Source organism: Neolamprologus brichardi, chromosome 15 (assembly GCF_056152115.1).
Source record: "Neolamprologus brichardi isolate AB-2024 chromosome 15, ASM5615211v1, whole genome shotgun sequence".
NCBI classification, from domain to species: Eukaryota; Metazoa; Chordata; class Actinopteri; order Cichliformes; family Cichlidae; genus Neolamprologus; species Neolamprologus brichardi.
In genome coordinates this window covers 13,114,997-13,259,175 of record NC_142118.1, presented here as the reverse complement: position 1 = coordinate 13,259,175, position 144,179 = coordinate 13,114,997, and the positions used below count along the sequence as shown (strand labels likewise).

At 39.1% G+C, this 144,179-nt stretch overlaps 6 protein-coding genes across 9 annotated transcripts in view; 2 read left to right on the top strand and 4 right to left on the bottom strand.

The window, feature by feature from the left end:
- The window catches only part of LOC102795558 (sine oculis-binding protein homolog), a 12,860-nt gene extending 10,343 nt beyond the window's left edge, over positions 1-2,517 (bottom strand). For both annotated transcript variants that reach the window (XM_006792524.3, XM_006792525.3), the window contains exon 1: positions 2,186-2,517. In XM_006792524.3, the coding sequence (XP_006792587.2) occupies positions 2,186-2,278 (93 nt within the window). In that variant the 5' untranslated portion in view covers positions 2,279-2,517. The remainder of the gene's footprint in view (positions 1-2,185) is intronic.
- A 21,659-nt stretch (positions 2,518-24,176) lies between these two features.
- LOC102794903 (NAD(P)H oxidoreductase RTN4IP1, mitochondrial-like) lies at positions 24,177-33,210 on the top strand. 2 transcript variants are annotated; one of them, XM_006792523.3, is made up of 10 exons: positions 24,205-24,223; positions 24,537-24,773; positions 24,856-25,007; positions 27,173-27,241; positions 27,708-27,832; positions 28,300-28,348; positions 28,471-28,607; positions 29,134-29,317; positions 31,096-31,191; positions 32,266-33,210. In XM_006792523.3, the coding sequence occupies exons 2-10, from the start codon at positions 24,593-24,595 to the stop codon at positions 32,458-32,460; spliced, it is 1,188 nt and encodes a 395-aa protein (XP_006792586.1). In that variant the 5' UTR covers positions 24,205-24,223; positions 24,537-24,592; the 3' UTR covers positions 32,461-33,210. The 2 variants fall into 2 exon arrangements, with proteins under 2 accessions (XP_006792585.1, XP_006792586.1); XM_006792522.3 differs by having other exon boundaries at positions 24,177-24,773.
- LOC102780027 (uncharacterized) lies at positions 32,998-61,675 on the bottom strand. Of its 2 annotated transcripts, none has more exons than XM_035908444.2 (22): positions 61,491-61,675; positions 56,563-57,920; positions 52,509-56,019; positions 52,054-52,233; positions 50,474-50,512; positions 49,808-49,926; positions 48,564-48,720; positions 48,178-48,317; positions 46,689-46,815; positions 45,298-45,333; positions 44,655-44,806; positions 44,344-44,464; positions 42,780-42,925; positions 41,392-41,518; positions 38,657-38,686; positions 38,417-38,529; positions 37,738-37,870; positions 36,650-36,789; positions 35,453-35,576; positions 35,082-35,240; positions 34,621-34,783; positions 32,998-33,919 (listed from the first exon to the last, which is right to left on the bottom strand). In XM_035908444.2, exons 1-22 carry the CDS (start codon positions 61,491-61,493, stop codon positions 33,831-33,833), a joined length of 7,167 nt encoding a protein of 2,388 aa, XP_035764337.2. In that variant the 5' UTR covers positions 61,494-61,675; the 3' UTR covers positions 32,998-33,830. The 2 variants fall into 2 exon arrangements, with proteins under 2 accessions (XP_035764337.2, XP_035764338.2); XM_035908445.2 differs by having other exon boundaries at positions 52,641-56,019.
- A 5,631-nt stretch (positions 61,676-67,306) lies between these two features.
- Positions 67,307-72,298, bottom strand: LOC102794620 (melanocortin-2 receptor accessory protein 2A-like). Its single transcript, XM_035908510.1, has 4 exons — positions 72,254-72,298; positions 71,863-71,986; positions 71,271-71,370; positions 67,307-68,475 (listed from the first exon to the last, which is right to left on the bottom strand). The coding sequence occupies exons 2-4, from the start codon at positions 71,978-71,980 to the stop codon at positions 67,986-67,988; spliced, it is 708 nt and encodes a 235-aa protein (XP_035764403.1). The 5' UTR covers positions 71,981-71,986; positions 72,254-72,298; the 3' UTR covers positions 67,307-67,985.
- Positions 72,299-88,170: 15,872 nt separating this feature from the next.
- Positions 88,171-88,704, top strand: ripply2 (ripply transcriptional repressor 2). Its single transcript, XM_006792520.3, has 3 exons — positions 88,171-88,290; positions 88,381-88,451; positions 88,542-88,704. Exons 1-3 carry the CDS (start codon positions 88,171-88,173, stop codon positions 88,702-88,704), a joined length of 354 nt encoding a protein of 117 aa, XP_006792583.1.
- Positions 88,705-111,237: 22,533 nt separating this feature from the next.
- LOC102794049 (SIM bHLH transcription factor 1a) lies at positions 111,238-122,055 on the bottom strand. The gene is made up of 12 exons (XM_006792519.3): positions 121,834-122,055; positions 120,707-121,192; positions 118,940-119,022; positions 118,731-118,820; positions 118,395-118,503; positions 118,013-118,098; positions 117,416-117,615; positions 117,062-117,168; positions 116,705-116,852; positions 114,165-114,321; positions 113,682-114,069; positions 111,238-113,308 (listed from the first exon to the last, which is right to left on the bottom strand). Exons 2-12 carry the CDS (start codon positions 120,879-120,881, stop codon positions 112,566-112,568), a joined length of 2,286 nt encoding a protein of 761 aa, XP_006792582.1. The 5' UTR covers positions 120,882-121,192; positions 121,834-122,055; the 3' UTR covers positions 111,238-112,565.
- Between the last annotated feature and the right edge of the window lie 22,124 nt (positions 122,056-144,179).

The following is a 144,179-nucleotide window of genomic DNA, read 5'->3' as shown; positions in this document are numbered from 1 at the left end:
AGAAACCTGATCCAGAATGGGCAGAAATCAGAGCGGGACACCCTACACCACAGCCAGGTCCCACGGTTCTCGGAAATGCCCCACTCTGCTCTCCTCTTCTCTTTCCAATGTCCACCACTCTCTCCCTCTCTCTTTCTCCAGCTTTCCCTGTCCCTCCCTTTGCCTCTTTTTCTCTCCTCTGCCCCCCCCCCACCTTCCATCTTCACCATCCTCCCCTCCATCCCAGCACCTTCCAGCCCTGACACCCGACACAGCACGGCCTCTCAGGTTTCACCCTTTTCCAGCACAGCCAGTCTGCTGTGGTGGTGGTGTTGTAGTGCTGTAGTACTGACTGCACATTCTTTCCCCTGCTTTCCTCACTCCGACCTCTGTTCTGCACTAGGGCCTCAAAGAAATGGATCTCTCCCTCGCTTGCTCACTTTCTGCTGTGTGTGTGTCTGGGAGAGTGTGTGGGTGAGTGCAAGCAGAGGTATCATATCCAGCTAAATATGCCTAACGATGATTAAAGTCAAGTATCCGGTTTCTGGTGCCGTGCTCGGGGTCTGACGTGGAGGGAGTAGGTCCGAATGTGGTGTTGAAACAGATGTATTGCAGAGACAACACTGGGACGGACCTCAGCTGAGCTAGAACTCAGCTTGCCAGCCTTCCTGCCTGTATTTCTTCCACAGCCCCCCTCCCAAACCCCCTTGCTTTTTCATCATTTGACCAGTTTTTAAGGTGCACATCTTATGGGATTTTACCCGATAATTTGAATCTTATATGCTTCCCATCATGCCTAATTTTGATATCTTGATGTTCTCCAGAAGTTCGACACTGATGGACACTCTCCTACTGTATCTACACAAACAACCCAGTGCCACTTCTTTCTTTTTTTTTTCTTCTTGTGAACGAAAAGACGGGCAATATTTTTTCTTCACCCACCCCTCCACTTCCCACAATGTTGTTTTTGTTTCTTTTTGGCAGTTTAGACAAACATCTGCTTTGCGAGAGTGACAAGCCATATCCCAAACCACAAAGAGAGTTGCAGCCAAAGGCAACAAACTGGGGCCGACCCTGAGATTCAGCCCAGGCAGGCTTACATCAAGCGGGGATAGCGTTTCACATGTTTTGATTAAAATTAGTTAAGATGTAACTCTACACCTCCCCTGGATATCAAACGCTACAATCCAAACCACTTACACAAAAAGAGCACATTTCCTCTCTCACGAAGGCCAGAATATCCCCCCCACCCCCCTAAGAAAATGACTTTTTAAACTTTTATTTCTCAGCTTCAGCTTGAAGAAGCCTCGAGTATTCCTTACCCCACCACAGTCAACAGTCTCAAATATCCAGTGTCTAAACCCAAACAAAGCAGACAACCCATGGATTAGTTTCCATGCAGTAACAGGCTCATAATAGTGGGAGGGAATCGTGCCTGTTACTGTGATTTAACTTATTACTGGCTGTGCAGTGGCTCTCCTTCTACTCAAAGAACAGTGGGGAGATTCTTAAATGACATGTCATCAGTGAGCACTTCAAGCGGGAGCGTTCGTTTAATGTGATGTTTGCATTCTTTAACAGTCTGTGACAGTGATTTTAGAGCTTTCCCAAGGAGCAGGGCTATTTAAAGAATATAAATGCCCTGTCTCTTTTTCATGGGGGCAAGCCTCTGTGGTACAGCAAGTGAGTGCACCGCAGGAGCGGGGAAGAATTGACGCACATCTGGATCTCCACTGGACAAGACTGCGCGTCCGGCCGCAGCTGGCCTGACATGGCGTCACAAGAAGGCAGAGGTCAGACTACTCTTCAGCACTAACATTTATATAATCAAAAAAATCCCGTGTCTGTCTTTGGGTCTGTTTCAACTTGGATTTATAAACACGTTTATTGATATTTTCCAGTTGTCTTCCTAAAGATAAAAACTTTCGAGGTTTTTCTTGTTTTGCAATACAGCTTCACGCAGTAGGATATAATTGCTTACATAAAAGACAGAAAGCGAGCATTCATTAAAAGCAAATATAGTTTTTGATATTATTCCCCGCACTGATTTGTGCGCTGCTGTGTGCTGGAAGACGTGTGCGCAAAGAAGTTATCGCCCCGTCTCATCTGATTACAATAATAATAATAATAATAATAATAACAACAATAATAATAATAATAATAATAATAATAATAATTTTTCAGTGGCACACAAACCCACTCTCACCTTCATCTCCTGGTTGATTTCCCTCTTTACGGGGTGCGCGGGTTTCCTGCTGCGTTTATTTTCCGGTGGTCTCCCTTTCTCCATCTCTGGCATAGTCCCGGTCTGGCTGGATCCGTTGCGGATCAGTGTTGAGTGTCGGCTGGAGTAGTTTCAATGGAGTATCTCAGAATGAAAGCTGTCACTCCTGGTGACAGCGGCTGTCATTCCCGGACGTCCGAGTCCCTCATTTGAGGCTTCACACCACTGAAGTCCACTGAACATGCGTGCACTGTGCGCTGGAGTGTCCGCCGCTGAACAATCTCAACTCCCTCTTTCCCACTTCTGTCAAGTTTCTACGGAAAACCAACATACGTCTTCCGCTTTGGATTTTCAAAGTATAACCACTGTCAACTGTTTCTTGAACGCATATTAAAAACAAAAACACAATTATGCCAATGATTTGCATCACCGCGCAAAATTTGGTTTCCAAATTTTAAACACTCTTGCGAGAAGTATTTTAACTTGACTGAAACATGTACCAGCAAAAAGTTTATCATCAAAATTTAATTGCATTTGCTGGTTTTTGCAATATTTGAATGTTGCAGTGTTGGTATAATATAAAAAAATAATTACATCATAGACTCTGTAATGAAAGATGGGAAGCACGGTGCTCTCTCAAAGCTCATTAACTCTGTTCAAAACCTACTAAGGTTTATTATGTCATTTGTTTTGTAAAGTTTAATTTGCCAAAATTATATGTTATCAGTTACTTAATGTTTCCCCTTCAGCTTTTATTATGAAAGGTGCATCGCCTGGTTACCGGTCTCATTCGTGCGCTCTCTGTGAGGGGAGGGCTTTGATTTGATGTAACCCAACACCTGGCACCCACCCCTCCCAAATCTCAACAGATACATTTCATAAGGAATGCAAAGACTGTGTTTTATCTGAGGGGGCACAGAACAAACACTGTCTCTAGACTCTTGTCTTAAAATAAAGAGATGAAAAGAGCGCTGCGAGTTAAAAAAGATACCAGAATGTTTGGAGTTTTCTCAAATGGCATCCGTCTGATCCGCGCCCGTCTGTGTACGAGCGTGTGCGCGCAACACCTAAAACGTCCACATTTGGCCTCTGAGCAATCTTGGCTTGAGGAAAAGTGCCAAATGCCCGAGGACAGGATTTACACAAAAAAGAGTCGTTTGTTCGTGTATGTCTGCGCACAGATGAATGTAAACATTTCCCACATGTTTATCGCTAATGCGAATGCCAAAGAACTTATTTCCGTATCAAGTTTCTCTGCTGATAATGAAAGCATTGAGGTTATCTGATTGCATTACGCACATAAACAAATTCAATTCGTTAGCTGTAACAACTTTTACTTTATAACTTTACTACAATTCTCCTCATTTTGTCCATTAACAGTGCAGTATGGCCTACATTAGGAAAGTGGGTTTCCATTGCTCTTCTGCATCATTGAAAGCCTCTGTCTCGCAGACCTCACAGTGTCGCCGAGCTCTGTGTAGAGAGACAGACAGGTACAGACACAGCCGTGACAAGAGGGATAATTCACAATTTTTCCCCCCTCCTTGTCTCGAGTTTACCTCTGGTCTGCTCTGGTTTGAGGAATCCAGGGACCACGCTCGTGTAAACAGAAATCCGACCCACTGCGCACGGTTTGGGTTTCGCCCCCGATGATGATACTCGATCCGTCCCGGCTTTGGGAACAGGGCTTATCTGATGCCTCACCCCCCCCCCGCCGCCGCCCCGCTCTCCATAACAGCGCACATCTGGTGCCTCTGCAGGGAGCGTTGTCCCTTTAGGTTCCTCTGGTGGGGGTGAAAGCTGGAATAAGAGCGCCTCACTATTCCCTAAAGAATCCACTTACACAAATGACAGAGGACTAGAGAAAGTCTTTAGGTCTAAAGTTACAATCCTCAACATCTGGAGCGAATCATAAAAAGTTGTCCACTTTGTGTACCATTACTTGCATTACCGTGCACGGTCACATGATTAAAGCGAACGTATACCCTGCAATTTAGAAAACGACAATTTTGGTGTCTGTGTTCAGCGTTAATGGAGGGACATAAAAGTTTGATCCCCCTTGTGGTTTAGTGGTGTGTCCTCGCCGACAGAGGGCGACGTCTACCCATTAGTCTTGAATAATTGTGCAAGTGAATATAGCCCGGTGTTTTCCCTGCATCAAATTACATGCAAATATAGTCATCATGATAGGGGCATCTGTGTTACAAGCCTGACTTGTACCATGGAAAATGACTAAATTTGTCATTATATTCACATTTGACTAAGCAGTTAGGGTAATTATATAGATATTCCAGCATTACTTTTACTCTGCATGGAGAAGCAAAACAACAGCCATAGCAACAAAAACTGACTATATATATATATATATATATATATATATATATATATATATATATATATACTGTGAAACAACAGGAGGATAAGTCTATAACTATAACTTAATAACTTCTATAGTCTATAACTTAATACAAAATGAATACAAAAATGCAATAAATAGATAGATGATTTTTTTTTATCTATTAGAACAAAATTTCGAGAAGTCCAGATATTTAATAGTTTTTCTGAAAGCTCTGACACGGCCTCTATGAGGGAAAGCTTTTACCCTGAACACTAGGCGTCGCTGTTGCCACACTTATTCTATCAAACGTGCAGCGACTGCTCAACAGGTTGGACACTATTCATTTATCAGTTTGAATTTTTTTCGCTTTTTTTTCCGGGAACAGTAAAATTCTGAACAAAGCACCACATTCTTCAGCTCAAAACAGACATCTCAATAATCAAAAATCAGGGAAAGCCCAAATCAGCAGCCCGACCCCATCAGCAGCCCGTCACCATGGCAACATGCAGGAAAAGTGTGGAGGTTTATTCAAGTGTTCAGAGAGTTTGTTCCCTGTGGTGGTAAAAGCGAAGTATGTTCAACAAGCCGCTGAGCAAGGTTTTTACACAGGCACACAAAGTAGGCAAACTCGGGATCGGGACGGAGCATGCGCGCCAATCCCACCTCTCCAAAAATACTGTATTTATAATAAGCTTAAAACGAGCCATTATTGCTCGTTTTAAGCTGGCCAAATTACCTTAGGTTATGATATTACATTTTAAAACACTCTCCCTAGCGTTGTCCCTAGCACACCGCTAGGGACCTTAACGTCACAGACCTGCAGCTGGTATAAAAAGCTCTGTCTGATCCAGCCTCCACATTAGAGAGAGGCAGCGTCTGAGAGCATCGTAAACCATCTGGCCAGGTTACAAAGAAAAAAAAAGTGCAAAATGACGAATGTTCAGCTAGGAGTGGTTTTGCTCGCCATATGTTTATCAACACAGGTAAAATGATCTTTATGTTACATTTAAACAGCATTTTAGCTGTGGGATTGATTTTAGTCAGCAGGGAGTGGTGGGAATGGGTATTTTAAGGGCTTGGGGGATTGTGTTTTTATTCACCGATGGGGGTGAAAAATAGTTGTGTAGTTTGTTTAACTTTAGTCGTGTTTTAAGACATTATATAAAGCGGCTGATAGTCTGGATTACAGCCGGCTAGACATGGAGATCTCTTGGGAAATTAACAGGAGTCAGTCACCTTCCAAATTTGTGGCGTATCTTTAGTTCATTAAACTATAGTCCTTTTTTCATTTGTATGTTTTCCCCCTTTTCACTTTTTACTTCTTGATGAGTGTGTGTTTGGGTGGATTAATGATTCAGGTGCTGCTTGCTGTCTACATTATGCAAAGGTGGAGGAAGAATCTAAAGTTTCTTTTAGATGCAGTCTGCCATAGGAAACATGACACTCAAGCACAGAACCTTGGTCTCTCTTTTCTTCTTGGTCACTAACCAATCCTGCTATGTTGTAAAGAAGAGTAAAGCCTTGCAAGAGAAAACTTTTTGTAAACACAGACTTACATTTTAATTAATTGATTTTGCCATAAAGTTTTTTTTCTTTTGAATCTAACTTCCTTATTTCAATGTTCGTCAAAAAGCCTGAGGGAAGTTTACATTTGTTGGAAAAATAAATTCCTCACTCTGCATCCTCTTTTTTCTACTTCTCCTTCCTCCAACAGATGGTCTCCTGGACTGCAATGGCAGCCAGCAACAACAGCACAGCTATGACAGCAGGGGGGAACTCCACCTACAACGCTACCACTACTACGGCCACAGACACCTTTGGCGGTCCAACCAACTCCACCTCCCCTACTGGAGCGGGCGTCTCACTGCACACATGCACCTTCACTTTCTTGATCCCCTTCATCATGGCAGCCTTTCTCCTCCAAAGCTACTGTTGAAGCCCGGAGCCCACAGCCCCCATCTTCTCTGCCTCAACACTCCTCCTCACCTCCCACCCCATTATCCCATGCAGTCCAGCCTCTCTCAGAGACCACAAGACTAACATGGATGGGCTCTGCAACCTTTCTACGTCCTCCTTAAGTAATGCTAAAAAGTATGTAAGTCAAGACATTTCTTTTAACAAAGGGGGGTTTAGCCTATAGCAGGAGATCATCACCAATCCAACTTCCTTCAGCCCCTTGCATGGATTCAAAAGGAACAGTGGTGCATCCAGCTTCCCTTTTTGGCTTGCATTTCCTTAGTCATGCCATCACATTTTGGAGATGCTCAGGGCTGCGGGTTTTCATGTCACGTGTCTCGATTGAAATGCGGACCACTTGAGTGTACAGAGGTTCTTTTTGTGGCTTCTAATCGACCTGGCAATCAATATCACAATGTGTTTTGTTTGTTAAAGTTTGGCAGTAGGAGGTTTGAGAAAAAAGTATGAGCCAGATGACCTCTTTAGTTGGTTTTACAAACAAAACAAAACAAAACAAAAAAAAATGGCTCTTCAGTCTTTTTATTAGAAATGTCATTGAGATGTATGTAGCAAAAAAGTTGCCACACGATGTGTCAGTTTTGCCTTGTGATTTTTAAAGAGCTGTGGTCTTTTACAATGAGGGTTTGATTGACACCTTTGCTCCCTTCATCCAACGGTTAGGTGCAGGAAATGAGTGTATGTGAAACCATATTGGAAGGGTTGATGTTACAATTCCCCCTTATAGTTTATATTTTGTATAAATGGAAATGTTGTACTGTTTATTAGTTTGCGTAAAGATCATTGAAGAAACAAAAATGTACAATAAATTATGAAAAACTACAACTGTAATCGCTTCTTTGATTCTCATTTTGTTTTAACACGGCTAACTTTCCTGAGGAAACATTTAACCAACTCTATCTAATCCTTTGGTTTTCCCGCCTCCAAATGTGCAGGCCATTTATCATCCTTGTGCAGTGTATAGAATTAAAGGGTGTGGTGCTATTTTATTCATCGTTACTAAGCTGCCAGACAGTCGAGACAGGCAGTTGCTGAGCTGCAGGCCAGAGAGATGGACTCAGCACTCCCTTGGCCCCTAAAGATCTACTCTGGATTTGTGCCAGAGCAGTACTTACTGACTGGATACAAAACAATATCAGCCCCTATGGTGCTCTAGTGACGAACAACATTTAGACAGATGGATGATGAGTCTTCAATTTTGAGTTTATAAGAGGGAGGGAGGCCGTGCAACAGCTGATAACATGCACAAATGGGTTATTTCAGTCTGAAGTTTGAATACCATTATTTTTATCCTTCAATATCTGAAAGAAAAAATATGATGTCAAAGACCTCTCCAGGGAACACAATGTCAAATTTGATTATGTACTTAAACAGGTTTGGCCTTTGGCTGTTACTTAACACGGTCTAGTCTTGTCTGTGGCTTAATTCACCAACAGCTGCAGAGTATAGAATAATAACTGTGGAGGCACAATATCAATTGAAGTTCATATGATTCTAACTGAAATATTTTCTGAATATCTAATGTTTTCAATACAAGAAATGTTTATTTTCTAAATATGCTCTCTTGGGGAATAAAGGAACAACAGATTTAATTAAACTTAATTAAACCTAAAGTCAGCTCTTCTATTATCCCATTTGAAATTGTGCGTTTAGGGGCGTCATTATTTGTACACGAAGCTTCAGATTTATACCTTATTATTCCATTTATCCATTTCCTTTTTGCAGTTTTTGTAGCTTTCTGTTATTCACTGCTAGTCTGGCAAACAAAAAAAAAAAGCTTCCAACAAAGGCAAAAAAAAAAATCAACACATCACATACGAGCATGCCCCTACGATGACAGAGAGTAGCGTGTGGCTCGGAAATGCCTAGGCACCAGTAAAGCCAGCCGCATGACTCATTAACCCAGTCTATTGTTTCTCAATCCTCTCTGCACTATTAACCTCTCCTCACGCTCGGTCTCCCCTCTCTTTTAACATCCCTGTTCCGGATCTATCTGTTTAATATCCCCCTACAGACTAGTCTGCAAATGCAAGTTCTCAAAAACGAATGAGGCTTTTTCTTCCCATAATGCAGCTGAAGTCATGATTTTACAGTGACGCTAAGACTTTCAATGATACATTTCCAACAGTTATACTTTTTTAGCACCTTTAGTACTTGAAAACGTTTTGCAGACTGCTGACTTCATATATAGTACTGTCCAAAACTCAGCCTCTGCCACATTTCTTTATATTTTGCCAGGAAGAGAGGAATTTAGTGCAGTAATTTATTGAAAAATGTGCAAACATACATGAAAATATAGCACATGGTGCAAAAATAAAGTCTGTAGGATTTTAATGAGATTGAAAATTAGTACTTTGGACCACCTGGGATCTTTAACAATGTGTTTGGGATCAATGTCATGATACTTTTCAGGTGGTATTGCATGGTGGATCATAATCTGATGGTTCTTTTCTGCATTTGTAATTCTATCAATTTTAACAAGATCTCAAAAGCCACTTGCTAAAATGCAAACCACAAACCACAAACCATGACAGAGCCTTATTTTACATGTTTTATAGATGACTGAGTCATTCCAGTGTTAATAGATTGGCTGAGTCATTACAGCCTCATATATATTTGTATGCATATTTGCCTCAGGAAATTAACCAATTCCCTAAGCTAAAACCAAACATCTAGAAAAAGATATGCCAGCCTTATCCCACAAAAGGCTTTTTATTGTTTTTTCATTTTCAACCTATCAGCGGTGAGTAAGCCACTCATATAAATCCCTTCCCATTGGTGAAAAAGCAAATTTGTTTTGCTTTATTGTTTCTAGTCCTTTCTTATTATTCTGAATAAACCAGGATTGCTGCTTCTGATAACATCAAGATCATCACTTTGATGTTATTCGAAAAGACTCTTTAGACGCAAGCTATTACCAACATTAACATCATGTAAGCTTTTACCATAAAAATACTATTAAATTTTGTCAATACAGCAGTGATTAGTAAAATAAAAAGTTGAGAAATGGAGCAAATCTTCAAAACAAACAAGGCACAGGGAAAGACTATTACGGATCAGACCATATGCTTCAGTAGCATCCATTCCCTCCCAGTTTTACTCTGTATTTTCTAAGTGTTTGACTCACTGTTTATTCCTTTAGCATACAGTCACCTGTGTCACAGTGTAAGGCGTAACACCCAGCAGACATTTAATCATTGATTAGGCTGATGAATTATTCAGACATCCACCATTGTTGCAGGGACAATGTCCCACACTCTGCCCCACTCCTTACCCACACACATGCTCTTCTCTTTCATGTATTTCTTTGTTGTGTAAAAGCAACTGTTGATATCACATGGAACATTTTTCACTATGCACTATGCTGCCACACCGGATCCAAGAGTTTATGAATGAATAGTCAGGACTGCTTCTGAACACAGATAAAGGTGTGCATTTTTGTGTTTTCACGAGGTAATGACTGATATTAGATCCTCTTTCTTTTATTATGGTCTCAGCCTGGCTGCCTTGTGTCAGGTTTCAAACAGATCTCATAACAAAGGGAGCAAAAGAGCATATTTCAGTATTTATGCCAGATAAAACTTCAGTTATTAAACATTCATATGACTTTAGTATTTTATTTTTTATTCAGGAATGGTTTTGAACCCCTGATGTTTTTAATCTGAGGCTAATATGTAGATAGGTGTTACACCTAACACCTGGTTGGCTAACTGGCCTTTAGTTGGCTTAACCATGAACAAGAAAACCATCAGGTAGCAGATTCAGTAAGCTTCAAAACAAGCTTTTAGGCATGATAAAAAGTGAGAATAGTGTTGAAGTGAAAGCCTGGTTTGTCCTGTACAGGACGTAGGCAACACACATAAAAAAAACTGCATAATAGTACATTATGGTATATAAATGAAACAGTTAATAAACACTTACCAGTATATTAGCCATTTAATTTTGACCTTCCAGGTTAAAAATACTATTAGCAGTTTTTTGTTGTTTTTTTTTTTTTTTTTTGGGGGGGGGGGGGGGGATAATAATGTTAATAATACATTATAGATAAAAATATGATAAATAAAACACTTTCACTATAGTTTCATACACTTTCATACTCCCAATAATACATGTTGACATACATAGTACTAACACTTTTTTATGCATATAATCTGCTACCTGCAAGACACTCGGTTCCACTCTCTGGAACGGATAAATCACTGGTGAATGATTTACCACTGAAAAGTCATTTAATTATTTAACCATTATTTAACCAATTACAGCACATGACACTATTAGGAAATAGGTACACAAGCAAATGTGCCAAAAACATGTATATTAAACAAATGTTCTTTGGCAGTGTGTATGTATTTCTTGTTTTGTTTTTTTAATTCAGCTAATATGTTTATCACAGTTTCATTGAGATAATATTTATTGCCTTTGTGCACTGTCTTTGTCTGTCTCTCTTAATTAGCACATTCTTTCCCACAAGGCATCTTACAGCATGATTTCCAAATCTCATTGAAATTAAAACCTGGTTGAAAATGAAGCAATAATAATAATAATAATAATAATAATAATAATAATAATAATAATAATAATAATAATAATAATAATAATAATAATAATAATAATAACAATAACAACAATAATAATAATAATAATAATAATAATAATAATAATAATGCTAGTCTTATTTCATGTGTGTATATGGTTTAGGAATGTTAAATAACTTAAATCTGTTGAAGAATGGTTCCATCTTAAATCCTACACCCAGTACAAAGAAATAAAAGATGTGGAAGACACTCCACATCCCACATCCACTTATACAAATCAGATTAAAACCCAAAGCCAGAGAACCAAATTTATCAAGAACAAAGAGTCCAACCAAACACACAACAAGCACCTCTGAGGTTTCAGATGCTTATTTCTGGGAAAAGACGATTTACACAAATTTACATTTTTTGCAAATGTAAATTTCTGATTTGTAAATTTTCCATTTCTTAAGCTATGAAGTCAAGGTTTGTTATCATTGTTAATATTACCTCTCATTCTCACTCTCACATTAACAGTGTATTTAAAATAGGATGATTATGAGTGCTAGTGATATCAGTGATGATGAATGAAAGCAAAGCTTGTGTATTTTAGGAAAACTTCTATTTGCTAGGCATATTAGAAATAATCTTATTTCAATGCTTGTGATCCAAATACTTTCTGGATTTTATGGCTGTAACAGTAATATGTTACGCAGTGATTATTTTATTGTTTACATTATTGTCATCCTTTCTCAATTGTACGCTGTTTATGCAAATCATCTGTTCCTGTCAGCATTTGACGGTCATGAATGTTGATGCCTTGATTTTTTCCCCCAACCATTGTATTGTAAGTTTTACCCCTGTGGTTTGGATCATTATCCTCTTATATGGTCCAATTTGGGCAAAACATTTTCTGTTGGACAGACGACCTGACATTTGACTTTAGAATACTTTGGTATCCGGAGGATTCATGGTCAGCTGAGTGACTGCGTGACAAGGCTGTATGTAGCCTTGGCTGTGGCTCCATAACACTCACCATATGATGCATTTTGTTTTCGCCAAATGTGGCCATATGCATTTTGGACAAACATCTCCACTTCGTCTCACTTGTCCAGAGGACTTTTTCCAGAAGTTTTTGGTTTGTTCAGGTGTAATCTTACAAACCTCAGCTGTGCTGCCATTTTCTTTTTTTTAGAGAGAAGAGGCTTTCTCCATAACTGTTGTAAACAAGTCATGCTTGTTTAGTCTTTTTCTAATTTTACTGTCCTGAACATTTAATATGCTAATTGAGGCCCGTAGACTCTGCAATGTAGTTCTTGGGTGCTTTACAGTTTCTATTAGCATTAAACAATCTGGTTAATTTGCTCTTAAATGTTTTCCACCAGTGAATATTTTTACTCAATACAGAATGATGGACTTCATATTCTGAGGAAAGAACCTCATAACCACACCTATTTATACAAATCAGATTAAATCCCAATGCCAGAGAACCAAATTTATCATGAACAAAGAGTCCAATCAATTAATCACACAACAAGGACCTCTGAGGTTTTGTGTGCTTATTACTGGGACGAGATGATTTACACAAATAAACATTTTTGCAAACCTACTCTTTCTGATTTGTATATTTTCCATTTCTTACCTATTTGCAATGAACTTTAAGGTCAAGGTCTGTTATCACTGTGTCACAGTTTGCACTGGCAGACCGTGTGGAGGGAGGAAGAGGACCCAAACACAGACACTTAGAACAAAAGTATAATTTAACAAAAGGTGAGACGTTTATTCCTGGCTGGGAAAAAGGTACAAGACACACGGCAGATGCACAATGAGGCAAAACTAACTAGAACTAAACTGGGAAAAAATAAATGAAACAAATCCTTTAACATGGAAAAACCTTGAAACACGGAGGCATGATGATCAGGGGGAAGTGGAAACACATGGGAAAACAGCTTATTAGAATGAACACAGTGATGCCACAGGGGAAGTGAAACTAAATCGCAACACGTTAATTTTACATGTCATTCTTACTCTCAAATTAACAGTATTTAAAATAGGATGATTATCAGTTCTAGTGATATCAGTGATAATGGAAGTAAAACAACACACTGATATGTGCATTTAAAAAAAACGTATATTTGCTAGATATACAACTTCACGCCCACCTGTTACATCAAAGTTAAATGCTTGCAATCTAAATGCTCTCTAGATTTTATATTATGCAGCGATCAGATTATTTTCATCCTTTCTCAATTGTACCCTGTTTATGCAAATTTATCTGTTCCTGTCACAATTTGACATTCATGACCAGAACAAGCTGTTGTCATTCTTATCTCTGGGTACATCTTTCTTGTGTGACTAGACCAACAAACACTATTTACACCCATGATACCACAGACATTTATACACCCTAATTTCCTGTCCTTGACAATTGAAGAAAATGACAAAAACTGCTTTCTAATTTTTCCTGGTTATCATTTGTCAATTGAATCAATCATATTCATATCATTAGACTGGGCTACAAATGGCTATTAATTTGACAAAACGTGCCCTGTGACATTTTCCTGCTGCACTGTGATCTATTTGTTTGAGCATTCAAATGTATTCCAATTTCAAGTAAGACTAAGAATACAATGACACATACAGTCAGGGCCAAAAGAAAGTACACCCTCAGTCAGTTCTAAGGTTTTGCATTTCAGGATGTACCAAAAAAAAATATCCAGTTCTTACCAGGTCTAAAAATTTGGTAAAGAGCAACAATACTATGCAAAACTTTGCACATGTTTTCATTACTTGTTCAAATAGTGAAAACATACACCTCTTTCTTTTCTCCAAATGTGGTGATGTGGATTATGGCCAAACATCTCCACAAACTCCAGAGGTTTTGTGGTCTTGGGTGCTTTACAGTTTCTATGAGCAGTATACAAACTGAATTTGGGGTGAATTTGCTCTTGAATGTTTTCCACTTATGAATAATTTTACTCACTACTTCAAATTTGGTGGAAATAATCTTGTAACCCATCTCAGATTGACTGAATCTTTCAGATCAGTGCTGACATCTTTCCTGCTTGGCATTGAGCTAACTTTTATCTATCTATCTATCTATCTATCTATCTATCTATCTATCTATCTATCTATCTATCTATCTATCTATATATATATATATATATATATATATATATATATATATATATATATATATATGTTTCACTTATGCATCTGGATCTTGGATAGTCTCATGTTGTTCCTAGTAGGGAGAGCACAAATATCATTTTCCTTATTCAGCACCTCAATTAAAAATAACATCTAAAATGTACAAAACATTGTTGATCTATCTAAATATAATCAATTGTAAACTAATTTCCAAGAGCCACAGGAACAATTTAGTAACATTATGTCCCTATTAGGTTGAAATAGAGGAAGGTAAAAGGAAAAAGCAGACAAAAAGCTGTGCATCAGCTGAAAGGTCCTTCCTGCCAGATGGTCAGCTGTACTCATTTTTCTTTTACAAGGAAGCTTTTTCTTCTTAGACACAATGAAGCGTTGCCTTGCTGTACTGAAACACAGCAGAAGTGAATCAGTTAACATAGATGGGAGTCAGATCTTTTCAAGCTGCTTGGTTTCTCTTATTTTCAGTAATCACATGTAGCTCATCAATTAGGTAGATAAAGTGATCCCCCGTTCCTGTCTCCAGTTTCAGTGATTCATGTCCAGTGGCTTTGGTTGCTATAGAAACCAAACAATGGAAAGATTTCTGACACCAGTCCAGTACAGTAAATGTGCTCGTGTTAATTTGTAGTTGATTTCTCCTTGCTTTATCAATGGTGGTCACACCGAGTGATTAGACAGACATGGCTTTTATTTACTAAGCCTGAATACAAAAAATCCTATTCATGTGTGAGCCATGAATGACCTGTTTAACATAACATAGGAGTGAGAGCCCACATAACTAACCTGATTCCATGAGCAAATCAGGTTATCCCAGATTTACACCACCACTGTCCCGGCTGTCAGGGACAGTGGTGCTGTCCCTGCTGGCTACCAAACTCAGAGTGCCCTCCGAGAGCGCCTCTGATCTAACTAACTGCATATCTAGGACAAACCACCCTCTCCTCCCCGTGTAACCTCTTGGAAGGACACCTGATGCCACATGATGGCACCTGTTTGCTGAGAATAGCTTCCACCCACTGCGTGTGTCGAAGAAAGATACACGAGAAGCCCCAGCCAGAAAGCTGTGATGTACATGAACTAATCATGTATACAATGACTGCTAAATACACTGATGGCTCACAGAGAGAATGAGAGAGAGAGACTGTGTCTCAGTACCATCTGCTCTTTGAGGCAGCGTCTTTTTTATTCAGACTGCACTCACTTGTCTGAGACATCTGACAAACTGAAAGCAGAGCACAAATATAATGCACCATGATAATTTTGGTTTTCATGGCAAGCGTACCCTAAAGGAATCTGTTTCATAGAAACTGAAAATCAAAGCATGTTTCAATTATTTGGCTATTTGTTTTCATTTGCGCATAGTTCACAAACCACATATGTTATGTCTCTACTCCTTTTTTTTTCAGCCAGTGAGAATTATGATGTTGGTGATTTGGAGTAGACTTTGACAAACAGGATATTTTGAAGGAGTGGTAATAGCTTTTGTGTAATTAAATTTAATGAAAATTTCCAGAATTTTTGACGCCACCAAAATAATCAGTTATTATTTTTGCCAAAATAGCTCACAGGATTCCATGACAAATATCATGCTATTTGTGATAATCCTTAGATCCAGTCACAAATTTAGATTAGTGTGCTTCACACAGACAGAAATAGTTCCAAATACTGTCCATCTTTTTTTTATTGATCTCTGTTTAGCTTCATTGTTGTGTGTCTACACTGTGTCATATTTGGAGTGAGTCACATCCTTGGCACAGGAAGCAAAGGAAATCAATTCCACAGCCACAATTTGTGAGGCCAACTGGAAATTTTGACAGTAGATCTGCTGACCATGCTGCCGTTGGCGAAAGTGATGGCGTTAATTTTCCAGGATCTTATTTCTTAGATAAATAAGGTCTTGTTTTTTTTTTCTTTTGATTTCCTATATTTAGCAGCAAAATAGTACAATAGGGGGTGGAGGGGGTAAGGCTTTTAATAATGCTTTTTCATTGTGTTGTTTTGCCTTGTTCATTTCATATGACATCACAGGCTTGCACATTAAATATCACGTTGGTTAGTTAACCATAGTCTAGAAAGAAAAAAAATACAAAAAAAAAAAATAAGTGGAGAGAACCAAATGTCACAAAATCTACCCACAGCACTCGAAAGCTTAATTAACTGTGACTTGCAGGACTAAGAAAGTCATCTGCCAAGAACCAATCCTGCAAAACCCACAATTTGTTGTTTCTAAAATGAGTAAAATATTTTTCCTGATAGATGTATTCTTTTTTTTCAAAACTTAAATAAACAATAGAAATGCCCTCACAAATATATCTCATCCACAGCATGTAAACATTAAACATTTGTGATTTTAGTGGCAAAAGAGCATTTTGTTCAAGTGCTCGTGTGGACTTCTTTTAACAAAGGAAGGAAGCTGAACATCTTTGACAGGAACGCATGGTGAGGGAACATGTGGGGTTTAAAATGTTTTATAATTCCAAAAATCTGCACGATAACACACTAATTTCTTGTGTGTTGTATTATACACCCAACTGCTATGTAAAACTGTGCCTCTTAAGTGGACCGAGGAACCTTTTTTCTTGATGATATCTCATTAGCAGACTGTCAGCTTGATTCACAGCCCCTCCACACCTCCTCCCAGCTCTCTCTTCTTCCTACACTCCACCAGCAGGCACTGACATTTGTATAATGAATGTGGTTCATTTTCAGATGGCTTCCCAATTAGGTGCGAGACACTGTGGGCTGAGCCGAAAGTTTCGTTTTATTTGTGTAAGTGCAGTGTTCCATACTAATAGAACTGTCCAGATTACGCTTAATCCCTACAAGAAAACATAAAAACATAAACAATTTGTAAACTGAGGTCATTTCCTAACAGCTCACACTACCTGCAAGCAAAATAACAAACAACTAATGGGGCTGAAATTAACTTAGGAAACAAAAAAAATAATGTCCATCTATTCTAAAGATTAATTTGTAGAGAACTGGGATTATAGAAGCACTTCAATATACTGAATGGCCATCTCAAAGGTCTACAGATGTGACATAATGAAAACTAAAACAATGACTTTTGTTGAAATGAAACACAAGTAGAAAAGTGAGAAAGAAAGCTGTTTAGTAATATAAGATAGACAAGTGTTAGAAGCCTGAAGCAACAAGTGCTGATGTTTGGGTCTGGAGCTGTAACATAACGACAGTTTAGCGAGACCTGCCGGATTGATGCTTGGATTGAAAATTACCATCATGTGAAGAATAGTTATTCATACTAACATCAAAATAGCCAGCTATAATACACTGAACTGATTGGTCACCAGTGATGTATGGATCTAACAAGTCTGTTTCAGAATTCAGGGTTGCAAAACGCAAACTTAGATAATATAATATAATAATCTCAGAGCCGTTTTAAAACCTGGAACATTGTATTAAGTGTGACATGTACAGTGGAGAACAACAATTCAATACAGTGATGACAAAAATGATTTTTGTGTAACATATGGTGTGAAAAAAACATGCAAAATGAGCGTTAATCAAAGATAACTAAATTATGTAATTATATTAAAAGTGTGCTTTTTACTTATAGCCAGGTGTGACATGTATATTTCAGTCTTTTGTCTAAATAACAAGTTTTTGAAAATCTTACTTTTTTAGCAAGTACATATTATTGAAATTAAATTGTTACATTTTATATATAGAGTTTTGACTGTTATTAATACTGGAGAAGATGTGTTTATTAGCATATATTAATACACAATAGACATATTTGTAATGCATAGACATTATAGACATTCTATCTACAAAACCATACCAAAATATAACATTGTGTATTTTTTTTCATTGACTTACATATTTACTGCAAATTAGAACAAAAAATAAAGAATAAACTAGCAAACAAAAAAAAAACATAGGATCTCTTTCGAAAAAGTCTTTTTAGAAACATCTTACTCCTACTTTTAATTTCTCAGAGAGCGATGACAAGATATAAATAAATATAAATATAAAAATGAAGCCACTTTTATGTTAGCTTTGCTTAGCACCATTAACTGGTAACTGTGATGTTAGTTTTTTCAAGATAACTTAGCAAAATGTTGTTTTTACATTTTCAAGTTTTAAATAACCAAGATATAATTTTTTAGGGGTGCTCTTAGTTAGCATCTTTGATAAAATGGCCTGTATTTTGTATCTGTATTTTGTTGCACTTTACTTAGTCCCTATGGACCCCAAAGCGCTTTACACTACATTCAGTCATCCACCCATTCATACACTGGTGATGCCAAGCTACATTGTAGCCACAGCCGCCCTAGGGCGCACTGACAGAGGCGAGGCTGCTGGACACTGGCGCCACCGGGCCCTCTGACCACCACCAGCAGGCAACAGGTGAAGTGTCTTGCCCAAGGACACAACGACCAAGACTGTCGGAGCTGCCAACTCTTGAGCCACGATCGCCCCATCTTTTACCCTCTCCCCCCCAATTCAGGTGTATGTGTTAAACTATATGAATTCATTAAGTGTGGCTTCATATTTTTATATTGTGTGTGTTGTGTGTGAATGTTTTTTCCAGTCACATAAGTAAACTTGGTTATGCTATTGAGTTTTCTGAGAAGGGAGCCTTCCAGTTAGTTATAAACCAAAGAAATGCTGTTCGTGCTTGTGAATGGAGAAAGACTTGTGTTTACCTTTAGAGTCTGGGTAATGTCCTTAAATAGAGGCTTGGGGTGTAGAGATGACATGGATGTAATAAGAAAGTCTCTGCCAAGAAGAAGCTATTGGCATTTACTAAATTTATTGGATGGGCTTCTTTTTGTATCCTTAGAGAGAACAAAAGCAGAAATATAACAGATCACACAGCTTACAGTAGAATGTTGTATAAGTGGTTGTTTATGTTCTAGTGGTTATTAATTATGCAAATATAAATAAAAGTACAAAAAAAGTGTGTGTGCTCTGCTCACTTTTATGACCTCTCCATTTCAGACTGTGCACAGTCTGAATTAAGTTAGTTGGATGGCCATTAGTTCTGAAATGAAGTAAACTGGGTAAATGTGGTTTTAGATCTAATAATCAGAATGAAATCTGGGTTTAGCTTTAGTGAAATGGGCAGGTCATCATGTGGGTTTAAGCTGGATGTCTAACACTGTGTGTGCGTGTCCACATGCAGGTATCTAAAAGTGGATTTGCTTTGTTGTTTTGCTGTATCCACTGGTGATTTAAATTAACAGCAATTTACTCTGACATCAACATATGGCATAGTTCATCCTAATGCACCGGATAAACAGAATAAACATTGTATTACTTTCTCAACGCTGCCCTTGGAGCATAGAGGAAGACTGAAGATAAGATGTTATCTATAAGATGGACAACAGAGCACATTATGTTTCCTATGCCACTGATTTGAACCGACTATGGTTCATGTGTAAGTGCCTAAAAAGCAACAACAAAAAATACATATTAGTAAATGTTTATGCTCTGATGCATATCAACCAATCTTCTTTGGCTCTCTGGAATCAATCTCTTAATGTTAATTGCTCGAGGATAAACTATTGCATTTAAATACTGTTAGTTATATAGGAAACAACAATAGCAGTAATTGTAAATCAATAACACTCCACATGCTATCTGCCTGGGGAAAAATAGGCTGTGAGCTATGATTTTAGAGCATCCACTCTCCTCTGTAAATTATTCATAAACAAAATATGTCTACAAGCAAACTGTCAAACTGACACCAAATACTGCAGTTGATACTAACCTCTAAAACCTTTGTGCCTTTAACAGTTACACTGTTACTTTGCAGGCACAGAGAATGCTAGATGTTTCAAAAAAGGAAACAAAAAACTGTTAAGTTGGCAGATGTAGTTATGTAGTTATATACAGATATGATTAGCCCCCGACACATAACTCTGTGAAGAGGGAGACAGCCTTCATCTTTGGTTGTTACAGCTAACAGGAGCTTGTTAATACCATCTCTTCAGTTATCATCCAAGGTCAGAATAAAAGTACTTTGGGGGTTCTATATCAGTGAACAGCACTTGAATATGCATATGTTGATATGCATCTCATATCCTCTGTGTCATGATTACTGTGAGATGGACATTAGAGCCCTCATTGTCATTTTCCGTTAATTAACAGTAGTAAACATATAAACCCGTGGATTACTGTGTGCAATATGTATGTGTAAATATGCTTAATTTGTATGTGTGAAAATACAGTGTGCAAATCTTAGGCTGAAACGCTGGAACCATGAAATAATTGTCAGAAAATTCCAATTTCTTGAAACTACAATTTATGTGTGTTTATTGAGCCTTATAACCAATTAAAATAAAGAAGGCAAATATAATTTGCATATATAAACAACAATTTGTATAATTCTTGCAACATTCTGCATTTTTGTGCAATTTATTGCTCACAGCCAGTTTATCTTAAACGAAAACATTTGCATGGGTTAGGTTTAAATGGTCTCAAAACCTCATGTAATGAATTTGATACACTTAGCATTAGAGGGTTGATTTTGGAGCCTTGCATGAGATTTTCATTCTGTTTTTTTTTCCAGACCATGTCTCCTGATTACACTTAACTCCATTGCTTTCAGTGAGACTCATGTGATTACAGGATTCCTAAAACAGAATAACAAGCTTTCAGGCTTTAGATGTGTTTGCCCTGTGTGTTGTCCAGGCCCCTTGGTGAACACATCACATCACTGATGTGCCTCAGATGGATACATGAACTGGAAAACCCAGTCAACTTGCACATAATTTGGCCTCTAGAGTGGTCATAAAAAAAAGGGAGATCCCTTGAGTGAACATGTGGTCAAGCTCATTAAACACAGCACAAATACTTCTGTAAACATTGCAACAAAAGTTACTCTATACCTGGCAGAAAATAAAAATTAATTTAATTTGGTACAATTAAGATGATCTTAGATCTAGATTTAGGACGGATGATAAAGAAGCTTAATGTATGCATAACATTTAGCTTCCTCTACAACAACGTTAATGTCTGGCCTATTGAGAGAAAAAAAGCAGCAGTTACCAAGGAGAGAATCCAGTCGTTCATTCTATAAATAATCTCAGACCTCAGCAAGTGCACAGGCCTCTTTTCCTTCTCTGTTGTGTCTCAGACGGAGCTGGTTTGTCAGGTAATGAATAAGGCTTGTGTGATCGTTAGCCAAGTAACGAGGGGCCGTTCATGCCCAAACTAACCACGTGCTCACTGTTTAGTTGTGTTTTGCCAAGCATCGGGAAGTCTGTCTGCAGGCTAATTTATCTGACTCTGGGATGCAGTTTAAAAAGATAAAAACAGATACATACCTTATACAGCTACTTCTCGGGTAGACAGATGACCTAAAGATAGGGTTGATGTGTTGTTAGTTTACAAATTAAACTATCACTATATTAAATTAGAGCAAAGCAATAATTTTTAGAGCAACCATGTGATTTAGGCCACATGTCCCAATATAGAAAGGAGGCCTAGAAAAGCTACACTCAGAGGTTCTGTGAAAGAATGACCCTTCTGAAAATGCAAATTTAAAGCAGATCCTTCTCAAAGCCTGAGCAAACACTTGTCTTAGGTAGTTCATCCCATAAGAAACAAAAATTAAGCAGTGATTGTTTCTGTGAAGATGAAAGATTGCACCCTCTACTTGCGCGAACACAGATTTGAAGTTTTTTTTGAGCAGCAGCCAAAAGTATAATTCATTAGACAGACCCTCTATAATGAGCCAACATAGACAAAGCACCCAATTTCCACTGTGTCCTCTTTCCCCTGGGAGCTGTGATCATAATGACAGTGCTGTTTGTTGCCTGGTTTCATGCTGAATCATGATCGCACAGCCACAGGCCCTCGTTCTTTCTTTTCTCACCTTTCTCCCATCGCTTTCTGGAACATTGATTATTTTTGCAGCTTGTGTCACTTGCATGAGCAGTGTGATCTGTTTTATCTATTCATTTCATCAGCCTGTTACGAAGACAGCACGAGTTGACGAAGCTACTTTGTTGTTTTATATTTCAGTGCCTTACGAGGGGACTTAGTTTGAAACCCTGATAGGAGCTCTTGTAGATGCAGAGACAGTGAAGCTTGATGGTAAACAGCAAGGCAGCCTGTTTACTGTAACCCTGTTAGACCCTAACCCTAAACCTAACCAGTGTGCTATCAGAATATGTAACGGAAAAAATAATAGTCGGTCTCCAAAGAGGCAATTACAGAACAAGAAAGCAATCAATCTAACTGATTGTTGAACATCATAACAAACCCCCATGTGTGCCGTTGAAGAATAAACAGATAATGTCTTCTACCCATTTGCTTTATGTTTCCAACATCAATGTGTGTGATCTCCATTAGGCCTCTACACTGGCATGTATTCCACCCATTTGGCTCCAGCTGATGGAGCACTCAACAATCACTTCAGTGTCGAGTGGGCCTCTCAAGTATATTAGGCTATAATTTTTTCATGTACACTTGCATTTTTATGATAAGAGGCTATTATTGCTATTTGATGGGTTTTTGGTTTTGTAGCTAATGCATTTTAGCTCTTTCTTCCCCTTTTTGCTGCCAATGCTGCTGTGTATAGGACAATAAATGCTGTAGGTGCCATCAAAACTGGTTGATAATACTTAATAATATAATTATATATATATATATATATATATATATATATATATATAAAATATGATTTAACAACCAGGCCATGTCATCATTAGACTATTGTAGTCAATACATCCATAACTGCTTAAAAATAATAGGTAATTCCCCCTCTCCCATCTCACTGTGGTTTGCACTAACCTCCTGCCTGTTATTAATGAGTTATTAATGAGACTCATCAGGAAGAAATGTAATCCAAGCTTGAGAAAACAAGTAAGGGTGTTTGTAGTCTTTTTTCTGAGTTTATTATTATTATCATAATGCACAGTATAGCATCAACTGTTACACACAATTAAGCAAAGCACAAAACTGTGACTTCATTCTTTGTTCACAACTCTTATTACAGAGAAAGGGATATAACTGGTAAGGACCTTACAGTCTCCCCACAGCCTACTTTTCTAAACAACAGCAACAGTGCTGTAGCAGTTAATTTGATATTTAAATAATTTCTTGCAAAGTGACTACTCTGGTTCAGTGTTTAGTTCTGTCACAGGTGCTGGAACGTTTTTAGTTCAAGTTCTGATCTTTTGACTAATAAAGGCACATTCAGTTGTTCCTTTATTTACCAGAGGTGACCACAGTAGGTAGCTCCACATGGTGGAATGTTTACGCCAAACTCACAGATGCAAACTAAGAGGGATTTGTGTCTCTTCCTTTTGCTTTTTAGACAAAAGTGTTACCCACTTATCTATTGGTGGCTCTGATCTTTGTGGTTTATGTCTTGAGCATTTTATCAGTTTCCCCCTTTACCTGTTCAAATTAGCAAAATATGTATTACATAATTATTGTGCATTGTGCACAAGGGCGTTTTTCGTACATAGATAACTGGTAATCTCTCAATCTACCCAAAACATGCCAATAGGTAGCTTAGAAACAATCAAAAGACAATTAAATGTGCCCAATACATCATAAAAAGATGAATTGTTAAATTACATAATAGCAGTCTAGTACACTGAAAAGACCAGTAGCCTTTAGTTTACTGCTGTTTGTTCTAGGAACTACGACGAAGAGATAAACAAATGGTACTAATATCAAGCGGCAAACTTTAATGAATACAAAATGCTTACAAGCGGTTTTGCTACACCACATCCAAATAATAAATAAATAAATAAATAAAATGCTTGTTTTATATTAGTAAGAGAACGTTTATGAAAACATTTAACTGAATAAGTTAAAAATTACGTCAGAGTCTATTCAGTGCTTTCATACCTTTTGGGGGGGGGGGGCAAAGAAAAGGTATTGGAACCGGAGAAAGAACGTTTTGCGGAGCTGCAAATGCCTGCATTTGATGCGGTACTTGGATTGTTTTGCCTCGAGTTCCCGGCATGCAATGCGCGAGAGTCAGAGGTGAGTTCAGAGGTTAGCTTATTTGGTAATGTTGTTATGTACCCAGCTGCTGAGGTGTGTGTTATCTGTTCATTATTGTAACAGCTGTTGCTCTTTGAGACTTCTGTTACATAAAAATAGTGCATGAATGTGCTATCGCTTGATTATTTGATTCGTTTTGCACTTTTACACATTTGTTTTGATCGGTGATAACTTCGACATGCTAATGCTAGCTGTGTAGCTACGTAGCTTGGTGAGAAGTCTCCTAAATGTCATGTTGTATCGAAACCTGACCTTGTAGTAGCAGTGAGCTGGAAGGCGACTAGAATGGCTTCTGCCAGAGCTATGACATCAACCAGGCTTCTGTGTTTATTCAATGCGACAGCAGCAGGGTCCATCAAAACATTAGCCAGGACAGGGTGCAAAGTGTGTCACAGAAGAAATATGAGCAGTTCACCTTCAAGGCTGCAGGGCTGCATGTCAGCATGGATCATTGATCAGTATGGCAGTAATGGTGTTCTGAAGTACACAGAAGAAATCACCGTTCCCACGATTTGTTCTGCCACTGAGGTGATGATTAAAGTCCATGCAGTTAGTCTCAACCCCCTTGATGTAGCTATGAGGGGTAAGTGCTGCTAACCCAAATTAATAATTAACAAAGAAACTAATAACTTACATCAATAAGCCAAGTAAATTCTCAATTTCAGGTGGCTATGGGGCTAAACTGCTGAAGTTAAGAAGAGATCCATTATCTGTGATGGACAATGACAATGAGTTCCCTCTCATTCTTGGTCGTGATTTGTCTGGTGTAGTAGTGGACTGTGGATCTGGGGTTACCCATTTTGCCCTGGGAGATGAGGTAGGTTCTGCACTGCACAATCATCTTTTAAAAGATGTACTAGAAGTTAGTGACAATACAATGTCTTGTGGGAACTACTTTAGCGGAAATGCCTAAGCTGTTATTATAGCTGCATTCATTGCATCGATGTTAAAGTTAGTGTTTAGTGCTCTTTATTGACATCCTCTTAAGGAATATTAGAAACACATCTAAACGCATTATATTACAACATCAGCAGCAGCTACAAGCTTTCTCACATTGTTAGTGAAAATTTACCATATTCTCATATTGTACTCTAGTGCCTCTTCTATTCATTTGGAATGCATTAAGTTGTACATGTGCACTTAAAAAGTGACTTCGTAATATCAATTCACCAGATACTTTATTAGTTGCTATTTTGTTGTTAATGCTAGGTTAGAACCTATTTTGCATTCAGAACTACCTTCATTCTTTGTGGCATAAATTCAAGAAGGTGATGGAAACATTTCTTGGAAGATTTTGGTCCATATTGACTTGGACAGTTGTTGCAGATTTGTCAACTGCACATTCATGATGTGAATCTCCCGTTCCACCACGTCCCAAAAGTTCACTATTGGATTGTAGGGCAATTGAGAACACTTGTCCTTTTCAAGAAACCAGTTTGATGTGAGCTTTCTGACATGGTGTTATCCTGCTGGGAGGGATCAGCATGGTCAGCAACAGTACTCAGACAGACTGTGACATCTAAATGATGCTCGGTTGGTACTAAGGGGTCCAAGTGTGCCAAGAAAATATCCCCCACACTATTATGCCACCACCACCAGCCTGAACATTTGATACAAGGCAAGATGCATACATGCATTTATCTTCTTTTCACCAAATTCTGACCCTACAATCTGAATGCCACAGTAGAAATCTAGACTCATCTGACCAGGCAACTTGTTTCTAATCTAATGGCAACTGGTGTGGTCTTCCACTGCTGCTGTAGCTGACTTGCATCAAGGTTCATTATATTGCACATTCAGAGATGCTCCTCTGAATTCCTTGGTTGTAACAAGTGGTGATTTGAGTTACTTTTGCCTTCCTATCAGTTTTAACCAGTCTGGCCATTCTTTGACATCAATAGGGACTTTTTGACCAGAGAACTGATGCTCACTGAAAAATGTCTCTTTTTCAGTCAATTCTTTGTATACCCAAGAGATGGTTGAGTGGGAAAATCCCAATAGATAATTTGTGTCTGAAATGCTTAGACCAGTTCATCTGGCATCAACAACCAGGTCATATCCAAAGTCCATTAAATTATCCTTTCGAACTTCATCAGGTTGTCTACATGCATAAATGCACTGATATGCTGCTCCCATGGATCATATGGCTGCTTGATTAGCTATATGCTTTAACAAGCAATTGATCTGGTGTACCATGCAAAGTAGCCAATAAGTGTCTATTAGTGATCAATTGACAAACTGAAAAATAACTAGACAGGATGATCTTTTTAATATTTTGTCAGATTCAAATGCAATTTGAAATTGAGTAGATGACTGTAAAAGAAAGTGCACAAAGCAAGCAAAATGCTTTGTTTGTTCTTGTACATTTATAATATATTATTTGCATAATAATATAGTCACGATATTCATAGACATATGGACTGAGGGTCCAAGTCATAAAGACTGGGCACCCTTGATTTTATATGATTTTATGTGGAGTGATAGATACCATATTAAAAATGCAAAGGCAAATTTGCTGATATTACACAATTTTTCTAAAGTTAAATATGGTTATATTGCTTAGCCCACTTACATGCACCTCCATAGTTAAGTCATTCAGAGACATTTTCTTGTTGGAAAGATCAAGTGCTTTCTGCTTGGTTTCCCAGTCAGTGTGACTCATAATAATTTGAGACCTTCAACCCTGCTGTCTCCCACATATCTACATTACTGTCTTCCTGCAGAGAGAAATGCAATTATGCAAATCTGGCTTAAAGTGAATGTAATTAAATCACTGAACAATACACCAGTAAATTTTCCACATGCACTATTCTAGTAATTGTATTTCACCAGTATAAAAATATCTTTGGAAACATCTAATGATGAGAAAGGACAGGAGCAGTTGTGTGAGACCCTAATAACTGATTAACCAGATTCAGAGAGTGAGAGTAGGTGGTTAATTTGAGTTGTGTTCCGCATGTTAAATGTCATATTTGTCTTCAGGTGTGGGCTGCTGTTCCCCCATGGAAACAAGGCAGCCTGGCTGAATATGTGACTCTAACAGAGTACGAGGTGAGCAGAGTCTGTGCAGCAGTTGGATGGCGGTGCATTTTCAGAATTAACTGTGAATAATTTAACTAGTGTCTACACAAAGACTGAGATTAAAGTAATTTTATTGTCAGTTTGTTTTTAAACTAATGGAAAAAGTTAATTGAGAACCCTTATTTAAACTGTAAAATACATTAAACAAAAGTTCGGAAGAAGCGAACCCTGTTTAGTAATCCTTCGCTGTAAAATGTAATTAGGATTAAGTTTGTTTGTTAGCTGTAGCTGCCGTGGCACCAATTAAAGGGACATACAAATTGCCCTGTGTTTTCTTGCTGCATTGAACTTCATTTATTCTCCGACTCTGGCTGTCTGCCCTCGCAGTAGCTGTGCTGATTAGACACAGCCTCAAAGTTTATAAATGTAAAATATTGCTTACAAGCGAATGCAATTCTAACATTGTTAACACCCTCTGTGTGGCTGATTTTTGCAGGTTTCCCATAAGCCAAAAGTACTGAGCCACATAGAGGCAGCATCCATTCCCTATGTTGCCAACACGTCTCTGTCTGCACTTGTCAATGGAGGTGGTCTTTGCAGAGACAGTTCTTCAAATAAAAGGCAAGAATCAGCCTGATCCAAAATAATTTTATGTTGAGCTCATTTCACCCTGTTGCCATGTATACTTGTTTTTTAAAAAAACATTAAAAAAGTGTTAAGCCCCTGAATGCTATAAAAGATTTAATAATGTCTTTAGTTTGTGACTTGGAGAATTGAATATGCTCTTTTCTTGTTGAGAAATCAGTCCGGTCATGTCGACTCAGAATGTAACGAAACCCGTTTCAACGCTTTCATTTCATTTTAATTGGCAACAAGAGTTTTAAAATAACACATTTAACCTGCAAACGTCAAAACATTTAACCTAACCCGAATTTTAATAGAACTTCCTCTTTTCCTCTAACGTAATAGCTTCCAATCCTGCAAATCCCTTTGTACCCCCTGAGGCTTCCACTTCTTTTCGTAGCTTTGCATAAATGAGTCACACAGTAATTGAATGACCCTCTTGTTGCTGGGGTTTCTCCTCCTAGAGTTTTAATCACTGGAGGATCAGGAGGTGTTGGAACATTTGCTATTCAGGTAAGACAGAGTGTCTTCGTTTGGCTATGCCTGTATGTATATTTCTGCCTTTTAAACCCTGACAAAGTAAGATCCCTTGCTGTGTGCATACTCTCTGTTTTTTATCCTTTATGTTTCACCAGCTGTTGAAGGCTTGGGGCGCCCACGTAACGGTCACCTGCTCTCAGAACGCCGTGGGTCTTGTTAGAGGGCTGGGAGCTGATGAGGTGCTGGACTACACAGCAGGAGATGTGGTTGAACAACTAGAAATGATGGAGAAGTAAGAGCTGCAGTGTTTGGACTGTATACATTGAAACCTGTGTGGTTACATTGTACTGTGTTTAAAGAAACGCTGGAGCAAAATGTTGCTCACTGGTCCCAATGCTGGTGTCTACTGAAGTATCATTAGAGTCTGTGCCAATCCAGTGAACGTGTTAATTAAAAAGGACTCCTCTAGATTTGCTAAATTTGGTGTGTTTCGCCCTTTAAACACCCAAATGTGGTAAACATATTCCTATCAGCTTGGCACACCTGTTCGCTGACTGCTTTCTAGTTTCCATGGAAACCACGGCTTAAGGTCTGAGTGGATGATGGTTCATTTATTTTCCTGCCCCAAAAACAAAATTGGTAGTCCTTGGTTTGGTTTCTTAGAATTCCAGCTAAGGGCTAAACCAGCACAGTGCATAGTGTACTGACATAGGATAATTTGTTTTGAAAAAGTTAATTTTGTTTTTGTTTTGTTTTGTTTTTAACCACATTTCCAGCAAGATGTTTACAAGATTGTCTGTCTCTTTTTCCACCTCAAGGTTTGACGTTGTTTTTGACGGCGTGGGTGGGGACACAGAGGAGTGGGCGATGGGGCTGCTAAAGCCCTGGTCTGGTGCAAAATACGTCACACTGGTAACACCTTTACTTCTCAACACCGACTCTATGGGCCTATTGGATGGTACATTGAATGCGTGGTTCTCTCTGCAGAGCAAGGCCATTCAGGTAAACACCAGTAAAACTGACTTTTGATTCAAACAAAAGTGGATGTACACAAAAAAAGCTTCCATTGAGGTTGTTTATTTTTGTAACACGGACTGAGGTTTGTTTTTCTCACTAAGGCATTATTCTGGGTGTGGCCTGCCAGTGCTTCCAAATTGAAATGTCATATTTGATCCTCAGTGGCATGGAAAGAAGACATGGATATTTCTTTTCCATTCAGTTGATTATATGGATTGGAGCTGAGGTGACACAGGGAGGGGGAAAAGTCAAGTGATGACTTGACTGAGCGTCACAGTAAATTCTTGCACTGCCTGTATTTTTTCTTATGTTTGTATGTGGTGTGTGCAGGTGAAGATGGAATAGCATTAACAGTTTGAGTCCCTGCATGCGTGTTAGGTTTGTGGTGTTGTGTTTCCCTAATAGCTGGTGTTCATGTCATGAAGATCATGGCCGAACAGACGAGGGCAGGGTGGACAGGGTGCTCTAGGGACTGAGTGAACTTGTCCTGGGCAGGGTAGGCACTGGTGACAGCACAGCTGGCAGCGTTAGAATGGATGAGACAGTGTGTGTGTGTGCGTGCATGTGTTTGCTGCTGAACCAGCAGTATTTGGTGTTTGTTCAGATTGTGGCCAACCATTTCCCCCCCTCCCGGCAAATACCACTGTTTGTGTGTTTCTTGCCAAGCCTCCGAGGCCTTTTGTCCATGGGAGCAGCCAGCTGGTCACTTTGGCGAGGCTCCGCTGCATCAGTCACACCCTCGGTGCCCAACGCTGGACAGCCTGCCGTTTTTATCTGTGCAACTGAGCCCTCTAGTGTCAAACTAGAGCTGCACTGAACAATCATGAACTGTCTGGTTTTTAACAAGCAAGTCAGGGTGGTTTTACCAGAGCAGTTTTACATAATAACACAATATTATCAAGTATAAAGCAAGGTTATGTTTTTGTTTTGTTGTTTTAAATGAATTATTACATCACTATTTTTATTTAGACATTTGCATCTGGAGCACCTTTTACAGACCTTTTTTCATAGCAGGCAGTCCTGGTCTTTTTCACATATAGCAGGAAAAATATTAGTGAAACAAACCATTAGTGGTTTTTCTGTTTAATTTAGATGCTCTAATAAACTAGTATGCCATCAACCAAAGTATTTGTGCTCAGAATCCTGCATCACTCAAAGAAACGTAGCTCAGATTCATGCGATATGTGATGTCCAGAGGTCCAGTTTGTGTCCGCGTGTGTAAAACTAAATACCAGCTTTCAGGTTATGTATTATCTTTTAAGAACAATACTTACAATACTAAATGATAATTGTATTACTAGATGTGAACAATAACACTGCTAATATATTAGCAATATTCCTGTTTCTGCTCATCTCATCATCAGTTATTCATGACAGTGCGTCTGAAAATTCACAAAACCAAATCATTAATCTAAACATAAATGTTTAAATTAGGTGCTTTAACATTTTCAGTAACCTTCAGTAGTTTATTGAAAACTTATCAGGAAATTAGTGCTAATTAGTCCTTTCATACAAAATGCGGTTTCTTCCTCCTAAATCCTTATGGTGCTAATTACTGTAAGTCAGGGTAACTGCCATGTGTGTTTTAGTCAGCTTAGTTGTCTTTTTTGGTGTTCTGATCCAGGTCTTAATTTTTTAAAGTACATTTTTGTACATTTTCTTTCTCTTTTTTCCTAACAGATAACGCTGTGTGGTTATTCATGTGTATGAGATGCAGACAAGCCTGACTTCTAATTACTGCCTCCCGTTTGCTTTCTTCATAGAATTTATTATCCAGTGGAGTCTTCTATAGGTGGGGATTTTATGCACCAGATGGACCTGCCCTGGACGAAGTCAGCAAGCTGGTAGATGCAGGGAAGGTACTATATGGCTTTATTATTCATATCATGCACACCTTCCTTTTAGGACCATTTGTACTGACAGAATTAGGGTGATGTCTAATTTGCAAATCCGTCACAGGCAGAGAGTTGAATTTATGCAGAGATGGAGATCATGCAACTCACTGAATATTGAACATACCATGGATTCCCTATGAGTTTGTATCCGAGGCTCCCATGTGGCTTTGTGAGGGAGTCAGAATCACATTCCTGCTATTCTGGTTGGCTGGTTGGTTGGTGTTGTGCACGGTTGGCTGCTGGGCGATTGAGTCAGGCGCCATCAGACGGTGAATGGATTTTTAAACAGTGCTGAGCAGCCATTCGCAAAAGCGTGTGGGACCTCTGTCCTTTTGTGCTGGGGCTTACAGCAAGCAGCAAACTCAGGCCAGTGGCGGGAATCTATGGCCTCCGGTGCCCCCCCACCCCATCTCACAAAACATACACGCACGATCTCTCTGCTCTCTCTGTCCTATTTGCAGTCAGAAGTGTGGATGGTTTCCAGTGACGCGACTGCCCTCCCCATTCATTGTTAAAGACAAAAGATGGTGACCACAATAACAAGCCTGGCTGCTTGTGTTCTGGGACTAGCGCAGGATTGTCCAGCCTCATCACATTCTAAACCCCTCCCTCACGTTTTCACTCTTGCAACTATGAAAGCAGCGATGTTGTAGCATTAGGAGTTTGTGGTTATTTGCTAGACTAAACTTTTTTGATAATGGGTTTGATTATGGGATCACTGTAATTTGCAGTGCTTTGTGACTTGCAAAAAAGCCTCTTCACTTAGATGTGAAAGTGGAAATGGTTCCAGTGCTGTTAAGTTTGGACAGTTACTCATTTTGTCTGGTTTGCTGCTCTTAATGCATGGTGCTAACCTCACGAGTCAGATTTGCACAAGCTGCCACATTCATGACAGACTGTCAGTACTTATTCTGGTGGGGGGTTTTTAAGCGCCATTAAAACAAAAGCCAAAACTAATTTTCATAATCAATTGAACTCCTGCCTAAATGTGTAAATCTGATCTTTTAATTATTTCAAATTTCTGCTGCTCTGTCACAGATCTTGCCTGTTGTGGAGGCCCAGTTCTCATTTACTCAGGTGCCTCAGGCTTTTCAGAAGCTCGAGAAGGGCCACGCCAGAGGGAAGACGGTAGTCAGGGTGGCTGAAGAGGACGATAGACAGACTGAAGAGCTGGTGCAGGACAGCAGCACGGAGACAGTAGAGTCAGTGCAAGAAACAGCCAAGCAAAGCTAAGTAGAGGAAAGCAGGTGCCTAGAGAGTTTCTGTTATGATCCTTCTCACCTCCCCTTCACCATCAGCAGAGTGAGAGGTAGTCTGTTTTGTAGCAGACTGCAGTCGTGACCTGCGCTTGTAATTAGAAGATACCAGAAGTTGTATCTCTTGTTAACGAGCCTTCTGTGATGTACTCAAAGTTTTCAAAGTTCTCAAGTCGTGCTGTGTTCATCATGGTGAAATTACCAATGTTACCAGCTAAATGCTTCTCATGTCAACCATGCAGCTGGATATGGTTACCAGACTTTTGGTAATTAGCTGGCTGGTACAACATTGTATAAAAAAGCTTTTCTGTTACAAATGTGGAAGAAACTATTTGTTTTTCTTTCTTGGTTTAGTTACCCACCACTACCTTGTATGTGAAATTATGTGGACATCCTGTAAAGCTACATGATCTGAAAGGAATATATCAGTGTAACTTTCGGGGAACAACAAACAGATCTGAAATGTTTTGTTCTTTGCATGTCCATTCCACTCAACTGTGCACTGTTTGAGAAGTTCATTGACAAAAATAGTTTTATTATATTGAAAAGAAAAAAGTTCTATGTTGAATAGTTTTGATTAAACAAAAATAAAATACATGATATTTGTTTCCTTGTGTTGCATGCAGCTGGAAAAAAGCAATATGTACTAAATAACAGCACATTTCATTAAAAGAAAATCCAAAAAAAGTTTTAACACTGTTTTAAGTTAATAAAAATAACGCAAAAACAGATTTGTTCAATGGAGATACAGCTCAAAAAGTTTGGGGTCACCTAGAAAATGTCTTGTTTTTGAATGTACAACAATATTAATTTTTTTTTTTTCTGGTAAAACATTTACTTGATCAGATACCTTGTAAATAACAATGGAACGTGGAATCATAAATCAAACAAAGGATTTTTTATGGATTATCTGCATATGTGTAGGCTAATGTACAGTCAGGCTAAAAGGCCAGTTTTTGTCTCAAGATAGCCAAAAATCACCGTACACTAAACAAGTCAAACTTTCCTGTTCTTTCAGCAGAAAGGAATCCTTAATTGCATCTTAAAACATTTCCAATCATTTAAATATTTTTTTTCTTTCAAAAGCAGGACTTTTCAAATTGACCCCAAACTGACAAACGGTGTAAGAATAACATGTTAAATATTTCAAGTCCTGAATGAACTGTTTGTTACGTAGCCATACATTCTACCAAAATCCTTAATTTCTCTCCAAGTTGACCTCTTCATCTCCCCTCTCATGGTTCCCCTGCAGCAAAATGTTGAGAACCTCCAGCGGCGTACCTCGTTTGTGAGCGCTGTGTGTCACTACATTAGTGTGTCAGGGATCCAGTTCAGCAGACTTTGTTTTCATATAATCTCCACATCCCACCTTTGCTGTAGTTTACTTGCATCAGGTGTGTTCAGAATCACTTGGTTTTTGTCATAAAGATGACCACCTAAAAGAAACAGATGTTTTTATTAAGTGGATTTTGTATACATATTTTAGCATTATTCTGGTGCCTGGAAAGAGATTGTTGCATAATATTGCTTATTTAAGATGGATTAAAAGTAGAATTAAAAATGTTTTGCATATATTTAATTTCACATACAATAATGATAACTCCTACAATAGTGTTCAGTACGCCTATTGCAGGGAAAAATTCAGTCCACAAGGGGTCACTAATTGACAATGATGCAAACAAAGTGACTAGACATAAATCCCCAGTTTTATACTGGGAATATTTAACCACAGGTTTCAAAATCCTTTTATTGCCTTATGCACAGAAGTTGCATCTTTACTATCTCTTAAATGTGTATGGGAACATAGAATACTCAGTTTAAGAGCTTTAAGTGCTCAAATTAAGTAAGAAGGCACAATGTAAGTTCATTTGCCCTTTAATAATAATTGTAGCATTTGCTCCGTAGTCCATATGCAGGCAGCTTGTTGGATTTGACAAATTTCATAAGACTAGCCATGAAACCTGAATATTTAATGCATGGAAATCAAACTGAAACTTAAGTATTATGTAACTCTGACATTTGAATTCTCTGTGGGAAGCTTGTCACAGATGGTGCTTGTAGTACAAACAAGTCTTTATGTACAAATCATCTATCGGAACAATTTTACTGTTGGTGTTGTAACACTGGTGAGGCTTACCTTTGACTTCCAGGACTAGATCAGGGTTGAGAACATAGCGAATGAAGCCCTCAGGAGTGATGCTCCAGAGGTGGATTTGGTCACCTGGGTCTGGAGTGAGACCCACACGGCTTCCTGCAATTGTCACACTACCACTGGGACTTAGGCAGCACTCCTCCAAGAGCTGGAAACAGAGAGAGGAGTCAGTTAGAGATATTCAAATTACCAGCCGCTACTGTATTGTCAATGAAAAAAGGCAGAATGGTGAAAAAAATCATAGATCATATATGATCAGATATAGTGCAGAAAACACCTCTGTTTGACCTGTGGTCACTTTTCTTTAACTCTTTAACATTGTTTTGATTCTCATCTGAGATTTGACCTTAGGATCTAAGATCTTGATCTTGGTCTAAGGGCTGCTATTCATCAAGCTTTCCCTGACCTTTCTTTATCGTTTAGTTACGTAATGAAGGTACTGTTACCTTGCAGTGTAGGCGTCCATTCTGGTAGAACCAAATCTGCTCCAAACCATCTGCTTCTTCTGTTTCTTGTATCCGTAGCAGTTTGACATCATCTAAATCCCCGGTCACCGACATCATTAGCCCCGTCTGTCTGTTCCTTAAACGGAAGTGCACTTGCTTCTGCTCGGAAAACACATACAAATAGTTGGCGCTTCTTCTCAAAACAGGATTCACAGCAAGGGAATTTCAAATCAACTCGACGTAGCTCTTAACTTTCACAACTAACAGTCAATCAATCAATGCACATGTGTGGTATCTAAAAGTGCAGCTATGAGCATTACCACCATTGAGGTGTAGTAATTTAATACTAATTGCATAGCTTTATTGTATACCTGTAAAAGAGGGCGGAGCGATCCAATTTTCTGCCAGTTGCTGTGTTTCCGCCAGTCGAGCACCTCTCCAGGCTTTAGCAAAATCTGAGCACCCCGATAGTTGATTCCCTCATATAGCACCCACCTGATTTTTTAAGACGAGACAAAAACATAATCAAGTCTCAGATATTCAACAGCAGAAATGAAAACAACACTTCCTTATCAGCTTTTATCGCTGTCTGGGGACTGACAGTCAGTCACCATGAGTGAAAATTTGGCTTGAAAATGCCAGTCCTTGTTTTAATATATTTCAATATCCTCCTTCCTCGTGTGATAGGATATTACAGGATGCTCAAGAGAGCACAGAGACAGGCAGACATAAACAAACATGATTTTTCTATACCTGTTTTCTTTTTCTTTTCTTTTAATAGCACAAACTAGAAACCAAGCCTTTGATGCTGGTAGGTCATTGTTTTATCTTAAAAAATAGCTGAATTCTGAATCCTGGCTTCCATTCAACGCCTAGCAAAAGATAATAACACTGCTGAGTTTTATAACAGTCCAATTTTGCTTTGAGGTTAGATGTTGCTTTTCACTCGTTGCTTTATGGCTCATCTCTGCTGTAGCAAGAATGTGCCAGTCCAGAGGCAGCTCTGCCTTACTGCGAGCCCTTTATTTCCTCAGTGTTGGCTCACACCTACAGTCTAAATCTTGCACATCAGCAGCAGGTTTCCACCATCGATCCATCTGTCAGTACTGCCATTCTGCAATATTAGATGTGCTGACCCTGCACTGCATTCAATATTTCTGAATCTGCAAAATGCCATGTTATAGTCTATATGGTACACCCAAACAAATTCTTTAACTACAGAGGGATCTTTTTGAAAAATCATCTTAGTTATACCAACAGACATCAAATAAGTACAGGTTGCACAGATAACTATGGAAATGACACCAGAAAGTTCTGGAAACGTTTTGACATGTTGACTAAAGAGATAATAGCATCTGAATTTGAAATAAAACCAAAAGTGATTAAGAGGTGGCACTGCTGAGTAACAACAGGCCACTGTTGTGTGAGTGAAAAGTAAAGAATTTTATTTAGTGTCACGAAATATTTGGGAGCAGAGCAGAATGAACCTGTTAAACACAAACCACAGGGTATCCTTAGTAACAGCTTAGTAACGGCTGGATAACCAAACAGGTTTGAAAAGCACTCACAGGCCTCCTTCCACCAGCACAGACTGGACTCTGCCACATCCTCCGGCCAGCTGGAGGTTGACTGATCCGTCCGTTAGGACCACTCTCTTCCCACGCAGACCACATCGCTCAAAAAGAGTGATGGATGGAAGTGAGAACTCCTGCCAAGAGTGAGAGAAAGGACAAGTGCATTAACAAGCGCTGAAAGCTCCAGATCATACAGGTTGACATTAAGGTTATTTTGAAGTTACCCTGGAAACAGGCCACACACACACCTTTGTGCTCCCTGGCATTTTCACTCCCTGTTTACTGTAAAAGACAGACTGCCTTCTAAATGCACACTAATGTCATGGGTCAACGCATTTAATACTGGATGGTGATGATGTTGATGATAAGGAAAGAAATAAGCAGAAATGTGTGAATTTTTCCCTTCTGATACAACATCACCATTATTGACAGTTATATTGTTTTTATTTTAACACTTAACAGTTTTGGGATGATTCATCCATTGTTTTTTGACAAGATGTCAAAAAAGTATTAGTTTTAAAAATTTGGAAAAAATCAAAGAAAAAGATGGAGATGCAGTTTAATAAAAAAATCAAACGAATGCCAGAATTGAACAGCATTTGGGATAAAAAAACAAACAAACCATATGCCACATGACAGAGATGTGTACTTTCCACATCTGCTCAGGTCCGAGTCATTTATCATTAAAGGGTGAACCCAAAACTCCAAAAGGATGTCCAAGTGGTGTCCAACTTTAGTGCAACTGTGCAGATTACAGGCACAATTCATGCACCCTTCAGACAGACTCTCAACAAGCTTGAAAAACTACAATAGCAATGGATATTTGTCTGTGATGCCTTCAGCTGTCAATTACAAATTAGTTTTTGTAGCTTTGCAAGACCTAAATACTGATGAGAGCTAATTTAATGCTTAATCTCCTCCTTAAATAGTGTTTCAGTTCAAAAATGTATTTAATTCTAGAAAACTTAATGTCTACATCCCAGGGTTTAATGACCAAAAATAACATGTTTCAGTTTTAGGCTGGCAATCTGTAAAAGGGGAGTGAGTGTTAATTTGTTAGAAGAATTAAATTATAGACTTACAAAGCCAATAGTCTGTAGTGACAGGATGGAGGAGCTTGTACTGACACAGCCCATTGATCTCAGATCTGGGTAGTTTCCCACTTCTAACACATACATCCTGCAAGTGAAGTCTTGGCCCTCAAAAGCCATCCAGCTGCAAGAATACATAAATGCAATTACACAAATATACTGACACACACACACAAGAAGAACAAAAGCACAAAAAATGTGCCCATGAATCTGCACTGAAAATCTGCACTGAATAAGATAGATGATCATTGTGTAAACCTACCTGCACTAAAAAGATTTTCAATTTTAATACTATTCAAGCTTGAAGGTGAACAAGAGCTTTTACTGAGCTACTGAATTCTTACTTATTAATGGGCCAAAGCAAAATAGTATATTAATATTAATGATGCATTTTATAATATGTAATGCAGGCAGTGTATCACTAGCAACTGCCATATGGCATTTTTGTCTGTTTAGAAAGTGTAACAGTGACAGCCTGAAGCAGACTCTAAATCACAGAAATTGCTTTTTAATGTGACCAATATGCAGTTACAATTGTAGCAGATCACCTTGGGACATCTATCTCTAAAATCTGCTGTTGAAAGGCTGTTGCAAAGTGTTTTTAGTGCCAAAGATTCACCTTACAGCCCCGCAGTGTGACAGTTTCTTCACAATGTACAGTATTACTCACCTGCCAGCTAGAACCTTGCATGAGGCCACAGAGAAACCATCCTGCAGGGAGGTCACATTGTCCTCCAGAGTGAGGACAGAGCCCTTAAAACCTGGATCAGAGAAAAGCTGCACCTGAGGCACACAGCAAAAAAACAAGACTGAGTCATCCACTCTAAGCTCCTCACCTCCTCGTCACATAATAATTGCAATAACGCTGCAAAATTAGATGTGCTTTCTTTCTTCCTTTTTAAATGCCTACCTTAAATTTGGATGTGTTCTCAAAATCATCCTGAAATGAAAATGAAAAAAAAAAAAAGATTATTGAGACTGATTCACACGCACTGAACCACAAAAGAGAGTGGCGCTGATAGGAAAGGAGAGATGCAACATTGTGGGTGGTATTGCTTTAACTTGTGTGTGTGTGTGTGTGATATGCCCTCCCTCCACTCCGTTTTCCTGGCTTTACCTTTCCTCGTGTCTCATTATCTGTGTTTTTTGTTTTTCTTTAATCTCTGTGTAGTCTGTGTCTGCCTGGGCATTGCACTCCATTCCTGCCCCTTTAATCAACTCACCTCATCCACGAATCAAGCTCCTGTAGCATTCTGTGGCTCGCTTTGAATCGTTCATTCCCTTATGTGAGTCTAACACTACTCCCACTTCTGATTTAGTTTGTTACTCATGTTATGTGACCCTTTGAAGCAACTCTTTGTTTCCGTGTGCATCCTCATCAGCCAGCCTGGCTCTTGCTCACTCTGCCTCCAGCAGCCTGGCTTGCTTGTCCTGCTCTCATAACAGGCAGCACGCAGCAGCCAACAAATCCATCTAACAGAGAAACTCGACCGATTCTTTGCACAGTTTGACAAATAATAATCAAATCAAACTCCAGCCGGTCACAAACCGATAGCAGACTGAAAGGCATTCACAAGGTCCAGCAGACACTCTTCAACTCTTCTGCATTAAAAAAAAAAAGCTGGGTCCAATGATGTGCAGGGCTGTGCTGTCAGAGGTATTGACACACATTTTGAACCTCCCTTAAAACCACCATCGGGCCTATTCCCAGAAAAAATTACTGTAACTCGTTTGTACAAACCACTAGTCAGTTGATCTAACCTCTGTCATCTCAAAAGCCTTTGAAGGATTGATACTCACATCAAAGACTCCATCGTTGCGGATCTTAACCACTATTGCCTACCGGGCAATGACAATGCCATCTCTGTGGCTTTCAATACAGCCTTTTATCACCTTGACAAATACGGCACGTCTCTGTTGACTCCAGCTCTACATTTATCACATCCTTGACAAGCTGGTGGACAAACTCAATGCAGTAATCCGACTGCATATGCAAGTGGATACTGTTTTTTTTTCCCTCCCTCAAACTGTTAAAGGATGCGTACTGAGCCCTTTTATGCACTTTTGACTCATGCAAACCCATCCACAACTCTAATTCCATTGTTAAGCTAGCAGATGATAATGATGACAATGAGACTGCATATGAGGTTCAGAAGCTATGTGCCAAATCTGACCTTAAACACCGAAAACACCATGGAGATTACTTTTCCAGGATGAGAAAGCCAGACATACGCTTGTATACATCAAAACAAAGGCTATGGAGAGAGATCGCAGCTTCAACGTAATAGCAGCCACCATTACAGAGGACTTTTCCCAGGCTGGCAGTTGTGAGTGAAGCATAAATACATCTTTATTTCCTAAATTTAAGGAGAGCTCACCTCCTCAAAAGCGTGCTTGTATACTTGGACAGATGAATATAGAGAGTACCCTCACAAACTGCATGACAGCTTGGTAAAGCAGCTGTGACTAAGCCGACATAATGTCCTTCCACAGTGTTGCAAAAAGGATACAAAACATCGTGGGCACAGAGCTGCCATCTTTAGAGCATCTCTAGATGACTCCCTGTGTGAGGAAACCCAAGCAAATCATCACAGACACTGCACACCATGGACACAATTCATTCAATCTCCTACCTGCGGCACGTGCATGAAAGCTATCCATGCATGCGCAAACACACTGAGCTCTGACACTGTTGACCTCAGTCTGACAGTAAGTTATGTAAAGTGTTAACATGAAATATTTTATACTCAATTTAAGCCTTGTGTATATCAAATATATGTATGTAGTGCTGTCCTGTTGCAGACACACTTGCACCCTTGTTAACTGCCCTTTTATAACAATGATAATCCAATATTTTACTATTTCTTGTCAGGTTGCTATAACTAGTTTTGTTGTACTTGCATAATATCAAGACCCTGGTTACTTGGCAGCCAGTTTCAGTAAACTGTGTTTTACTGCTATACTAACGTCCCTGTAAGTCTAGCTTCTGAGTCCTTTTTACATTTAAACTCCACAGAAATGGTTTACACAAATATCTGAGACAGACCATCTTAACTTTAAAGCTGAAGCCAAATAATTAATTTTTAATGACTCTACTCTAATTGGGACCGATCATTACAGCGTTTTACCGAGTCTTGTCTTGTGTATGCCTCTTTGTCATCATCCAGTTTGTAACCAAAGCAACTTCACGATGAGTCACTTTTGTGATCTAAGATATTTTTGCTTTCAGTCTAATGACAAGAATTTTCCTCTCTCATGCTGGGTAAGTAATTTTATTCACATTTCTGCTCTGCTTCATGCTCCCAGAGTTAATCCACTGTAAAGCTCGGTATCTGTCGCGTGTTATCCCTGACATTCATTTTCATTTTTTAAGCATTCCACCTTAAATTTTGATTTTTTTCTGCAAGTGTATAAGTTGCTGGTTACAAGCAGCGAAACCACATGGTGAGTCACACTAGTACCTCAAGAGGAAGTGAAAATTCACCGGCAGTTGTGCAATTATTCATCGTGCAAAGCTGATCGAGCTAATCGTGCAGGTCAAGCAAACACACTGGCTGCAGCATTGATTAAATGTAAAGTATCACAGTCGCCAGACCATCTGTCTAATAACCAGACAATGTTTCCACCCTGAGTCACCACTCTTACCAGCATGACAGGCATTGTTGAGCCAACTCTGTGCTGCAGTGCCCCCCAGTCCTCTGGGCTTCCATACAGGCCTTTTTCCAGGACATAAGGCTCGCCACAAAAGCCTGGTTCTTCAAACACAACCCAGCTGAGAACAAAAACAAAAGAGGAGCACCCTTTACTTTTGACATGACATTCTTTTTTCATTTTCATTTCATTTTATTTCATTTCATTTTAATTGGTAAAGAAACAGAGTATTTGATGGGCCGTGGCTGAAACCCACAAGAATTCAGGCACAGTTGTGCTCGTTCAGCAACAACTTGCGGTCAAAATCCAATACCTTCCCACATGATAGCATCTCAGCAGCTACTCTGTTGAAAAATGTGGCATGTCACGAGTGGCTGTGGGAGTGGGTGTTGCATTTGCAGAACTGTGTGTGTCCTAACGTGCAAGACTGAAAAACTGACAGTTGTCTCCCAGCAAAACAAACGGAACGCAAATGAGCCAATCAAACAGCAGAAGAACATGGGCGAGGCAGCGCAGTCTAATAACAGACTAGCAGCGCAGCAAGAATAACCTTTCAATGTCATGAGAGTCTTTTCTCATAAAGAAGGACGTGATGTTCCACTCCACATTATTAACCATTTTCTTCCTCTCTCTTGGGTAGAAGCAATCAGGAAAGCATGCCCTGCACTTCATTATTCTCGTTTGCTTCCTGTTTGTTTACTTCTGCATTTTTTTTCTAGCTGATCATACCATAAAGAGAGGCTGAAAGGCAAGCAGTGATGGAACACTGCCACTGCTCATTCCTACAGCATGTGGTTAAAAAAACAAAGATGGTGATAAAAATACCTCAAGGGAATAAAGAATTTCCAAATATAAACAGAATTCCTTGTTAACTAAGTTTAAAGATCTGAGTCTGCCTCCTCCACACTCTCCAAGAAGTCACAGAGTTGTTTCCCACTGCAAAGAGTCTGAGATAGTCCTAATGTCAGGAACATATGCGCGGCAGACTAACCATTAGTGAACGAGGTAATCTGTCTCGACCTGTCAGCAAAGGTGTGGCAATCATGCCGCCACGCTCCAGAGAAGCAACGAAGGGTAATAAACCACACAAGACTTCACAGGAGCTGTAGCCTCAACTAATCATCAAGCTGGCGGGAAGAAAAGCATCTAAAAACATGTAGAGTAGTCTAAGTCGTTCTCCATCAAGGTAGGTAATCAAGCAATATTTGTTAGAACCATACCCAAGCATTACACCACAAGTCTTGCAGGTTGAAGATGACTTGCAAAGGAAAGTGTTTAACCTATTTCTAACAGCCGAAAATGCGTTTTTTATAAAATACCCCAAACTTTTATTTACCCTTAACGATCACAAAACAATAAACCATAATAAGCATGCTACTTACACACCACCGCCGACATCAATAGACTGCGTCTTCATGCCATAGCCCGTCTCATCCATGTTAATAACAGGCACTGAGAGGTCAATGTTCATCCCCAGCTCGCCAAAATCTCTGTCGCTGAACATTTTGAGGTGTGGAGACATGAAATCCTGTGACAAGAATAAAATCATTTTAGGAAAAGCTGCAGACAAACACAAAATCTTGGGTTGAAGATCAAAACAACACATATGAGGGTTAGGAATAAAGTCAATTTACTCTAGGGAGTTATTTTTAAACTGTTATACATTTTTCCAGTCACACCAATTACAAAGAATATGATTACACAACAGCTTATAGGTTTCTGATGTACTTGCACACCCTGTCCAAAAAATGAAGACAGTATCAGCTTAGGCATGACACGAAATGTAGCTCAGCTGCAATCCTGGCATATCAGCATACCATCTTACATCAGCTGACGTCTCAGGTGATATCCTGATATACATCCAAATAGTAAATCTCATATAGGGTTCTCTATTTAACTTGCATGCACAATTGCACAGCTGCTTTGCAACCCGCCTCTACCATTCCTTTTTCATGCTTCTATCTGACTTAAATAGTATCTTATCTGTTATGTCTGATGTCTGCTCTGTTCTTTATGGGAGGTATCACTGCCTGTATCTTTCCACTTATATACAGGGAGGGGAGGGGAGGTCTCAGAACAGAAAAAGGCCAAAAAAATACATTACTGAAAACAGAAAACACAATTATCCTTCGATTAAAGTGGTCCTGACTGAAAAGCTGTTTCTAGACAAAAAGCACCATAATGAGAGCGCCCTTGAGCAAAAACTGCTTTGGGGTAAGATTAATATATTATATGCAAGATGTTGATTTGTTTATAGAATCTGGGGCTTCCAAAAACTGTTTATGCCTTCGAGTTGCTATTAACAATTTGTATATAACAATTTTCTGCAGACTTTATACGTTTTTTTTTTTTGTACATCCAAAAGTCAGCCATGCCCACTGGGGATACAGTGGAATGTATTTCTTTGCAACAGCTTCTTAAAACAAAAAGTTGTTTTTGCTTTCTTTCTGTTTAAACCAATTCCCCAACGAAGACTTGGAAAATTAGCATTTTGTCTACTATTTAATAAATATGTCTCCCTGCTTGCTAATGCTGCACACTCTTCATAGTCAGTGTTTATGTGGAAGGTTTTGGTCTCAATAGTTTTTATTATATTATATTTTTACATTAGCTTGCAGTCTAAAGAAGAAGAACAAGGTACTGAGCCCTGAAAATTGAATTGAATTGAATTGAATCGACCCCGACGAATCCGCTGATGTGTGCATGACAGAACTAAGCTTTGTCAGAATGGGTGAATGCAGGTTATAGTGTGGAGCACCTTGAATGGTCTTAAAGCCTACAAAAGCGTGCTATTTTTATTTTCGACAATCAGTTGCAATCTGAATTGTAACCTTCATCAACTCAGAGTGGTTATGCAAAATTCAAGCATCAGTTGGCGGTTGCTATGAATCACACACTGGTATATGCTAAGCTCCTTGCTAGTTTTTTAGTGTTTGCAGTACTCACAGACAGTATCGGTCGCAATGACAGAAGTTCTGAGCCACCCCAGTCACTGCACTCCAGGTACTCTCCTTCCTCCAGGATGTGCTGCTGACCCTCGAACCCAGACTCGCTGTAGCCCACCCAGCTGATGCAAGAAACAAAATGCAGCAAAGTCACTGATTAGAGCTAAACTGGTAGCTCCTGATCAAATTATTATATTATAATCATATTACATCAAAATCACTATCTTAGTCTAGAATAAACTTTGCTCCAGAGTAAGAGTGCCATTTAACTCCATCCTGTACAAGCAAAGGGACATGCAGAAGAAGACTCACAATCCTCCAATGATCTTCAAAGAGCCCACGGACTTCAGTTTCATTGTGTCAAGGTCTGCAGGAACATCTCCTTCACTCTCACAAAAGCTGAAAATTTCACCGTCAACTTCCATACCGGAGCCTTCAAAGCCGGGCTTCTCATATAGAACAGCCTGCATCAAAGAACAGACAGCTTACCTTAACACACAGGTTATATTTTATTTAACTTCATTATATTTCCAAGGAACTACAAACTACATATTAAAAGTCCTATTTGAATGGCACAGTATTAAGACTGTGTGCATCTCAGTGGTTTTTACGTTGTCCAATTGCTGAATGACAGAATGATGCGTTCACCCTAAAAATAATCTGTTTATCTGATTCTCACATTGTTAGCTGTGGAAATTCTTGCTCTTAAAATAAACTGTGGTTAGTGTACTGGAACTTCCGTTACCTTTTGTGGTCTTAAATGAAATAAGCCTACAAGTCAAAAACACTTGGGCAATGCCTGAAGGCCTTTCATAAACATGCTTTTCCTAAATACTCAACACCAATATTACAATTTGTGGTATTATTATTATATAATTTCCAGAATTTAACATTAAATAGCTTTTTCCTTTCTTTTTCTTCTTTTTGAGATCAAACAAAACAGAACTGCGCATACCTTGACTTCACTGGAATTCTCCACTTTGAAACCACCCTGGAACAGAGAAGTCATCATCATTAACGATGCTCTTCTCTAATTATATGCACACAATAGAACACCTGCCAGCAATTACACACATTCATAGTTCAACTAATTTTCTCAAAAATGTTCATAATTCCCTTGGCCTGGTAGATGGAAGGTTGAGCTGAGCTATTGTCTCCGTGACCCTTCACAATGCGGAAAAGGCAGAAATCGGAATGCCAGCTTTTGATAATTATTACTGAACACAACATGAAGCTGTGGCTTAAGGGGATGTCAGCAGTTTTGCATAATTTCAGTTACATTTCATTTAAAACTTCTGAACTACTTAAGAATTTGACCTTATGATTGCACTTGGTGAAAAATCGGGCTCATTAATTCTGAAGGGGTGGGATGTTTGTAACAAATGGCACGTCAGTCCAATATGTGTCTGCATCTCCCATAAAGCATAAATCTCAACCTAAGTGAATTACCAGAGGAACAGTGTCAGGAGAATCAAGTCAGAACATTGCTGGCAGTCACCCTGTCTCACATAGTCTTAGAAAAAAAACTGAACAGAACAGAAATAGAAAGAAAGAGTCTTTTTTAGAAGCTTTGCCTCTATTGGAAATGCTGTTTGGTTTTGTGCAGGTGAGGGTGCTGCGTAATAGAGCTTGCAGGAGGCAGGACACGTCACACACAGTAGCTCGCTGTCAATTCTCTAGATAATTAATTAGCTTCACTATTCTTACATGGGCAAACCTTAACATCCTGACTGTAGCGTATCTGCAAAAACATATGCTACACTCATGACTCATCCTCTGGGAACTATAAATGTCTATGCCATGTTCTCAGCAGGTACTTTCCACAGTAGAAGGATATGTATTTTGATTTGAGACAGGTTTTATGTGAGCTGCCCTTCCTGACACAATCCCATTTATCTGCACTGGGACCAGCACGTGACCTCCTTAAGATTGCCTTTGTGTCTCCTCCCAGAATTATCAAGGGTCAAATGTGTTAATGAGTGCACCACAGAGCCAGTCTGCATCACATTTTAAGTCCATTTACAAAAGCTCTGATGTTAATTTTTATCTGCAGGAAGGACACCATAACATACTCTGGAAATCATCAGCACTGCTAACATTATAGACTCTAGGATCCTTAAATATGTATAACAAATTTTATAGCAATTGGCCTCATGGATGCAGAGATTTTACTAAAAAACAAAATCTGTATGCTTCATCCTTTAGGGATCACAAATGACTGTTCCAAAGCTTTTGGTTGTGTATCCAGTAGTTATTTTATGCCTGGGACACATTGAGGGAATGATCAAAAGAGATCATTTGTCATTTTAAAATGCATTAGATGTTAGTCATTACAGTAGTACAAACCATTTTAAGTGGTCTAAGAGATCCCACGAAGGGTGACGGGAAACCCCAGGTCTCAGGAAAAGGGTACACTCCTGTTTCCAGGACAGACACCATGCCCTCAAACCCTGGATCACTGAAAAGCAGCCACCTGAAGAAAGGAGGAATTCATGTTATTTAATCATCAAAAACCTTTATTCATATTATGCATAACAACAAAACTGTTGGTTGTTTTAAAACTAATGTAAGTGAGCACCTTAAATACTTCCATAAAAGAGCTGTAAAAAAATCATTCTCATAAAAATAACAAACTTTCTGTTCCCTTTTTTTCCTCAACACATAAATAAGCAGCAGCTTTTTCAGCTGTGGTATCGGCAGAAGTGACTTATGGTTTTTCCTCAGTACATTAAGCATTGTCAGTTCAAGGCAGCGCTTTATTTGGGTTTAATTCTATATCTACCCCTGCTATGAGCTAAAGAACTAGAGCTAGGAACAAAGGCTATTTGTTTAAGAGCAAAATATCTGGGGAATGGCATGCTTCAATTCAAATCACTTTTCTTCACTATTCATATTTATAGCCTGGGCAGCCTTTGTGAGAACAATGCCCCCAACTTTGGTATTTTAAACCATGGTGTGGCACAGCACAATGCCTCATACAAACAACCAGATGTGAGCCTCTGTCAGGAAAAATACACCCAGCTCATTCAGTCAGGACTAAAAAAAAAGAAGTGATTACCAAGAATTTATGTCAACCTTAACTTGCTAAATCCACAGAGTCTATCTGTTCAGTGAAGTCAACTGGGATTACTGCACGTAAAACACAACGCTACATCTGCTGAGCAGCTGCCTTCACTTGTCACAGACAGACAGGAGAAGCTACAGTGGCAGAATTTGCAATTATGTGTTGAGATGAGCTGGCATCTGACAGCAATTAGTTTTGTTTTTGCTGCTGTCAAATGCTGAAAAAAATCCTTTGCATTAAGTATTGTAGGTAAGCCTACAATACTTGATTTAGAGGAAAAGCTCTAACTAACAGCATTCATTCCCTTCTGCTGTAGGGCACAAAATGTACTGAATAGCTACACCTATAACCAAGAAAAACATTCTTGTGCCATTTGCCAAATTCTCTCCACACCTTTGTCTGTTTCTCACTTTCTGTCAATTGCTCCTCCTCTACTACTCTGCTTCCCATGTGTCCCAACTCCCGCTCTCCCTCATTTCTAACATGCAACAGCAGGACAGACATTCCTCGGCGGGCAAATGAATGAGAGTTAAACCGAAGCCCAATATAGGCACAGCGGAATGTAGTAATGATTATTATCACAGTTATTTCTCAGAGCAAAACACAGAGAAGATCTTATTAAAGAGACAGCTCTGATTAGAGCGCAGCAGGTAAGAGCTCATCAAAAGGAAAAAAAACAACATCACTGAGAAGGACTGAGATCATCTAATTTTCTAAAAGGTGCATTTCTTGTATCTTTATGGACTGCATGTATAAAACAACAATACTTACACCCCAGAGTGCACTTGAATGGAAGCAGTACTCAGTGGGATGCCGAATGAGCCAGTTTCTATTGTGTCGTCGTGGTATGGTGTTACTCTGCCGTGGCCTTCGGGTTCAGTAAACAGATCAATATGGGGGATGCTGTAATCCTACAGAGAGGCGCGGGGGGGAGGAAGAATAGCCATTATCAGCAGTGATCCACACAAGATCTTCAATAATTCCTCCCAATAAATCCAAGGAAGATCTTAACTAGCTGACTTGTATTCTTTTCTGCTCTGGAGTCTGGATTGAATATCAATAAAACAATGCAGACTGTTAGCTACATTTCAGATCCAATGTGAGGTGAAGATAATGTCGATACTGAAGACCATGCAAGGTGGAGTTAGTGTACTCACCCTGACAGCAAGTCGAATAGAGCCGATCACCATTGGCGGGCTGTTGTGCAGTTCTGTCCCCACTTGAGGTTCTGCCCAATCGTTTGCCAATTCTGTGCTCCCCTCCTCCAAGGCGATGGTGCGGCCCTGAAAGTCCGGCTTCTCATACAGCATCCAGCTAGTTATGAAAACATAATCATCATAATCACAATCAGATAGCTAATGATCAAGGTTAAAAACTGTGGATTACATCACTAATTCGACATTTTTTGGAAATACACCTATTTGGTTGCTCGTTGAAAGCTACATGAGTGAATCAATATCGTTCTCCTGCTATTTTAAGAATACACCTGGCAGTTGGTTAGCACAGCTGGCTCTACCAGCTCCTCTTTAGCTCACTAATTAACACATTGCTTCTTCCCCGATTTCATTGCAAAGTGGAAGAACAGCACATCTTTGCAGAAAGTCTGGCAGCCATGCTGTGAATGAGATGAAATCTGTGTTTTTAAAAGGACAGGACAAGAGCTTGTTACAGTAGTCCTTTATGCTGGAACTGAGGGCGCTGTACTTTTTAAGTCTTGCTTTTTGTTGAATATGATAAAATGCTAATTTAGTGTATCTTGATGTAGCCGCTGAAGGTCAGATCTGAACACATTTCTAATTTGAATTTTTTTAAATCATTTTAGCACCAGAATCAAGCTGTGCTTTTCTTACCCAACACAAAAAATTTGATTTTTTTTTCAACGTATGTAAGTGTCAGCATTTTCAGAAAGTGCATTTAAATGTCATTCCTTTTTTTTTTAGACAGCATTATTCCAAACATCTACCTTGAATATCAAAAACAGTATCTGACCACTACAAAGAAGTATAAAGAACTACAAAGCTAAGAAGTGCAAGCCAGAGGATGCACATGCACACACACAAGCACACGGCTGGTGTTTGGCACATTCCTGCAAATGGTATTACACACTTCCAGTAATCTACAGGTGCCTGGACCACGTCAAGAAAAGCAGGAATGGTAAGGGTAAAAAAGGGACTGATAGCAAAGAAAATATGAATGTAAAGCATGCAGGGTTCTAAATAAATAATAAATAAGTTCGGTTATCAAGTAAGACTCTCTCAGTGCTCATGCTTCATTAAATTAGCTTGGTGTAGAGCCTCAACAGGAGATTTTGGCATCTCAAAACCACATGACACCAATTAAAGCTATACGGGGCATTTTCTTTTTCATCATCTGACATTTTGGCTGAATATTTGTTACTTACCATCCTCTAACAACCTTCACAGATATGAAAGGCGGGAGCTGCAGAGATGTAGCATCTGGCATATCCCTGTAAATCTCATATGCCTGGCCACTGAACTGAGGTTTTTCAAACAGCACCACCTGCATAGAGAAAAGAAGGACAGTGCCAAAAAAATTAAAAAAAAGTTATGAATAATGAAGGAGTAAGCCACAGTTGTGAAAAAAGCAGCTTCTCTAGAAACCTCTTTGTTATGTTTTGTTTGTTAATAAGCCTGCTTACAATTCTAAATCTTTACATATATTCTCTTCTGTTTGTTTTGGTTAATCCCAGTCGTCATAGTTCAAGCCTCTCCAAAGGTAACACAGGAGGTAAACTGAATTAATGAACACCTAATATGTAGGAAAGCAACTACAAATGTTGAGTGCCCCGGGAATTACTCGTTCCTTGTAACAACTACTAATGAAGTTCTGCAGTAATGAAAAACCACAGGATCTGCACTACGTTGGCAGAACTGAATTCTGTGATTGCACCCAGCTGAGCAATTGCACAAGACTTTTTTTTACTCTGTTTACCCACGAGAACACCATATGAAAAACAGATGTTTTCACAGAACAGAGACTTGTCTGTTCAGATTCCTCTCTCCCATCTTGTTTCTATTTCGTGATGGTAAAGTTGTGCCTACTGTACCTTTCCAGGGCGTTTGTGAAATCCCTTCACAGTTCTTATCTGGAATGCAGAAACACATAGTTAAGATCAAAGTAAACATCTCGACAATACAAAAGAAGTTGATATGAATTTGTTTGTGAAGAAGCTGTGCCTATGACCTTTCAGTTTTACCCCCAGGGACATAGTGGGCATGTGTTGAGGACATTCCTCTCATTTCATATCTAAGCACCCAAAACCAGAGACCAGCCAAAACCAGAGTGCAATCAGCGTAAGCTCGTGATGTTGATTGCACAAAACGGCAGTAAAATTAAACTAAAAAACAAAAAATCAACTAAAAGCAACTAGAAACATCAAGTCCAGACTTTTGATTATAACTGATTTATAATTTACATATTTCATGCTGTTTTGTCGCTCTCCTTCTCGAGGTTCATGCTCGGAAACGTGTTATATCTATGTATCATTAATTATCTGAGCCTTCTCTTATATACTCAGTATTGAGAACTGTCAATTGAATCTAATAAACACTTTAAATACTGTAATATACCAGCTTGGGCTTTGTAAAAACAAGCTTTTACCATTTACAGAGAACAGCAATCGTCATACAAATTCCCTTCAGCTCAATTCAGCTTTATTTATGTAGTCATTGGCCACTTTGTTAGATACACCTATTCAACTGGAAATATATAGTCAGTCACATGACAGCAACTAATTGCATGTATACATGTAGACATGGTGAAGACAAACCAATAAAGTTCAAACCGAGCATTAGAATGGAGAAGAAAGATGATTTAGGTGACTATAAATGTGGCATGGTTATCGGTGCAAGACAGGAAAGACGACACCGGGTCTGATGAGTCTCAATTTCTGCTGTCACATTCAGATGGAAGGGTTTGAATTCAGTGTAAACAAAATGAAAGCACTGATCCAGGCTGCTGGTGCTGTAATGGTGAGAGAGATATTTTCTTGACACACTTTGGCGCCATCAGCACCAAACGAGCTTCATTTAAATGCCAATGTATTGCTGAGTATTGCTGCTGACCATGTCTATCCCTTTATGACCAAAGTGTGCCCACCTTCTGATGGGTACATCCAGTAGAGTACATGTACAGTTGACAAATCTGCAGCAACTGTGTGATGCTATCATGTCAATATGGACCAAAATCTCAGAATGTTTCTAGCACCTTCCTAAATGTGAGATTTACATCAATTCTGAAAGCAACACGGTGTTTAACCAGGTACTAACAATTTGTACCTAATAAAGTGGCCGGTTACTTCTGAGCAGATTAACTTTTACATGGACTCCACTGGAGCAAATTCCAGACACAGTGTTACCGAGAATAAGAAAGCTTCCCTACTTGTGATGACCAAAAAAAAGAAAAGAAAATGTAATTTTTTCCATGAAAACCACATGTGGTGTAGCTCCGAAAATAGAAATAGCATCCAACTCTCTTACCAGCACAGCAAGCTGGCTTGTATCTGGCTTGCCAGAAAGTAAGAGCTGATACTTATGCACTTCAAAGCAATCCACAACTTTAATTTATGACAATAAACCTTTTATTCATCCTTCAATAAAATGTTTGTAATGAATGCAGAACACTTACATTACTTCTAAGTACTCCCTGCGGCTGAGCCGGAGGCTGCTTTAGTTCGGGGAGGGTTGGTTGTTTTGTTGGAGGAACAACAGGAAAGCATGGAGCAGCAGTGTCAGGAAGCACCGGACCTGGTTTTGCAACGCTGTCTGCTTCATCTCCAGCAACATGAGTGGCCATTTTCTTAATTAACTGGTGTGTAAAAAGAAAACAATGGAGTAAGGATAAATGTTTTTAATGTGTTTGCTTATGAAATATGCTGTGGCAACGTCTACTGTGGTTTATTTACTAAAGTGCCATTTCCATGTCTCTCCTGTCAGTCGACAGGAAAGCAGAGTTCTGTGCTTTAGCTAAATAGCTTTGCTCTGCTTCAACTCTGCTGAGCTTGCTAGTTACATTGTGTCTCTTTGCTAAAAGGACAACTACACTGACACTCACAACTTTTAGTTACATGCAGAAAAACTAACCTCTGGTTTGACTTGATCCTGTCCTTGTATGCTCTGTACTGGCTTTACTTGATCTCTTGGGAGGTACTTCTCTAAATAGTCAGGCAGTTTGATGTCGTTAAAAGAAGGAAATGGAGGACCTGAGTCACTAACCACAGCCTCTGCAGCACGGGTTTCCTCTTCACTCTGCTTGGCTAGAGTGTCTTTGATTGAAGCTGTGGCTGACGGGCTTGGTGGGGGTGGCTGGGACGAAGGTGGAGGGCTCAGCTCGGAGGCTTCAGTAGGCGATACGTTTCCTGAGCCAGTGCCCTCTGACTCGGCTTGAACTCCATTTCTCCTTCCTCTGTAAAGGGAGGTGAGACTACTCAGAACGCAGCTCCCCTCCAAGCGAGACTTCACCTTGATTTGATCATCTTTCTGTTCCTTCACGTCCTCCTCTTCCTTGACAGGGGTTTTGTCCCTGAGGCGGGAGTGTGTGTCTAGGCTATTAAGCAGCATGCTCTTGTCTGCAAAGCTAACCCTGGCAGGCTTCAGGACAGATTTTGTATCTGTGTTTGGGTTCTTGGAAAAAAGGCTCAGTGATGTGTTTATGGTAAACTCAGGCTTTTTTCTCAAGCCAAATGTAAACTCCTCTGGGTCAAAAGTCTTCTCAAAGCGGTCCTCCTTAATGGCTGGCATTGCAAATGGGGGCTGAGGTGGTCGGAGGTGGTTGTGCTTCCGTGGTGGGAGGGAAAATGGGGCACAAAGTTTCTTGATTTTCTCAACAAAATCATGATCATCTAGCTCGCCAGGAGTGTCCAGAAGATTGCTCTCACTTCCAGAAGAAGTCAGCTTTTGCTCCTGGACTTTAAGTTTCCATTTGGGGAAGTCCACATCCAGCCAGCTAGAGGGGGCATCTTGCTGTTTCGAGGAGTCATCTTTGCCTAGACCCCGTGGCAATTGGAACTTCTTCATGGATGAATGCTGTATTGAGCCTGGGATCAGCCTGTTAGACTCTGGGGAAGTGGGTGGTTTTGAAGACCGTCTCAGATTGTTATCAACAGGCTCCTTTTTAACTGGCTTGACTTCTAAATGTGTGGAAATGTCACGATTGATATGAGATGAAACTTCATTCACTGGCAAATGCAATCCCATCACAGCTGAATTCTCAGTCACATTCACTGTGTGGCTAGCAGCAGTGCTATCAGGGCGGCTCTGTGTTATGTTTTCAGCATCCCTGAGTGGTGTAATATCGCTGCCATTCTCTATATTTTTGGATTCATCAGACAGTGTGTGGCCGGAGACTGGTTTTGTCATATCTCCAGAGGTACTGATTTCTGAGGTCACTGATTTGACAGTTGAGATTTTTTCCTCATCTTCCTGCCCACCTCTCTCTGTGTTTGCAGATTTGCAAACAGAAGTAGAAGAAGGCTCTTCCACATATGATTCTTTGTTTTGCCCATGTGTCATGTCAGTGATTGAAAATAGAGTGTCATTAGAGACTTTTGCCTTCACTTCCTCACTGGCCGTAGCTGCTTTGGTAATAGGATTTGTGCTGGAGAACTCTGAATCATTAGCTCCATGTGTACATGAGTCATCCCGTGAATTCTCTGCTTTTTCCACAGATGCAGAATTAGGCTGTGCAATCACCACTGGCTCTCCTTCTGTTCTGGGGCTTTCTGCAGAATGAGTCTGCAACTCAGAAGGCCCATTTATAAGCGTCTCTACCTTCCCAAGCTCTTTATCACTCTTGGCGCCACTCACAGCCTCATTAGCCTGGGTGATGGTACAAACAGCGGCTTTTTCTGAAGGTGCAGTCACCGACTGACTGAGATGTTGTGTTTGAGCAGGGAGATCTGATGAGCCGCTGCTCTTTTCTGACCGAGAAGCTGGTTCTGGTTCTTTAGTTTCTGGTCTTATTATGTCTTTAACCAGTTGTGTCTCCTCATTTTTTTCCGGAATTTTTCTTTCATCATCCCTTGCAACACTTTCCTCTTTCCCTGTGATCGCCTGCACACTGTGTGAAACCTTGGGCTTTGCAGCACTTTCATCTAGAGGCAGGCGCTGCTGTGGTTTTTCTTTAACTTTCTCCTCAGTCTGATTTGTTTTCTCACTCACCACCTTCTCTAATTTCACCACATCTGCAGGTTCAGCGTGAGTTATTAGTTCTGTGTCCTTGTTTTGAGGTTGCTGTGTTTCTTTTTTACTAGGCTTCTTCCTTTTTTCTTTATCTTTTGACTCAAATTGCACTGAAAATTCTTTATCTAATTTGGGAAGTTTAACAGGTGACTCCTCCTCCACTGCAGAAGGCTTCTCAATAGTTGGTTCAACCAAAGGTGATTGGGGGGAAACTAAAGGTTCCGTGACTTCCACGGAAGCCTTTTTTCTTTCCATTTCAAATGTCAGACTTTGTCTCTCTGCTTCTTCCTCTTTTTGGGGTAAATCAATGGAGTCCTTGTTAGCGGGCACCTTTGTTGTGCTGCTACAAGCAGCAGTATCAGGTTCATCTTTGCTGACAGATGGTTGAGGTAATCCTGCTGGTGTGTTTACTGACTGGTGAATATTCACCTTTTTAAATGAAGCATCTAACTGTTTCTCCTGTTTATCGGATTCCTCCACTTCCTTTTTAAATTCCTTCTGCTGGCTCAGTGGCTGTTCGTCAGATTTTCTTCTTTGAACTTGAGATGGCTCTTTTTCTGAAAGCTTTTTGGGAGAAGAGGCAGTCTCATTTGTTTCATCACTCTTATCTGGCTTTGTAGCGGTGACCTTTGACTTACTTGCAGAGCACTCTGGTTTGTTTTGAATGCTTGGACTGATCGGACTGGTTGGGTCTCTATTTTTCCGTCTTTTAGAGCGGGAGCCTGTTCTGCTAGGGCCTTTGGGAGATGGGCTAATGTTATTGGTCACTTCTTTGGAATCGCCTAGTTCTTCAGCTGGAGGATCTGTTTCAGCGCTGTTGGGTTTCGTACCTTGATCTGTTGCTTCTGAGACCACCGTTTCCTTTGTTTTCCAGTCTGTTTGTTGTAGTGTGGGAATGGACGTGTGCTCCCCTAAAGGAGTCGTATCTCGTCCTTCTGGTTTTAGTGCTATCTTTGACACTGCTTTTGTCTGTATCAGCTCTTTTGTATCCAGTTTACCTTGACCGTCCAGTTCTGGAGACTTTGACGTAACGTCTGCCACAGACGAGGTGGATTTGTGAGACATTCCTTTCACGGCCGGTGTTTGAGGCTTCACAGATTTATCCTCCGACACAGACACGTCTGTTAATTTCTGCACTCGCTCCCTGATGGTCATCAGCTTTTCCATGACAGGTGGCTGTTCCGTGCTGTAACGTTCAGCTGATCTTGACCTCTGATCAGACGCAAGAAAATCCACTTTCAACCGCTCGGTGGGTTGTCTATTTGGAGACACATCAGCACTCCTCGGGATTCTGAAGGTCTGCTTGTGGCCACCCGTAGGTTGTTGCTGCTGCTTCTCAAAAAGGCTGATTTTATCCGCAATCCTGGCAGTCGTTGGCTTACGCTCGTCATCAGCCTTCTTTGGGGTGTGTACTCTGTGCAAACAAGAGGTAAATATATCAAAGAACTTCTGAATTTAAAGTCATAATCCATTTATGACCCACCACACCTGCCATAGAGATTTCTATTTGTTAATCACTTAAGAGATAAGAATAACCTGATCCATTTTTCACGTCCTCTATATGTTATGAAATCAGTCAGCACTGATCTTTGCATAGCACTGATCGTTGCATTATGAATCATGGTGTTGTTTCACTGTGGATACAGTGAAGCAATGCTGCTTTTTATCTAAAGCTGTAGCCTGCTCTTTTACCAGTAATACTGTCTTAAACAAAGCTGGAGCTAGCATAAGTATCTGCTAATAAGGGGACATCGATGAGTTAAATATTCAGTCTTGACCCTCAAAAACAAACAAACAAAAGATAGCATTTTAAGTGAGGTTTACTTATTTAGTTACACTTACTTTACTTACTTTAGTGAGCGCTACTGAAAGACTGATAGATGTATATACACATGTGGTGATTAGCCAGTGTTCTATCTATGTAAATCAAACACTTTCACTCCTAAATTCAACTTACCTGCCATCATTCTCTGTTTTGGGTGTATCCTTTTCATCACCTTTGGTATTCTTTAATGCTGCATTCCAATCCTTGTCATCTTCAGCTGGACTTTTCTTTGGATTCAGACGAACATGTTTTCTAAAAAGCTTCACCTCACTCTGAGAAACCTTAATGCTCCTGCGTTTGGACTCTGGTGTCTCTGTCTTCCTTTCTACTCTATAAAAATCGTCATTGCCCTCCATGTCTGCACCTTCATCCGCCACACAGTTCAAGTCTTGAAGGTTGTCCAACTGCTTGACCGTGGCGGGGCAGGAAGTCTTTCTTTCCCCTCCTTCAGGTGAGGCCTGTGAGGTGGGGTTTTGCTCGGAGGAGGAGGAGTCTTCAGGTGCCTCACTTTTGCTCTTTAGGCTACTCACTAAGTTATCTGACTTAGGGAATCCCTCTGAGGCAGGTTGTGCAGTTGGAGGGATTGTTTCCGCAGGAGCTTTCCCTCCATCGCCCTGAGAGTTTTTCCTTCTTTTTCTGGCTGAGTTTTTACGCCCCATGATGTCTTCTTCTATTTGTTCTTGATCTGGTTCAGGCTCTAACTGTGAGTCTTTGTGGGATTTTAGTGGCACTCCTACTAGTGCGCCGTAATAATCCTGTGCCCCAGCAGCAGATCTCGCATTTGTCTCTTTGTTCTCTGCACTTGAGCTATTTGCTAAATGAAAACTTGGTGATGACTTTGCCTTAGGGAGGACTTGAAGGCTTTTTGTGAGTTTGGTGCGGACAACTTCCTGCCCAGCACAACTGTTCTCACCACACTGAATCACACTCGTTTCCTCCAGGTACACATGGAGCTTCTTGCCTGTCTGGGCCTGTGCTTTCCTCTGGGCCTGAGGCTGGGTGTGGGCCTGGTCAGAGTACCATGCCACACCCTGTTTAGTAGATGAATAGAGATGTGTCAGATGGCTGTCATTCCTTTCAGGATTCCCACTTGCTGAAGTACATCTGTTGCTCTCCTCCCTGTCCTGTCCTGTTGTCTGCCTACTGCACTCCCAAAGCTCCTCCTTTTTTGGACCTCCTACTCCTGTCTCAGCGCTGCACACAACAGGGCCGTCTCTGTGGGCAGACTGCGTGGCGTTCTCCTCGTCACAAGGGAAAACGCCTCTGAAGAAACCCTGCAGATGGGGATTCTCCTCCTCTTGCTGCTGTTCTCCAGCCCAGGGTCTCACAGTCTCCTCACTTTCCACTTCTCCCTCTGACTTAGGAGTGTGATCGCCAGTTGAGGGGGCATTTTCAGTAGGAGTCTTCGGAGCCTTTCCCCTCCACGGAGAGAGCCAACTGCCAATACGACCCAAGACTCCAGTACTTGGCTGGTCTTCGGGGCTCTCAGACTAAAGCAAAGCACAGAAATAACTCAAATAAATGTCAGCTTCAAAACGTAGCTGCAGTTTGCAAACATGCATATTTCCGGTGAATATGCGCAGAATTTAGATAACATGACAGTAATACAAACTGTCTAAATGGACAAAGCAAAGGAGTGCAAGCTGGAGATCTGAAGAAAATATAGTGAGGGTTTCCTGTTCATTGAGATTTATTTATTTTTTAGTACAGCCATGCATCTCTCAGCATAGCAAAGACATGCAAGGGTGCTTATAACCTGTAAGCTTACCGTAGAAAATACCATATCATTCAGACCCTTTATGTAGGCTGTGAACATGATTTTGGTTTAGAACAAAAACTCCTACAGAGCATAAAACACAAACAAAATCATTCCACCAGGACAAACAATAGCAGTGTGAAAGAGCAGAAAAAACATCACATGGATCAATCACTTTGACAGATCCATACATAACTCTCTAATTTGAACCAGACACTCTTGGCAGTCATTTCAAAATCGACTTACCCTGAACTTCACATGGAAGAAAAACTTTGATCTCGACTTCAAAATGTAAACCGCTGCTTAAAAATCTTCTCTAAGATGTTTGTCTAGCTGATGGAGAAGCTGCGTTTAGTCCCCGTTGCTTGCAGTAAAGCATCCACAACTGTAATAAGAGCGCGGCAGAATGTGGCTTTGGAGATGTGCGTGATATTTTGAAGTTCCAGCCCCTCCATCAGAACGCGCGCAGCCCAGCGCTAAAAGCGATGCTTTCAAGTGCTGCTCGTACACATCTCCCAACATGCAAACATGAGCGGCCCGATGAAGCCGGTTTGTCAACAGGTGTTTTTTTCCCACGTCAGCAGCTCAACCGCAGTTTCATTTTGCTGGTATTTGGTTTGGCTGAAGGCCAACTTTTAGCATCAGATATACGTTGAAATGATTGGCTATATGACTGGCTGCTATTAGCAGTTTAAAGCTTTAATTAACACTTACTGGAATACCTTTAGTTATAATAGGCTTAGTAACTCCTTCCAAGTCAAACAAAATCAGTTTGTTTGTTTTAAATTAAACGTGTTGTTTTTTCAACTTGTTAAGTTAAGAGAAGCAGTTTGTGGGGGCAAGATTTGCTTAAGATAGATATAATTAGCCATCCATCCATTCACTTCCCCTTATCCTTTTTCAGGGTCGCGGGGGGCTGGAGCCTATCCCAGCTGTCTTAGGGCGAGAGGCAGGGTACACCCTGGACAGGTCGCCAGTCTGTCGCAGGGCTTACACATAGATACAGACAACCATTCGCACTCACATTCACAGAGTTTCCAATTAACCTATGCCCACTTACTGCATGTCTTTGGACTGTGGGAGGAATGCAAACTCCACACAGAAAGACCCTGACCTGCTGGCGAAATTGAACTCCGAACCTTCTTGCTGTGAGGTAATAGTGCTAACCACTGTGCCACTGTGCTGCTAGATTTAATTAGCTTATCTTTTTTATTTCATAATGATCACTGGAACAAAAAAATGATGTATTATTTACATGATTTCCCCAGTGTATATACAAGGCAGTCATGTCTTCTGTTGATGGCCTTCGCATAAGTTTGACTGTTTGCCTGTTATCTACCATGTCATGACTCATATTTCACATATTTGTAATATCACTGTAAATGCTTAGGAAAAGATCACAGCATAGTGAACAGTTTTTATCCCAGAGCCATCTCTTAACTTGACTTATCTCATCCTTGAACTCGACATACTTTCACCCAAACGTTAAGCAAAACAAATTTTGGAACTTCTGGCATAAATGTGCTGAATATTTCTAAGGGTAAAACTTAAAAAGCAATATTTTAAGTAGTTATTCGATGAATGTTGCTTTTAATTCCATTATGTATATTGCTGCACGGGAATAAAATGACATTACTTATAATACTTGGATTTTTTGAAAATACTTGACTACTCTCTGTTTTTTATGCTTTTTTGGTCCTGTGATGGTAATAAGTTTATATGTTTCTAATTTCTTCTTGACTTTTTGCACTTTCAGGAACAGTTGTAGCTATATAAACTCATCAGCTTATAAAAAAAAAAAAACATTCACTCATTTGTTTATTCAGGCACTCCTTTGCTGACCAAGTTCAGGATAGGATAGGAAATACAGTGCAGTAGCCACGTGTCTCATTGTTTAACATGTGCTGATCTAAAGAAGCAGAAGGAAAAAAAGAGCAATTGTCTCATCTATTGATGCAGTGTATCAGTGTCTCAGTATACATTTTACTGTGGGCTATTTGTTGCTGTTCTAAAGAAACAATGCAGTACATCCACAAGTTTGCTGCACTGCCACAGGAGAATGAAGAACAAGTATACGCACTCATTTCATTCACTGAATGAGCTTATTTCCACTGAAAGAACTCAACATGAAGAACACTGAAATAAAATTACAAAACACCATAACATATAAGCACTAAGTATCAACTATGTATAGGATACCTAAATGGTGACAATGCACAAGAAAGAAAAAATCTCATTATGTAATATAAGAGAGGCTTGTTGATAAATGAGTGTAGGTTGCTTTGTGATTTTACAAATTTTACAAAATTTTAGTGAGGTTAAAATGTCATATTTCAAAGAAATAAACTGCAAAAGCAGTAAATTGATAATCTGGATGAGTGTTCCCTTTCCAAACTCTTACACCTAGACCAAAAATAGACCTGTTATATTTCAAATAGGTTATATTTGACAGATATGAGCATTTTAGACTGAAATTAGATTCTCTTTTGAGGAAGTGACAGCTGTTCTGTAATCATTAATTAGCTCATGTGTGTGCCGGTCTAAAATTCCGACATTTTGCTTAACAACTGAATGCAGCACGAGGCCATGCCCAAACAAAGTTTTTCAGCGGAAATGACGCACCGCTCATGTGGGTTTCAGAGTCTGCTGAAAGTTGTTTTTTCATTTTCTTTCTTTTTTTTTTTTCAAATTTCTCTTCTTTTATTTGGCGAGAAGTTCAAGTCATTCTTTCCATGCTGCTCAGTCGAGGAACTTAACCATTACACCACTCCTGTCTGGGTAACTCAGGATTGTTTTGATTTTTTAAAAATAATAATAATAAAGCAGAGCAACTAGAAGCCACGTTGTAGCATGATGAATTTTAAAGAAAGCTCGATTTTCTCCACTTCTCATGCTCACACATAATCCACCCTGCCTGAAGAGGGGGAGGGTGGGACTGGCCGCGAATCACTGGTTTAAACACTGCACATGGGATTCATTTATGCGTTCACATTTAATGTCCCATTTTGTTTTTACTATAGTATTATCATAACGGGTATACCCCTTACAATGGTGGTCAGACAAACACGAAAAGTACAGCATCAACCGTCACCACGCAATCATTAAACCACCTTAAACGTTGTTTTCACTACTTTTAATTACCATAACGAAGTCTACCAGACCTACAGTTCATAAGATTAAAGCAAATGTGGCCTAGAGGCTTTAGAGTGTTACTTAAACTTTCAAACCGTCTCTACTGAAAAGCCCACAAACCGCAACTTAATTTCTTTACAAGCACGCCGCCACAGACAGAGCGAGATCTTACCATGATTACAGTGTTTCTCGTGGCTCTATGGGGAACAAACCGGTCAAAGGTAGCCCACTGGAATAGCCTTCATAAATGAAGTCTTTCAGCGTGCTGTGCCGCTTCTCACAGGTAACACTAACCTCCTCAGACATGCCACTCTGCAGCGGACTAACTAATAAATATTCAGTGCAAGCTTAACAGAAAAGAATTTCAAGGCTAACTTTTGCAGTACGCCAGTTAGATGCAATTGAGTCTGCAACTTTTGAAGTGTTATTTTTTTCCCATGGTAAGAAGGGGAAGGACACAGCTGGAATCTGCCCCAGCCAGGTAACACCCGAGGCTTTGAGCACCATGCCACAACAACTATGTCACTGCGTTGTGTAACGGCTGTGTATTAGGGTGCATGCTGTGAGATAGGCTCTATCTGCTTTAGGAAATACCAGCATGTTCACATCCACTAGGTGGTTTGCACTACCTTATTCTTTCCCTTTCTTTTGCAGAACCTTTGTGTTACTGTAGACCCTAGCTTTAAAACCAGTGCTAGTCCTTGCATGCCGGACCCTTTTATCTACACATAACAAGCTCTGTGTACACACACAACACATCAAAAGGCATGCATGGCATTAATAAATACATGCAAATGCATTCCTCCTCTTGGGTTGTCTGTTTCCCATGACTTATTCATGGGCCACAGAAACTGAAACCTGCCTCATTCTACAGCCTATAAAAAATTTACACCTAGCCTCAACTTGTTACTTGTTCCTTTTACCAATAACAAAACAAATAGGGGAACCTGCCCAATGTAAATGATTTACCAGTGCATTATAATTCAATATCTAGAGAAAAAAGAAAGAATAAAAAGTTGAAACTTTAAATGTAATAGAATGCAGTGAGACAAACTGTGGTCTTTCACATGCTTAGCTGAAACCTGCTTAACAGTTTTGGAATTTGCAAATTCCAGTTTGTTAATATACAATGTAGCAGGTCTGGGCACATCACCTTAGTCTCTGAACCCTCTTACTATGGAGCGACATTCTGCATGTTGTAATACATGCAGAATGTGGTTTGGCATTGCCTTGCACAAATAATGAAGGCCTACCCTGAGAAAATGCTGTGTGGCTGGCAGCTTTATGCTACTCCTTCACAGATGTGCAAGTCAGTGAACAGTGTGCAGTGTACTAACGAACCCCGGTACTCTCTACAGATGCTGTTTTTTTGTACTCACTCCTCTGATAACAAGCTGGATAGTCTCTCTCCTTTTTAGCCTAGATTCTAGAAGACATTCATCTGTTCTACAGAGAATTTAAAATTTTGATTTGTTAGACTACAAACCTGTTTCCTACTTTGCCTCAGTCCCCCTCAAATAAGCTTGGAACCAATAAATGTGGCAGCATTTCTGAATCTTGTTTATGTTTGTTTTTTTCATTCCATTTTAAATGTTTAAAGTCACATTTCTGAATGCAGTGATCCTGAATCCATGCAGTGATTAACAGTGCTGGGAGTGCTGCTTGAGGACTGGCAGATGACCATCCAAATAAGGTTTTTGGCAGAGTCCCAGGAATTCTGTGGCCTATTGAATATTTTGAAATTACGGTAGATGAAGAAATTTGCAGTTTCTCTGTGTGTGTGTTTGTGTGTGTATGTGTGTTTTTAAAATTATGGATCCTTTCCAGTCATTTGCTGCCCCTGTTCCAATGTTTTTGCAAGTTTGAACTTGTATCTAATTAAACATTAGCATAAGTTTTAACATTCTATATGTTCTAAAAAATGTTTAAATCAGTATTTTCTGATTATCATTTGTGCAAAATTCTAAGATTATTTGAAATATGTGTATACTCTTTGAACCTTTAAATATAAATTGTACTTTATATGAAGCTTAAGCATAAATTCAATGAGGAATCACTCATCTGCCTGCTTTCCCGGCTGCTAGTCTGCCTTTCTGTTCTCTACATCACTACTGCTTTCCCATCCTGTCGATCTCAATACTGTCATTATTATTCTCGTCCAATCATTTTCTTGCTCACCTCCTTTGGGCCAATCATCCTCCACTTTGTGTAGTTTAAATCTGTGCTCTCTGTCATTCTCTCTCATATGTGCAAACCACCTCCTCCCCATCTCAACCTCACGGACACCTTAGTCAGACCTTCACTCGAGCCTTAGTCTTCACCTTTACCAACACCAGTATCTAGACTCCAGGGGGTCCTATCCTAATTCCTATCACCGCTGGGATTTCTTTCTGCCATGGTGGATCTAATCAACAAATACATCAGTTTCTCTGTCTCAATAAATCGTGTTCAAATTCTTACAAGTGATCTCTTCTTATCAAACTAGGATTGGGTTTAAGATGGGTAACTAAACTACATTTGTCTATACAATTCAGCATCAAAATATGAAAAAAGTCCACTCAGCAAAATTCACGCTAAAGGGAGTGCAGGTCCAGTTTTTCCAGTTTGGAGCTGATTAAACAAATAACACATGGAAAAAATAGAAAACCTTTTAGAAGCTATGACAAAAAAAGAGAAAAAGAAAACCACCGTTCAATGTCTCTTTTGTAGTGCTGACTCCTCTAATTGACCCATATTGCGAGGATTAGTTTAAGAGCTTGTTATAAAGCGACAATACAAATGCTTGGTGGGATGATTGAATTTTCCTGGTGAGTCACACATTCTGTTTTACTTGGCAATTTGGCTAGAAGTATTATGTGGTCTAACAAGACATTCTATGCATTTTCAGACAGAGGAACAGCAATGAGCAGATTTACAGTGTGCGCCAAGAATTGTTTCAGTCCTGCCCTTTGTGCCATACAGTTGCAGACATGTTTACCTAGCAGCCGCTTGCTACAAACAGCCTCCTTTTCTTGGAGTGAGCAGCTCCACTGCAGGCACGTGCATAAAGCTGCTTTGTTGAGGGAAAAGAAAGAGTTACTCATTCTTTGTATCCACCCACATTTCCTTTGGAAAAGAATTTGAATTGTCAAGCTTCTGGAGCCAAGCTGACAGTCTTCGTTTAGGAAAAAGACAGTATTAGATTCAATGTAACCATGGAAGACTCAGCTCTTACACTCATTCCCATGTCTCATGTCTCAATTTGTTGGTTTCTTTTTGTGGCTTCTAAATGTAGAATAACTGTTTAGAGTGACTTCAGGGATCAAGATGACACACACCTCAACTCTAATGTATATTTGGCAAACAATAAGAGGCTTATTTAAAAGCACACAGTAGGCTAAAGAAACACAATTAATTCTGATGGGTCTTCTCAGGAATAGTAATTATGGGGTTTAACCAGAATTTTCTAAATGCTGCTCAACCATTCCTTGCATTGCAGAGAGTGAAAGAGAGACTGTAAAACTTTGCCCTTACTCATTGGCTCATTGTAACACAAGATATGTCGCACGTCTTGTTTTTGCGCACGCAAATGTATAATTAGCATTTGACTGGCACTTCTTTTCAACACCCACCAAATCCAGAGAAATTTCTGTGTCAATAAAACGCAGCAATGTTTGCTTTTCTTCAGCCATGCCTGTCCCTCCCTGCCATTCCTCTGTTGCTACTCATTGCTGAGCAGACATTGCAAACCGCCAACTTTCAACCAGCGTGCCTACAGAGACCGCCTTGGGGGTACTTAGGAAAAATAACAGATTTCAGACTTGATGTAACTCCATTGCTCCATCCACTGGTTGTTGATGCGAGCTGCACCCATGCAGGGTGAGCCCCAGAGACTGCAGGAAAGATATACAGTCTATACAGCTTGCACACACGCCCTAGGCTAACTGCTGAGGTTTGTGGATCCTGCACACATTATTCTAAAGTCGCATAAGTTTGATAATTTAGGTTGTAGCAGATCATATGAAATTACTGCGAGCTAGAGGGGTTTCACATGCATACTCTTTAAGTATATATGCAATTAGTTAGATTAAAATGAGCATACTGCTTTTCTATATGATTGATTTTGCAGGCAGATAGTTTGCTGCCCTTCTTGTCTTTGAGAGTGCCTAGTGGATGCTCAGCGGACTGAACACCCCCTCAGTTATAAGATAAAAAACACGCTGATTCACTGCTGCTCTGTCTGTTACTGCCAAGCCATTTTCTCGTATCAGCAATGATATCTATGTGATTTTAAGCTTGAAGTCTTGCCATTCAAAAATGTTTACTGAGATGAAAACAATTAATATATCATTTCTGAAGTGCCACAGACGTTTTCACAATACAATATAGTGTTTTTATAAAGCATATATTGAGTTTATTCTTCACTCTCTGAAAAATTAACCCCCTCGTTCCCACGTCCTTGGAGCCAAGTTTCTTCTGATTTGCTGTCCCTGCACTCCAACGGAACTGTGTGCCTGAGATCGCAGTGTCAGGAATATTTGCTTTCTGTGATAAGGATCCATGAGTAGGAAAAGCCACTAGAAATAAAAAAAGGGTGTTGCAAAACCAGTGTGAAGCCCGAGCTTCTGGTTCACAGAGAATACGTGCAACTCTGCTGGATAAGAATGTCCACCGTTGTATAGGGATGAAATAAATTAAGGAAAATCAAGGAAGAGGTCCTGTTAAGGTTAACTTAGTTTGAAGTTTGCATTACATAACCAATATGAACATGCTTTCTACCTACACAGTTATTGACTGTCTGACCTCAGCTGCTCCTAATTATAGAGTTTACTGCCTCCTGATTGAGCTGCAAACTCCCTAAAAGAGTTCTTAATCTCTACTGAACAGCACTTTGGCTTACTGATTTTAATGCTTAACAAACCTGGCATGCACTGCTGTCAGTGCAATGAAAGGGGCAAAAATGCAGGAATATTTTTGGTACATGTGATATTTTGCACTTAGTAATTTAAAAAAAAGAGGAATATGAAAAAAAATCTGTCAAAGCTTGTTTGATGCCACGTGACGTTTCTAACTTACTAACACTATTCATTGCCCATAAAAGCTACCCTGATGTTTTATTATTTGGAAAAATAATTAATGATTTCTTATGAAATGGAGTGATAATGCACTTAAATTAAATAAATAATATAGTGTTCCCTCTGGTGATTTTAGCCCAGAGAAAAAGAATATTGGATAAATGTTACAAGCCTTACTTGCAACAAGCTCCGGGTAAAAAATCACATTTTGTGAGCCTGGTCTCGACCGCCTGCCTTTCAAGAAATATGAGAAATGTCAGTCGAGGTCAGAGGTCTTTATTTTTACATTAATTTTCACTGGTAAGAATTAATGGGCTGTTTGTCAAACCCCAAGAGGCTGCTTCAGTGAAGTCAGTTAATGCTGATGAACTCTCTAGCATTCCCAGCACATCCTTCCATCAGACAAATGTATGTAACTCATGCAATCCCCGTTAAGTAATAATGATGTTAGCAATGTTCCTTTGCATAATTATCACCTGATATTGTTCAAAACAATTTTAATTTGATTTAGCTGGGGGAGATATTTCTACATGAATAAAGACAAGGAGAGGTGCAGCGTTTAGGCTTTTATGCATGAGCTCTTCTGTTAAAATGTCCCCAAACACAAGGATAATGACGGTATAGAGTTTCTTTTCACAGCTGTGATCCGGATCAAACTTTACTTTTTAGGGCGATTCTGGTTTCTGCCAACTGCTCTGTAGTTATCCTCTGTATTTGTTACATAAATGTTAATGCGATGAACCGCAGAGCCATAATCCTCTTTTGCTTTGTCACCGCAGGTGAAAGCAATCACATCTCTTGTACTCGTAGACATTTGAGTCCCTGAAAGATATGAAGGCGAGAGTTAGTCCAAACACAACATTCAGAAAAATACTGCACCACTCCAAACACGAGTTCATTTCAAAAACATTTAAGTTTTATTAGAACAGTTAACATTCACCTTCAGTAAGTTTAATAGATTTTCTGACTACAAAAGCGCTGTGTATTTTCTCCTGCGAGTCCCTATTCTGATATATTTGATTTTGTACTACTAATTACACCGTTTGCTACACACAATTACACTTCACCTTTTCTAAACACTTAATCTTAGGACAAAACTTGATTAATTCACAGTTTTTAAATTTGTTGGTAGACTAGCTGGCATTTATTTGGTTTTTAAAAGATAATGCCCAGCGTTCAAAATTCTACAAGGAAAACGAGACAGCAATAACAACATAATTAATTCTACAGAACTACAAAAAAAAATCTCCCTTGTGAACCTGGCACTCTTCCATTTTTATCTGTTCCTGTGTGAAAATGTCATCTCATCCAGGTACAGCACAGCTGCGTCCATTTCCAGAGCCTATACTCAAAATGACAGGTATCTCTTCTGAGGCAATTTCAACTTCAGGAAGAGTTATCATCTTATAACTTTGAGTTGCACTGAATATTGAGCTGTCAGCTAGGTTTTGTGCCCTCTTGGTTGTTGGCTGTAAAAAAAAAACAACAACAAAACTTCATACACAGAAGCTTAGTGATGAGTATATTTCTCATTGTCAGTTCATAAATGACCCTCTGAAAAAGCAAATGGTGTTACGGTATCACTATAACCATGCTTATCTGCAGGACGAGCCTTAGTGGATGTCAAAGTGAGCATCGTGACATTTAGACTGACGCTCTAGTATGACTGAGGGCTCATATAGCAGATCATCCTCTCCAAGAGTTGAACTGTGATCCAAGTTGACAAAGTTAGGGATGTTGAAGTGAGAAAGAAAGGTGCACTCTCTGTCTGTCTTGCTCTGTTCTATTAGTCCAGTAAGCTGTTGGTGGACCCCAGCCTCCTCAAGGTCTTCTTCCATCTCGTCCATCCCAGAGGAGCTGACGCCTCTGTTCCGGTTGAAGGTTCCCTGCTCAGCTCGGGCCACGGTGTGCTTTCCAGCTCTCTTTTCTTCTACTTTTTGCTTTCCGTGACCCTTGTCTTCCTCATTGATGTAGAAATTAAAATATGAACGGGATCCTGCTAGCAACGGACGTGAGAAGGCTTTGTCGTTTTCATCCTGGTGACCATCAATGTCTACCAGACAGCTTCCCGGTCGATGACGCTTTTCAGCCGAGTCTGGGTTACTGTTAAGAAACAAAGAAAGATCCGGAGTGAGATTACAACAGGAGAAGGCTTTAACAATATGAGGCGCTTTTTTGTCATTTTGTGTCCTGAATGGAACATAGAAAAAATAAAGGAGGATTTTTTTTGTTCTCCCTTGCTTTTTTGCTTCTGTGTCTGGAAATGGATTCTTAAAATCACCCAAGCTGAAAAAGGAACGGGGTCGAGCAGGGGTAACTACTTACTCTGCCTTGGTTTAACCACAGAGCTGTATTCAGTCTGACATTATATAAGTGACTTCTCACCAATTTCCAGTTCTGGTTATTATTTTGAAATGGAAAATGTGCCTTTGACAATACGAAGCTCAACGCCAGTTCAAATATCTTTTGTGAAAAGCACAATACAAAATCAGTAAAGAGGCAGTTGAAAAATTACAGGCAAAACATGAACCCTAGACTTATTCACATAATGGTTTGTATTCATTCTGTATTTTTCTTAAGGCTAACTGTTCCCATCCAAACAACACAAGAGGTCACGGATGAGTATGAAAGTGATGTGAATAATATGCTACGGTTTTTGCAGTCATCACATTGTAAAGTAGTTAAACACGTTTTGGAGATTTTGGACCAAAGTGTATAACAAAACACTCCACCACCATCACTGATGGATGATCCGTTGTGGGCCATCCCTGCAGCAGCATTCTCAAAACTAGAGGAATCATTGTCAATGAGCGATGAATTGATGGTGGCCAATCGCTTTAAGTTTATTTATGTTGAGCTTTTTTTATTTGTCACTCATCTATATATGTATTCAGCATGACATGATTATATTACAATGTCTTACAACATACAGTACTGTGCAAAATGCCCAGCCATCTCTCATTTCTTTATATTTTGCTTTGAAGGAAACAGACCTTGTAATTTTTCTAAAGTGCTCTTGAACTATAGCTCTCTGGGCTTTCTGAAGGTCTTTGATTCAGAAAGCCTGGAGCGCTATAGCTCAAGAGCACCTTTTAATTTCTTTGGATATTAGCTGTTTTTCCAGTCATTTTCAGGCCAGTGCTTGTACCTTCTGTTTTTTTGTTCAGCTACTTTAAACTGACCTATGATTCATTCAAGCATTAGAAGGACCTAAATCAAGACATGTGCCAGTGTTATGTTGACATACAGTTTAGCAAAGAATCTGTTTTAAATTGTACCTTTAGGCCATAGGTGTCAAACTCTGGCCCGCGGGCCAAATTTGGCCCGCAGCCTAATTAAATTTGGCCCACAAAGCCATACAAAATTACTATTAGAGCTGGCCTGCCAGTATTATACAGTGCATGTACTGCTAATACTACAATTCCCAGAATGCTCTGTTGGTGTTTTGGCGTGTCAGTCATGACAGGACCCATTAGCACCCTCTCCTCTGTTGACCATAGTCATAGCAACCATGCAAATACTGCCATGCTACCTATCCCAAAATGGAAAAAAGAAAGGCAGAAAACAGGAGCTTTCTGGACAGGTGGGAGAATATGATGAAAATCTGATAAATGATAAAATGATAAAATTTAATTCAGAAGGCATGTGTGCAATATTAAGTTATATATACGTTTATATAAGTTATATATATTGTTTAGTATTAAGTTTTGCTTGTTCCATATTCAGTTTTTCAGCAAAACTTGTTTGAGTCCATAAGAAAAGATTCCTAGTTATATTTGGAGGAAGATTTTTTTTCAATGAATATTAACGTTAGCCCGCGACTTTGATCCAGTTTTGAATTTTGGCCCACTGTGTATTTGAGTTTGACACCCCTGCTTTCGGCAAATTGTTATTAGCAGCCTGTCACAAACACACAAAATTTGTTCCCATTTCTTTAGTTACATTTTCAAAAATGCCAAAGATAAAGGCATTTTCACCAATAAGGTAAATCCAAATGAACTGTTAGCAGAAAACTAGGCATGTCTTGGCATGGTTTGCAGTGTGACCCTAAAACATGGAGAAGAAACTGGACAAGTGGAGGACAAAAGAAGAAGTGGGAAGCCTAAAAACCAATTTACAGCAGATGAACACTATCTGATGGTCATAGTCTTAGAAAATAGGAAAGAAATCTGGCAAAGAACTGAGATGGGCCGAGTGATACATCTAGCCTGATCCATTTGCTATTAACTGAAGCCTCATTTGACATGATCTCTGTGGAAGGGTGGCTGTCAAGAAGCCACCCTTTCATTGGGAAACAAGGAGGAAATGCTAAAGTATTCCAAATTACACATGAACTGGGCTGAAAATAAATGGCAACAAGTCTTATGGACTGCCGGACTTCAATGTCATTAAAACAGTGTAGGATCATCTTGAGAAAGAATGGCGCAAAAGGCACCCAGCATCCAAAGAAAGGCTTTGGGAAGCCCTTTGAGGAGCCCAGAGAGCTATTCCTGCAGACTGCTTAAATAAATTACCACAAAGCTTGCTTAAGAGAGTTCAGGCTGTGGTGAAGAATTAAGGTGAACATACCAAAAAAATGACTTTCAAGCTCATTAGAATTGTACAGACACTGTTTCTGCATTACAAACTGTATTTATTTCGCACGTTTCAAAAATGTTTACACTATTTCCAGTTTTTCTAGAAAACTTATAAATAATGTGGGGGTGGCTCAAGACTTTTGCACAGTCTACTGTCAGAATAGCATCGCTGAAACTCATCAGCTCACTCTTAGACAGCCACCTAGATGAGAAGTGCTAAGTGCTTATTTCCTTGAGCTCTCCACGGTGATTTAAATGTCCTTGTAGGGTGAAATGTGAAAGTGGAAAGAAACATGGGCTCCAGCCTGCTATTATACCCACTCTTGGTGTGGCGCTCCTGTCTTTGTGAGCAGAGTGAGAACAAAGAACATGAAAATCACGAACACAGCAAGTCCAACCCAAAAGCCGATGACGATGGAGTCTGAAAGGTCAGAGAAGGAAGAATCTTATTAGTACAATTAAAGACTACATTCATCTCTGCTCTTCTCATTTTCTGTGTGTGACTTTTATTCTCAACTGGAAGCCTCACTCTGAGGACAGAATTCTTAATTGTGTTGTAAAGAGTAAAATTTCGTTCGTCTAACATTTGATTAAAGTGACCGAATTGTTTGGCATTACAATTTGGTCTCATTAATTGGCTTGACTATTAGGCTTCCACTGGAGTATAAAACGGCACTACAGGTGCTGCACGAACTAAATCTGCTACACAATGTTGCTGAGAAACAGACAGCGTTCAGCTAAAGCAATAATGCAAGGAGTGAGGGGGACCAAAGGGTGATGAATCATTTAATTAAAAGTGCGCTGGAAGGCATACACATAGGCTACACATAACACAGCCATAGACATAAACACTGCACAATTTAGAAGGAGATCAGAAACAATGGGAAACGTCTTAGTAATGTGTTTGGCTTACATCTGTGCGCTTTGAGTCCCTCGAACGACACGGGCTCTTCGTCGTCATAATATTCATACTGCCACACGTAGTCACTGCGACGTGCGCTTGTTTGGCTCCGGTTGTGGAAGTCGGACATTTCAACCTAATTTTTTTTCGTGATTTAACAGTAGAAGACAAATCAAATCAATCCAGTCAGAACGCCATATGAGTGAGACGCTATAGTATCCAAAACGTTTGCAAACAGGCAATCTCCAGGAATGTTAGATCTTTCTACTGTTGTTGAAAATAAATTCAAAGGCTGGACATTTGGGGAATCCCCCGAACAACTCCTTGAACGATATTTCCGTTAATAACGTAATTACAAAGCGACCAAAATTTGGAAAAAGAGTAGAAAAATCCACCGCGTTACCGTTACGCAAAAACTCTATCCATCCTCGTGTGAGTCCAGTAAGCGAAGCAACAGCCTTTTGGGGGGCTTCTCAGTGCGCATCACCGTTATCCAACAGTCTCTGTACTGGTGTCTCACTTACTCCCGGAGATAAAGAGATTACACTGCAAGATGCTCGTGTCCTCGAACCCATGCCAAGGCATTTGCAGTAGGTAGACTAAATCTACTGAAGACACGTACAAAACTGCCGACTGAAATTCTTCTGTGTACGTCAATCCAGTAGGATTGACCGTTTGGATGAATTAATTTATGTATTTATTTTAAACCAAAGTTGTGTATTTAGATAGATAGGGGAGACCGGAGATAGTTGTAACATTTTTGACATTTCTGTCTGTAAATTGGAGCTCTTTTAAGGTAGTGGATTCAAAATGTAATGCAAAGTATTTACATGTCTCTGCTATTAAATAGTGCAGCTATTTTCTCTGCAGCACAATTACCCATTGCATGGTATGGTCTCAAACACAAGAGTGAAATGTTACAATTAACACCATAGTCTGGGTTAGTTGTAACATATCCTGGGGTGAAATGTAACACAATGAAATAAGGGTACTAACAAAACATTAACATGTAATCTTTGTTTATTCAACACATGAATGCACTTAGAGCCATTTATGTAGCTATGTGTGTGTGTGACAGAATGCAGAAATCTAGCTTTTGAACATATTCCAACCCCCCAAAAAAGACAAATTATGGAATTTTCTGCAACTGAATATTTCATTAATTTTGGTTGGTCTTCCTTGAGTTTGGCCTCATTGGCTCAGTGGGCATTATAACCTACAACTCTTGCACCAATTTTGAACATAACAATGAAGCTGAAAAAATGTAGTTGTTCACCAGCATCGCAATTCCATTACGTTTTATCATGGCTTTCCTTAGTGTGGTGCAAAGTGCTTCAGAAAGATGAGGAAATCTGTTTCTTGCACCCACCCTGATTTATTTCCACTACCAATACTTCCTACTGGTCCATCTCTGACACAGTGGTCTGCATAATATATGTGTGGGAACACAAACAGTGGAAGAATTGTGTTGCCAATGGCATTAACCGCATATACAAAAGCGACCAGTGAACCTCTCTGCTGATGTCGTTGCCCCAACTTGTTTAATATAAGTTAAAGTAATAGTGTGGTAAGTTGTAACATCTGCATTATTGTTACAACTAACCCAGACTGTTGCTGTTACAACTGACCCAGACTCCTATAGCCATGAACAAGCTAACATTACAGCCAACGGCTAAAACATTAGCACTAAAGACCTACACAGAATATATCCCCATAGGCATACAAATAACACAATTTAAGTTTGATGAGTTTAACTGCAAAGCAGATAATGCTATTAGAAATTGAAATAAAGTAGAAAAACTTACTTTTTGGCATACAAATTACTTTTTTTCGTGTTAAATTGGCTGTGTTTGACAAAATGTGCTGGTTTTTCACATGTGATAGCAGAACTGAATTGGGCATGCACAGGATGAGTCACATCATTTGAAACTTAGCCCTGATTGGAGAAATTGGAAGTGTTACAACTGACCCACGTTACAACTATCCCCGGTCTCCCCTACTGCAAAACTGGTGCACCTTTCCCTTAGCCTAAACGTGACAAACCAGAGTCATTATATAAAGTATAATTGATGGTTTGGAGGAGAATAATAATTTACGGTGTTATGAATTGAATAAAGCACGAAGTAGATTTACAGTGTAAGCCCAACGCAGCTAAATAGCCTGGTAATACTATAATGATCCATCATAACATTTTGGAATAGGACAAAATTTGTCAAATGAGACAAAAGGTAATTACATGTTAATGCTCATCTGGAATGATTCATTAGGGGTCAGTGTGTGGGCTCACAAACATGAGGAACTAAAATAAGCTATTATTACGATGTAGAATTTAATTATGCTGGCTAGATATTAATTTTATTCAGTTCCCTGATTTGTTCTTATCTTTTCGCTCAGTAATTATACCAAAGTGCCAATTTTCAATATGCTTCACAATTATGTACTTTGGCATGCCCACATTGCAGTACAGTGTCTTAAAAGTTATTCAAGAATTTTATTTATTTATTTTTCTCAAAAGAAAATCATTAAAGGCATTCATTGGAAATAGTCCAATTCAAACTGTGATGCCAATTTCAAAGTTTAAAACAGGCAGAACAGATAAAATATGCTGCATATATATATATATATATATATATATATATATATATATATATATATATATATATATATATATATATATATATATATATATATAGGACTGTGTAATTTGATCAGCCAGTATCTTTCCTGTACTTCAACATCATATCTTAGTACTCAGAAATGGCTCTTATCTGTTTTGACTCATTATTGATAAATAATGTTTTATGAAAAATATTGGCCAAGTTTATTAATCTCCCACCCACCAGGACTACTGATGGGATACACACTCCGACTTGCATCTTAGTTTAATGAAGGATTGTTGAACTGCTGAAAGACTGTGAACAGAGCCACCGTGATTAATGACTCAGAACCTAATTGTACCAAAGAAAATTTCAAAATGTTAGGATGTTACTTAGTGAGTTAAAAAATGTTTATTAAAACCCTGAAACGCAACCTCATGTAAATCCTTCTTTTCATCTTTAAATAAATCAGGCAACCTTCTTCATTAGTCCCACATTACTTTAATTTATGAAGTACCTCTTAAGCAGATGCATTTCAGCCAGTTTATGTAAGCTTTCGTGCCCTCGTGGTCCACCAAAATGAATTGTTCACATTATGAAAATTACAATCACCAGAATGATCACAAATGCATATATATTAAAATCTTGGTGCCATTAGTGTTGAAAATATTATGCCAGTGCAGGCAAGGGGTTTGAAGTATTTTCACATTTCCAACAACCTAGCACTTTTAAGTTAAATTCAGTTCTATTTATATAGCACTAAATAACAATAACTGTCACCTCAAACCACTTTATACTGTAGGGTTAAGACCCTATAATATTAGAGAGAAACCCCAACAATCAGAGGACACACTATGAGCATGTACTTGGCGACAGTGGGAAAGGAAAAAATCTCTTTTAATGGGAAGAAACATCTTGCAGAACCAGGCTCAGGGAGGGACAGCCATCTGCCATGAGAGACAGTGAGGGGAAACTTAAGGGAGCAGAGCAGATAAGACAAGACACACATGGGAGAGGACCAGAGTTTAATTCATTTACTAATGATTTAATGTAATAGGGACATATGTGCAGAGTGCAAAACAGGTAAGTAAAGAAGAAACATTCAGTTTTGTTTGGTTCAAAACTGAGTGCATAGTTTGCTCATTTACAGACTGTACACTGGGTTTAGTGTCCTGATTAACAAAGACACATTTCACAAGTGTTGATGTGCCATTGTTTTCCCCCAGCATATACCAAGAGATCCTACAGAGTGACTGATGCCTCCAGTTACAGAGGGTGGGCCCTGAGGCTGCAGGCAAATGGTGGAGGTGTTAAGGAGTAATTTGCATTTTTATAGATTTGTTTTATCCTGAATGAGGGAAATGCTCTGAACTGAAAAACTACAAAAAAAGAAACAAAGTGTTGATGTCTGTTTTTGGTTGTGTTGTTTCAATTATTTCTCCCACCCCTCTGATTGTCTGTTTCAGTCTAATTTTTTTTACCTCTTTCCTCAGTCCTTAATCTGCCTGTTTGGCTGCCCGAGTTCTTCACCACTGTGTTATTTTTTTAGACTTTACTCTTCATAAGTTTAATGTTTTCATGGTAACTCAAGAGTTTTAAACAGCTTTCTATTAAAACTCACCTTTGTTTTTGCTATAGCTGCTTGTCTGCCTCTAATGTGTTTGCAATTGGGTCGTCATTTGTGATGAACCTTAAACCTTAACATAAATCAGTACCAAGGATTTTAAAAGCCGTGTTCAGTGAAAAAGACATATCAAAGCTTAATGTCCACCGTTTTCTTTTTCTTTTCGTCTCGTATTCATCTGTGGATCAATAATGCATATTTCAGACAGTTTCTCAAAGCTTGCTTTGTTCTCTTTCAGCAACAATGGAAGATATTATGCTGTGGTGTTTTCACATGGAACATTTGAAAAGCTTTGATCAAAGGAAGTGTGTCCAGTGGTTGCTTGCAGTGCAATCGTTTAAGGACCTGTCAGTTAGTTTGATAGTGTGAACACTCATTGTACCACTGTCTGTCTGTCTGTCTGACTAACTGACTGACTGAGGAGTGTATGGAGCCTATACCAGCTGCCATTAGAGTGAGATGCAGGGTACACCATTATAGGTTTCCAGGATTAATAACACAGAGAGACAGACAACTATTCACCTTCACATTCAACATAAGGGCAATTTAGAATCACCAGTTAACCTAACCCCACTAAATGTAGGTCTTCGGACTGTAGGAGAAACCCGGAGCAATTATAGCAGTCCTCGCTATAATTGCAGTGACAGTTTTACTGATGTGGTTGGATTTTTACCAAAACTATAGCCTATTATTTATAATAACGGCTGGTATTCAGAGACCAATCAGATTGGTATCCTGAGGTCAGATTTGTACATTGATTGATTTAATGATGAGCTATTCAGTAATGACTACAATTAACCTGTAGTTAAAGATAGTGTTTAAAGGTAAAAGGTCTTGCTTTGAACGTTACACTTGATCTCCCCTAAAACGGCTGCAGTCCTCTGAGACATGTAAATGACCCCGGTAACTAGGTATGTGACTCATGACAAAAGATGCTGTAGGTAGGAGTGCTGTATGGTTTAAGGTTCAGCATTTTAAACATAAAATATACTAGTAAAGCTAAAATATTCTAATCCATGATTAAAAATAAAATCTATCTAACCCTCTCTGGCTCAAATTAAACTTTTTGTTGCTAATGCACAACCAAGTCCTGCAGTGGTACTTCTGAGTAAAAAAAACTCATAAAATATGTATGTGGGAGAGGGTTAAAGAAATACAGTGTAAACACTAAAATGAAATGCATTTATGTGTCCAGTGCTGTTGTGAATGGATATATTTAGTTTGATGCTTTTGTTCCTCTGGACTTTTTCACAGCTACATTGCATTTACACATCATTACGTGAAATTGACAGCCAACAATGCATAATGTAAAAGTACACAGCAGACAGCATCACCAGGCAGAACAAAATTACTGCTGCATTTATCACTTCTAATCACTTCAATTTCCTTCAATTTGCCTGATAACATTCTAGTCACACTCTGCTGAAGCTTTAAAGCTACTACCACCCACTGCTCTGACTGCTTTGACTGCTCTGCAGCTGTCCATCCACAGAAATAGGAACACTGAAGACTCCTAAACAGATACTGTGAAATATTCATGGCTTTGTATCAGCATTGCCGCTACGTGCAATGCATAACTCTGCTACTGTTGCTAAGATGAATTCATGCCTTTCACTCACCAGCAGTGAGTTCTTATCCAGGCTCTTCGAGATCAGGACCGGCAGTTCAGCTTTCTCTCTTTTATCTTTAGTCACAACTTTTTTTGTTTATTGCATCACACTGTCTGGTTGATTCTCAGTTTCGAGCTCTGCAAGACTTGTGGGATTGACTGAGGCTGGGGTACCAACTGGAGATATAGGGGCATGCTTGTTGCACAAACACAAACCCATTTTCAAACTCACACTTCTCATTAAGGTTGGTTAGGGACTCCAAAATCATCCTCAAAAATTCTCAGTTTCTCCTTTGTCATCTAAATTGTCTCTGATGAGGGGTATTTTTAAGTGCATCAGCTCTGGGTGAGTCTTTCTAAATCGTTATTGTAAGAGTTGTATTGCAAGAGTTTACCACAGCGAAGAGCAGAAAGACAAGCAGAGCACCTTCATCTTCACACTTGCCCAGCGATTTATCCTTGTTTTTTATTTTTCCATCTGTGATTGAGGGTCAGTAACTGAAATAATGATGACAGAAAAGAGAAAAAAGGGTAACACTAGCAAAACAGATAGACCACGAAAAAGGTTAAGACGATTCTAAATCTTTTAGTGCATTTAAAACACCGCAAACTGTAGATAAACAGACAATTTCATTTGCAAACACTTATTACCCCTATGTTATCCCCTATTATCCATAGTACTTTAATAAAAAGCCATATAAGTATAGCCACACAGGAACAATCTCACTTTTTCACCCTATAACATCTGAGGTTCTGATGCACAAATTTATTGCTTGTGATTGATTTTATTTTTATGTTTTTCCTCATATTTTTCTCTGAATCATGTCTTTTTTACAGTACATTTTACCCCATCAGATGGTTTCCAAGGGAACACTCCACAATTAAGTGGGGATGTGGATCAGTTCGACCTTCTACATAGCTATTCTCAGAACATAGCCTAGAGCTCACAGAATACACATAACATGAGCATGAGAATCTTAAATGATTTTCTAGCATTAGATTATTGGTTTGCAGGTGCAGGAAGCTACGCGTGAAGCTACCAGATAGCTTTGATTAAACTGACACTGAGCACCTGATGGATAAAGCATGCATGATTTTTTTTTTCCACACCTTGATAATTACTGATCATTCAATATTCTTAGATGACACTGCACACAGAAATGGTCTCACTATACAAGCACAAAACAATGTACTATGTAGCATTTTGCAGGAGGTAAAGTAAAAGTTACTTTAACTTAAAGAGTGCATGGTTACAATGTAGCCATTTACATTATCAGTCGTGTTTTCCGGATATGATTCGTTTGGTAGAAAGCATTGCAAAAAAAAACCCCATAGTGTTCTGAATTTATGAATCAAATAAAAAGTACATTTTCCTCTCAGCCACTCATCCACCTCTTCATAGATTACCTCTCTAATATAATATGAACCCATAAGACTTTGTTCCTCAACAAACAGTTGAGCTGAAAGCCTAAAGATGGTATCAATGTTAGCATCTCCTCTTTAGAAATTGAATCAGGAGTCACATCTGCTCCCACTCTGCTTTTACAGAAAGGCATGTTATCTACCTTAAAACAGGATAAACAGAGATGACATTCTCAACACAGAATGGAGAGCAAAGGTCAAAGGGAGTATGTCCTGAAATCCTTTTAGCAAATCTAGTGTGGCAAGTTGGGGCACACTGCATCTTAAGAAGAAGAAGCAGAAGAAAGGTAAATGTAGCTATAACACCCTGGACGGAACTCTGATGTTGAAAACAACATCAGAGTTGTATGCAGCATGGCTTAGCATATAAAACTCCTCCTTGTAAATTCTTTATTAGTTTTCTCTGAATTTACTCAAGGACAGGTATGTAGCTGGAACCAACCCTACATAGCATGTATTACACAATGTATACTCTATGTGGGGGCCAATTCCTCTATTTGGCTTAAAGGATCAAAGAACTTTAAATAGTCAACAAACCATATAAGCTTGCTTTGCCCCTTTTTATTGACTCTAGAATAATAAATTACAGCTATTCTCATATCATCCAGTTTTGACAAAATAAATAAATAAATAAACAATTTCACTCAGTACAACAAGATTTTTTTTTGGTCAGCGCTCTGAACACATTCTTATCTCTTAAATACTTTTTCACAGTGATACACTTGTGTTGATAAATGTTAACCAAAGGAGACAGAAGTTAAACTGAACTACAGTGCAGACTCATTTCTAGAGCACAACTCAAAATTGGTCAGACTGGTTGCTACAGATGCAATTTAAGGTAAGTTCAGAGTTGCACGCAAGGGCAAGTTGAAGCTTGTTACCAGTGATGGATGGGGGAAAAAAATGAAGAGGCAGCGGAGGAAGAGTAAGATAAAGAAAGGTGTTTTTTGTAGAGATTTTCTTCTACAAATGATAAACTATCCAAAAAGAAATGGCTCATTATTGCTGAAAGTATCTCATATTTTCCCACAGGGTATTATGTTTACTTTTTAAAATTATGTTATATGAAAAAAAAAGAAGTGAAATTGGTCTCTTTCATGAGTTATAGTGTGGGATATATAAATCCTACAAAATATACAATACATATAAAACCTAAACATTTGCTATATGTTTTATTCTGTTACAGTTAAATTTTTTTCTGAACTGCTAAAACACTTTTCTTGAAACCTTCCACTACTAATACAAAACAACGTTTTCAAACGGCATTATAAAAAAGCTCCGGCATTTCTCGCAAAGTCAAACACTCGCCTTAAAACCTTGTTCAAAGGCAACAATGGCAACAGATCATAAACAGGACAGTCACAATAAAAGCACAACTGAGCAGTCATTTCAAACTATATAAAGAAAAGATGAGTAGATGAAAAGAAGAATGTTCAAGGTATATAGCTGCAAGAGAAATGTTTGCTGTTTACAGTCCAGCAAGTGCATTTTGCATTGCATTATAGAAAAAAAAACATTAGTTAGTGGGTTTTAAATTTACTGTATATACATTAAAAAAACATAGTGGTTTGCATAGTTGCAGTGTATAGCCTACAATACACCGTGAATTGGACTGTCATTTGGCTTTATCGTGTCTTTGGGCTGGGTCAGGCCGCAGCACATACTCCCCTACACCAGCCAATGGGGACAGAACCGTCTGGTGTATCCAGCCTTGACACAGCTCCAAACCTAAGTCACCAATAGGAGATTTACTCTGGCGTAACCTTGTCATATCTCTTCCACTACCATACAAGAAAAACTCCCATATTAGGTTGAGGAAAGGGAGGTGGATGGTGCTCGGCAATAATTGCCCATAATTGTAACCATTCTGAACAACAATGCAAGACCCAAGAAGATGCTCTGTGTTATTGGGCCTCAGAGTCACATAATAGTGGGGAACCATATGATTTGCTTATGGCAGCACAGTGTCAAATTACCATGACTGAACAGGTATCCTACATCAAACATGTTCTATAATATCATTTTGTAAGTGCTACAGAAAGACGGCATTGTGCTGTAGAGTATAATATGTGCAATATTGACTTACACTGGACATACTGATGTGATTTCACTGAGCTTGACAGCCATATCTATACTTTGTCTGAATGTGCACTTACTTGCACATACTAAAAATGCAGCTCTTTGACCCGTTCTGAGTTCCACTCAAAGTGCATTTTCTTCATGTGCACCCTGTTGTGCTGGAGACAGAGTCGCTGGTGGAAAGGCTGACGGTGTTGAATCCTACAAAGTCTGGACTGCCTTCAGTAACTTGTTGCTATATTTCCTGCAGTTTTATGGAGCTGTTTTGAAACAGCTTGTCTGGTATAATGGCCTTTTGCTGCTGAGTGAATTTCCACCCTTGTGTGGCAATCTTGCAAGTCTATAGAAATAGATGTGCAGTTACAAAAATATTCATGCAGTACAGTATTAACTCTGATGACCTTGGTTACTAAAACTAAAACTGCATAAATTATACAGTGCTGATATAAACACAGTGACTGAAAACAGTGATGCTGTACCTGTTCTCTTGTCTTGATCTATGAATTTTGGTGGACACAAAGAATCTGCTCATGTTGGGTTGCACTCTTTGTCCTGTTCCTTATAGTCATTCCATGAACAAGACCATTGTCTGTTATAGTAGCTTGAATTACATGAGAAATCATTACTCTTTGTCTTGCTCTTCATCCTCCTAGGCTCCTTGAATTTCCTGTTGTACCCTGTCTATGACATGTATTCTGCCTCTCTGATAATTTCAGTCTATTGTAGATATGAAACCAATAACTTCAACAACCTGTGTGCTCTCTGAACTGGCTTATATTCGTTGTGTCACATCATTGGGAGCAAATGTGATCAATTTTAATTTAGGACATCTGTGCTTTATGTACCTTTTGCCATTTGCGCATCACAGTGTTAAATATTTGTAATGATAATGTTTTTAGAGTTTTGCAAAAATTAGTCACTGAGATCTGTAAATTGTGTTTATGGTAATGAGTCAGTCACTGAATGAGTTCAGGCCACTGAGCACTTGGGTCAGACAATGAGTTTTAGTGTTTCAGCAATTCAGAAAAATTCTGAATTCACCGTGTAACAACTTCTCAGTAGCTACATTATTCTGACAGGTTGTGTGAATGATCAGATGATAATTGTGGTTCCAGGCACAGATTAAACTGTTGATCTGTTGGTGAGGTTTTGCCAACAGAGTGAGAAATATTTCGAATTTAGTTTGAAAGCTGGATTTTGAGTTTAGAGATTAAAGCTTGCAAGGTTTGAAGAAATGTGTATTAACAGCTGGAATATTGACTTAAAAGTCACGACATGAAAGTACTCTATGGTTTCTAGAATTGATGTTCCGACTGCGCACATTTCTTTTTTACCATTCTATTTTATTTTAAGCGTATGTATATTATTCAAACAGTGCAAAAACAAACAAGGAATGTATTCTGAAACTATGGGAGATGCTCTGGCTTGATCCAGCATCTCTACTCAGCCTAACAGGCCTCATTTTGGACAACCGCATAGCGCAAAAGTAGATTTGAAGCTTTGTTTATGTGAAGATGTATGAGCTGATTGTATTTTTATATACTTTTTAAAAAATTCTCTTAATTCTTTCAGATAAGAAAAGGCTGAGAAAAGTATTTTTTTAATCATTTATTTGACCAGTGTCATAGTAGAGCAGCAGCCTATCTCAGCCTGATCCACTGCTGCCACTTTACAATCACCAAATAGTTTTCAGTTAATGTCTTTGCACCGTGAGAGCACCCTGAGAAAACCGATGATGCACAGCGGACCCCAGCCGACATGCAGATTTGAACCCAAACCTGCTCTCTTGCTGTGAGGTGACAGCGCTGCCACCACCACATTGCTTCCCGCCGCTTTGAAGGCTTAAAGGAAGGTTTTGGCAGTCATCTGATACACACTGATATTTTCTCAGTTCCGGGAAAGTGAAAAGCAGAAACTAGGCATTCCTTGAAAGTACAGTTACCAGTGGAGTGTGACATTAGATCATGTTTTTAATCCAGTGTTACAGAATGCGACACTGATTTTCACCCAAAATGCAAGAAAGTGATTAAAACACAGATGCACAGGAAGCGTAACCATGGGAACTATAAATACACAACCTAATTGCATGAATGACAGCTATACGCTGTGCACCTTACTGAAGTATTCACTCATAATTTGTGAATACATTTATTTACAGTGCAAATAATATAAAGATCTACTGAATGATGACTTCTTTCAAAAGTGTTGTTTGTGGTTTGCTGTTGCCATGGAGAAGAATATTTTGGAGAGAAGTCTTTGTAAAAAAGAGGGATAAATGACTTGGAGAAAAAAGAGATCATCTGACCCTTTCACTACTAAATGAGGGAGCAAAGAAAGAAAGTAAAAAAAGGAAGAAATCGTTATTGTATTATTTTTTCAAATATTTTTATTCCATTTATTTGTTTATTTATTTAGGTAAAAATTATAAATAAAAAAAAAAATCTTGAATGGCATATGGAGACATTCAGACACTGATCAATTTCTGACATATTTTTAAAATACTGCAGATCTCCCTGCTGCTGAGCTGAGCGCTACCATATTTTCTGTAAAATCAGTCTCTGTGCAGCTGTGTGAGCATTTCATCTGCCTCAATTTATCTTCAGCTCATCCTTTAATACTAAGTAACACCTAATGGCTCGAAGCAGTAAAGGATAATGGCTTTATGCTGGACTATCAATGAGTGTATGAGTGTGCTTAATATTCTGTGCTTTGTTGCATGTGTTTGTGTGCATGGTGTGATTCTTTTTTCTGTCCTCTGGGAAAGGGAATTTCAGTTTTGCTTCATTCAAAGCTGACAACAAGGCATTTGCATTTAATCTGACCCATGAAGAAAGGCAGATCTCTCTTTCTTATAAGGTATTATGTTGTACACTAGATGTCTGCTGGTTGTGATAGTGCATCTAAGTGCACCCTTAGCTGTGGCTGCATGCTCAGGCAAAGAGAGAAAAAAAGCACTCTCGCTGACTGCAGCTCTGACACCCTCTTTGTGGCTATGACTGTAGATGTGGGCTCATGGAGCTGTCCATGACTGCAGCTGTGCTCATGGTTGGCGCTTTATGATTATGACTGCGACATGCTGGTTTTTAATTGGTGTAAATGTAATACATGCAGCTACTGTGTGTTCAATCGTGATTATGGCAAGGGGATGTATTGAAGCTACTGTACGCCAATAACAACTTATCTGTATCAGCACAGAGTGGACCACAGCTGCAGAATCTGAACTGTCACCACAAATCCAGCCACCTCTTCATCATTCACAGCTGGAAGAGTGACAGCTAGGAGCCTATGTGGCGGTAATCAGCCTTTTAAAATGAGTAATGACTACTAAATGCATCACATAACAGAATCAGTTCCTACAGGGTTACCTGCTGTCTTAGCTTTAACTTGGAGTAGCACATAATGGAATCATTTCTCTAAACATTCCATCCTTTTCTCAAAAATCAAAACACAATATCCGGTTTTCAAATCACAGCCACAAAACCCAATCACTTCCTGGTATTGTCATTCAGCTCATTCTCCCCTGGCATGTAACATTTTAAAAAGATTAGCAGAAATGCGTATGAACAGTTTTGAGTGGCTGTGTTTAAGAAATGGCATCCATACTGTAGTTGTGTTTTAACACCTGCCTCCAATGGTTACCATTATGCAGGGTGGGTGAATGAGTGTGAAAAAGACTGAGAAAAAGAGACTGAGAACAAAGTATGTTGAAAGAGAAAGGTATAAAAAAGTAACAGGTCTGAAAGAAATTCTCTGTGATCTTTTGGATGGATTTTTTTACTAAGATCTCACATTGCTATCACTGCTCTTTTGTATTCTTTCTTTAGTCACTCTTTTGATGTTATTCACACTGTTTGTCAGAAACTACCAGCTGTGTTTTGAAGTCCTGCTGATACAAAACTTGCACAAAATGCAAGGAGTATCTTTATGATGACAAATAAGGAAAAGAATGTGTGCACACACATATAACCCGGTTTTGCTGAGTTGTTTACTGATTTTTTTTTTTATTTTTTTTTTTACATATTTCATTAATCTGCTTGTATAGCAAGAACATAAAATGTATCCATCTACGGTAGTTTTCTGTTATCCTGAAAGCATAGCAAAAGAGTGACGTCAAAACACAAAAGGGCCTAACAGCGCAGAGCATATAGTGTCCAATTAGCTTCAGAGCTGAAAAACAGACTGGGAGAGAGAGAGAGAGAGAGGGGGGGGGGGGGAGAGAGAGAAGGAGAGAGGGGGGGTCTGTGCGGACCTTATTAGCATCAAGCTCTTACTGCAGGTTCCCTGGAGAGTTGTGTTGTGATGTCTATGGGGCTAGTAGGAAAAGAAATGTTATGCTGGTCATGCATGGCTCACCTGTAAGCATAGACACCCTCACAGTAGATGTCTCACCAAGTGATGCTTAGTAAAAGAGCAGCACCCTTTGGCAGGCATGATTGATTGAAATCAATAAGCACACTTAGCGCTGGAGTCCAGTCTGTTCTCATTCACACAACAGAGCATTGTAAGTTTTTTTCAGATTCATCATCTCTTAGAGTGTTCTCATTATGATTTTAGCATCTAGCCCCACACTTCCCCCTGCTGGTGCACTGCGGGGAGGCACTCTATCCAGATGAGGCAGTCTTTTCTAAAGCACTAACTCCCTATCTCTGAAACAAATTCTCACCATCCTAAGGCAATTTCATCTCATTTTTCCCCCCACAAAAACTCAAACAGCTTACACGGTTAGACACAATTAGCAAATCTCATTTGCAAGGCTCTAATTATATTCTCTCTTACTAAAACACATTTTTCACAGCAATTTACTTCTGATACATAATGCTAAGCAGAAGTTAATCAGCTACAGCACAGATGTCATTCCTTAAGGACAGCAATTCAGAATTGTTTGCAATTGTTACTAATGATCTAATTTAACAAACACACTGCATGCCAGTTCAGAGTGCACAGCCAACAAGGGTTAGCCGAAGGTTAAGACCAACAGTGGAGGAAAACAAGAAAGATGAGGAACAACAAGAGTAGCTGACAATGATTCGCAGAGCTGAATTTGTATTTTAGAGCTTTTCACTGCAATTTGACATATGAGGCCTAAGGAGATGTCAGTGGTAGTGCACTGCATTGGTTTTAGTACAAGTGCAGAGCATCATTAGGCTGTAAAAACAAGCAAATCTATTAGATAGATAGCAAAAACTTCAGGAGTGGCCACCAAAGGACCTGAAAGACCACTGCAGGGGTGACAACCCCCAAAATCTGCTGGCCCCTCCAGCACCTTCAGAATCATTAAAGCGATGGACGGGACTTCCAGTCGATCAATCAATTAAAAGAGATTATCATGGATTTTAAAATCTTATTTTGTTTAAATACATACATATTTTCTGTGATAGAGGTAGGTGTATCAGTGTTAAGGTTTATAAACAAGAAATGAATGGAAATACAGTCAGTTTAGAACAAGGTGCAAGCCACTGGTTACACTCGGAAACAAGATAAGTCCTCATCTAAAACAATTCATAAAAAAAATAGCTCATGATCTGAAACATTCCACACTATTTTTAAAACATGGTGGATGTAATGTTATGACACGTAAGGCTGCCAGTATAACAGGGGCACTCGTGTTTATTTATGATGTGAGCACTAATAGAAGTTACAGGATGAAATATGATGTGCACAGGGCTATACGCTCTCTTCAATTAAATTAACGCTGAAAGCTTGCACTTTAACCATATGCTGATTGTCTCATTTAAAATCCTCTGTGGGGGTGTATGAGCCAAAACTCCAAAAACTGTCTTTCTGCAACATATACAGAGCATATCTGTATATGTCATACTGTGATTTACTCATTAAGGTGCCTGCCTTTCTCATTTTATATGTGAATCTGACCAAAGGACTGTAAATTACTGTATGTGTAATTATATGTCTGCATATAAAGCATTAATGGATCTCTACTGTATGCTTTCTTCTATTTCTTTTTGTTATGTGAAAGATGGGAGCTGGACACAGTTGACAACCCGGACTCAGCAGATTAGACCATCATCGTCTTGAATGTGAATCTTGAAACTTCTTGTGTTTACTGCTGTTGTGTTATAATGTCCCAGACACTGTGTTTTCAGGTGGGTTTTTTTGTTTTTGATTTTGCTTTTTTAAAATAGTGTATAGAGTGTTATTATTTTGGATTTTGTCCAGAAAAAAAAATCAGAGGTTCCACAATAGTAAAACTGGGTAATTAGGCAACAAGATCATTAAAAATAGTTGAAAAATAAAGGCTTTTCCAAAAGTTGCACAACACTTTATTATAAGGGTTTCCATTTAAGAGTGGATGCCTTCCAGCTCTGCATCTGCTGCAGTGTTGTTTTCAAGAAAGGCTGGCGCGTGTAACTGCCTCACCGCCCCTCCCACAGACGCACACGAGTCTCCTTCCATTTCTCACTGAGCACACAAAGACATTAGGGCACGTGTTTCTTCACACCTTACACCCAAATGGCTACACAGACAGACAGAGATAAAGAAAGGGATCAAGAGTTCAGCCTTTTTTCTCTCACAAAAGTTAAGCTGATTAAAATAGGTGCTTGAATTTTAATTTACGTTGACAGATAAGCAAAAAAAAAAAAAAAAAAAAAAGCAACACACACACAAAACCTGTCACAACATTGACAGTAAAAAACACATGCAGACTTTGCAATCTGCATACATAATACAACTGTGCAAGCAGTTGTATTAATAAATAGCTAGAAATTGACCATTACTGATACTGTTTTAAATAGATTACTATCAGGCAGTTAAAAAAAATCTTCATGCAAAATTAAACCAGAAGGTGACCAAATGACCGTAGTTTGTTGAAGTGTGACTTCGCACCTTATCACCGTGGCGCATGGAAACACTTGGGGACGCGTCAAAACGCAATTTGGCACGGGTTTCCAGGGCCTGATAAAAAGACGGTTCCTGTCCGCTTCCCCACATCCTCACAACACTTTACGAAGAGTTGACCACCACAAGGAGCCATGGAGACCTGCGCAAACAAGAGTGGGCTATCGTCTGTTTCTAACGGAGGCAATTCGAGCCAGCAGTCCGAGTTGTGGAGGCCATGGTTTCGAAATGAGGATAACAATATCCGACACAAGGTAAGTTTTGCACTTTAAAGTTTGTATTTTTGAAATCCAAACACGCACTGCTTACTTGACAGAAAGACTAAAGAAATCTCTTTGTTTTAGAATCTTTCAAACCATGGAGACCTCAGTGGCGCGAAAGATCCGAAAACACCTCAAGTGATCCATCCAGTCAAGTAAGTGGAGCTTTATTAATTAAGGCATCGTTGAAAAAAAAAAGAGTAAAGTCTACATATATAAAAACATCAATTGCTTTTTGTTCTAAGGTTGTACTGGCCAAAATCGAGATGCTTTGATTATCTGTACCGGGACGCAGAAATACTCCTTCGCAACTATCCGGTGCAAGCAGCAATCTGCACCTACGAAGACTCCAGCAGCGACGAAGACAACGATGATGACGAGGAGGAGGTTGAAAAGGAGCGGAACTAAATGTCTTCGTGAACTTTGAAGAATGTTGCATGCTGTCATATTGGACTATATTTATATATATATATATATATATATCTTTTAATTTATTCCTGTAATTATATGTAAATAGTTCAAATACCAGTTACCAAGCTTAAGTTATTCCTTTCACATTTCTACCTCCTTTGTATTTTATAATAAAATGCAGGAAATAAATTTCGTTATCTGGGATTTATTTGCTTTTTAAATAATCACTGCACACTCACACACAAATTAAGCATTCAGCGCTGCATTGATTGACTGAAGTGTTCAAGGGAAAAGGAGAACTTCTCCAGTAGACTGTGACATTTTCCATTTGAAAGATATCAGGTTGATTTTATGCAAGTGCAGAACGTGTTTGGGCCTTTCTTACTTACTGTATTTATTTCTGGCACTGAAACATCTAAAACCTCACATGAATATAGCCTGCAAGTCACTCCAAATATATGCAGATTCCTTAATTAGACGTTGTAGCAGAGCTTTTTTCCCCCATATTTGCATTCACTTTACTGGCTATAACCGCTTTCTTTCCGCTGAACATCCCTTTTCCCACGGATAAGTGCAGGGTGTTAAACGCACCATTTCCTGTGCAGTGTCGCGTGAAGCGCGGAAACTGTGGGACAGGTGGAGGGCGCAAACCCCTGTCACCAGAGACCATAAAGTTTGGCTGAGACAAACGGAGGTGAAACATTTTAGAAGAAGAAAATGTACTGATAACATTATCAGAGAATCTGTATTTTATGTGGGCCATCAAAGGACTTCTACCAACTTGTGCGCTGAAGTGCATCAGACCTAACCCATAAAGTCACACGTTCTCCTTTGGATGACACCGCATATTTGGGGAGCAAGCATGAAGCAGGAGGTCGAATCTGGCAGGCACGAGGCGAGGAAACAAAAAAGTGTTAACATTAGGTTTGCATTTTTTTTAAATTAGGCTCTTAGTTTGACTCAGTCAAGCAGGATTTGGGGTGAAAGTGGAAGGTGCTAACAGGCTTATGTGATAACAAACCTTGCAATAGAGAACCACTGTGTTTCATCTGCTCAATGTTTCCCAACCTCTATCCTTATGGACCCCTACTTTACAACAAAAGCATTCATGGACTAGTTGTATTTTCTTAGCTAGAGCTAACCCCTATGATCTTGATTGTTTAAACTGTTCAAAACCAACTAGTGACTGAATTTGTTTGACTGAATGTATGTTCCAGTTCTTATGCTTGTGCCTATGCTTGCTTTAAAATCATAGCAAGTGTAGGCACAGAAACAACACTGATGCAGAGTGTGTTAACAAGAGCTAGATTAACTCATTGCAAACCTTTACTGGTCCATTATTCCGCCTGCTATTGGTGCATTATTGGTGCCCATATAATGCACTAGGGGTGGGGGAAAAATCGATACTGTGTAGTATCGTGATATTTTGTTTGCTAATAATGTATCGATACAGGGACAGCAGAAATCGATATTTTGTTACAAAAAAGGTTTTTGTGCTCTGACTTCAGAGCATGTTGATCCCTATTCTGAGCAAGAATCCTGACATTCCTTCACTGTCCAAATGTGTTTAACTTTTTTTTTGGCAGCAATAAACATGACAGTTTACTTATTTTAATTTAAGACATGTTTTATTTTAATTAAGTTTAAAACTTTTTTATTTAATGTAAAATTATATTTTGTTTTAATTTACTTTCAAATTCTTCAGTTGCTGAAGGGGCTGCATAGTTTTCATAAATTTCATAGTTCAGAATAGCTATAATTGTACCAGATGGTTGCGTTCAGTTAAGTTGGACTAGACTGTAATGCAAACCGTTCAGTTTGTCAACAATAAAACTGAAATGAGAGAAAGACTGAGTGCGAGACTTTGATATTAGATAAAATGAATATTGATAAAGTTTACCTTTATGTACAGAATCTGAATATTGCAAAATATTTTAAAAAATTGCAATAATATCGTATCGTGCGTTAAGTATTGTGATAATATCGTATCGTGGGATGTATGGTGATTCCCACCTCTATAATGCACCATCATTCTATACATATGGCAATAGTATCTTGTGTTTTTTTCTGGTTATATAACATATATCACCCAGTAAACCAACATGAATTAATAGCGATCTAAGGATAAAAGCCTGTGAACTTAGAGCCATATCAATTGCCTGTTTAGAGAGTGACATCTCAATCTTTCTTCTAAAATTCCTCTGATGATGTTTATAATAACAAGATGTCCTTACTGGAATGCAGAAGTGAATGAGTTTATTATTTTATTATTTTATAAGTTATGGTATCAGGTTGTGACTGCTGCTTGTAATCGTAGTAAATCCTAACAGAGTCTTGGGTTTTGGACCACAAAACATATGACATGTCCAAATAGTTACATCAGCCAGCAATCATGCGATATAGCAATTAAAGTGACACTTGTCATGTTAAAGTTCTGTTTCATGAGCTTGCTCTACTTTGGATATGATGCAAGTACTATGAGTAGTCTAGTATGGGTTGCTAAAACCTCAACAACATATCTGCACATTTGAACTGTTGAACTTTTCAAGTCACACCAGTGTTGACCTTTTAAACCGTGCCATGGGAACTTTTTAGATCATTTGTAGGTGTTCTGAAGAGTGCAAAGTTTGCACGCCTTTGTGGTGAGACAAATTTTGGGCTCTTAACTGCACTAGGGGCGATGCATCACCCCAGCACATGTGACATATCATAGACAGACTTCAACGTAGGAATGTTTAATAATTGGCAAAATACTTGTTCGCTGATACTTTAATACTAGTACGGGCCTCTGATTAATTAAGGTAACAAAGAAAAAAACTATGGTGTTGTGGGTTCAATAAACCATCACAAAAGGTAAAATAATGACTTTCTAGAGCAAGTGATCACAATCTGAGTCCTGAGCATCAAAATTCATTTTAATGTCTAAATATTCAACTGAGATCATAGATTTTGATGAATTACTGAAGTAATTGTCTGCAACTGTAGGAGCTTTGGGACTTTCCCAGGCATGCGTGGGTGTTAAAGCTACTGGAGTGTCACTTACTTTGGTGTGAAATCTGCTCACGTCCAGGAATAAACATAAAACAAGGGAAAGATGTGTGTCCTCGTGAAATTATAGCCAGCTGAATGTTTGGATAATGCAGCTGCAAATATGATAATAAAAAGTAAACTGTTATTTACCATTGAGATTTTGAATGCTGAACATTGCCCAAAACCTAACTCGGCTTTGTAAAGTTTGTTTTATCAGACACATGCTGCTTTTGCATGTGCTGGTGTGAACTTGAGTGTAAAGAATAAGACAGTAATATTCAGCCTCAAGTAGCCACATGTCACAACTGTCATGCACCTTGGTTACAAACAGATGCAACCAGTAACCATGAAACGCATAAATATGGAGCGATGGATATCACTTTTACCCCCAGTGCAGTGGAGATTATAGTTATATTCACAAATCAGTTTATGTTTGTGTTATATGAAGTCACAAGTTGGTGCTAATCAATCTTCAGTATTCATTACTGTTCAAATATCAATGTATAAATATCAATGGATAATAATTTTGGGAATTTCTAATGGTATATTGTTGTTTGTATTAGTTCATCTGGTGAGCTTAAGCGGAGGCATGCCCCTGTGAACTCTTGACTGCACTGGTGGTGTGATTGTAGACACCTAATGAGGTGATGAAGTGTGACACAGCCAAGTTGGGACTGATCTTAATCAACCAGCTTCCCACAGGCACACCTTTGTTGGGCTGTGTGAACAGAGGGGTTGCAGTTAGAGATGCATTTTGGTCATTTTGGTTCGTATCTGTTGTTTCGATGGTTCTCTTGTTTGTTCTGTTGCTCGAAGACAGTTGAGCCAGTTATACAAAAAGGGAGCTGTGTGCTCCTGAATATGCACAAGATTGTCTTTGGCCGATTTGTAGACAAGAAGCACCAATGGTGTGGAATAGAAAATGGGATGTATATGAATTAAGGTATGAATTTCACATGGTAAATTCTAGCATAGTTTTTCTTCTCAATGTTTAAGTTGGAGAATGTTAGGTAGGGATGATGTATATGTTTTAGATAAAGAAATTGTTCAAACACATATCCAAAAACTCTGGCTCAGTTTCTCAAAATTTTTAAAGCACAATCTGAAAGTGTTGAATGCTCAAACCTTCACACATCTCTGTCATTTTTATGTTTATCATTTTTTTATGTTTCTGTAATGGTTAATCCACAAGTATGGACACGCTCTTTAATGAAAATGATATTTTCAATGCTAAAATATAATTATTATTGTTATGCTCAAATTTCAGCTTTACCGTTTTACAAAAAAGCAGAAAATAGTAAAGCATAACATTATGTTTTGATTAAAATGCCAGATTACTGTTCTATCTATCTATCTATCTATCTATCTATCTATCTATCTATCTATCTATCTATCTATCTATCTATCTATCTATCTATCTATCTATCCATCCATCCATCCATCCATCCATCCATCCATCCATCCAAAGATTTACTTGTTTTACATCTAAAAAATGTAGCAAAAGTCAATAATTATATCTGTGTAATATAAACACATTAGGAAACAGTACAGTAAGTGCATATATACAGAACTACAACAAAATAAATATTTAATACTGTCATATGATGTGTAGTAGTATGCTTAATCAACCCCCCCCACACACACACACACAAATGCTAATTGCCTTTCACTGCCTTCCTCTTCCTCTTCCTCTGTGTTCTTGCTGGTACATCTTCTTGTCTCACACTTGTATAAGTCACTTGAGGCCTCTTTTATGCTCTGATACATGATTAAATTGTTCTTCCAAATATGTTTGAACAGGTGCAACATGAATGAGACTAATTGGTAGTCATGTTATTGCATTTTGAAGGGCCAGTGTTTGGAGGTGAACAAAGTTTGTGAAATGATGCAATTTGTGTTCAGGATATCTTAGTGAGACCAATGGAACTGTGCTTGAAGTCGTGTTTATTTGATGGGATTTTCAATATCATCACCCAGATGATACACAAAGAAGCTTTTAGCTGCTTGCTGATTCTTAATGTGTCACCTCAGCAGGTAGCTGTGAATGTCTGATTTGAGAGCAGATGTCACCCTGATGCAACCCTCTAATGGTTTGTGTCCCCTCCTGGGATCAAACCAGGGAGCTTTCCTGTGCTAGGCAAATTGTAAACCACTACACTATAGAGAAACTTTTTCAGGCTACACACAACCTTTAGAGAATTGCGTTTCATTATTTGTTTGCATAAAATTGGTAAAAACTCTAATGAACATTTCACTTCATTTTTAGGGGACTGAATGCAATGCAACCCTTAATAATGTAGATAGGCTGCATATATCCTAATGGAGTTTTCAATCTAGTTGGGGCGATCATGGCTCAAGAGTTGGCAGTTTGTCTTGTAATTGAAAGCCCCGGCTCGGACAGTCTCGGTCGTTGTGTCCTTGGGCGAGACACTTCACCTACCGTCTACTGGTGATGGCCAGAGGGGCCGATGGTGTGATATGGCAGCCTCGCTTCTGTCAGTCTGCAGGGCAGCTGTAGCTACAACTGTAGCATGCCTCCACCAGTGTGTGAATGTGAGTGTGAATAAACAGTGGAACTATAAAGTGCTTTGAGGGTCTCGAAAAGCGCTATATAAATGCAATGCATTTAGAAAGTTACAAAGCTCAATGTGGTTTTTTGACCAACAGATGGGGCAAGAGAGCCAAAAGTGATTCTTCCACTGGTTTGCAGCACTGCAGTGTAATAGTTCAGTACATCCGCCAGGGGGCTGTGTTGTACTTGAGAAGTAACCAGTGAATTTCAGTTATGATGGAGTAAAATTCAAACTCTATATGTATATAAAAACAGAGTTTTACAGAACGTCCCTCCTGTGATGTTTCTTTGTACATCACTGTACAGATGAATGCATAGGAAAATACTTAACATGTCATTTATGATGCAGAATCTGCACCTATTAAGAAATGTAATGATATAAATTGTTTATACACTGGAATAGATCATTATATCATTAGGGTTTGATTCTGGAAGTTTAATTTCTGGAAATACTGAATATCTTCTATTTTCTGCTGCTGAGATAAAATGTATGGATACATTGTCAGGGGTTTCTGCTTTAGCCGGCAAATGTAAATAACTGATCTCTACTCACAGTGGACTAAAAAAAATAAATTTCTATAACTTCTATAAGTGAAGTAATAATAAACTAATAACAGCAGTTTTCCTTAAAAAATGATGTAAAGAGGACACACGTGTAATGAAGCAGGAGAAACACACAGACTGGGCAGCAGTTTTCCACAAGCTAAAGCATAGATCTGTCAATGAAGTGAACCCCTAAGTAGCTACATATATCTCTGCTGAGTGAAATAAACCAAAGAGTTGCTCTGGTTCTTCTCGCCCCACGAACATGCTGGCTCACACTGCTATCTAAGAGAAAAGGCAGTTGTGCTTTTCTGTACCCTGTTATCCCACCCTCCTCTTAAATAGTTAGTTTGGTCTTCCGTCTCTGAGATGTGTGCAGTGGAGATAATTACAATTTCAGTAACGTTTGTCAGGTGATTACCTCATAATCCCCTATTTCATTTGATAAGTCACGCATTGATTTAAGTCAGAGTTGGACCTAATGGAGTATCTTTTCCACCGCTACAGTGATTTGTATGCTGGGGCGAAAGGACAACGGCAGATTGGAGGCAGAAAAACAGGCGCTCGCCGTTCCCGTTCACTCGGTGGCTTGTGAAAGATGAACGGGGAGAAGGCAGGTTTAATCACAGCAACACGAATGCGACCGGTAAATCACTGCTGTGGCTGATACAGTAACATGTGCTGGTTAGAACACTCCCTCTCACATAAACGCTCCCTGTTTCTCTCTCTCTCTCTCTTTTTTTTCTTTTAAATTTTCTCTTCTTGCAGGCAGAGAGGGGGGATGGGGAGATGAAAATGCTGGATGAGAGATAAGACAAGTGAAGGGAAAAGAGACCTGCTTGGTATTCACCTGTCTCTCTGGATCAATAAAGGTAATTTGGGCTGATTCCTCCCTGTAGGCCTCTTAGCAGACAGAAGGGGAGAGGGGTCAGCCACTGCTGAGCTGCAGGGAGCTAGAATAACTTAGAAACACACTCTGCAAATTACTGCCCCTGTTTGAGAATCTCTCATTCAGCTATTCCTCTACCATGACAAGAGCTGCACTGTGATACAGAGTCCTCCAGGTAAATGTGGGCTAACTGGATGTATAAAAGGCTATGCTGCCCAGACGTTCTGTATACCCTTGTGTTAGTGGTGTTTGCACTGTGGCTAAAACTGTATGGGCAAGCTGTAATGTTCCCAGAAAAGGCTGAAAAGTAACCCCACCTTTACCTTTATCCTAACCGTAACCCTCACCAGAAAAAAAAAGAGAGGGAAACCAAAAGTTTCGTCATGACTATCGGTTTTCACATTTAAGCAAGCAAACAGTTCAAAGAGGGGTTATGATACCCATAAAGAAGATGGGTTTTTGGAGGCCAGAGCTGGGTGTTCAGATTCACAGGTCAAGGCTCATAAATTACTATGAAAACAGGGGTGTCAGGTAGCTACACAAAGAGTGACCAGTCCTGTTAAATCAAGATTTAAAATCAGAGTGATTTTCATTTTTTGATTACATGCCATGTGTTCCTTTCTCCTTGCTGCCGTGATCTACTGTAAACCTAACAGATTGATTTTTTCCCCCCACATTCCTGATCACAACCTCTACCTTTCACTCTCTTAGGGCTGCAGCAGATCTCATCAGTTGGTTATAGGCATGGAGGTTCTCGTCCGTCATGTGGGGTCACCAGCGTGAGAGGAATGCTCCATGTCAGGGATGTCAGGAGAGGAAGGGGTTTCCCGAGGGATACAATACCCAACAAAGTGTACTGCACTTCTGGCCAGTCATTGGTGCTTGTCCTGCTTGTATTGTGAATTTCATCAAAGCGCACAGGTGTGCATTGCACTGACACACACGCACATATATCTGTCCTCATGTCTGTCTCTTAAATTTACACACGTGGGTAGCACACTGATCTTATCTTGAGTCCGCATGTTCCCAAGCGCATGCATATGCTCATACATACACCCCTTTTTTCCCGCCCACACTGCCTCCTGTGAAATGGTGATTCCAGGCTGTACAAAAAAGGTTTTTACTGCATGTTGATTGCAGAGGAACAGAGGTGAAACTGGTTGTAGTTTGTACTTATGCTTTAGTAGGTCAGGCCTTTTGAATTTTCATGCACTTAATTGGGGAGAAGAATGGGGGTCCACAAACCATTCCCATGTTTTGATCCTAAAAGGTGTCCTGCAGCCTGGAAAACATTTTCTGAAGGGATCCGGTTTGTAGGACTGAAGTTGTCCTTTAATGCAAGGTGTCAGAAAAAAGTGTCAATCAAAACTCTGCGATGACAACTATTGCAGAAATTTGATTAATGGTCTCCTTTTGCTTTCCACATCTTACTGTCAAACTTCAATTATCTTTCTAGATCATTAATTGCTTCTTGAGGAAGCACATATTGATAGTCCATCATGTGCGGAACTGTTTGAGGCCGACTTAGCTGACAAGTCATTTCCATTCTAGTACCCTGACCTAATCACCATATCCTATTATCATTCACACGAAAACACTAATTACAAAGGCAGGGTGAACCTGATTTATGCTAATGGAAACGTGAATATGCCACGGATGCATTAATCTAGAGTATAGGACCCTGTGCTGGTGTTAACTGTGATTAGCATGTGATTACCATAGCATGGGTTATATCTACTGGAAGCCCTGCTTCTGATGGGCTTGAGAAAATCTCTCTACTCACTGGCTGTGAATGAGACTGTGACTCTTCACGACAAGAGGAAATAATAATAATAATACAAAATTGACAATTTTGATTGTTTTACACTAAACAAAAACATCTAAATTCTAGCAAGGCAATTTTCTTTTTTAGAATGAGTGTAACAGCCCAAGTGCTTTCAGTGACAGATTGTTCAGACAGTTGGATTATATTAAAAAAGGGTTATATATCTGATCATATACCTATCTGAGTTCTTCCTTCACACCAGCACAATGTCAGCCACTGGAATCTTTTATGGTGCTGGCAGAAGTTCCAGTGAAGGCTGTTTAGTAACCTAGGTTATTTAAAACCCAAACTTCTTTTGAATATAAAGAAAGTTCTGTTTTTATAACCAAACTGACTTTCGAAATTTTGAGTCTGGCAGTAGGTTTTTACTTTTTGTTACAGTGAGGACTTTCTCACTGTAGCACACAGTGTCACTCTGTGTGTGACACTATCTCAGTTTCCTCCCTACTAAAGATATTAAAGTTTAAAAATTCGTTTTATTTCCTCAAACAAGATAAGTGGATTTGTTAGACTGTTTTCACTTGGTGATCAATACAAATTTAGCTCTCTAGTCTAGTCAGATTGATTTGGATTTTTGATTTTTTCAGTGCCTTAAAAGGTGCCTATAAATAAAATGTGATATTAATATTATTTGAGTCAAAGTAACATTTATAGCAGGAGGTGTGTATGTGTATATAGGCTTTGCTGAAAGCTGTTTTCAATCATGAATCTGCAGATACTGTGTATGCAAGATCACTCACTGCATCGTATTCCATGGTTTTGGACAAAAAACTAATTTGTGGCAAAAGAAGTTATATTAGGCGTTTTTTAAAACAATTTGTTGATAAATGAATTGCTGGATAACTAGATACCATATAGTGTATTATTATGGTCTAGTATATGTTGGATTAGAAGTGATCTCACATGATTGTTGTCTATAAGTGAGACATAGAGATGTGTTGAATTAAACACTTGCAGAGGTGTCTCCCAGTAGTAGTCCTCTGTTACCATCTGTTCCTGCAGACAGTCTGTTCTATGCAGCTTCCAACAGAAAGGAGGATGCGTTTGTTTTGGGATCCACACGAGCACAAAGAAGGGGGCCCATTCTTCGATTCCCGCTTTGATCCTTCCATTGAGAGGACCCAGCCGTGGCCATCTATCTGCATCCCACGGCTTCTGCCTGCCTCGATGGCTAGTCGGACAGCCGAATCTGGGGGCTAGCAGAGCTGTGTGCCCTGCACATGGCACTCGTAGCATAAGGAGCCTATTGATGAGGCAACAGATTGGCTTTGAGTATACCTGATGGTTATCCCCCACTTCTCTCTGCTGGTCCTCCTCTCTCTCTTTCAACCAACCAAAGACAATCCCTGTGTCTCCCTGCTTTCTAATACAAATTGCCAATGTGTAGTGGATTTAAGAGAGTGGCAGAAGCCATTGTTGGGTAATCTGTACGAAAAAGGAGAGGTGATGTTGAGTGTAGTCCTTTTCTTAGTAAGGATTAGGCTTGGTTTTTCTCTGTTAGCCCTCTTTGGGTGATGTGTTTGGCTTTAGTAGCAGCTTGGCAGAGTCGGAACAACTCTGTGACGGGTACTAAACCCATGTGAGTGTGTACATGTGAGCGTGGGTATGTGTGTGTGAGGACTTTGTACGAGGGTGGATTCATCATTAGCTGAGCAGAGGGTCATCTGGCTTTAATAGGTGTTCTCAGGTGTTGGTTCTGGTGTCTACAGCACTGGTGTTGTTTGCTGTTGGGAATCAGATCCTGGCTTCCCCCTTCCCCCTCCACCTTCCCTCCATTCTGCTTCAGTCCCTCTGCACCCCAGCTAATACCACGCTCATTACGGTGTTATCGATCTGCCTTTGCTGCACACCAAAGGGCAAAGAAGTCCTCTCCTTTCCTTCTCCCTTTTGTCATCCCTTTCCCTCTATACCTTTTTATAATCTGCTCTCTTTTCCCTGTGCCCTTTCCTCTCCGCTGACATCCTACCTACTGCTATTTCCTCATTGGCAATTATGTTTCTGCTCAAGGAGATGAAAAAGCTGGAAACTGACACTTTCTGTGTTTTTCTTAGAGGCTTTGTCTTTGTGGCGTTTGTGGTGTATGTCATGTTTGTGAGCAGCAAGATAAAGAACATGATTTTAGACACATATAGATCTAAAAAGAAAACACAACTCTCCTCCCACTCCTCTCCCTACTCTTCAAGCCGTCATGCTTGTTGTTCTCGGGTTTTTTTTTTCTTTCTTTATCTTGTAGGAGATTTGGTGTCTTGTAAAATAACACCCAATTTATTATACAGAAATCTGCAAAAGTATGCAGCCTTGTGTGGGCTGAAGTATAAACACTGAGAGGTGACTTTGAAGGGGGTCTTGAATTACAGTTCTGTGCAATCTGCACAGTCTCCACACTTCAACAGTTTAGTGTACTGTGCAGGGATTGCATCTGAAAACAGATTTATTTGCTTACACAGATGCATGTGTTGCATTTCTCATTTGCATTTTTTTTTAGAGGTTATTGCTCAATGGGTTCAAACAAGTCACAGAACAATTTTCATATTCTGATTGAGAAGCAACTGTAAGAGGTTAAAAAAAACCCTAACATAATTCTGCTGACTACAGAATATATACAGACAAAAAAAGTGTTCATTCTGTTTTCAAATATTTTTCGTTCTCAGTTTTGAACAACATTATTAAGGGACCGTGGCTAAAAGGTTAAGCTAGGGCATGCACTGCCCACTGCAGTGTACATGTCTGCTTAAAAAAACAAAGTAAATGCAGTCCCTCCTCCCCACCCCAACTCAAAACTTCTTGTGTTAATTTATCAATTTCCCTTAATATCTGGATAAGTTATTCACCCATGATAATAAGCTCATGCATTCGTCTCCCAACCAGGGGTTTAATAATTAAAATATTTTATCATACATGTGAACAGACATGCACGTCTAAGCATGTTAATTCACCAAACAAGAGCAGACAAAACTGTTACTCGTTACAGTCTGACTCTTATCGAGCGGGGCTGGGGGCCGCGCTCCATCAAAACACCCATTTTTGAGGCTTTAAAAAAGTCTCCATGTACTGGAGCTGCACAACATACAAGTGTAACAGTTAAGGTGACACGGCCTGTTAAATATAAATGAGCCTACCATGAGCCAAAATATTGAAATCTTTTAACCTAGTTTCCTTCACTGTGAGCTGCTTATGACTATTTGGCAATTTGTAAATTTAACTTTACATGTTTATTACAATAATACCAGGTTTCTGTAGCATTTATAAGTTTATAGAACCAAAATCATTTTTTTTGCTATTTTTAATGATAAAACAAGGAATTAAATATCTATTCCCATGTGCAGGTTTTTCCTGCATATAAAGATTTTTGGCACCCAACAAAGTTTTGGCTTCACACGACAGCAAAATTACCAGTATTGAGATTTTTTAGACAGTTTTTTTAAAAAAAAAATAATAGGGGCTGATTTAAGTTTAAATACAGGCTTAAAATACCTTTTTTATTCATTAAATAACCAAAAATAACAGGAAAACCTAAAAAAAATAGACCTCTGTAAACTCAGGTAGCATAAACTCATTGTCTGATCTACATGCAGACCAATTCTGTTTACATGTGCATGCATAGTCCTCTCAAAGGCCCTACCAACTGAGTAATTCTGGTGATGAAACTCTTAACTTTTACAAAACATTTGGTGTGCTTTTGAACTGGTTGGATGCAATGAATCATAGACGTTATAAACAAAAATGTAATTTTTAAACATATAAACATTGTTCAGTTTCGTGATGATGTTCATGTAGTTTTTATGTCAAAGCCACAGGAAGCCACTGGAGATGGGGAACAAGCTGCAGGTTCGAGATCCCTGTGTAGATCCAGTCAAACCAAAAACATGGCAGAAAACCAAATAATGGCTCTCAGCAGGGATGGTATTGATTGATTAAAGTTGAGAATTTGAAAGTATGACAGAATGCCCGAGCATCTTGATGCATTATATTGCATATTACCTGTTGCCTGGTTTTGGTGTTTTTCGTTATTATAGATAAATACATTTTATTGTGTATTTTACAGAAATGGTGCAAATTAGTGTATAAAAGCTCTGGTTTTTTTTTTTTGTTTTTTTTTAATTACTTAAAAAAAGCCATATATCCATGTTTATATATTTTTTTATGAAATTACTCACTAAACTTAATTTTTGCGCACAATCAGTGCTTTATTCCTAATTTAGAGCAAAATATTATATTATTGCTTTTTACTGTGTTTATGCTTGGCAGGTCTTTCCTTAAAGAACTTCACTTTCTGATCGAATTTATTTGCATTTCTTCTGCTACAGTAACTCAGCAAGGGGTTGTCTGTTGTCTGACCTCACAGCTCGCAGGCTGCACTGCCTCTTTAACCATAATTGCTTGCATACCATATTACAGCATACTTTTTGACTTTGCATTTATATCCTCTTGCACCCTGACTGCATATATTCCTAAATGACTTCACCCAGTCTTACAGTGTGGTTTGATAATTTAGAACTGTTCTGTGCAGCACTACAGAGGTAGCGTTGGGTCTCTTGCTGTTGCCCAGGTTGGATACCTCTGACCCCCCGCTACCTCTATGTCTTTGTTTCACGGCTGACAGAAGGAGTGCCAAAGCTCCTCCAGCTCGGGTGATTTATGACCAGCAGCTGCTCCTGCAGCCCATGAACCACACAGCTGGGTGTCAGATGTGGTCTTGCTGTAAGAAGAAACTTATCTGGCAATCCAACATCAGTTGAAGGCTGGACATAGAGGGAGTAGGGGTAAAGAGGAGAGAAGACCAAGTGGAAGAAAGATGGACTGGCAGGACAAATTACAGGAAAAAGGAAGCATTAGGTTTAGAGAAAGTGGAGGACAGTAAAATAGAAAAATAGTGGCAAAAGAAAAAAAAATGAAAGTTAAAAAAAAAAGATTGAAGTGCACGAAGCCTGAAATGTGTAACCGAGACATCAATTCCTGGTAAAAAGAAAAAGAAAAGAAAAAGAATCTGAATGCACCAGCTCTGCTCTGCATTGATTTCTGCTGGTGTAGGGAAAGCAAAATGTTTGTATTATTTCATAAGCCAATTAGCTGCAAGGAGACTCTTCTCCCTGTGTGCCTATTGACCCACAGTCTGTGGCTTCAGCTTTATTGTCTGGGGGGTGCTCTATAAAAGATCAATAACAGGCGAGTGATTGGATTATGGGGTAATCAATGCATTGTACTAATATATAACCAGAGTGATTATAGAGCACTGGCTAGTAAGAGGCCTTAGAGAGCTGTAATGACATCACACTCCCGCTGGCGGTCAGGAGAAAAGTGTGCGTTCAAAGTGAAGTGTGTGTGGATGAAATTATGCATGCGTGTGTATATGTGCAGGTGCATGTCGCAAGTGTACACACGGGTGTGTATTTGTGTGGATGAGTGCAGGGGGTAGCGTGGGGGTAGATGATGGGTTGATTTTCTTGATTCTTCAAACAGCTGAAGAATAGTACTACCAGATGGTGTGTGATAGCTGCTTAGAAGAGGCCATCATCAGATTCCTGCTGTAACATAGTGACAGGGCTTCTGGGTTCATTGCAGCAACATATGTGGAAAATGGGAGAATAATAATAGCTGTGAAAAATAGGCACTACACAACCTCTGCAATCTTATCGCTTAATTGTTTTTGTGTTTTGTTTTTTCTTTTCTCTTTGCCACTTTAATAAAAAAAAAAAAAGTACGGATTTTATGGGAACGGTTTTGCGTGAGAAAACTGGAGAAAGTATTTCTTCTCAATATAGCGGAGGAAAGCTGTCAGCAAATGTTGCAAAATAGTTCACACAATTCACCTCATGGCATTCATGACCATTTGCTAGGCTTCTAAGAGAGGGCAATCTAAAAAGAACAAAACTATATTCAAGGCTGTTTTTTTCCATATGTGTCATGACTTATTTTCACAGTATATAATTTTTTCATCACCTTGTACTTCCATCACGATATTTTTTTTTAAATTAAGACAAAAAAAAAGAGAAAAGAATCAAAGCTTTGTGACTTTAAATTTTCCTCCAACTCAGAAAGCTTCCAAAATAGTTGCAAGTTAATTAAGTGCACCCAGTTTAAAGTGATGCAGCTACAATCCTGGCTGTAATTAATTGTACCTTTATAAAGATTGCGGTGTTACAGAGGTGAGGATTCAACTGTGATTACTTTGGAGGATGTGGTTTTGTGGGGCTGTTGAAATTCTATATACATAGCATCAGACAAAGAAGCATTTCTGTTATTTAAGTTACCCTCGCTGACAAAAATCTGATGAACAAAACAATGGGAATAGTTCAGCAACATCACAAACTGCGACCTCCATAAAACAGTTTGAACAAAAAAAAATAAGCCTCATAACCACCATTCAGGTCTGATTTATTATCTATGTGTTGCATTAGTTTTCAATGGTTTTAGGTATAAAAAGGCAAGCAAAGTACATACATTTTTACAACCCATAAAGCAAAATTACTTTCATCTTTTTCTTGTGAACAAGAAGAAAAGGCGGAAAAAAACCCTTAAAATATACATGATTTTGTTTGGACAGAAATCATTTAATTTCTCCTCCTATTCCTAAATATGAAGCCAAATTTGAGAGTTCATAAATAACAGACATTAAAAAAAAGCAGCCAGCTGGTAAAGTTGTTCATTGTCTACTCAGCTGAGAGGAGAAACGTGCCTGGCAGGCTAATCTTGTTAGACACTTAACACCAGAATGCCAGAAAGTAATGATGTAATGTTAATGACGAACCTTTTCACAAGTAATTATCTGTGTTTATCAACATGTGTCAGGCCATTTGATATAATTGAGTGAATGATAGCCACCAATCTTGTCACTCCCATTTATAATTTCTTTGATTTGCAGAGTGCTTGTTAAAAGCTTGAGCCACGATGATATCAGCAGAGTGCTCTGCTGCACACTGATGCTGTGTGAGGCGCGCCGCTTTTGTCACGCTTCTTTATCCACCAATTTTGTACCAAAGGACAGAAAAGAAAGTGGCAGAGTGAAAGAGATGTGGTTAAACACCTTAAATCCTATTTAAGGTGTCTTTGTTTGATTTCTTCTTAGCTGCTTTTGTCGCGTGTCTCTTGCTCAAATACGAGACGGAGATCTGGTCAGAGTCTTGCACTGAGGGGAGCTTTGGTAAAGTTCCTGTTTGCTTAAGAGTTTAGGAGGCTTTTGTGTGACAAATTGCAAAGGAGCTTTTAGAGGACATAATGGGACGCAAAATCTTTTAAATGAAAAAGTGCATGCAAAGACAATGAAGAGAAAGAATTAAGAAAAAAATGCAAAACCGTTGTGTCACTGCCTTTTTAAACGTAGCTGTCATCATCTTTCTTTCGTTACTGGTAACCTTAAGTACAGATTTTAATTTGAAATATTTCTGATCACCATATGAAGGACAGTTGTAACACTGTCACAAAATAACATGTCGTGTTCCACATCCTACATTTGTAAATTAACCTTATCTTTATTCAACATGACATGCACGCCCAAATTTATTGTGTCAGACTGGAAACTTTATTGCATGTTCCTCACTGCTGTCATTTTTCCTAGCTGTTTAAGTGTCTGTTTAAAAGCTGCCCTCTCTTCAGTGGGCTTGTCTTTTACCTGTCAGGCCTGTCGAAGGCACTAATCACCCCACAAAGCCGAACGAGAGCACCATGCGCTTGTTAGCCATCGTCCCAATCTTCTGCCACATCCCCCTTTGACATCCGCACAGGCACTTAATTCCCCCCTATTATGTTCTTATGTTTCTATAGCCTCCTAATGAGACAAGAAAGGGGAGTATCAGGTTGTGTCCATTGATGCGACAGCCTCGGCGTGTGTTGAATGCGTGTGAATGCATGTGCCAGTGCTCTGAGCCATCTGCCCATCACAGGAACATGGCGTGTAATAACAGAATCATGACCGTGGAGATCAGGGCCCCGGCAGGGAGCCTTGTATTCATTGAGCTTTAAAGGCAGCCATCCAACACTGATCAGACACGCCCAACTTGTGCCCCCGCCCCATCCCAAAGCCTCTTTATGCGTACCCCAAACGCTCATGTACCCCCTGATTCCATCTTTCCATCCGCTTAGGCCTCAGACTCCATGTTGCTAGGGGTGATGCAGTCCTCAGGGTCAGAGGTGCTTGTTGGAGGTGAGGTTCAGACAGTGGGCCCATCTGATAGGACCATCTGGACGAGTGACCTGACATAATTAGTTATTAATTCTTCTTTGGGGGGGGGGGGGGGGGGGGGGTGTAATGCTCTTACTCACTCTGCTGCTGTTAGCACCAGGATTACGGATGTAACTCGTGTTCTCATCTGTTGGCGAAAAACGATAAAGAGTGACGAACAGATCTGAATAAAAACGCTCTTAAATTTGCTTCGACCAAAAAAATATATACCTTTAGCCAGCCGGCTCGGTGGGGGATCTTGCAGTTTTTATTACTCTCATTCTTGCAGTTAAATGGCCAAACCTAAGCAATGTTATATCACAGTGTGCTATTTCCAGTCCAGACGCAAATGCTTAATCTTTTCTGACAAAAGGATGGCTGTGAATTCAAGAGAAACAAATTGTGAACCTGTCCACTAATCCAATAGTCGCCACAGAACAGCAGGTTTTGGTCTCTGTTGCTTATAGTTTAAGATAAAAAGATAAACCCAACTGGGAGGAGGCAGGAGTAACCAATTTCTTTACCAGCAGAATCCGATAAAGTAGAGCAGAGCACAATGTAGCTGAGGTCTGTTGCATTTTTATTAAGAGCACGCGACTCTGACCTTTTTCACAAAAAATGAAAACAACAAACAAAAACAGTCCTTTTGCTTTTGTACGATATGCATTACAAAACATAGGAATATCACCAAAATGGAAACATTTTAAAGGTTTGACATAAACGTATGTTTTTCAAACTAAAAATGGACCAAAAGTTGCAATAATAATATCACGATATAGTCATCATTACTCTCACTTTGATTTGGTATTCATTCATTTTGGTATTTTGCTCCAAAAGTCCATCTGGTGTTCAGTTCCTTTGTGTGGAGTGTGTAATGTGACTATCAAGGACTATAGTGGTACGCTGTCAGCAGCGGCCCTTCCTGCTGCTTTGCACTACTACTACTGCCGCCACTGCTGCTACTGCTGCAGGGGAATCTCCTCATTGGCATGCAAGCAGTGACTTGGAGCTGTGGAGCACTGGCACCCTCTCTCTAGAGACTCTCTCCTCGCTCTTTCCTTTCCCCTTCTTTCTCCTTGTCCGTCTTCTGCTCTCTCCCTCTTGTCCCCCTCGCGCAGCTGTCACAATATCTGCTCAATACGAGTGCTGGAGGAATCGTAGGAGAAGAGCCGAGCCGATGTGCTGCTTTAGAAGCAGAAGACTTCAAAACAGAATAGCTGAAAGGCCTCTTGTGAGAGGTGTTGAATCAATCTTAAGATCTGTGAACGATTTGTATCGTGCATGCAGTGTGATGCACGGGGGGGGGGGGGGGGGGGGGGGGGGGGGGTTGTCCTTGCAGCTCTACAGGAAATCATTTAATAAAGATATATGTCTAGTGGATAAACAACGGTTCAAATCACGAGAAATGATTTGTTACCATCAGAAATAGCTCTGATTCGATCTTGGCAGATTGGTAAGGTGTTTACAAGAGGGTCCGGGATGCAAATAAACAAACACAACATCTTGGCATGTGCTGAGCATTTTGCAGAGATGCTGGAACGAACAATGGTAGACGAGAGCAGAGAGGGAGAGAGGAGACATGGATCCGGTGTGGCTCTGTGGATTTGGCAGGAGTGAAAGCAGTGAGAAGAGCGCTGATACCAGCCAGACTCAAGCTGTGGGCAAATCAAGCATGAAATCGGGAACAAAGGGATTCACAGGATTGAAGGGCATTAGATTCACACTGTCTGAGCCTTGGTGCTGTGTGTGTGTGTGTGTGTGTGTGTGTGTGTGTGTGAAGGCTCAAGATATTGTACTTGTAGTCTTTTTAATAGCCTCATTGCCGAGAGATTAGTGGGTTTTAAATTAAGAGTGAATTTTTTTGTTTTGGTTTTGTGTAAATGAAGGCGGTTTTTATGACTTTCACATTCCTCTTTTTGTGTTTAAATGTTCTTATAGCTTTCTAACAATATAGGCATAAATTGCCTATATAGGCATGAATTGCCTATATAGGCATGAATTGTTCATATTGCAGTGTCACATGGTCCAGTTCTTTTACATAACACTGTAACTAATTGACAGTACACGGTTAACTATTGTACTTGTCGCCAGATTAATTTGTCACTTAGTTTTTAGCTACATTATTAAGGAAAATGTAAAATACTTTATAGAGCAATTATAGAGGGAAAAACTAATTCATAAATTTTTAGACTCATTTATGACAGAGCGCTATATTGTTATCTAAAACACACTGTAGTGCATTCAGCTTCCAGGTGCTCACACGCTAAAAGGACAGATTACAAAGCGATTAAAAGCAAAACTTCAGATTTTAACTAGGAATAGATGTTCTTTTAAACTACTTGTTGACTTTTCTCTCTCATTATTTTATGTCTAACTTTTAAACTATCCAGCTTGATGACATTTACATCTAAATGAATGTAATGATCGCACTGTCGTCATGTAAAGTACATTGTGTACACTCTAATTGGGCATGATTTCCAAATCCAGGTGCCTCCACAGTGAAAAACTTATTTCCTCTCCTCTTTACAGAATGACCTCTCCACTTTTCTAGCTCAGCCAATCAGATCGACCAGATGACCTCAATATCCCGGTCCACCCAATCAGAACATCTAAATGTGTTGTTGTTGCAACGCGGTCTGCTGTAGAGGTGTCACTAAAAGTCCTGGTTGAGTGATTTTCCCAGGTCCTGTGCTACTTTGTCCTTCAAATGACTCATTTGGAATCTCTGAATTGGGCGTTTTTCTTTCTTTTTTTTTCTATTTTTTTTGGCTCCGTGGGAAATATTTTTATGCACAGGACAACATTTGCATTTCTTACACTGTGCAGCTGTGTTTTGAGGCAAGATATGTAAAAGTTATAAATTCCAAGCTGATTTCAGAGAAGGGCAGGAATTAAACAATTAGAAGATGTCAGTTCAAACTGGAAAGGTCGTAAAGTACACACGAACAGAAAACATGTTGAAACAGTTTCCTTTGTGCTGTTCTGAAGCTGTTTCATAAGGATGACTTTTCATGGAGCGCCACAATGAATTATGGTGGCACTGGTGAAGGAACAATTTAATTGATGCATGAATATGCAATTGTGCCTCAATCCCGGGCCTGAAATCAATCAAGTAGACAGTCAGTGGCTATTCTGAACCTTGCCACCTGCACTCTTGTATTCTGTGTTCGTTTGAGAAGTTAGGATCTATTTCTCCTTCACTGCAGTTGTGAAACCTTGGGGTCTTTCTCCTGTGGTTCTATGGTTTACCTCCACACAGAGGCAACCACATGACATAGGTGGCATCTTTATCTCCTCAAACCGCTAATGCCTTGTGGTGCAAACGAAGCTAATTCACTTGTGCGTTTTATTAGCAGTAGCATATAGTTAAATTAACTGCAAATACTTTAATTTTGTAGCACTGCGATTCATTATGATGAGTTCCTAAGAGTGACTAAGCGATTAACGCAAGACATCTGTTTTTGTAGTGATGTCATACAATCCTTTGTTATATTTGTGATTGATTTGATTCTAGGAGTAACATCTGCTATTCTCCAGCATCTCCTTGAGTCACTTCTAAAAAATGTCTCTTCTGTTAGAGTTTAAGGATGAGCGCTTCTGTAATTGTGATAATTCCACACTTCTTGTCTTTCCCATTCTACAATGGTGCAAAGTGACAAAATACTTGAGTACATTTTTGACTAGTTCCCTTTTAACCAAACACTTCCCAACTCTACTCTGATATTTTAGAGACAAAAGTTGTAGAGCATAAGTATCTATTAAACATTACAAGAAGTTAAATTCACTGTAGAAAAACGTATGTAAATTTATTGTGGTAAAGTGGTGCTTGCCTTAACTGCAGATGTACAAGCGAATGCATTATAAAAAAGTTAAATCCAGGTAGCTTTGATTCATGCATACTTTCATCAACAATAATTAAATAATGCAATGTAATTAAAAATGTAGCCGTTTTGGAGCCTTTCTACAGAACTTTTACTTAAAGACTGAGTGTAAAACTTTTGCAGAGCTCTGAAATCCTCGTTTTATTTTGGCATTGATTTTTCTTGACCTTTCTTCTCTCCACTGTTTTGACTTTTTACCTTTTTGGTTTCTTTTTCTTAAACTCTTTTTCCACTTGCACACAACCCTGCAGTTTTCATCTTAACTTTTAGTCTGTCTACAGTGCTCTAACTTTCTATAGACTGAGAGGATCTTGGATGAGGAAGTATGAGGTAGTTGGGGTGGTGTATGCAAGAGTGCGAAGTCTGGGCAAAAGGCCCAGTGTTTGGCCACATTTGTAACCGACTCTACATGTGAAAGCCTTCGGGGCACATCAGGCAAAATTCCTAGTATTCAGGAGGAGAAAAAAAGGCCTCTGATTATTGCCGTATCTCAGCACTAAACACACGCTCACTCACACAAATACACACACACACACACACACACACGCTGTTCATAAACCTTGATGATGTCAGCAGCTAAGCGGTATAAAGGTTTTGCCTCTTGGAACGACAGCACCACTGATATCTGGCAGACCATCAGTTAGTCACGTCAGCGGTAACTGATGGAAGTTCTCCATTCAGGCCCAGGCTGTGTTCAGGTCCTTTGTCAGCTCAGACAGACAGAAAGACAGGCAGGCAACCTCTCCAACTACATTTAAACAACATACATTCATTAAAATACACCACAGAGGAATTACCTCTGAGAAAAGGTTAGAGGCTAAATGTGCAAATTTAACTGCTCCAAACTGCAGTTACTTCACCATTGTAATGATGTATTCAGGATTTTTTTATGCTAGCTGTTTGGAATAATTATCAGTCAAATCTTTTTTTCATTACAGTCATTGAATCTTATGGAAAAACTACATTGTCAGTGTAGCCAAAGACTGATACCGGGTATTCAAAGTGTGCAATAGAGCTTCATTGTTGTCTGAACACATCAGTGAACCGAGTCTTTGCACTACATGTATATACATTGATTCTTAACGGGTATACAGATGTTGTAATTTACTTTAAAATATACTACCCTTGTATTATGATTATTATAGTAAATTTAGGTTAAAAACTAAAATTCAGGATTTATAAGTTTATATTTTCACATTATTACTTTTGGTCTCTTCCAGTGATTGCAAGAAAAGGGAGACAGAATAGCAGCACTTATTCTTTTATATTTTTTTCCTTATTTTCTTTTTCTAAAATATTAGAAGAAAACAAAGATGAAAGCCACATAAAAAATACACAGCAATTAATCTATTATGATCTACTATGTATCAGTACATTTCTGTATCTATTTTTTTTTTTTGAGGCAGCAGCATCGTGTTTGTGTCTGCATGTTTGAGTTTGTGTGTGAGTTCATTCAAAACAGATTTGACAGATACAACAAAACACCGACAAAAGATATATGTTTACAACTGTATTCAGATTTAAGGACTTTTTAAACCAATTAATAAATAATTTTGTCGTTTCCAGTTCAAAAAGTTCCTTGTTTGATATTTACATCATAAATTAAATAAGAAACTAAAGACTTTCAACTTATTTAAGATATGTTTGAAGCATTCAATACAACTCATAACAAATCAAAACAATTAAAAATTAAGGAAGAGGATTAGGGCCACTGGGGAAAACAATGACAATATGACTTTTTTTCTCCAGGATTTCATTTTTTTCCCTCGGAATTCTGTCAGAATATTAGATTTTCTTTTTCAAGAGTTCTGAGAAGAAAAAAAAAAGAATTCTAAGAAAAAAGTCTGCAGAAAAAGTTTTCATAGAATTCTAAAAAAACAAACAAACAAACAAACAAAAAACAGCCACAACCTGTGGCCTTAATCCACGGTTATTTTTACAACGCATGGAACAGAATTTAAAAACTTTTACTGCATATTTTACATATGCTAATAGGTCAGGTAAAAGTTAAGTGATGTAAAAACAGAAGAAATCATACTCTGATATGTAAGCATTAATAGCTAAAACTGCAAGTAAATATACAATGCCTATATTTAGAGGGCATGGGAAGATTAAAAATGAGTGAGTTTGGAAACATCTTTTCGCAAACTAAATGAGGGCATTTCACATATTCCATAAACCAGTTTCAAGTTGACCTGGATATTTTGCACTTTTCCATATCAGAGGCATGTTTCTCTTTCTGTTTTTTCACTTTTTTCTTTTTTTTAAATAATGTAATAATGGTGTGATCCAAACACCAAAACTAATTTAATGCCACCAGTGAAATATTCTACTTGGACAGAAAATAATGACACATACAAAAAACAGCTCACTGACAAATAAATACCAGGAAACACTGACATCTTACAATAGGGAGTCAATAGCCTTTTCCATGTTGCACTTCACGTGTCAGACAGTATGGTCTGTGCTCTGGAGTTTTCAGGTGAAACGGCTATGGAACAACACATTTTCTTACTGCCTTTGGAAATCATGTACAGGTCAGATTAACAAACATGGCCAATGGTGCATGAGAGGTTTGGAATAGAAACACTGGATTGATGTTTAACCAGCCTTTGCGGGGAGGGAAAGTTACTTTACTGCCATTAAGACAACTCTGTTATATTATGTAATGGAGCAAACTTTCTCCATTTGTCAGGCAGTATGCAAAAAGTCAGTTCCTGAACAGTTTCTTAGTCTTGGGGAAAAAAACTTCTCTAATGACAAAGAAAAGAGAAAGGCCTGACAAACACAAGTTGTGCTGAATGGATCACCAAGGGCAAGTCAGCCCCACACAGGTTCCTTGTATCCTTTTATTAGTGTCTCAGCTTTTGTGTGGAGCACCTGGTTGCACATGCCTACAACCTCACTACGGATGGTAACGTCCTCTTTTAGACAGCTGGCTCAATCTTCACCCGATATCGTCAGCTTCCATTGGTTATGATAACTGAGGTGGTTTTATGTCCCTGTATTTGTTCAGCCTGCACTCTCACATGAGATGCCACATCATACTGCACTCCTCCACAGGCCAAGCTGGAGTAACTCCGCAAGCTCTCCGGATCATACAGATGCTCAAGGGAGTACCCAGTCAAGGCGTATGCCGCCTGCCTGTCCAGTGGCTGCCTCTCCTGTGCTGGATAGATCAGCGGACTTCCCTGGGGTTGTTGAGGGTGTGGGGACATATCTGTCTGCATGTAGTCTTTGGTGAGGGAGAGGCCTGATCTGGGGATTCCGTCAGAGCTGGGGCTGCTGAGACGAGACAAAGAAGCAGGACTCGTCGTGTTTTCGTCATTTTCATTGGGGCCAAGAACTTTAATGCTGTCTCGGTGATGGAGGCGTTCAGTAAGGAGGTCGATGCTGGGGGCTCCGGGGCCACGGCATACCACGCTGGGCATAGTAAGCTGAGAGTGATGGGGTAGGGAGGAGGTGAAACAGGGACTGTGAGTTTTGGTGAGGCCCGAGACATCCAGTGGCATCTTGTGTTGCTGTAGACGGCTCTCCTCCTCTTTGATCATTTGCTGTGTGGCACGGATCAGGGTCTCCATCTTGCTGGGCTCTCGAGGGCTCGCTTGGAATTGGTCACCGTGGTAACGCTCACCTGAATCACTGGTGGACCCACCTCCGTCAGGTGAACTCACTACGCTGTCTTCGTCCCAGTGGCCCCGTCCTATAAATGCAAATCAGTGGTCAGATTTGATAACAATAGAATAAATGAATATCACATTGTTAAAATGCTCATGTGGTTAATGGGCAAAATTCTGCCTTAAATGCATATATCATTATAGCATCATGGTCTGACTGGGTGTCTTGGCTGAAGCACAGTGGGGTTTTTTGCTGTTTGAGGATGTGAAATGTGAAATAACTTGGCTTTCAGTTGCGGGCAATTTTTGAACAGATGGTAGCAATCGGCACACTGGCAAGAGACGGTGTAAACAACTTAGCATGTCCCATAATAACATTTGGAAAACAGCTACCAGGAGAAGCTAGGCCAGAACTATTTTCAGAGACAGATGGTTGTGGTCTCAACCCTAACACCTCACCGTGAATGGCGCCATGGTAGGATGTTATTTCGTAGCCTTCGCTGTTGTCCACTGAGAATTTTGGCAATGAGAGAACGGAGCGTGTGGTGTCCCACCACATCTCTCTTCCCGACTGGGGGGTTCCCAGGAAGTAGCGGCCACTCTGGCATCGAACACGATCACAGGTGGTGGTGTGAGGGTGCGTTTGGGCATGGGCAAGATCCTCTTCTGATAGACCCAGGCCGTAGCACAGGGAGCCCGATTCTGGATACAATCTGTAGGCACAAGAAGCCTCCGTAGCTTCGCTGGGATCCAACAGCTGAGGAGAGGCAGAGTCTGTCAGTGGGCTCCCTCCCCACTGACTGTCTTGGTCAGACTCTGAACGCTCTGGATTGAAAGCTGAAAATTGCTGGACAGAAACAAGAAAATCACAGTTCTGGGAGTTTTTGATTTGAATCCACAGCAAGCTTCCCTAATTGACTTAGCTCTAAAAAAAACAATTACCTGTGGGTAGGGTGACACTCTGGCTTTGGCCTTGGACTGGGTCAGACGTGACTTGGTGCTCTTTCTTTCTTCATTGTGACTGTCAGCGTAGGGAAAGGCTGGCTTGCTGGGGCTCATTTGATCCAAAGACAGCTGCATTCCTTTATACTCAGTGTCTCTTTTAAAACACATAAAATGCATGTTAGAGATAAACAAAATAGTTTAACTTAAACTTCCATTTTGTGATGTTTTTATAGTCTTGCAAGATCATGCTCAGAATAACATATCTATAACAGCGAATTGCTATGAAATTCATGGGCTCCACAGGACTCTGCCAAGTGATCCCTTTACTTATTTATCACCACCAAGCGCCACCAAAACCAAATTCATCACCACTCACCATGAGGTTTTCTTTTTAGCGCTGACATCATGTTAGTACTATTACTGCGAGTACCCTAGAATGCTGATGTTAGCATGTACAACCTCAGAGATCACCTCGGATCCCTAGCTTTCTTTTAACATGCATGCATCTTTGAACTTTGCTGTGGGTTCAAATTATTTTATGCACTATGAGCTGCAGGTTACTGAGGAGCTTCTTCTCAGTGACCCACACAAACACACAGAACATTTTTGACCTAGTTTTACTTTCAAGCTAGCTCGTGTTTCTGTAGTTAATCCAGAATTCCCCAAACCTGTAGGCTATTTTCATCATATATACTTGGATCGTGTTCTCTTTCTGACCATCTTGATTTTAGCATTGCTCGAGAAGCATAATTACTAATTAGTCTAAAGCACACTCCTTGGCTAATGTTGAATATAGATAGATGGTCAGACTTAGATTGAGTCAGGCTTTATAAAAAAGATTTAAGCACAACTTTAAGTGAATACAGTATATAAGGGAACTTTAAGATTATAAGCTCTCAGCTTCTGAGATTATTAACAAACACCTAGAAAAAACGTTAATCATTCTTTTTTCTTTTTCTTTTTTTAACCACAAACATTACCAGAATGTGGAAAGAATGCACCGAGAGTAAACACACACCAGAAACATATTTATACTTATAAGTATATCTAGTATTATCTATGCAATCAATTTCCTCTAAATGTACCCAGTTTTTTTTTTTTATTTACTTTTGAATGTTGCAGATTTCAAACATGCAACTTGTGTGCCATCTTTGACATTTTAACCCACTGTACTGCGGCTGAACTCAATGCAATTGTCACCGTCGAGGGAGTGAAAAAGGCTCCTGTGTCAAGTGTTCAGCAAACATGAGCCTATTCTTAACTTATCACATCAACAGTATGTAATAGCAGCTGTCTGGCATTTTAAACCTTGTGGCCCATCCCTGACCCTGTACAGCCAGCCTCTTCAATATGACTCTAAATATGACCCATTCCTTATGTACAACACTGCAGGCGAAAGGCTATGTTTGGATAGCCAGTGCACAGTCTGAGTGTTATTTGCTCTTGCAGGTATAGTTATGGTAGCCGGTTGTGCATCCTATCTATGCCCTGGCTGACTTATGTCTGAGCCAATAATGTTGGGCCTTTGTGCAAACTCAGCTGTGTTAGCCGAATTCCACCTCAGGGGTCAATGTCAGAGCACCTCACGTCTGAAATATGCCACCAGCCAACTTCCAAACATAATTTATTAATGGATTCTTGTTGGGCTGAAATGCTGCCATGCCAAGGTGATTGAATTGCTGGGTTTTTTTTAAGTAAAGCTGTTTGTTTTTTTCCACTTTTGCCTCTTGGACTTTCAGATACTTCTGTGTTGGACTTGATTATTCACTTGGAAATTCTCTGTCATTTTAATGTAGTTACTTTGTTTTCGCCTTACTGCATTGAAGAAATCAATAGGTGGAGTGCAGCCATATGCATACATGCACGTACAGACTTGCGCAAACTCTCCATCACATGCACTTACACACACACAGGAAAAAACGACATGTGGATCAACCAAACAAGGAAGATCCAACATGTGCTACAGCTATGAGATAGCTATTGATTCCTAGTTCACCGTTTGATCGATTTTGCTTTCCTTAGACTGCAGATCGATGGTGGCAGTAGAGGTTTTTGATGGGGTTGAACCCTGATGTTTGTCTTGCTGTCTCAAAGGGCCTTAGTGTGCTTTGTTCTCTCATAACACACAGCTGCCTGAGTCCTGCAACCTCTGTATTTGGTGGATTTGTACAGAGAGACTACGGAGGGATAAAGAGAAGGATTTCTCCAGGAGAAAAAGACCCATCGTATCACAGAGTGAGCTTCAAGTACAGATCATAAGAGTGCATGATATGATTATACAAGTAAAATATTCAGTGTTATTCCCACAGTGCCATCTCTATTAAAAGGGCATTCTTATTTAGACCGGAGTAGTGCTGCAACCTTGTTTTACAATGACTGTGCAGCTACAGTATAATTGCAGCCATCAGCACAAATTATAGATTTAACTGTCTCAAAAGAGCATACTTTTTAAATTATTTTTGAAATCAATTATGAAGTATCTGTTAAAACAAAAGTTTCCCGCTGATTTTAGGATGGAAATCGTTATTTACACTTACGTGAGGACATAGTTGACGCTGACGATACAGTGAGGCCTTGAGGATCGGCTATTGTGGACGATAGTGGCATAACTTTGGACCCAGACCCAGCCGCCGTGTTTGGCAAGGAACCGATAGTACTTAGTTGTGACTTGGCCTTTTACCAGCACTGCAGGAGATAAAAGAAACACACAGACAGCAGAGATTAACATGTTTAACAAGTTGCACGTTTTCTTTTTTGTGTGTGTGCGTGCGTGTGGGAGACGTGTGATTGCCTGCACATGGTGGCTGCAGCAGGTTGCCTGAGCAGTTGCTGCATAACAAGAGAAGGTCAAGCTGCCTGTTGTAAAAGCATAAATGAACACACTTGTAACTCACAGAGGTGGTGTGCACAGCGGAGGTGGAAGATGTCACAGCTGTGGACATGATGGTACAGCGTTTTCTCAATGAGGTCCTGGGGCTCATAACCTGTCAGCTCAGCTACCCTGGGGAGAAATTCAGGAGTTAAAATAAGCAGCTAATTCAGGGATATTTCATTTTTCTGTGCTTCGGTTTTCACAGGCAATTTTAGCTCCAGGAGCTTCTTTTTTAACTTGCTTCCCTTTCCTAATGAAAAATGCATAGACTTCACACAACGTTTGCCAACCACACAGTACAATTAAAATAGAAACAAACTCAAAAACACCTAAAGGGAAAAGAATACAACACATAGAACAAAGTCTTGATTAGTACCTGGAGTCCAGGAAGATTAGCTTCATGTCCAAGCTGGCTCTGAACATGAACATGTTACTGTGCAGTTTGATCTCAGTCACGGCGCTGGGAGGCAGAGAGTGACCGACAGCCACCAAGCCCACATTCTGGTAGCATCCTTCAAAAGGTGACATGTCCAAACTGTACTGACGGATCTTCAGGTAGCCACTGCAGTGGATCACCTATCATAAAGCATATACAAGATAATAGCTAAATCACAAATTACATTTAATAATGAAATTTCTTAAAATTCCATTTCATAAGAACAGTAGTCAGCTTTATGATTTATGTGATGCATTTCAGAAGCAGGCAGCATAGTGTAATTTATATCAAAATACAATATAATCAGATGATAATAGAACTGTTGGAACAGCCTGGCACAATTACATTAAACTGCACGAATAAGCTAAAACTTTTCCTGGTTAGAAAAAAAGGTATAAAGTAATTTTAATATTGGTGACCATTTTTTCTTATTCACTTCTTATATTTATTAATGTGAAATAATTTTTATAATACCATTATCGTTATTGTTAATAAATAAAAAGAACAAGACACTCTTTGTTTACTAGCGCTGCCTACCTTGTATCCACCACTGGTAAGCCCCGCGTTTCTTTTTGCCAGCACACATTTCATCCGCAAAAAGAAAGAGCGTTCCACTTCATATTCTGAAAGAGGTCAAACACTTTGCTATTAAATTCTCGTATAATAATAACAACAATAATAATTGAAAAATAATATAATAGGGTTTTACGGCGTTAAAATGTATCCTGCAAGGAAGAAACACCGGCACAGGCGCAAGCTATTGCGTAAATTCCATCCGCGTATATTACGCGCGTTCTTTGCATTTTTTTTATCATATGCTAATTATGCTGACACTACACAGTGCAACACTATGATTAAATAGAAAATGCTAAATGACATAACATATGCATATGTGGAGCCTGAAGGCGTCGTTCTGTACCTTGCACGAAATGTGTGTGATAGGGCTGATGTGGGGTGAGGACAGCTGTCATCTCATCGTGGTCGGCAGGATGGACATATTCATAAATACTGTTCCCAGTCAACTCTACCTGTTGAGAATAACTCAGGTAATTAACGGGTAAAAGCTTCCTGGTGGATGATGTATTTTTATCTGCGCATGGTTATCGCGTTCATTTTCAGACGATGCTTTATGAATAACAAATACGGAGGAAAAAAAAAACGTCTGAAAGGAAATATATATATATATATATATATATATATATATATATATATATATATATATATATATATATATATAATGATCACAGAAACGAACCTGAGACAGTCCTAAATGGACCGACGCTGTCTCTGAAATGTACATTATCTTCCCATCTGGGGCCACGACGAAGATGAATCCGTCCAACGTCTGCAAATAATAAACGACAGGCTGCCGTCACTTCTCCGTGTTAATTCACAAGCCCGGGTCGACAATGTTCTTTGGCTGCACATCAGTACCTTTAATAATATTAATAACAGCCTAAATACCTGCAGTAAATGAGATCCCAGCTCTCGTCCAATGTTGTCCAAGGATCTCGTTCGACTTGAGTGACCCCAAGCTTCACCCAGACCTGGAGAGAGAGCGAAATAACGGTGTTTGGCTGCTGCATGACTTTGAAATTAAATAGAAATATATATAGTATTTTTTTTTAGTTGAGCTTAAATTATTATTATTATTATTATTATTATTATTATTATTATTATTATTATTATTATTATTATTATTATTATTATTCGTTTAGCATAAAGGAAAAAGTAGGACACACACACACACACACAGAAATCAAGAAGCTAGGAGCTCCTATTTAAAGGGCCAATTTACAGTTAAAACATTTATTCCTCTCCACAGTACTGAAAATTTGTCCCTTCCTGCATGCTGTACAGTCTCCCTGGAGGCACAAACCCACACGTGCAGAGGTGTTATTATTATTATTATTTTTATTATTATTATTGTTGTCGTTATTGTTGTTGCTGTTGTTGTTGTTGTTGATGATGATGATGTTTTTTTTCCTCCCTAAAATGTGACAAAAAAATGTTCATTTGTGGATTTTTGCTTGGTATATCCCACGATAGCCTGGATGCTATCTTGTGCTACTCATCAAATTTATTCAGTTCCATCAGAAATTTCGTGGAGCTTGGGTATTATAAGTAAATTAGGTGCCCGTCTCCCCTGCTGTAAATGTGTAAATGAAAATGAAAATAGGTCTACGGTGTCGGTGGAACATGCAGACTAACATCAATCTACCAGATGAGGGGCTGTGTTAATTTTTTTTCTTTACATATCTATCTATCTATCTATCTATCTATCTATCTATCTATCTATCTATCTATAGATAGATAGATCTATCTATGTGTGTGTGTGTGTGTGTGTGTGTGTGTGTGTGTGTGTGTGTGTGTGTGTGTGTACATGTTCTATCTTTCTTTTCATTTTATTTTTTAAGCTGCTTCCATCAAACAATGAAAAGATTAAAAAGAAAAACGCGATCTGGGTATTTGGGAGACATTTTGCATCCAGCATTTTGTTATCACACCGCAGAAGCTGGGTAAGATTATATGTGCTTTAGGTGATTATAAGCCTTGCAGGTGCTTTTTCTAATTGGCGACTCTTCCTCTCAGTCACGCAGACTAGTGGACCTGCAGAGACGTTGGCAGATCGTCTCATTAGGTTATACGGAATTAAAAATCATCATAAAGCATCTGAACAGACTCCCTGACGACCCACGAGGAATTGTGGGAATATTCCTGTAACGTTTCTGTAGGACTTGAAGAGAACCTGTGTGTTCTAATTACACCCTACTTTCTAACTTATACTGAACACTAAGTTTTATGTGTTTAATCTGTTAATTATTAACAGACTAACAGAAGTATCCTTATTTCGTTCTCTCTCTCTCTCCTTTTTTGCACTAACCGACCGAGTGACAATCCTAAAAATATGCAGATTTTTAAAGTAGTCATGTTTATTTATTTTTTCCTAAAATATAATAATATTAGGTTGTGTAGAAGTAATTCCAGTTTACTATATTACTATTATATTACTATATTAGTAAAAAATCTCCTCTCACTCCCCATGCGTTTCCCTTCATTCTAAAATTCTGCAGATAAGTTGATCAATGAAGAGATAAAATAATTTTTAGTTAATGAAATAAAGTTAATGAAAAGATCGCAAAAACGTGTAGATAAAAAAAAAATCCAACACAAATAAATAAATAAATAAATAAATAAGCAGTGGAGAGTGCACGTTGGCTAGGTGCTCACCCTGGGGGAAAACAATTCTCATCTTCAGGTAACTTGTTGTCAGTCTTATTATGGAGGCTTTGTCTAACTGGGATGTGATGGCCGACGGTAAAGGCAACATTTTAGCCAGTTCATAGAATTCACTGTTTTCCTTTTCCCGTCTAGTCCTTGCAGCCGTTTTGGATTTCTCCTTCATGTCGGCGCCTTTTCTTTATATCCTTAACTTGTCGGATGGTTCGCTCGTTCAAATCAGCAGTATGACCGACTCCTCCCGCTTTGCTTCGTTTTTCATTGTATATTTTTTTCAACTGCAAAAAAAAAATGTTTTTGTTGTTGTTGTTGTCGTTGTTGTTTTTTGGGTTGTTGTTTTTTTTTTTTTGTATGACAAGATGAATCCAAAGGGTGGGAATATCCCTGTGATCTCTCAAATGAGTGATCTGAGTCTGTGATAATTCAACTGGTTGTAGTTAAACCTCCTCGGTGTAGCCACTGGCCTTCATCCATGACCTGCAAAACAAAGAATGAGTGTGAATAACTGTGTTGTTTGCCTGAGGAAGGCTTGCATTGCACATAGAGGTGACTCTGGAATAACAGCAAAAAAAATCGTATACGTCAATCATCAGTCGAAGTCAGATTTATGTTTTTAACAGATCTAGAGCCAGGCCACAGTATCACAAACAAAAACAACAACAACCTCTGAAAAACATGATATAAACAATACAGAAAAAAATAATGCAATATGAACGCGACGCTATTACATTACGTGTATGTGGTTTAATTTTCTGAAAAGATGACAAGATTTTGGTAAACAGCTGCTCAACAGAGATATCTGTACTGACCGCAACTAGATCATAACATTAAAAAAATCTAACGGTAAGATGCAGTAAACTAATTCTGCACGTTGCATTTTCTGTTATTATTTTGGGAGTAATAAAACAAGCCGTTACGCTGCTGATCCCTGAAGGAGTATCGAGGAAATGACATTTGACCCAACACAATTCCTGAAACGTGTGCAACTGCGTTGGCAGAGACAACTCGGTGCTCGATTTTTTTCCCTCGTTTACTTCTTTAAAGAAAGTTTAAAAACATATTAAAAGGATCATTAGTTTTCAGATTTGTTTAGATGCATGTATTTGTAGCGTTCCTACCCGAGCAGAGATACGCTGTTGGGTATTTCCCTACATCTGAATCGATCCTGAGTCTCAAAGCAGCCTGCTGGGAATTTCACCTGTCCTGAACCGGGTTCACCAGTCCTCCCAGTTAAAATTGTTCTCAGCTCCTCCTGGATTTCCACCTGGAAAGGCGAACGGGCCGTGCGCTGCATACACCTCTCCAAATTATAGGGACACGCAACGAGTGGCATTCATGCCCAGCAAACCTCCTCTCCTCAACTATCTCAATGTCCCTCTCTGGAGCAGCTCGAGACCCGCCCATTGTTTTCTTGCTTCCTCGTGATTGGGTGGAAGCGTTACAAGTCATTACGCGATTGGACACTTACAGTGGGCGACGATTTAGGTATGCGTAGCACTTGGCCGTGCCCGAAGTGAGCTTAAATGTGATCCTGTTGTGTTTTTGTCATTAGCCTGCAGATCATGGATCAAGCTGAAATAAATAAATAAACCTGCATAAATAGCAGGGGAATGTTAACAGGTGAGAGGGTAATTAAAAGCTTTAAAGACTCTCACTCGGTGATGGAAAACAACAGAAAATAAAATAATCCTCCAGGAAGAACATGCATTATTTCCACAATTATGCTGCACAAATCACGAAACACCTTTCATTAGATGGTACAGAACAGAATGTATGGGGCAATTTGGGGGACAATGAAAATCAATACGGGTGTTAGTTTACTCAGAGGAACTGCAATTATTTCTTTTAGAAAATAATGGAGATATTCTTATTTTTTTTTCCCAATCCGGCTGCATTTGTTTTCATTCAGTGGTCAAATTTTTTCACAATATGGATTTCGATTGGGGAGGGTGGGGGGGGGGGGGGGGGGTGCAGCAGATAAATAAAGCTTTTAGGTGTTAGCAATACAGGGAGCCACGGCAGAAAACAATAAACAAATATCACGGTATTGCTGTTTGACAGAATCACTTGATGTTCTGCTTGTGCTCATCCCGCTGTCTAATAAATAGACCCCACATTCTTACCATCGACCCTTTTTTTGTTTTAGCATCATAGGAATGCTCTTGATATATAATATATTCTTAGTTATATTTAAATCAACAGGCTAAATTCTGCCCTCTCTCTTCAGGTTTTGTTTTTGACTAATTTCCCCTTAGCTGTCTGTTGGATTGTTTCCCTGCGGATGCAGATTTTTTTTTAGTTCTCTGCTTTAAGAGGTATACTTGCAATATTAACACAGGCATCGGCTACAAAAAAGTAAAAAAATAAACAAAGTCCGCATGTCCCTCGGTGTAGTCAGTCGTGTACTCTAGATTCTAAATTGTAAGTCTTTTGCATGAGTACGAGTTTTTGCACATAAACCAGTGGACTGGATGTTATTTATGATCTATTAACCAGTTGTTTCGTGAGTTATTTCAGAGGCAAGATTATTATTATTATTATTATTTTTAAAAAAAAGACAAAAAGACAGATACAAAACAGTTTACACCCGGCTGAGAGAGCGGTGCGACGCGTCCAGGGCTCGTGCAGTGGTTGGGTGTCCGTCAAACACGTTTATCTGAGGATTAATTTCCATGGTGTGAATCAGATGAAGACGCCGCGGCGCATGTAGTTTTTTAATTAGTTACCGAGCGCTCACATGGAGGAAGGAGAGATGGGGGTGTGAAAGGAAGGAGCGTGTGGATGGGGGGAGGTTGGTTAGAGCAGCGGGCTCGGTGTCGGGGGCGCGGACGCATGACGGTGAGCTCATTACGCACATAATTAGCCCTCAAATTGATGCTGCATCCTGCCGTAATTGGAGACTCTCCTGCTGCCTGGGAACAGATATATCTGTCTCCTTGCTTTTGTGCGTGGGGATGGGTGAGTGGGTGCTTGGAGGGTGACAACAGAGGATGGTGTTTCTATCTACCTGGCTTCTCCCGATCTCATTATCATCCCTACAAGGCCATACCTATTCTATTTCCCTCTCATTATGGCGCATCTCTTTAAACTAAACACCATTTCACTGCATCCTGTCCATCTTATAATAATAAAAATGAGGCGTTCCTTCAAAATACCCCCATCATTGTCTTTTCATTTTTTCCCCCATTATTTGGATATCATCCAAAGGACAGAGATCACCATGGTGTAATCTCTTCACACTTCCATGGAAATTATGTGAATTCCACAGTTGTCTAATTTGGTGTTTAAACACATTGTCACAAACTGAAAACATTCAAAAAATATTCTATAAATCAAACACAAGGCACCTCTCTGTATGCTCCTCTGCAGTGACAACCTGTCAGGGATTGGGAATTTCTCCGAGTGTATGAGTTCTGAGCGGCTGGTAGAAGATTTACCCAGCCTGGACATCCTGTTAATGCCCCACCACAGGCCATCACAACAGGGGATCTCGCTTCGCTGTCCTTCCAACCCCTCCCTACTGCCACCCAAGTCTCACTCGCCTTTCCATTTTTATTGTGATTTTACAAATCATTCTTCTCTGTGGGAAGCCAGGCCTGAAGTTCTCCACTGCAGAAAAAAAAAACTGAGAGAGGGAGGGCAGGTTAGTGAAGGTTGTTTTGGAAAAAGGATTCCAGGAAAAGGTGGGAAGAAGGTGACTAGACAAGTGCTACCTGTCAGTGTTTCTCAGTGAGGGCTTTGGTGCTTCATTTCATGTAGTCAAATCTGTTGACACTGAGAACAGTTTCACTTTCACGATCGGGATCAGTTTTTGAGTAGGGCGTCATAAACGATTGTCAATGCAAAGCACTCTCTCACTCAGCTCTTGAGATACCTGTAGCCATGCAGGTAGATTTACCATGCGATCCTCCACTATCTGTTCAATATAATCTACTTTATCACAACCAATCCTGACCCAAGTGACATCTATTGAGACAATTTACTAAAGTTTGCACAGATGCTTTTGGTATAGAAGCCTGTTTTTGTCAACTGACAAAAAATGAATTCACATAGTAATTACTGACATGATATTTATGTATTATTATTTAGAATATTTTATTACTTTTTATTGGATTACAAGTCAAAGTTATGAAAACACAACTCATTACTTTGAGAAAAAAGTTCCAATATTTATACACAAATATTTATGATGAAGAAGGAAAGACTTTATATTATGTGATACAGAGCTTCTTAGGTTAATAAGGTTTCATATGTATGATGTGATATAGTTTATATAAAGGCAGGTCCTGGATTCAAATCCACCATCTGGCCAGGGCCATTCTGTGTTGTTTGCATGCATTATCTACAGATACTTCTTCCCACAGTGGAAAGACATGCAGTTTGTGGGGTTAGGTTATTCCAAATTGGCTGTAGGTGTGGTTATCTGCCCCCCTACCCCCACGACCACCCTGAAAATACACTTTGGCATGCTCCTTAAAAGTCTTCAGATTTACATCAACATATCTTCTGAGAAAAACTAACTGCTCTGGATAATAGATGGATTTCACTGGGGACATTTTTTTTCTTCCTTTTAACAGCTTTCTGAAAATTGATTTTCAAATCAAGCGAGAAAATAACCTAAATCAAACCTGGAAGACAAACAGTTAGTAACCACCAGGAGAAAATGAATTCATTAATTTTAATTTGGTCAAAACGTTGCTTAGTCTTGAGTTTTAAATGTTGTAATTTCTCTTTAAATGAATGGTAATTGTGTAGATAGACAGTATTTTCAAAACAATATGAACCTAAAAGTTTACACCAGTCAAAAATATCTAAAATGTTTGCCTCGAAAAATAATCTACAATAATATTTTTTAAAAATGCTCGTTTAAACATTCGAAACTCCAACAAATTATCATTCAGAACCTAGCAATCTAATAGCAGCTTTATGCTAACAACAACTGTAACTTACACATTTCTCCCATGCACAGCAGTTTGATTGATATATAATTGACACCGTAGAGCCAGAGTTTGGATTATTTATAGGGAATGAAAATGATAGAAGAGCTAACGTCTATTTGTGGGAGACATAAAAAAAAAATACAAAGAAAATTCAGGAAATTATATGAAACCGATAAGAAATAGGAAGCATGGCAACGAGACGTTAAAAAGAAAAAGGAGAGCTCAAAATAGTCAATTCTAAATGTGTTAGTAAAAGACTTCACAGAATGAGTGCAAGGCAATGAGACTTGGGCACCATGTTGAGTTACACTCTGTGCTCAGAGATTGAAACGGCTGGGCATATGTAAACAGGCTGCATGTTTGACCAAGATTTGCCAGTTGTGTTTTCTGTAAGCTATTACTGACTCTTTGTGTTCTGTTTTCCTTAAAAGACTGAAATGTTATTTAGTACTCCCCACCATCTCTAGCTGTTGGTTCTGAAGCAGCCATTTTATTTGGAGATAGATGGTGGCAAATTTTATATTTGATTCTTTTTCTCCCATTAACAGTGACTTTTTCTGATCAATTCTCCCTCTCTGTGTCTCTTTCTGCCAGGCCCTTCACTGAGCCCATCTGCTGCGTGCGAGCGTTAATTAACCATACTGCCATTTCCTCCGTGCGTGTTGCATTTGAAGGTGCTCAGAGTACACGAGTCAGCCCCACAAGTTCATCAAAATGCTAATTCAGCCCAAATTAAAGTTGTGATTAACATTACACAGTTTCCTGTGCAGACACATTGATCCTTCCATGAGCTCTCACTCTCTTTCTCTAGGTGATGAGTGTCTGGGGAAAGAAAGACTTTCCTCTTGGGCGTTCTTGTCATCATTGCCAAAGTGGAAGAAAAACAGAAACAACCCACAGATGGAGCTAATGGAGTGTGACTAGGATTTGATCTAAATGAAAACAACTTTCTTTATAGAATAAATAAACAAATTATTCCATTCTGTCTTATGGGAGCTATGCTTTCCCATCGTTTTGCCCTATCTCCATCTTATCTGTGCGTATGCTATCTTTGTTTTGGCGTTCTCTTGGCAGCAGGTTCTGGATTTATTGTTTTACTAAGTTTTGGCAAAAGTTAATTTTACTACCTTTTTTAATCAGTTCTGAACACTTCTTTAAGCTTTTTTATTAAACTATTGTGTTTTTATTAAACTGTTAAAACTGGGAAATTAGTAATTTGACTATGAGACAGTCTGTGAAGCAACTTAACTTTTTTTTAAATTTTTGTTCTTAGCTTGATGGCTAGGCTATGTTGAATTACAACAAAGGATCTCCACCTTTCATCAGATTAAAGAAGGACAAACATCTCCTAGACTCTCTGGGACTGGGCTGCCTAATCACATGCTTCAGCTCCATGGAGCACATTGAGACCAAAGGCTCAGGTAAGCATCACTTCTTCTTCTCCACTCACCTCTTGTCACTCCCCATGTGTTTCTACAGTATACCACTGCAGCATGCCATTACAATTTTCTTCTCTGTCCCTTAGTCTGTTTTTTGTCCTGTCTCTCTATGCGCTCTCTCTTTGTCTTTTCCCCCCTGGTCGTCATCTCCTAACCAGTTGCGGCAGACGACCGCCCCTCCCTGAGCCTGTTTCTGCTGCAGGTTTTTTCCTGTTAAAAGGGAGTTTTTCCTTCCCACCCTCGCAAAGTGCTTGCTCATAGGGGGTCATTGGATTGTTGGAGTTATCTCCCAAATACTGTAGGGTCTTTACCTTACAGTATAAAGTGCCTCGAGGCAACTGTTGTTGTGGTTTGACACTATATAAATAAACCTGAATTGAATTGGCTTTCAGTAGTTTGCATTCATATGAATCTATATTTGTTTTTGTGCAGGAACTGTACCTAAGGGAACGCGCCTGCTTTGCCTCACAGTGTGCACATGCTGCATGCGAGGAATGAATAAGCTGCAGCTCTGATGCTGTGACACAGCTCACCGAATTTAACTGCCTGCCTCTACACCTCCCTGACACTGACGCCACATGGAAAAAAGCCCTTAGGTGGTTGAATAACTTCACTTAACAAGCACATTCTATTTTTATCCCAATCAAAATTCACACGATCTCAAATTTTGAATCTGCTTCAGTTTTCTTTCTTGATTATCTTGCACAAGGCCTGAGCCTTCACTCGTGTATCTGCTGTCTGCAACCTGTAAAATGTTAAGCGCAGAGTAAATTTGTAATGCAGAAAGACAGATTAGTAGCAGCTTTATCGGGTTAGTTGTGCTAATTCATCAGCAAGACATATGGTTCTGGTACATCAAAGGCAGTGCCATTTGTATTTTTTTTTCCTTAAACAAAAGCAGCTTGAATTTCTCAATCAGTAAATGAAGGCAAAACATTTATTTAGCTACACACTCTTTCTCTCTCACACACACACACGCACATACACAGACACAGGGAAAAAAAACCTCTCGGGGTAATGAAAGCCCCTGGCGTTCATCACTCTGTCTTAAGCAGTGGTTATTGAGGCATTAAATATGTCTACACAGGGCTCAGTGAAAGGCTGCCAGATCAGTTTTCTCCTCTGAGGGGGCTCTGTTTGCATACAGACAGGTTGGGAGATTGGGAACGTGCACCGAATGGAGCCTGGGAGTCGTAACTGGGTGCCCACCACTCTGGTGTTAGTGCCATTATGGGATGTCACTGTGGGAGAACTGCAGCTCTTCAGTGGGATTACTGAGATTCTTGCTGAAATTGAGCAGAATTGGAAATATGGCCAAAGGATTCTCTCCTGAGTGATGCGTGCACGTAGCTGGCACTCGTGCAGGCACACAGCCTTACATTCATGTTCAAACAAATGCAAATGTACATTTAAGGAAACATTTTGCTACAGGTGGGATTCTGACGTTGAAGCTTGCGCGAAAGGAAAGCGTACAGTCAGCTTTCTGCAATCAGCGATGACATTTCTAGTCTTTCTTTTCTTTTGATTTCTTCTCACAGCATGACAACAAATGCAAAGCAGCACTGGTGCATACCTCAGCAGTCCCTGCTGTCTTTGATGCATGTTTGCATAGTATAAAATATGGTGGTTTGTTCTGTTTTTTTTAACCCTGCTTGCAAACCAAATTTTTATACCGGACAATAAATATTTGAATTGCATTTAAATGTGCTGAACCGAATCTTCAACAGAAATTACACACTGAATTCTTCATTCTGTGTTATAGCCATAGCAAAAATTATGGATAAAAAAAAAATAGGGATTTTGTTTTTAAGCAACCCCTCTATTAAATAAAATGAAAATAAAAATAGAAAGTCTGTAAGTTTTTTTTTTCTTTTACAAGAGGTGAGTCATGTTCAGTACAACCTAGTGGGCACTTTTATTCATTTTACATCATAAGACTGAATTTATTTGATTCACCTGAGCATTCTTAAGGGCTTTTTATTATCATGCTACTGCACTAGACAGAAGTCCTCTGCTGCTCTGGCCCAGACCAGTTAAACTACATGATTGGGCATAAGAACACAGCCTTTACAGCTCAGTAGCCTCCTTTGTAATGTGCTTGGGGGTCAATGTGCTGAGGCCACACTCCCTTCTGAGGTCCCCTCTACCATGTCATAAAATAAACATGCTGGATGTGACCCTAGCAAGGGTGAACATTAACACCCCAGCCGCTGGTTCGGAGGTCAGCTTGAGGTCAGCACCCTGTGGTGGAGGGAAAGATGGAAATGATTCTTCCAGACTGACAGTGAAGCAGCATGGTGTCATATGCTTTACATTGTAAGACAGTCCCACCTTTTGCATATGATCTTCTGACACCATAAACTTCCACAACTAAAAGCTGCCTATCTTCAGTAAGTAAGGCTCAAAATTAGCATGTTGTTTCTTGCCACCTGATGAATTTAAGCCCAACTTCACAAAGCTCTGAGAGTGACAGATGCACTACTTTGTTTACATATACTCTGACACTTACTTTTGCCGTCTGCTTATAGAGTTTTTTTTCTTTTAACAGCTGTTTCCTGTTATCAAAAACAATGCTAATGTTTACCATAAGAGTGAACCGAAACACTACAATTCTAGCAAAGTATTCAAAAGATGCACCTCATATAGCAAAGAAGATCTAGATCTGAGTAGTAGCGTCTCACCGCACATGTGACTGTTTCAGTGTTAATGTTACACATTAATTATGTCTGCTTTGATTACCAAATAGTTTTTTCATAGGTGAGCTTTGAGAAAATTTGTGTTTCGGTGATTTCAATACGTCACAGATTCAGAAACCAGAAGAGGCAGAGCAGAGTGGCTCCTGCAGCCGAGTAGCTCTGGTACATTATTCAACCTTGCATTCAACCTGACCGTGGGGTGCCACAGATGTCAGACATGGCTAACCAGCTATTGTAGAGAGCAGACACGAACGCCAGACCTGCCCAGACTGGTCAGACTTGATAGGGAGCTACATATTCTATACTGACATTAAGAAAGCGAGAAAGCAAGAGGGAAACCTAATAAATAATTGCCAGCCGTTCAGACAGAGGTCAAACAGCACTTGTGAATTCTTACGCTTTGTATTCTGCAAAATTATGCTTTTTGATGTTCATTGTGCAGTCCTTCGTGAAATGTAAATATAGGTTTTTTTGTCCTATAAAGAAGCCACAAAGAGTTATCTTCAAAGTTGTCCTTATCCTGCAGCAAGATTGCAATCCAGGAAACAGGATAGAATGTGAGGATTTATAAGCAAACCGCAAGCTGTAGGATTTATTTGTCCTTTTAGCCTATCCAGAATGTGCTTTTAAAACCTCCCCCTGCAACAATTAGAGGGTATAGATCACATTATTGCCTTTGCAGAGGCCAGATAACACCAAAAGGCTTTGGGACATCTCATTCGCATTGGGAACGGTCTGGAAGATGCTTTACTAGATGGATTTATATGTGGCCTGCGCTGCTTTCCAGTGATTGAATGTCTGTGTGCATGTGTTGAGCTGACTCTGTGTGGATCTGTCAAGGGACTCATAAGGGAGGTTTGAATTAGGCATGAGATAGAAGGAGGATGTGTGTGTGTGCGTGTGTGTTTGTCTTTGGGTACATGTGTGACTTGGAGTACTTTATGGTGAAAGAGCGTGTAAATAGTGACCGGAGACAGATGTGGGCTCATCCCTGAAAGACGGAGGATAAAAAATTATTAGGGCAAGACCTCAGGATCATAGCCGGGCAGGACATTTCTCAAAGTAACGTACTTCCAGGATGTTATGAGCGAAAAGGAAGCAAAGCATGTAAATGGCGCGCATACTCAAATATAACAAATCGTCTTTCTCTGTTTTATGGCATTGCTGGCTGATAATATCCAGTTGCACAAAGTGAAATCAAATCTGCGAAACATCCACACCAATCTTTTTCATCTATGAAACTGAAAGCTTTACCTAAGAGGTTAGCTTTAGCACTAAACACCACAAAGACTATAAAACATGAGCTGGAGAGTTGTGAGAGACATAAAAGCAGGTCCTTTTAATGTAATATTGATTTACAAACCACAAGTTAAAACACCTCCTGGTCACGGGTCATTACTTGCAACCCCAAGCGAATCAAGCTGGGTGCTGAATTAGAGCCATTGCACATGAGGCAGTGAAAGTTTTCAGAGCCACATGCACACGTTTTAAGTGTCCTCGCGTCTAGACGGTTACACCATGAAAGCATGGACGGTGGAGTAGGACAAAACATTACACAGACATTTAAAGCAGTGAAGTAAAGCAACAATTTGTGAAGACGTGCTGTTAACCATGCAGTTCGGGTATTAAAAGAGTTGGAGTGCTATTTTGTTTTATTTCGTTTCAACATAACTGTTATTATGATATTTATATATTGATATATGTATTTTTTTTATACAGTTGCAGCCTGCACAGAGCATTGGGAGAACTGTAAGGATCTCTTAGCCCCTAATGTGTCTATTCACTGGTGACATCCAGGTATTTTTCAAGCTTGTGTTAATTAGCACTATTAAACAACAATTATGCAAAATTATTTTGTGTGCTTTGACCTCACACCACAAAGCTGTGATAATCGGGTATACAGCAGGGAGAAATTATAATAATTAACTGGTTTCAGACAGTTAATGTGTTGCTGGAGTCAATGTCAAAGTTAAAATGTTTGTTTTTTTTAAGAGCACTACTTGTATATGCCAACTGGGAATCGTTCTTTTTACTTTGATTTTGTTCATAGACAGCCTTGCAAATGTTCTTTATTCATTAAAATATCAGATTTTTGTCTGGAATAGATGAATATCTTTGCCAACACCAGCATTTGCTGCCAAACAATAGAAGCAAACAAGCACAAAAAATTGAAAAGTGATTTACAAGAATTGTGAATGCAGTTGTTTCAGAAAGAAAACCATGCAAAAAGTCACCAAATGAGACTTTAAATTATATATTTGTGAAGATATTTTTTTTAATGGCTTACTTTGAATGAAATAATACCAGTTACACTCATTATCCTTTACATTAGGATATAATACATTATTTATATAATGTTATTGTAAAGCCGAATGTGATAAGTATAAAAACTATACAATGTCTTACAGAAAACTTCTTTTTCAATATAATAGCTCCTCATATGTGTTTATTTTGCAGCATTATACTATAAAGTCTCTGTTATTTATCAAACAGTGCAACACTTTTTTTGAGCAGAATGAGGTATAAGTGCAGAAAAGCAAAAATGTAATGCCACCATAGGAGATATGGAATATTTATTAATGAATATTAGTCAACAGTTACAACCTTTTCTCTAAAAACACAGATTTCACCTGTGTTTAATTTACATTCATTATACTTTTATACACCAGAGTTGATTAATCAGTGCCAGGAGGAAAAATTACTTATTGCTTAATTCAGCAAATGGACAAAAATTCAAGTGAAGTAATTAGGCAACATTTAATCACCGCAATAAGCACAAAAATAATCAAAAAAGTTTTGCAACTTATTTAAAGTGGTTGGATTTTTATAATTGTCTAGGTAGTTATTTATGTTTCATGATTCCAGTCATTTTAAGTGTCTTTAAAGACCCGGAGAACTAATAAATAGAAAATAATTTCCATTCTTTTGCCTGACCTAAAATGTTACTTAAATGTTTATTGACAAAATTCCTACAATTATGTAGAAATATAAAAATATAAATGTAACATGGAAACGTTACATACTCACTATGTTAAATCCCATGTGCAGCATGCAGATGAGATTTAACATACTTAACTTTAGAGCTTAAGTTCTTCTTTCCTTTCATCCTAAAAAGAACAAAACAAAACAAAAAAAACACGGAAAAAAAAGAACAACTAACCTTTCCCCATTTTTTATATATAGCAGTAACCAGGCACTCTAAACATGCAGCTTGTGCTAAAGCAAATATGGCTCCCATTTACATTTTAATTCACCGTTTGGTAAATGCTTCCACATGAGACTTTACTCTCAGAGGAAAGTAATGCTTCTCATTATTAGCTGTATTAGTGTGGAGCCTAGTGCAGCATACACACACACACACACACGCACACACACCTACACACACACACACACACACACACACACACACACACATGTAAACATGCTATTTTCAAATCTGTATTTATAGGCATAACAATGACAACAATTCACACAGCCTTTTCCATATCTGATGCAAATCTGGGGAGTTGCTCCCCTCCATGCTTTGTTTTTATGTGGTAACATTTACATTTCATAAACTCGCTCACCTTTTGTTCGTCGCCAAGCATTGACTGATGCTCTGCACCAGTCATTCCCAAGGAGGTTGCTTGCTGAATTGCTCTCCTCGCTGAAAATGTATATTTACAAGGCTGTTAACAGGTTGCGAGCAGCTTAATTGCGGTGATTACTCATTGCATGCGTAAAGGAAGAGGAGGTGTAAAGAATTATGTCGCTTTGGGCTGTCCCATTCCTGTGATCACGCGCCCCATGATAAATCTGCGCATGTGTGCAATAATATGGTTCACTGTCAGCACTTATGTGTCTTAATATTCTTCAGTAATGATGTTTATACTGCTTGAAATCTGTGGACTGAAAAGTTTAGTTTTTATTGAGAACAAGTGAATAAATACTTGTTGTTTCATTGTTAAAAATACTCACTGTAAAAGTAACTCTTTTTATATAGTTTTTAAAAGTTTGACCATTTTATTATAATCTAAAATGAGCCTCAAATCTCTGAGCTCATTTATAGGGAAAAAAGGTTGATGCTTATTGAAGTGTGTAAACAGCAAATTAAGACATATTATCATGACACATTGCAAATTAAAGAGAATAGATTTGTTAAGAAAATAGATTTGTTTCACAACAGCTTCTTTTTTTCCTATTCAGCGGAACGAAATTAGCTTTTCTTGTCGGTCTGACAGCCATGCAAATGTTAAAGCGCTGGAATGTTCCACAAACCAGAGCAGATGGACATGACAAAACCCCTCCCTTTCACTCTCAAAGAAGATGACATCCCCACATATGGTTGCTGTGATTGATCTGTCGTTAGAGAGCGATGGCTGGCTTAGAGGAGGGAATGGGGAAGGGATATGCACAGAGCAACAGCAAAGTGCCGGTGTAATGTTTTCCATGGCAAATCGCATACAGTCAAGAGGATGAATATGTCAATGGTCAGGCTGTTTTAAATTGATTGCGTGTGGGAGAGAAAGAAACCGACATGGATGGTCTTCATTTCATACTTGTTTTGTTTTTTTTTGTTTGTTTCATCTTTGCCTGTTTGGAGTTCATTTGTGTTTCTCTCCCTTGAAATGGTGCACTGTGTCTGCATTTCTCATAACATTCTGAGTTTTTATTTTGTAAAAGATACTAAATGAGTTTTATTTATGAAGGAAAGGTACTAACCAGAATGCATTTACAAGGCAAGTGAAGAAAAAGTGCATGAACACTTATCATTTAACACTTCAATACGGATATGTTTATGGTTTCTACTTCATCAAAAGCAGCTGTGTTACTTGAATATTACCAGGAATTTGATGTTTGTGTTTGTGTATTTTTTTCAGATTATAGTCAGCACCTATATTACCTTATAATCATTCATGGGGCAACTCATGCCAAGGGTGATAAACTGTATCTCTGATCAAAAAGTCAAACATTGTAACTAAAAATGCAAATGCTGTCTCATGGGGAGAGAGCAAGAACAAGAGAGAGAGAGAGAGAGAGAGAGAGAGAGAAATGATGATGATGTTGGAAAGAAAAGCAATAGGATGGATATGCAGCTCCAGAGGCAGAACAGAAGCTGGGAGCTTGTCTTGTCCTGCTGTGTGTCTGGCAGATTGCTATGGAGCCTGTCATTGCGAGCAGCAGGGTGTTCAGCCACTACATGGCGTTCAGCGGGGGAACGGAATAAATCACTGGAACACACACAGTCCAGCTTACAGTTTGCCTGGAAAAGCTAACATTGGCCTCTAGTCACACCTTAATTTTGTTTGTCCTGCAAAAGAGTCAGCATTATTCAGCCAAAGTATTCAATGGATTTTAGCCAAAGAAAGATTTCTGAGTAAAACAAATCGCATAGAAAATGTGTAAAAATTGTTAATAAACTTATATAATATAAAAGAAATACATTTTGCTTGTTTGCTACTTGTATTTTCTGCAACACCATGATAGTAATCTAACCACTGCATTTCACGCCACCACATGATATATTTAATATTATAATTACATTAGATCCACTTTAGTAGCCAGTTCTGTCTCGCATACTTTGTAAAAATATTTAGGATGATATTAAAAATTCCTGCTTTTTTGTCTTTGTGAAAGGACAAATGCTTCAAATCAAGCCTGTGAAACTTGTATTGTTTGCAGGGGATAAATTAATGAATTGTACCAGTCGTGTATTGTATATGTCCATTTGAGGTTAATATCAACACTACTATAAGGGTAGTAACTACAGTACTGTTGAATGATCTGATTTCAAAACTCTGGCTTTGAAGCAGCTGCTTCTTTAACTTAACTTGTCACTGCCATATTCATGCTTAAAATAACCAATGAGTTTTATGATGGTCTGCCTTCCTGTCACTCTAGTGAGAGTGGGATCAGGGCATTAGGGTAGCTGGTGTTAGACCTGGTGTTTCTTCACCTAAATCAACCAGCTGAAATGTTAAATGTCTGTCTCTGTGTCATTCAACACACCCAAAGGATACGGTTCACTCCACAAACACACAAACTAACTACTGATGATTCTTACTACCACATTTCATGCTGCTTACTGGCCCTCCTCATGCATCTCATTCTTTTTTCCTTTCATAATGGGTTGATCAGCAAAAGAATATGAAGACTTTAGGTTTGTGCTTGGCTAGTATACATCTTAAGAAGCACACTATAGTGCAAATATGGAATTACAAAGAGTCAGTGTTTTACTTTACAGTAATGCTTGTCTTGCAAGGATCATTTCCAAACATTTGCTTTTAACTGGGTGAAATTATTTTAAACAAGTATAGTTTTAGGGAAAGTATTTCTGCATTTGACTGCAGTCATTCCTTCAATTGTTTAGAACATGCCAAATGTAAATGCTAAAAACCACATTAAAACAATACTTTGACAAGTCCTTTTAAGTGAGGCCAGAGTTGTGTGGTCCCAAGTTCACACGCTTCATTTCAAAGACAGACTTATAGAAGACATCGGGTTGTCAGTGTCACCTCATTTCTTCCCAGAATGCAAAAAGAAAAGGCATGAAACCCTGCAATTGGGCCAGAAAATAATAGACTATGCTCCTGGAAAGGATTGCTCATTGGTTTGGATTTAGGAATGGCTGTGATGAGGAAGAAGACAAGCATGTATTTACATGAGACACCCACACAGGCCTCCATAATCAATCTTGCAATCTCTCAGGGTGCAGACTCAGCCAAGAATCAGTGTGTGGGATGGAAGTCATGGTAAACAGCATGAATCTTTGCCAGCTGTCTATTTAAAGTCCTTGTTTATCCACAGAACTGTGAATCTTTTCCTGCAGTGTCATACTAAACATTAAAATATGCCCATGCTGGTATTATGGGAGATATGTTTGCCATCTTTCCCACAGTCATATGGCAAGATTTCCATCTCATCTCAGCATCCACAGAGGTAAACAGAATTGGAATGGGAATACAGATTCCATCCCAAAATTTGACAACTTGCAACAACTATGAAGAATGTTACATTTGTTTTATTTGTAGGCTTTGTCTTCTTTCAGTGTTAGATCTACGAAGGTTCTATTTCTTTTTTTCATTTGACACCAACATTACTCTGCAGAGGACTAAAGCAATCACTGGGTCCAGCTGTTATGGTTCAGGAGATAGTTCCAATATGAAAATTTCCTTTAAAAAAACAAAACAAAAAAAACACAACACACAACCATTTACACACATAAATGCAAAAGAATAATGCATAATGTAAAATAATGCAGGTGGAGTTGTTGGAAGGAACAGGGCAAGGCTTTAGGCCAAATATAGTTAGGACTGTAAGCATTTGGCAATGTCACTTCAGCTTTAATTTAAGAGGTTTTTAAAATATATATATGTATTTTTAACTGGATAAACAAAAAGTGTGTAATTATAAGATTTGTTTTTAACACATGGATTAAAATCACTTGCAGTCTAGAACCCATACACATCATCAAACCCCTCTTGAGATGATCTGTCAGGCTTTTTCTGGAGCCACCTCCAGTTGCTGCTTGCTTGTGGGTGTTTCTGTGTTCAGTTTTGTCTTCAGTAACTGAGAAGCATGCTCTGTTCAACTGAGGAGAGGTTACTACGTTGGCCATTGAAGAATATCTAATTTCTTTGCCATGAAAAACTCTTGGGTTGCTTTTGCTTTGCGTCCTTATCTGTTTGCACTGTGAAACAACACTAGTGACTCAGTTCCACTCAGTCATACATGCCCATTCTATATCACAGCTTCCAGTAGGTTTGACAGAAAATTTGGCATCTTGGTTTTATTTGTCCTGAACTCTGCTGGCTCTTTTTGATGTTTTCCGGTAAATTCTTATCTGGCTTTGCTGTTTTTGACAGTAAACTGGTTTTTATCTTGTTGTAAAGCCTCTTTATTTCAATTCATGGAGGTTTTTCTTCATTGTAGACTTTGATACTGGTATGTCTACTTCCTTGAGAGTTTTCTACATTTGGCGAGACGTGACGAGGTTTTTCTTAATCATGCTATCATCCTCATGTGGTCCTTCTGGCCTTTTGGCTGTTACTGAGCTGACCAATGCATTCATTCTTTTTAGGAATGTAGCAGATTGCTGATTTTGACACTCGTAGAGCTTTATCTCTCTGATAGGTTTATTTTGTTTTTCAGTCAAATTATGGCCTTCCTCACTTCAATCAACATCTTCTTGAACCTCATATTTATGGCTCCAGTGATGTTTAATATGTGGAATCAAATCCAGATCTTCTATCTGCTTAATTTGTCATGAAATAAGAAAGAAACAACCGTCACCTGGCCATGGAATTGCTTATCTGTCACTCGCCCAATTACAATTATCAGCCTCCCAAAAACATAAAACTGTTCAACCTCAATTCCAAAAAAGTTGGGAATTTTTGGGGAATTGGGTTATAAAGCCATAATCTACTGATGGCACCAATCCTCAAGAGGTTTTAGTAGACTCTCTGGGTCACTCAGACAGATAATAAGTAATTAAGTAAATACTGCTTTACCTAAATTTCGATCAAGGGTTTTTATTTATGTCAATTTATTTGGCAAATACCTGAAGGTTACAACCTTCTCTTACAAGTTGCCCAATTTTTTTCAGGCAGCAAAATTAACATAAACATTTTTCCAGGATCAACTGAATGTAGTGTAAGAGCGATAAACCTACAACCTACACACCTACAAGAAATAAAGCTTCTTTTCTAGTCTTTCTTTATTAGATATTAGTCCTCGCCTTAAGATGTCCTACAAATTCAGTAATATTTTTAAATAATCCAAGTGCTTTCTGAAGGCATTCCTGCACCATGAACAACATTTGAGTTCACAAATGGCTGTGGTGTCACACTGTCAGATACTAGAGTGTAATTTTCAATATTTTTCAAGACAGAGCTTTAACAGCACACTCAATTGGAAAGACCCAAAAGAAAAAAGGAACTAAAGAATGGGGGAAAATATGAGAGTCGGAGAAGCTAGTGGTCATTTAAAATGACCAGTCATGAACACTTTAGGGTGAATGGGTTCTATGGTGCAATCAAGCAGATCTCAGTGCTACTTACTAGAGATTAGCTTGCTGGTGCACTAATGGGCAACATGAGAGAATCAGGAGTGTTAATGTGTAAAAACTGAGTGCTATTTGGTTTCACAAAAGAAATAGATTATATCTAATATTCTCTCCAGCTCCATTTACTATAATTCCTCTTTTTGTCTTCTCTTTCTTTTACTCTTTCCATCATTCCTTCCTTCTTTCCCAAACTTTAGATAGTGGCAGCTCAGTCGACCAGAGTGAGTGCATGTTTTTACATAATCTCAAAGCCTAAGCAACAGATCTCCTGGTTGATACAAGGAGCTGCAAGCCAAACAGTTCTACCCAGATTTATGACTTGGCACAATTAACAGAGCTGGCAATCTAGTACCTGTTGCCCAATGCATCCAGCATCCAAATCCTTCCCTTTCTTTTCACAGTTGGCCAAATAGTATTGGCAAATATGACAGTGATTTCTTTTGGTAGTTTTACCTCCACAGAATAACAAAAACATATATGGATTTTTTTTTTAAAAGTACAGATGACATTTGAAGAATATGTAAAGGGGAATTTTTTTAAAAAGTACAGATGACATTTGAAGAATATGTAAAGGGGAATTATAGGAAATCTTAGTAATATTAAACTCATGTTAACATAAAAGGCATTATTAAAGCACTAAAGATTATACATCTTCTAAAAAATCTCAAAGATTCTCTAATTAACTGAGTAATGAACTTTCCAATGACAATGTATAAAAATACAAGTACTAAATGTTGGCTTTAGGTGAAATAATCTATCCTTCTTGTTTATTCTGTCTTTTGCTGTTTTCTTGACCGTTTTAAACAGCGGTTTGCTTAAAAAAATACATATAACTAAATTTGACACTTTTTATTAGAACAAAAACGTTTAAATGCTACATTTTTAAGGTATTTGACTGTGACACTGTCAGTCACAGCTGTTTACTTTAAAATCAGATTCACGTTCATTCTTTATCTTGTTTACGGTTGGTGTTGACAGCTCGGTCCTCTCTCTCGCTCAGCAGTGGCAATGCTATCAACAGGCTCATTTCAGTTCAAATCAACTGATCTAATTTAGACATCTTTGTAAACCTTGACTTTTATGTTCTGAAAATAAATGGGCAGACATGCTGCAGGGTAATAGGCAACTGACGACTTAAATCTACATCTTCCTCTTCAATTTTGTGTGTTTACATTGCGAGTAAACAAAGGGTTCTTTTTTTTCTTGCTTGAACTTAAAAAGTAATTTTGTACTTCCCCTCTGTGCTTTGGCAGTTTTATGACCTTAGGGACTATGCCTCATTTAACATCGTTTACACAAGGAAGTCATTATTGCTCACTAGCTGACACAGAAAAGGCCAGCTCATGAATATAAATAAAGCAAAATCAAACCCATTTGCAAAAGTTTTCCGACTACTTACTAAAACGTAGGAGAATGTCATTTAAACGTTTTGAAATGACTGTGAGCAATTTAATCACTCTCAAAAACATTTATGCTCCAGTTTTTAGAATAATTAACACCATCCATTTTTTAATTGCACTATAATTTTGATGCTGCTGATAGATTTTTTAAACAAAAACTGGCCACTAAATTAATTTGGATTTTCATTTTGTTTTTGATTAAAATAAATAAGCCCACTTTTTTTTTATTTTAATTTGTCAAACATTTGTATGGCTGCTTCATTTCTTTGTATTTATTTATTTTTTACTATCACAAATGGACCACTGCCAGACAAGAAAGGTGTTCGCTACAAACCCAGCTGTGTAAATTGTTAATTTTGAATCAGTAAACAAAAAACCTGAGTCGTCTGCTGAGGCAAATATGATAATTGTTTGTGGATTATGGAGATCTGGCTGGCAACTCGGCAGAGGCTGTGAGTAAACGAGAAGAAAGCTCAGCTCAAACAAATGCACTTACTCAGTCAGTCCGGCATGATCCACATGGGAATATCCAGCCTGTGAACCCAGGAGGGTTTCTGCTTGGAAGATTGGTTCAATCAGTAAAACACACATGAACATCTAGAAATAACTGGATTCTGTTTGGTCCCTTCAACATATGTTACAACTTTAAAGCACAGCAAAAACCCTTCCACTTTCCATATTAAGATATGTTTCTATTAGACACTAGCAGCGCCTATGAAATGAAGGAGATATTCAACAATTGCTGTTGTTTTGTGCACCAGATTTTTTTTTTTTTTTTTTTGGGGGGGGGGGGGGGGGGGGGGGGGGCGCTTAAAAGCTACCCTAAAATGTACCTTTAAGTCTCAGTCACACAAAGGAGTATTAATGCTACATTAGGAAAAGAATGAAAGAAAAACAATTGAATATGTATTTTCCTTTTGGCTTTACTAACAAGGAAATTACATGAGTAGTCATTTTGTACTGTGATGAAGCCATTTTTACCTTCAGAATCGCTTTCATTCTTCATTCCAACCCCATCATCTGAATGTTGTAGGATAAATCAAAACTCATGAGACCAAAAACATTTTTCCAATCTTCTGTTGTCCAATTTTGATGACTCATGTGAGTTGCAACCTCGGGTTCCTGTTGTTAGCTAAAGGGAGCAGCACCTGGTGTGGTCTTCTGCTGCTGTAGCCCACGAAACCATTCCTCAGAGATTTTGATCCATATTGATATGATAGCATAAGTTGCAGCTGCAGACCGCCTGACTGTGGAGATGATGTGAATACACTTAACTCATTGTAATGTTTAAGAAACTAGTCTGAGATGATTTGAGCTTTGGGACATAGTGTGTTACTCTACTGGAAGTAGACATCAGATGATGGGTACACTGAGGTTATAAATGGATGGACATAGACAACACCAGATACTCAGATATGCCGTCATGTTTAAATGTTTTATAGTTTGCACTAAGGTGCCAAATGTTTGTCAAGAAAATATCCCCCACATGGTTATACCACCGCCAGCAGCCTGAACCTGTGATAGGAGGCAGGATAGATCCATGCTTTCATGTTCTTTATGTAAATTCTGAGCCTAGCATCAGAACATTATATCAGAAGTCAACGCTCATCAGATCAGGCAACCTTTTCCACCTTCAGCTGTCGAGTTTTGGTGAGCCTGTGTGAGGTGATGCCTCAGTTTCCTGTTTTTAGCTGACAGCAGTGGCACCCAGTGCGCTGTAGTCCATTTGTTTCTAGGTTCAGTGTGTTCTCTATTCAGAGATGCTCTTCTGCATACCTTGGTTGCAACGACTGGTTATTTGAGTTACTGTTGCTTTCCTATCAGCTCAAAGCACTCTATCTATTGGCCTCTGACCTCTGGCATCAACAAAGCATTTTCACCCTGAGAACTGCTGCTCACTGGATGTTTCCTGCTTTTCGCACTGTTCTCTGTAAACCCTAGAGATAGTCATGCTAGAAAAATCCAGTAGATCAACAATTTCTGGACTATTTAAAGCAGCCTGCCTCGCGCCAATAACTATACCACATTCAGAGTAACTTAAATCAACCATTTACGGTTTCTCACTTTGAACTTTAGCAGGTTGTCTTGATCATGCCTAAATGCACTGAGTGACTGCCATGTGATCGATGAATAGATATTTGAATTACAACCAGTCTAATGGGTGTACCTAATAAAGTGGCTGGAGAATGTATTTCTGTATTTCTCTGCCTTTATGAACACACCATACTAATCAGTTTAAGGGTTTTAAAGCTACTACTCAAGCTACTCAGTAGCTTCCATTTATATGGCAGAGCCATAACATAAGAATTTAGCTTGACCATTTCAGAAACTCATCTGTGCTCCAAGGATGTCCCTGCTGTAGCAGCAAGCAATCACTTTCCTGGCTTCACTTGATGGACTAAGAAAGGAAACCTTGTTATCAAAACATTGTTCTTGAATTCCAAAATAATAATAAAAAATCTTTCCAATATAATTTTTTAATATGACCCAAATACACCTTTATACCCTGATAAACATTATATTCATCTCAAAGCTGCCACTGTCATTGCTATAATGATGTCAAAATGTTACCAGGCAGGTAGAATTATAGAATTATAACTTATTTAACAAGTATACAGACAATCATATCAATATCAATGTCAGGAAAAAAAGACAATATATCCTAAAACATGTAAATAAGTTTTATAAAGAGCAGCTCGCCTTTTTTTTGTTCATTATTTGCAATAGATGGATAGTTCACAATGGGAAAGAGAAAAAGGTTCTTTCTATTCCCCTGCTCTGTGTCAAAGTCCTCCTTATTGTATTTATTTATTTAAATGAACATGATAAGGGCATGTATATGTCAATATCCAGCCAATCTTATAAAGGTTTGCTTACTATCTCTCAAAAAAAGTTAGGTTTTTTAAAACTTTAATTAAATTTTTTAAAGATTTTCTCCATTGATTCCATAATCCAGTTGTTAATAAGCCATCTATTTGTTGAGTTTTGCATCTCTCTAAAAAGTCTCTACATTACTCTAGTCATGTTCCATATGAAGGCACTCTTCCCCCATCGTGGCATTTTCAGCACTGGGTTGTTACTCAAGAAAAGAGATGTATTATATATCACTTGTTACTTTTCTGAAAAGTAATGCAGTACATTACTTAATTAGTCGTTAAGTAGTTTGTTACAGTACTCCTTGCAGTACTTTCTCATTAGTACATAAAATTACCTTAAAAACATATGGTCTCATACTTAAAGTTAAAAATGTAAATCACAGGCCACAGCTCCACACAACAACACAAATCCCTATTCTAATAAGGGCATACGTAAGATCTTTATTTTAGCGTTTACATATGAACACAAAGCTGACATCACAAAGCAAAGATTCAAACCAGCTCAAAAAGACTTCAGAGCGATCATCACAGTTACTCTACTTTAGAAACATGAACAGGTAGAAATCGAAGCTATAAGCCTGACTGCTCATCACTGCCTTTGTAACTGCTGGTGTTCAGTTTCTGGATTCTAGGGTAAGGTCACCATTCACTTAGCTTTAAAATCACTCTGGGTTCTTGGCTAGCTTTGCATTAGCATGCTGTTTATGCAGATCCTTGCAAGTTGAAGTTGTGTTAGCAGTATAATCTGGTTGTTTCTGTCCTGGATGCAGTTCCCAAAAGTAAAAGTAATGTCCATATCATCACTCATCAGCTGTATTGTTGTACCACTCCACCATTTCTCAACCATCCTCCTCAGCAAATGCAGTTTTTTTTCTTTCTATCCACCCAGCATCCAGAGAAGTGATGAACCTTTGTAATGCAAGTACCCATATAATTGTAACTGTAACGTAACTACTGAATTTAGTATAGTAACAGGTTACATTATCATGATTGCAGTAACATGTTGCTTTGTAATGTATGACGCCCAGTACCCAGCAATTTTCCCATCAAGTTTCAAAGTTATGACATCA

Excerpts from the sequence above, each read along its gene's own strand:
- LOC102794903 (XM_006792522.3), top strand. The coding sequence starts at position 24,476 with ATGGCTTCTGCCAGAGCTATGACATCAACCAGGCTTCTGTGTTTATTC. Across the intron at positions 27,242-27,707 it reads TGACTCTAACAGAGTACGAG|GTTTCCCATAAGCCAAAAGT; the intron begins GTGAGCAGAGTC and ends TGATTTTTGCAG. Across the intron at positions 27,833-28,299 it reads GACAGTTCTTCAAATAAAAG|AGTTTTAATCACTGGAGGAT; the intron begins GCAAGAATCAGC and ends TTCTCCTCCTAG.
- LOC102780027 (XM_035908444.2), bottom strand. Across the intron at positions 56,020-56,562 it reads AAAACAGAGAATGATGGCAG|AGTACACACCCCAAAGAAGG; the intron begins GTAAGTTGAATT and ends TTGTTTGCACAG. Across the intron at positions 35,577-36,649 it reads GTGCTGGTGGAAGGAGGCCT|GTGGGTGCTATATGAGGGAA; the intron begins GTGAGTGCTTTT and ends TTAAAAAATCAG.
- LOC102794620 (XM_035908510.1), bottom strand. The coding sequence starts at position 71,980 with ATGTCCGACTTCCACAACCGGAGCCAAACAAGCGCACGTCGCAGTGAC. Across the intron at positions 71,371-71,862 it reads GGGACTCAAAGCGCACAGAT|ACTCCATCGTCATCGGCTTT; the intron begins GTAAGCCAAACA and ends CTGACCTTTCAG. Across the intron at positions 68,476-71,270 it reads ACAGGAGCGCCACACCAAGA|TAACCCAGACTCGGCTGAAA; the intron begins GTGGGTATAATA and ends GTTTCTTAACAG.
- ripply2 (XM_006792520.3), top strand. The coding sequence starts at position 88,171 with ATGGAGACCTGCGCAAACAAGAGTGGGCTATCGTCTGTTTCTAACGGA. Across the intron at positions 88,291-88,380 it reads ATAACAATATCCGACACAAG|AATCTTTCAAACCATGGAGA; the intron begins GTAAGTTTTGCA and ends TCTTTGTTTTAG. Across the intron at positions 88,452-88,541 it reads CAAGTGATCCATCCAGTCAA|GTTGTACTGGCCAAAATCGA; the intron begins GTAAGTGGAGCT and ends TTTTGTTCTAAG.
- LOC102794049 (XM_006792519.3), bottom strand. The coding sequence starts at position 120,881 with ATGAAGGAGAAATCCAAAACGGCTGCAAGGACTAGACGGGAAAAGGAA. Across the intron at positions 117,169-117,415 it reads CTAATCTTCCTGGACTCCAG|GGTAGCTGAGCTGACAGGTT; the intron begins GTACTAATCAAG and ends ATTTCTCCCCAG. Across the intron at positions 116,853-117,061 it reads CCGCTGTGCACACCACCTCT|TGCTGGTAAAAGGCCAAGTC; the intron begins GTGAGTTACAAG and ends TATCTCCTGCAG.